General features: G+C 46.6%; 3 protein-coding genes and 1 long non-coding RNA gene across 4 annotated transcripts; 2 read left to right on the forward strand and 2 right to left on the reverse strand.

Annotated features, from left to right (window-relative positions):
• The first annotated feature begins 37,151 nt into the window (after positions 1-37,151).
• CD177 (CD177 molecule) lies at positions 37,152-47,494 on the forward strand. The gene is made up of 9 exons (XM_058280350.2): positions 37,152-37,285; positions 37,389-37,529; positions 37,769-37,978; positions 39,741-39,872; positions 40,075-40,191; positions 44,222-44,362; positions 45,449-45,634; positions 45,782-45,913; positions 46,190-47,494. Exons 1-9 carry the CDS (start codon positions 37,234-37,236, stop codon positions 46,429-46,431), a joined length of 1,353 nt encoding a protein of 450 aa, XP_058136333.1. The 5' UTR covers positions 37,152-37,233; the 3' UTR covers positions 46,432-47,494.
• An 11,809-nt stretch (positions 47,495-59,303) lies between these two features.
• On the forward strand, positions 59,304-62,872 carry TEX101 (testis expressed 101). The gene is made up of 6 exons (XM_023589299.2): positions 59,304-59,363; positions 60,563-60,664; positions 60,782-60,925; positions 61,026-61,208; positions 62,212-62,340; positions 62,486-62,872. The coding sequence occupies exons 2-6, from the start codon at positions 60,601-60,603 to the stop codon at positions 62,725-62,727; spliced, it is 762 nt and encodes a 253-aa protein (XP_023445067.1). The 5' UTR covers positions 59,304-59,363; positions 60,563-60,600; the 3' UTR covers positions 62,728-62,872.
• Positions 62,873-63,528: 656 nt separating this feature from the next.
• LOC111764528 (uncharacterized) lies at positions 63,529-95,595 on the reverse strand. Its single transcript, XR_009181467.2, has 3 exons — positions 94,853-95,595; positions 72,830-72,932; positions 63,529-64,224 (listed from the first exon to the last, which is right to left on the reverse strand). It is a non-coding gene; the product is annotated as an uncharacterized lncRNA (long non-coding RNA).
• Positions 95,596-103,033: 7,438 nt separating this feature from the next.
• LOC139436832 (uncharacterized) lies at positions 103,034-120,992 on the reverse strand. Its single transcript, XM_071209000.1, has 3 exons — positions 120,927-120,992; positions 119,922-120,017; positions 103,034-105,508 (listed from the first exon to the last, which is right to left on the reverse strand). Exons 1-3 carry the CDS (start codon positions 120,990-120,992, stop codon positions 103,034-103,036), a joined length of 2,637 nt encoding a protein of 878 aa, XP_071065101.1.
• Between the last annotated feature and the right edge of the window lie 9,916 nt (positions 120,993-130,908).

Genomic DNA, 130,908 nt, shown 5'->3' on the forward strand with positions numbered 1-130,908 from the left:
TTCAATTCCTTTCTGCCTTTTTTCTTAATACAGATTGGATTATTCTAATTTAAAAATGTGGATACTGAATGAGCACGTATCAAGCATTTATTTATTAGGGGCAAGGTGTTGGACGTGGCTCCCTCTGTGACTGTGTGTCCTGTTTCCCATTCCTCTTCACCTCTCAAGCAGGACCTGCCTCTTTTCTGCTCCCTGCGCATCCCTCTGTCCTTTCCTGCCTCCACGTTTCTGCTCATGATGAGATACTGAACCCCAAAACCTTCCCCCTCCAGAGTCCAGCTCCATCGTCATCCCCTCTATGCAGTCATTCCTAATTCGCCAGAGCTGTCATCGTCTGCTCCTTCCTTTACACATGCAGAACCTGTTATCTGGACATCTCCTGGGGTGTTTTGCCCACTTGCTTTGAATTCTGGTTCCATAAGGATGTGTTTCATCTACTCTAGGCTCTGAACTCTGGTGGCTTGCTTCTGCATGGATGCTGGTAGGCAGCATAGCAGAGTGGAGTCAAAAGCCCTGGGATCGAATCCCAGCTCTGCAACTGTAAGTTATGCGATCTAGGGCAAATGACCTAAATCTCTATGGGCATGAGTTTCCACAGCTGTAAAGTGGGGAGGATGATAATCCTGTTTCGCTAAGGAGACTGAGCAGATCAGTGCCTGATACACAGTGAGAGCCCAGCCACAGCAAGTCTGAGCTGTTCAGTGACAATGGCTATTATTATTGTGTATACCTAGAAGGGGATCTGTCCTTTTAGAGACAGACGGAAAAATTGCAAGAATTTGAGTTTTCAAACTTTCTGCCTAATGATTTGAGAAAGCTTGTTCAGACGAGGGAACTGAGGACCAGAGAGAGAGGATACTTCCTGCATGGGGTGGGGGAGCCATCTGGCTCCTGCCTGATGGGATTCCCTCTCTGTTTTGCTTCTGTTGATCTTCTTCTCTGCGTTCATCAAGGTTAAGGTGCCCAAGTTCCGTAGGCTCAGCCTCCTTCCTGGTGGCCGTGCTGAGCGGGTCTAAAGCTTGGGGCGGACAAGTTGGCTTGGCCGGAAGGCCCTGCTAGGCTGGCAGGCCCCATGCCTGCCCCCATGACCAGGAACCCTTAACCCCAGGTTGTGTGTGCTAGGGGTGAGGCCTGGAAGGGAGAGGGGATGGTGGCAGGGAGGTAGGTGGCCAGGGCTAGGTCTCGGCCAGACAGAGCAGAGGCTGGGAGCTCAGGCTCTGGACTAGATGGTCTGGGTTCAAATTCCTGCTGGGAGTTCTGGGAAGATGGCATCAGAGTAGGTCAGGCAAGGAGCAGCTCTCTTACAAAACAGGGAAGAAAGGGCAGAAGTTGTCTGAGGGACCTGCTTTGGGGACCTGCTGACCAGGAGAGTGCTGTGGGCATTGTCCAAGGGGAATTGGGGACAGAGTGATGAAGAGGCTGAGAGGAAAACTGTGAGTTGCTAGCCCCTGCATCCCCCACCCTTGAGGCAAACGGTCTCAATAAAACCTGTGGCAGAACAGTCATCTGAAAGGGGAAGGACTTATTCCTCCCTGGGAAGAGGGAGGGTGTGGCAGAGGGCCAAGTGTGGTTTCTCTTTAATGAGTTTAAATAGCATAGCCCGGTTTTGAACCGCTGGCTCAGAAAATCCAGTCAGAGGAAATTCTGCCAACAACCTGGAAAGGTTTGCCATCGAGCTGCATCTGCTGGCCAGCCCGGAAAATGAAGGAAGACAAAGCTTGTCTCGCAGCCCTTCCTAAGCCCAGGTGATCTGGTCTGTGCCCCATTTATGGGTTCCTAAACAGGGCAAGAGGAAAGTTTTAGAAAAAATTGGACCCCAAATCAAAGAAGAGCTGTGAAACAAAACCACTAGGCAAGAGAGAAATTGACCAACAGAATAAAATCACCAACGTAATCAGATGCCTAGATATCAGCAAAAAATGACAAGTCATACTAAGAAACAGGGAGATATAGCCCAAACCAAGAATCTAGACACAACACAGGATTTAAGACAACTACTCAGTGATGTTTACACAAACCTCTTATTCAATTCAAGGACAAGTTGAAGGAAAATGTGACTGAAGAGATAAAGGATATTGAGAAGACTTTGAGGGAGCATAAAGAACAATGTGAAAGTCTGCAAAAAAAAAAAAAAGTAACAGAGCTTATGGGAATGAAAGGAAAATGGATGAGATTGAAAACACATTAGAGGGGAGCAGGTGTAGCACAGTGGTTTGAGCACCTGCTTCCCATGTACAAGGTCCCAGGTTCAACCCCCAGTATTTCTTAAAAAATATATTAGAGGCATATAACAACAGATTTGAATTGGCAGGGGATAGGATTTGTGAGTTAGAAGACAGAACATCTGAATTTGAAAGACAGAGGAACTGAAGAGAAAAGAATGGAAAAAATTGAACAGTTCATAGGGAATTGAATGAAAGCATGAAATGCACAAAGGTATGCATTATAAGTGTCCCAGAAGGAGAAGAGGGGCAGAAAGAATATTTGATGAAATGACTGAAAATTTCCCAACCCTTATGGGAGACATGAATATCAATATACAAGAAGGTCAACACACCCCAAACAGAATATATCTAAACAGATCTACTCTGAGACACCTATATTGAGAATTACTAATGCCAGAGATAAAGAGAGGATTCTGAAGGCAGCAAGAAAAAAGTAATGTATCATTTACAAGGGAACCTCAATGAGATTAAATGCCACTCTCTCATCAGAAACCATGGAGGCAAGAAGGCAGTGGTATGAAATATTTAAGGTACTTAAGGAGAAAAACAACTAGCCGAAAATTCTTCATCCAGCAAAACTGTCATTCAAAAATGAGGGTGTATTTGAAGCCTTCACAGTCAAACAAAAACTGAGAGAGTTTGTCACCAAAAGACTGGATTTACAAGAGATACTAAAAGGTGTGCTAGAGCCTGAAAGGAAAAGACAAGGGTGAGAGGCTTGGAGGAGAGTGTATAATGAAGATTATAAGTGAGGGTAACCAGAAGAGTTAAAAGACAGACAATAGTAAGATATATCAATGGAAAGCCAAGGGATAAAAATGATGAAATAAGTAATGCCTTTACAGTAATGACATGGAACATTGATGGATTGAACTCCCCAACCAAAAGACATAGACAGACAGAATGGATAAAAAATATGATCCATCTATGTACTGTCTACAAGAGACCTATCTTAGATGCAAGGACACAATCAGATGGAAAGTGAAAGGCTGGAAAAAAGATATTCCATGCAAATACTAATAAAAAAAAAAAAGATCCAGAGTAGTGATACTAATATCAGAAAAAAATAGTTTTTAAATGCAAAACTGTTAAAATAGATAAAGAAAGTCATTATATATTAATAAAAGGAACAATTCATCAAGAAGAAATAACAATAATAAATATTTATGCACCTAATCTAGGTGCCCCAAAATACATGAGGCACATACTGACAAAACTGAAGGGAGACATAGATGTTTCTACAGTAGTTGGAGACTTCAATACATGACTCTCAGCATTGGGTAGATCATCCAATAAGGATAAATGAGGAAACAGAGAGCTTGAACAATATAATAAATAGACTGGACCTAATAGACATTTGTAGAGCCCTACACCCCCAAAGAGCATGATATACATTCTTCTCAAGTGCTCATGGATCTTTCTCCAGGATAGACCATATGTTGGGTCACAAGACAGGTCTCAATAAATTTAAAAAGACTGAAATTATACAAAGCACTTTCTCTGATCATAACAGAATGAAGCTGGGAATTAATAATAGGTGGAAAAAGGGAAATTTCAAATATATGGAGATTAAACAATACACTCTTAAATAATCAGTGGGTCAGAGAAGACATTGCAAGAGAAATCAGTAAATATCTCAAGACAAATGAAAACTAGAATACAACATATCAGAACTTATGGGATACAGTGAAGGCAACACTGAGAGGAAATTTTATAGCCCTCAATGCTTACATTAAAAAAGAAGAAAGAACTAAAACCAAAGACCTAACTGCACATCTGGAGGAGCTAGAAAAGAAGAGTAAGCCAATCCCAAAGCAAGCAGAAGGAAAGAATAGCAAAGATTAGAGCAGAAATAAATGACTTGGGGAATTAAAAAAAAAAAGAGCGAATCCACAAAACCAAAAGTTGGTTCTTCAGGAAGATCAAAAGGGAAGCAGATTTGGCTCAACTTATAGAGTGTCCACCTACCTACTATACAGGAGGTCCAGGGTTCAAACCCAGGGTCTCCTGACCCATGTGGTGAGCTGGCCCATGCACAGTACTGATGTGTGCAAGGAGTGCCCTGCCACGCAGGGGTGTCCCCTGCATAGGGGAGCCCCACACGCAAGGAATGTGCCCTGTAAGGAGAGCCTTCCCGCTTGAAAAAAAAGCACAGCTTGCCCAGGAGTGGTGCCGCACACAGGGAGAATTTACGCAGCAAGATGATGCAACAAAAAGAGACAAAGATTCCCAGGGCTGCTGACAAGAATACAAGCGGACACAGAGGAACACACAGCGAATGGACAGAGAGCAGACAATGGGGGCTGGGGGCGGGGAAGGGGAGAGAAATTAAAAAAAAAAGATAAACAAAAGTGACAAACTCTTAGCTAGACTCACAAAGTAAAAATGAGAGAGTACGCAAATAAATAAAATCATTTATGACAAGGACATTACCCCTGACTTTGCAGATATAAAGGAGATCATAAGAAGATACTATGAGCAACTGTACACCAACAAACTAGACAACATTGATGAAATGGACAAATTTCTGAAAACACATGAACGAACCACACAGACCCTAGAAGAAATAGAAGACCTTTACAAACAAATCACAAATTAAAGAAATTGAAACAATCATCAAAAACCTCCCCAAATTGAAAAGCGCAGGACCAGATGACTTCACAGGGGAATTCTACCAATCATTTATTTTTTTCTTTTATTTTTAAAGAAGCTTTAGATTACATAAGTGTTACATCAAAAATATAGGGGATTCCCATATACCTCATGCACCCTTCCTCTCCCCCACTTTTCCCCATTAGCAACATTTTTCATTAGTGTGGTAAATTTGTTACAATTGATGAACACATATTGAAGTATTGCTACTAACCAACTAACCATTGTCTGTGGTTTACATGTGGTTTACATTTTGCACTGCACAATTTTATAGGTTTTGACAAAATGAATAGTGGCCTGTATCCATCATTGCAATGTCATGCAGAAGAATTCCAAATGTCCCATTCTTCCCTCTCCCTCCCCTCAGAACTTCTGGTTGGTAACAAGACAAGGAGGCCCACTGTCTCCACTGTTATTTAATATTGTGCTAGACGGTCTAGCTAGAACAATTAGGCAAGAAAAAGAAATAAAAGACACCCAAATAGGAAAGGAAGAAGGAAAACTTTCACTGTTTGCTGATATGCTCCTTTACCTAGCAAATCCTAAAAAATCCACAACAAAGCTACTAGAACTAATAAACAACTTCAGCAAAGTGGCAGGATGCAAAATTAATATGCAAAATCAATAGTGTTTCTGTAAACTACTAATGAGCAAACTGAGGAGGATATCAGGGGAAAAAAATCCATTTACAATAGTGACTAAAATAATAAAATAATCAGGAATAAAGTTCACCAAAGACATAAAGGACATGTATTTAGAAAACTACAAAACATTGCTAAAAGAAACCAAAGAAGACCTCGATATATGGAAGGAATGCTGTGTTCATGGATTGGAAAACTAAATATCATTAAGATATTAATTCTCTCAAGTCTGATTTACAGAGTCAACACAATCCCAATAAAAATTCCAAGTCTTTTTTTTTTTTAATTGGAAAAGTCAATTATAAAATTTAGAGACTCATCACCGCTCTAGCATTGATGATGGTGTGATGCCCACTGTCAGCGCCATGGTGGGTGCCCTGGCAAGCTCCCCATCGAAGAACCTAGCGTTGGCCGGGCCGGCGTCCATGGCCAGGGTCCTCACTGAAGATGATGTGCCGGTTGGAACCAACGCCTCCAACAAGCAGCTCGACCCCACTGCAGCCGTGATCTTCTCTTCCAAGGCCTGCAGGCCGGCTGCATTCCCATCAGGATATTGGTGTTTTCTGGATGGATATCAGCGTACTTGAAGAAGTCTGATATTTTCTTTGTGGTTACCATGGGGCTTAAATTTAACATCCTAAATCTATGATGATCTCATTGGCTTTGATACCAACATAACTTCAATAGCATACATAAATCATGCTCTTATATCCTGCCGACCCCCTACCTTTATGCAGTTCTTATCACAAATTACGTATTTATGTATTGAGTCCAAAACCACTGGTTTGTCATTATATTTTGTGCATTTGCCTTTTAGATCCTTTAGGAAGTAAAAAGTGGAGTTAAACAAAAAATGCAGTAGTACTGGTATTGATATTTGCCCTTGTCATTATCTTTACCAGAAATCTTTATTTCTTTAAGTGGCTTCAGTCAATTGTCTAGTGTTCTTTCCTTCCAACCTGCAAAACTCCCTCTATTTATTTTTTTTTAAGATTTATTTTATTTATTTCTCCCCCGCACCCTACCATCGCTCTCTGTGTCCACTTGCTGTGTATTTTTCTGTGCCCGCTTGTACCCTCGGTGGCACTGGGAAACTGCATCTCTTTTTTGTTGTTGTTGCATTGTCTTGCTGTGTCAGCTCTCCGTGTGTGGGGTGCCACTCCTAGGCGGGCTGCACTTTTTTCATGCTGGGTGGCTTTCCTTGTGGGGCACACTCCTTGTGCGTGGGGGCACCCTCACATGGGGGCGCCCCTGTGTGTCATGGCACTCCTTGCGCACAGCAGCTCTGCACATGGGCCAGCTCACCACATGGGTCAGGAGGCCTGGGTATTGAACCCTGGAGCTCCCATGTGGTAGGCGGATGCTCAGACCTCCCTTTATTATTTCTTGTAGGGCTGGTCTAGTGGTGACAAAGTCTCTCACCTTTTGCTTATCTGGGAATGTCTTAATTCCTCCCTCATTTTTGAAAGGCACTTTTGCCAGATACAGAATTCTTCATTTGCAATTTTTGGCTTTTGGCATTTTAAATGTCTTCCCACTGCCTTCTTGCCTCCCTGGTTTCTGCTGAGAAAGTGACATGTAATCTTACTGAGGCTCCCTTGAATGTGGCACATTGCTTCTTTCTTGTGGTCCTCAGAAGTCTCTTTATCTTTGGCATTTGACAGTTTGACGGTAACATGGCACAGTGTGGGTCTGTTTGGCTTATCTTGCTGGAGTTCATTAAGCGTCTTGAATGTGAATATTCATGTCTTAAATTTGGGAAGTTTTCAGACATTATTTCTTTGAATATTCTCTCTGTTCCTTTCTCTTTTTCTTCTCCTTCTGGGATTCCTACAATGCATATTGTATTTATCTATTGTTTTCCTGATTTCCTTTAGTTATTTGTCCATGATTTCCTTTAGCTCTTTTTTTTTCATTAGAGAAGTTATAGATATACTGAAAGAATCATGCAGAAAGTACAGAGTTCCTATATAGCCCCACTTTAAAAAAAAAAAAGATTTATTTATTTATTTCTCTCCCCTTCCCACCCCCCTGCCCCCCCGCCCTGGTTGTCTGTTCTCTGTGTCTATTTGGCGCGTGTTCTTCTTTGTCTGCTTCTTTGTTTCGGGAATCTTTGTTTCTTTTTGTTGTGTCATCTTGTTGTGTCAGTTCTCCGTGTGTGCGGCGCCATTCCTGGGCAGGCTGCACTTTCTTTCGTGCTGGGCGGCTCTCCTTGTGCGTGTGGCTCCCCTATGCAGGGACACCCCTGTGTGGCACAGCACTCCTTGCACGCATCAGCACTGCGCGTGTATATAGGCCCACTTACACACACAGTTTTCCTTTTTATTTATGCTTTGCATTAATGTAGTATTTTTGTTACATTTGATGAAACAATATTATCATAATTATACTATTAAATATGGTCCATAGTTTAAATTATTGATGGATTTTTAAAAATTATAAAACCAATTTTTAATTTCTGGGATAAGCTCCAATTGGTCATGAAGTAGTATCATTTTATATATTGTTGGATTCAATTTTCTAAACCTTTGTTAAGAATTTTCATATCTATCTTAATAAAGGATACTGGTCTGAAGTTTTTTTGTAGAGTCTTTTTCTTGTTTGTTTGCAGGGTAATGCTAGCCTCTGAGAATGAATTGAGAATCATTCCTTCCTCTTAAATGTTCGGGAAAAGTTTGGGTAGAATTGGTATTCTTTCTTCCTTAAATGTTTGTTAAAATTCACCAATGAAATAGTATATGTCTGGAGTTTTCTTTACAGGAATATTTTTAAACCACAAGTTCAATTTCTTTAATAAGGATAGGGTGTCAGTTATCTATTTCTTCTTGAGGCAAGAAGGCAGTGGGAAGACATTTAAAATGCCAAAAGCCAATACATTTTGGTTGTTTGTGTCTTATAAGGAAGTTGTTGTAAGTTGTCAAGTTTACTGGTATAAAACTGTTCATAAAACTTCTTTTTATTTTTTAAACATACATATAGATGTATAAAAAATAGATTCATTTATTTATTCCTGGGTGAGAAGTCTTTTCTCATTTAACCTGATTAATCTGGCTAGAGTTTTATCAATCATACTGGTCATCCCAAAGAACCAGCATTTGATTTCTTTGGTTTTCTCTATTTTCTGTTTATTATTTCATTGGTTTTCACCTGTTGTACAACTCCATATAATGGAATCGCACAATGTGTGCTCTTGTATGTAAGTCTTCTTTTGCTCAACAAAATGTTTTTTGATTTAAACATTTTGCTGCCTATTCAGTAGTTCTTTCCTTTTCATTGCTGTTTAAAATTCCATTGTTTGAATATACCACAATTGGCTTATTCAATATCCTATTGATGGAAATTTTCCCCCCAGGTTTTGGGTTATTATTATGAATAAAGCTGCTTTGCAAATTCTTTTGCCCATTTAAAAAATTGAGTTGTTTGTATTATTATTATTACTATGTATTCTGGATGTAAGCCCTTTGTCACAAATATGGATTGCAAATGTTTTCTCCCAGGTAGTGCTTTTTACTGAACAAAGTTTTTTTTTCCCTATCTGTTTGTGTCATCTTTTTGGTTCGTTGCTTTGTGCAGGTCTGGGACGTCTTATTTCTTTTCTTTTTTTTTTTTTTACCCGGAGGTCCCAGGGATCGAACCCAGGTCTTCCATATGGTAAGTGGGAGGTCGATTACTTAAGCCACAGCTGCCTCCCACTGAAAAAGTTTTAATGTTTGATGAACCTTACCTTGTTTTTCTTAATTTTAATTTTCTTGAAGTTTATTTTTAAATTTTTTACATCTTTACTTTTAATTTTGTGCTTATTGCTATTTCTTGACAAAGAACACTTTGCTTCTCTCAAGTCACAAAGTGTCTCCTAGGTATTCTTCTAGAAGCATAATGGATTTTGTTTTTTAATGCTTAGGTCTCTCATCCCTCATGAGTTGACTTTTGTGCAAGGTGTGAGTAGGAGTCGAGTTTTATATTTTTTTCATATAGATATCCAACTGTTCCTGCACCCTTTGTTGAAAAGTTTTTCCTTTACCCACAGCATTACTTTGGCATCTTTGTTAAAAATCAAGTCACACGTCCTTCTGCCACAGTGGCCATTGGAAAGCAGCAGCCGTGACTTGGCTTCAGCACGGGCCATAAAGTCACCAAGAACGTGAGGGGCCGAGGCACAGGAGGTGCCGTCGTCACCTCACCAAACACTCCAGATTCGTGCAGGACGTGATCCAAGAGGCGTGGAGCCTCGCTCCGAGGGAGCGGCGCACCAGAGATCTGCTCAAGGTCTCCAAGGTCAAGTGGGCCCTCAAGGTCAAGAAGGCAAGGGTAGTGACACATCCACCCCAGGAGTGTGGGGACCCTGACCCTATTTTCATACCCGCCCCCCGCCACTGCCAAAGCAGTTCCCTCCTTGACCAGGTTGCAAAAGTTTCCATTTCTCTGAATTCGCACCTACACACCCCATAGATGAGTTCTTATTTTTAACAACTCCGGCCAAACCAGCCTTAATTTGCTTTAACTGCAAGGAGATGTGCAATTAAAAGAAAGTTAACCAAGGAGAAAACTGTGCTTGATAGTGAAAATCACACTCACCAGACTATAATCCAGTGTTTCTTTAATGCTGATGCTGTGTTTTAGAACTGCATACTCTTTACCCTGAAATTGAACAGTAAGGAGACAACTTGTGATCGGCCCTGCTTGTGTCCCCTTATCTTGTTTTGCAATCCTGAAAACAAGTGTCCTTACAAGTAGCCCCGCGTTGATTAACTGTGACTCAGCCCAGGACTGACCTCCCCCACTTCTAAGTTATCTTGCTAAACCCAGGCAGCTCTAGCCAGAGTTAGCCCGCCTGACGGATGCAGTAGCCTAAACCTTAAACTTGTAAACCAAGTAATCAACCCGCGCATGCTCAGTGAGTAACCTTGTCATTTCTTGTTATCCTAAGCCTGCCCGAATGCTCTAAAACCCTGAACGTTTCTCCAGTTCAGGGAGACAGATCTGAGGAAAATAACTGTCCTCCTGTCTCCGCGAGAATAGGCTTTGCTAAATAACCTCTTCCTTCTTCTCAAAATCCCGGTGTCTGCTGATTGTGTGCATCAGGTGAGGACTCGCTGTTGCTGCACACCAAAAGGAAGCAAGAGGAGCCGAGGCTGCCCCAGAATGGCACCCCTTCCCTGCGCGCAACAGACATTTACAGAAAAAAAAAGTGAAGTGACAGAATAGATGTTGGTATATTTCTAGCCTCTCCAGTCTTTTCCATTGATCGAAATACCTGTCCTGATATCCATACTACTCTACCTTGATTACTATAGTTTTATAATAAGTTTGAAGATAAAAATGTAAGTTCTCTGACTTCCTTTCTTTTTTTTCAAAAATGCTTTGGACTCTATGTCTTAGTTATGTGAGATGCTTTTAGGGGACCACACATAAATCATGAAAAATTTTTACTTGCTGTGTATATTAGGAAAAAATATGGAAATGACACAAGTCCCCTGATGATACAGATATTACTGCTTAAGATAAGTGAAAATAGCAAGTTGTTTGAAGGAAAATTCTTGAGTAAAAAATAGTGTGGGGGCGGAGGTGGGGGTGGCTCATGGGGCAGGGGGTGCACAGGCCAAGGGCTAAAATTTTGAAGCACAACGAGTAATAGCATCGACTCCTCCAGGAAGCCTTACCTGTCTCCCCAGGTGGGCCAGTCTTACCCCTCGTTGTGGCTCCCAAATGTCTCTCCTCTCAGCCCTGGAAGACCCTGTCGGGGTGCAGCCTTGGCCGGCTGACTCAAAGGCTCTGCTTGGCTGCTGGAGCTGACGGAGTCTGTCACCTCCATGTGGGGGGTGGAGATGGAGGTTTCACTCACTGATGGTTCTTTTTCAGATTAACAAAGTTTACACAAGCATTGGCATCTTCCAGTGTGAAAGGAGCTCTAAGTTGACTCTCAGGCCCTGGGGTTCAACACGTTTGCCAGCACAGGAGGTGTGTAAGGTTGCATGTCTTGCACGAAGGCAATCAGACTCTAGGCATGCGCAGCTTGGAGAATGAAACTTAGGCTCACCAGAGGATAAGAGAAAGAAATCTGAGCTCTGACCAGTCCCCTTTGAACAAGTTCCCTGCTGCCTCGATGTTCCAATACGCTGCTAAGACAGAAATTGCTTGAGAACTGCAATTTTCCTTTGTTTTTCTGGGACTACAAATTCCCAGTGCCCCCCAAAGCTTTAGAACACCTCCTTTTACTTGTGAATTGTTATACTATTAATAAAGCTGTTTTTCTTTCTCCTCGCAGTAGCATTTCTTTTGATATGAGAAAACAGGTATCAGTTTAAACATTAAGTCCGGACAACCCATTTAAGTAAGGCAATTAATCAGAATCTCAGCTTTCTGGAGGCTGAGCTACCTTCACAGAACAGAGTGACAATCGTGGAGACCCTGTGACTTAACAAGACTCCTTTGTAAGAAACAATCTTTGCAAGGACCTCCTCCCTCCTCCTCTAGAGGGCTCCCGTGTCTGTTTGCTTGTTGTTTTTCTCACTGTTTGCTCGTTGTCTGTTTGTTTTTTCTTTAGGATGCACTGGGAACTGAACCCAGGACCTCCCATGCGGGAGGCGGATGCTCAACTGCTTGCGCCACATCTGCTCCCTACTTGTTTTTGGTTTTTGCTTGTTGTCTGCTCGTTGTTTGCTCATTGTCTGCTTGTTGTTTGTGCATTGTCTTGCTTGTTGTTTTTGCTTGATGTCTGCTCATTGTTTTTGCTCGCTGTTTGTCTTCTTTAGGACGCACTGGGAACCGAACCAGAACCTTGTGTGTGGGAGGCAGGCACTCAACTGCTTCAGCCACATCTGCTCCTGAAAGGACATTTTAAGGATGTTAAGTAATATTTTTTGGAAGTTGCCTGGGAAAAGGGGACATTTTCTCCCCGTCTGCAGAGATTTCTGTCACTGGCAGTTGGAAGGGGCTACAGTTTCAAGACAAATGTTTATATAATTTTTTTTGTTTTCACCAAGAGAAAAAGAGGCAGACCTGAGATGCTTAACACTAGATAGAAGTAGGCAGGGTAGTATTATTATTTTTTTAAATGGAATATGGGCAATATAATGTTTTGCATCTTCTGAAGATACTGACTAATCTGTACTCTGGGAGGGACAGAATGGAGATGAGAACCACATCCTGTCTCTGCAATAAATTCCCTTAGAAGATCTAATCTCTGCAAAGATGCTTCCCTTCCCCTGGAGTGATTCTGAATTGTAAACCTTGAAGCAGAAGGCAAAGCTTCCCGAGTTTTTTTTGGTTTTGTTTTGTTTTTAAGATTTATTTTTATTTATTTCCTTCCCCTGCCCCTCATTGTTTGTGCTTGCTGTCTGCTCTCTGTGTCCACTCTTTGTGTACTTGTCTTTTTTTTTAGGAGGCACCTGGAACTGAACCCGGGACTTCCCATGTGGTAGGCAGGTGCCCAAATGCTTGAGCCACATCTGCTTCCCCCCCGGCTGTGGTTTTAATCTCAGCTAACAGTGGCCTGGGATGCTCCAGCAGCCTTTGAGACACAGTGAGGTCTTGATACCAAGGAGGTGCCTCATGCTCCAGGCTACCTGGCCCTGGAGCCAGACCACCTGGGTTTGAATCCCAGCCCTGCCACTCATCAGCTGTGTGACCTTGGGCAAATCACCTAACCTCTGTGGACCTCAAACGGTACTGGACGATTAATGAATCCACATTAAACACTTGGAAGGTGGGGCACAGAGCAAGGCCTCCATCCATGCTGACTATCGTACTCGGGATTTACGCTAAGTCAGAATGTTTGGTGTGATAGTCAGCTGTGGCTGTGGGGCTGAGTAATGGCAACTCTCTTTTATGTGGCAACTGTTATGATAATCGAGGGCACTGAGCAGAAGCCCTGTGCCCTCACCACGACCCTTTGAGGAGAGGGTATCTATTCTCGATTTACAGTGTGGAAATGGAGGCTTGGCGAGAGAAACTGAGTTGTCCTCCCTCCACCAGCCACGGAAGCCAGGAAGCCGCAGGTTGGAAGCCGGCCTGTGCTCAGCCGCAGGGGCCGGGCCGGCTTCAGAGGAGCTGCTGAGCCAGCCCCTTGACCTCTGCAAGCCTCAGTTTCCTCCAGGAGAAATGAGCCTTCCTGGAGGGAAAGAGTCTCATCTAAATGCAGACACTCCACTCGCACGCCCGAGCGGGGGGGGGGGGGGGGGGGGGGGAACAGGGGTCTAGGCCCCCTGCCGCTGCTCTCCCTCCCACCGCTGCCCCCACTAGGTGGCTGCCTTCCCGACGGGCATGGGCTATACCCGAAGGACTTTGTCCACGTCTGTCCCCCTCGTTCTTTCCAGCACACTCGTTCTCTCGGTCTGTCTCTATCTCATTTCATTCTCTTCATCTCTGAGTCTCTGTGGCTCTCACGCGGTAAACGCCTGTCTGTCTGTGCCTCTTGTTCTTTCTAGCCCTCCCTCTGCCTCCTTGTCTCTCTGTGTGTCTCGGTCTCTTTCTCTGTGTCTGTCTCTCCTGTTCTGTTTTTCTCCTTCTCTGTGATTCTCTCCCATTCCTCTGCCTGTTCTTCCTTCTCTCTGTCTTCGTGTGGCCTCAGGGCTTGGGTGAGGCAAGCAAGGGACCTCGGGGGCAAAATTTAAGGTGCAGCTTGCTGTCTGGGTGTCAAGTGCCTCCTTACTTTGCACCCTGGGGTCTTGCTCGCCTCTCCCTGGCCCCGGCCTCAGGTGTCTCTGTTCTGGCAGGGCCTCGTCCTCGGCCGCCGACTCTCTCACGTCTCTCCTCTCTTAGTCTCCTTCCCTCTCTCTCCATCTCTCTTCCTCAGCGTCTGTCTCCTTCTCTTGTCTTCTGTGCCTCTCTCCCTCTCTGTCTCTCTAGATCTCTGTAGGTCTTTATCTTTTCTTGTCTGCGTCTTTTCCCTCCCTCTCTCCCTCTTTTCCTCCTCCTTCTCCTCCTCCTCCTCCCACTCCCCTCCTCCTCTTCCTCTCTCCCCCTTCCCTCCCCCCTCACCTTTCTCTCTCTCCCTGTCTGTCTCCCTCACTCTTTCTTCTCCCTCTTACCTCTCTCTCCCTGCTAGACCAGGGGCTTATGGCTTTGGGACAAGTCTAGGGCTCATTGCCTGGCTGTGTTCCGGTTCTTTGTGGCCATCAGGGTTCTGTGCCCCGTGGGGGCATCTCCTGGGCACTTAAAAAAAAAGAGATTTGTTTATTTATTTTTAAAGTGTATTACCCCCCCCCATTCGCTATGTGCTCGTCTTCTTTTTAGGGGGCACCGGGAACCGAACCTGAGACTTCCCATGTGGAAGGGAGGTGCCCCATGGCTTGAGCCACCTCTGCTCCCAGCACTTTCCACATAGGCTGAGGGGCCTGAGGCTGGAAGGGGAAAGGGACCCCATATTTCCTGCAGGCAGAGTCACATCCTCTCGGGAATCCTCCCAACTCCCTTCTTATCCCTGTTTTGATGCGGAGACTCGGGCTCAGAAAGTAAAATAAACATCCCTGGATCATCCAGGCAGCAAGTGGCAGAGCCAGGATGGAAACGGGAGCAGCCAGTGACACCAGCTCTGTCTCCTCGGGTTCCTGACGTCAGAGGGATGCTCTAGCCCAATCACCCCAAGACTGCCGGGGGCAGGGGTGACAAGGTCTGACAAGGTCAGGTTTCCTGGTCCTTTGGGATGAGTGAGCACACGCGCCACGGGGACCCGGAGCACCTTGCACACAGGGGTATTAGAGACACCCTAAGATTTGGGGGGAGGGGGTACTGAGATGAAATGTGACCGAAGCAGTGTTTCCATGGGCGCAAAGCAAAGCTAAGACACACGTGAAATGTTGTGTCCAGAAGCTTCTCTCAAGCTCCGCCCCTGGGCTGGAAGTCGAGGCTGCTGCTTCTTTGTGTCAAAGTGACTTAGACCCCCTGGGCAAGAGTGGGATGTGTCATTCTCACTGATACAATTTCAGTCCGCAAAGTTTCTCACCATCTATGATTTTAGAGGACGCCTGAGTAAGAAAGCAGCAGTCATGCCAAGAAGGGGTTGTTAGGACACTGTAGCAGATTGATATTATTAATGAATTCCAAAAATAGATATTGGATTATGCTTGTAATCTGATCTGTACCTAGGCATGATTGAGTTATGATTAGGGCATTGAGTCCCCACCCCTTGGTGGGGACTCACAGATAAAAGGACAGAGTTGAGGGCTTTTAAGGTTGAAATGTGATGATGAAGACTTAAGCTGGAGCCCTGGGAAGTCAGCATGCAGAGGAATGAGAAGCCATCCCCAGGGAGGAAGGAGACTTGAAGCCAGAGAAAAGCAAGCCCCAGGAACATAGGAACCCAGGAAGCCTGAACCCTCGCAGACGTCGGCAGTCATCTTGCTCCAACACGTGAAAATGGACTTTGGTGAGGGAAATAACTTATGCTTTATGGCCTGGTATCTGTAGGCTCCTACCCCAAATAAATACCCTTTATAAAAACCGACCAATTTCTGGTATTTTGTATCAGCACCCCTTTGGCTGACTAATACAGACACTTTACATAAAGGAGGGAAAAAAAAGATCATCTGTCTCACTGCTGGACCCAGAAACCCCATCACACCACTGAAGCTAGCCCCCGAGCCCCCCTCCGTCCACACACACACACCCACACACACACACACACGATCAATGCCACGTGCCCTCTGCTTCCTGATGTTGCTTACAGTTCTATGTCTCGTGTGGGAGTATCTGATTGGGAAAACCTAGGTCACATGTCTGTGCCTCTCCTGCAAGAGATGCTGAAAAATGAGTTTTCTGGCTTCTACCTTGGAAAGATAGCAAATTCCTGAAAAATGGAGAAGGAGTTCAAGCTGTGCAGAGCAGCCACAGGAGAGGAACCATGGCTTCTGTGAGAGTTTCGCTCGGTCATCCCAGCAGGGACGGCCAGGAGGAAGTTGACCATAGGAACCCAGAGTGTAAGAGTGCAGTCCTGCCTAGAGAGAGAAATGTGAGAGACACCAGCTTAGAGGATGGGAGTGAAGTCCGCATGTGGGAGGGAGGGAAGAGGGAGAGGAAGGGGCTCCTGGGGAAGGGCCAGGGGTAAGGCAGGGGCAAGAAGTTTAAAAGGGAGGAGAAATGACTAGGAAGGCTGGGAGCCTAGAAACTTTCAGGGTGGAGCTCTGTACTTATGTCAGGAAATCAGTGGTATACTGTGTCGAAAATTGCAAAACTGACCCGATGAGTGCCTGGTGGGTTTAGCAATAAAGGAGAATGCTGGTGATCTGAGTAAAAGCAATTTCAAAGAAAGGGGAAGATGGAAAACAAGCAGGGAGGAGTGAGTGGAAGGTGAAAATAAATGGAGGTCACTGAAGATGCTTGGCTAAGAAGGGAGCAGGGAGCGAGAAGAAAGGAAGACAAGAGGGGATTTTTTTCAGTGAGAGGCTTCGGCAGGTTTGCAGGTTGATGGAGAGAGGGTGGTTGAGGCCAGCAGGACGCAGGCTGCCCCCACCCGCTGTTTCCCTGAGAAGCACTGTCCTTTGGGGCGAATGGCCATTTGGGGAATGACTGTTTTAGATTCTCTGATGTTCAAGTCTTCAGTGCAAATAAGAGTCAGAGTTTCGGGTCGGGGTCAGGGCTCAGCTCTGCTCAGGGTCAGGAATTGGTTGTGAGAAGGTGTTTATAGTCAGAATTAGGGCTTGGTGTCACTGGTAAGCCTCATTCTGCTTCAGGAATCAGATTAGAGGTCTGACCTCTGGAAGACAGAGGTGGCTGCCACTGCTAATCTTCAAATACTAAAGCCATTGCCTGCTCATTCTGTCTCCTTCTACCTCCTTTTTCTCCTCCATTCTGTTGTTAATTTTCTTTTGCTCTTATTTTTCCTTTCCCTCTCTCCCTCTTCCTCTCTTTTTCTTAGCCCTTTTCCTCTACCTGTCTTTTGAAGTTATACTTAGTAGCTTTACAAATTTGTTTTTAAATTGGTTCTTCATTGACCGAAGTTGATTTTAGACCCAAGATGAATAATTTAGAATTCAAATGAACATAAGCTAGGCCATGTCTTGACAAATAAGAATTTAAATCTAAATTCTAATTCTTTCTCCTTCCAAAGTAGCCCACAGTTGACTTTTTTTTGCAATGGCTCAGTCATTTGCAATAGATTTTTAAAATCTTGTAACTTGGTTACATAAATATTCATAATTGGGCAAAATCTTTGCTTCCTGTAAGAGGAAATTAGACTTGCCTAACCCCACATTGGCTCTGAAAGTGTAAAATTATGTGTTGATAAATGCAGATATAATTTAATATCAAAGGGTTGGGACAGTTGGTAAAAGGTTCTATAGGAAATTGACATAAATTATAAAAAGGTCAAACTTTTTAAGCCACAAAAAAATTTATGCTAGAAATAAACACTAGTTGTGGCAGGTTGAGATTATTTTATGAAACCCAAAAAGAGAAAGATTATGTTTGTAAACTAATCTTTTTCTTTGGGTGTGATACCGTTTGATTGCATCAAATTCAGGGGGAGGGGCCTTTGATTAGATTACTTGATGAGATAGATTTAGGGTTTTGTTTTGGACTACAGCAGTGAGGTGTGACTCAGGTTGAGTCTCTGTCCCTTTGCCTGGTCTATAAATGGACTCACGTGGACAGACACAGGAAGAGAGAGCTCTGCCGTTTTAGATCCTGCCATGTGACAGAAGGGAGAGGCTCAAACAGCTGAAGCCCCAGGAAGAGATAAGCCACCTGGCTGACAGCTTTCTGCTGACCTCGGAAAGAAAGCACAACAGCCAAGACTGATAGAGGAGGCCCAGACAGAGACAAGCACTATGCCTGGTTGTCCTCAGCTGAGCTCTGGGAGATGAGAGGTTCTGGAGGGAGGCCAGAGACCTCGGCAGAGATGGGTGGCCACCTGGCTTCACCACGTAGCAGCTGACTTCGGTGAGAAAGCGCCTCTGCTGATGCCTTAATTTGGATATTTCATGGCCTTGGAACTGAAAGCTTTTACCCCAAATAAATCCCTCTTATAAAAGCCAGCACATTTCTGGTACTTTGCATCAGCAGTCCTTTGGCAAACTAAAACAACTCCTGATCCAACAGAAATGAAAAGGATCATAAGTGGATACTATGAACAACTGTTTGCCATAAATTAGACAACCTCGAGGAAACGGACAAATTCCTAGAAGCAAAAGAACAGCCTACAGTGACAGTAGACACAACACTGACACTGTCAACAGACCAATTAAAAGTAAGGAGATCGAATCAGTCTCTAAAACCTCCCAACAAAGAAAATCCCAGGACCACATGACTTCACAGGTGAATTCTACCAAACATTCCAAGAATTGATACCAATCCTGCTCTTCCAAACAACTGAACAGGAGGAAAGACTACCTGACTCACTCTATGAACCAACATCTCTCTAATATCAAGGTCAGCTAAAGATACTAACAAAAAAAAAAAATTACGAATTATTTCTCTTATGAGTAGAGACACAAAATATTTGCAAATCAAAATCAATAGCACGTTAAAAGAATCATACACAATGATCAAGTAGATTTTATCCCAGGTATGCAAGGGTGATGATTCAACATAAGAAAATCAGTTAATGTAAAACATCACATTAACAAAATGAAGGGAAAAAACCACACAATCATATCAATTGATGCGTAACATAGCATGTAATGTATAGTGCTCAACTGGTGTGTCACATAGTGATTTTGGTGGTGGATGAAGAGTGCGGTTATTAATAAGAATATAAAGCTATTCTATTACAAAGTGTTAAGAATAAGGTGATACATGGGAAAATTGCAACTATTGTAACTTATGATAGTTAACAATAATATTGTAATATTTTTGCAGCAATGGCAAAGAAGATACTGTATCAATTCTAAGGGTCAACAATAGGGGAGTATATGGGAATATGGTATTTTTCCTTTTGGAATAATACAAATGTTCTAAAATTGACTGAGGTGATGATGGCACAAGTCTGTGATGAAAATGAGAGTCACTGCGTGTACATTTTGAATGGATTGTACAAGGTATGGGGCTGTATAACAGGGAATCCTGTGATGTGGTAATGGACTGTGGTTAACAGAACAAATATGAGGATGTTCTCTTATGAATTATAACAAATATATAATACTCATACAGGGTTCTAATAATAGGGTGGGTTTGGGGAAAATTATTCCAAATGCAAGATATGGACTATAGGTAGTAATAATATTTTGATGATGCTCTTTCATCATTTGTAACAATTGTTCCACAACACAAGTTTTTGGTAGTGGGGTGATATATGGGAGTCCTGTATACTATGCTTGCTTGTTTTGTATGTTCACAACTTTTACTATATACTTATGTTTATGAATGTTCATGTATGCATGATATACTTGAATAACATCTTTTAAAATGAAAAACAAAACAAAACAAAAAACACAATTGAGGGCTAATCACAATACTTGTAAGATAAAGGTTGAAATTTGGATATTTGTGAAGGCTAAGGGACCTACTGACCATTCTCTCCCCTGCACTCTAGCATCAAGACAAATCATGTGCATTTGACCAGGTTGGCTTAAGATAGAAACATCTTCACATAATTCAGTCAATGTGCCTTGCTTTTTGCTATTATAGATGATGCAAAGGATGGATATTAGAAGATTTACATTTTAAAAAATCCCACAAAATCACATGATCATCATCTCAGTTGATGTGGAAAAGGCATTTGACAAAATCCAGCATTGTTTCTTGATAAACAACACTTAGAAAAATAGGAATAGAAGGAATCTTCCTCAACATGATAAAGGGCATATATGAAAAACCCACAGCTAACAACTTACTCAATGGTGAAAGACTGAAAGCTTTCCCTCTAAGATCTGGAACAAGACAAGGATGCCCACTCTCACCACTGTTATTTAACATTGTACTGGAAGTTCCAGCCAGAGCAGTTAGGCTAGGAAAAGAAATTAAAGGCATCCACATTGGAAAGGAAGAAGCAAAACTTTCCTTATTTGTATATGACATGATCCTATATATAGGAAGTCCTGAAAAATCTACAACAAAACTGCTAGAGCTAATAAACTCTAGTTCAGCAAAGTGGTAGGATACAAGATCAACACGCAAAAATCAATAGTAATGAATAATCTGAAAAGGAAATTAAGAAAAAAATTCCAATTACAATAGCAAATAAAAGAATCAAATATCCAGGAATAAATTTAACCAAAGATGTAAAGGACTTATATACAGGAAACTACAAAACATTGCGAAAAGAAATCAAAGAAGATCTAAATAAATGGAAGGACGTTCTGTGTTCATGGATTGGAAGATTAAATATTAAGATGTAAATTCTGGGGAAAGTGTGGGAAGGGGAGGAGGTGAGATATATGGGAATCCACTATATTTTTGATATACCATTTACGTAATCTAAAGCTCCTTTAAAAATGAAGGAAAAAAAAAGTCAATTCTACCCAAAGTGATTGACAGATTCAAAGCAATTCTAATAAAAATTCTAACAGCCTTCTTTGCATAAATGTAAGAATCAATGATCAAAATTATTTGGAGGGAAGAGGACTTGACCCAGTGGTTAGGGCGTCCATCTACCGCATGGGAGGTCCGCGGTTCAAACCCCGGGCCTCCTTGACCCGTGTGGAGCTGGCCCACGTGCAGTGCTGATGTGCGCAAGGAGTGCCCTGCCATGCAGGGGTACCCCCCATGTAGAGGAGCCCCACATGCAAGGAGTGTGCCCCATAAGGAGAGCCGCACAGCGCGAAAGTGCAGCCTGCCCAGGAGTGGCGCCGCACACATGGGGAGCTGACACCACAAGATGACGCAACAAGAAGAAACACAGATTCCCATGCCGCTGACAACAACAGAAGCGGACAAAGAAGACACAGCAAATAGACACAGAGAACAGACAACTGGGGGGGTGGGGAAGAGGAGAGAAATTTAAAAAAAAAAAGATTTAAAAAACAAACAAATAAATAAAACCCACAAAATTATTTGGAGGGTAAAGGGCCCCAAATAGCCAAAAACATCTTTAAAAAGAATGAAGTTAGAGGATTCACACTTTTTGATTTTAATACTTATTGCCAAGTTACATTGGTTAAAACAGCATGGTGCTGGCACAGGTAAGACATATATAGAATTGGAATCAAATTGAGAGTTCAGAAATAGACCTTCACTTCTCTGACTAACCGACTCGTCCCACTTGAGATGGCCCCTCATCTGTTGGCTCATTGTTTTTGCTCACTGTTTGTGTTTGTTGTTTGCTCATTGTTTTTGCTCATTGTCTGCTTGTTGTTGTTTTTTCTTTTAAAAAAAATTTATTGAAGTATATCACTCATACATAAACATAAATAAACAATAAGTGTACAGTAATAGTTGTGAACTTACAAAATAAACATAAAGAAAATCACACAGGACTCTCACACCTCATCCTATCACTAATACCTTACATTGTTGTTAAACCTTATTAACTAATGATTAAAGAACATTGTTAAAATATTACTATTAACCAAAGTACTTTCCCATAACTCCCCTATTATTACTATTATCTTTACATCATTTATATATGAACATACATAAACAATAAGTATATAGTAAAATTGTGAACTTACAAAGCAAACATGCATAACATCATACAGGGGTCCCATACATCAACCCTCCACCAACACCTTGCATTGTGAGATGTTTGTTAAAAATTATGAAAGAATATTATCAAAATCTTACTACTAATTATAGTCCTTATCTTATATTTGGTGTATTTCCCCCCAACCCACCTTATTATTATTTTTAAAATATATTTTTTAAGACAGAAGTTGTAAACTTATAAAACAATCATGCACATGTGCATAATTCCCAAACAACAACCTTCTATCAACACATCACAATATGGTGGAACATTTGTTACAAATAATATATCATCTGATTATTACCACACCTGTAGTGTACATTTGGCACACATTTTCCCTACTGCCGCATTATTAACACAGTATATCTTTGGCATAGATGCAAGAATATTATATTATTACTGCTAACCACAGTCCACAGATCACTCCAGTTGTATCTTTCCCATGATTCTCCACATTCCCACCACCCTGCAGTAGTGATGTATTTTTGCTCTAGCTAACAAATGACACTCTTGCATGTGTACCATCAACCACAAATCTCATCCACCTCTTGGTTTACTGTGCTATTCTGTTCCTAGAATATTCTCTAGCATACTGTTAATTGGTATGTACATACCTAGACCACCATTTTCAGCCACATTTCCATTTATAAACTAGCTGTTACTATGTGTTACCATCCACTCTATATATTTCCATACTTGTACAGTAAAGCTAATTAAAACTGTTACATACATTAAACATCAGTAGTCCATCTCAGTCCTCCCCATATCTCCTTTAGGAATCTCCACCTACCACCAGGTCTTGAAGCTATTTTCCTACAGTTTTTTTCTAGAGGCTTTATGGTTCTTGCTTTTATTTTTAGAATTTTTATCGATTTTGAGTTAATTTTTGGATAAGATGTGAGATAGGGGCCCTCTTTCCTTCTTCTGGCTGTGGATATCCAGTTCTTCAGCACCATTTGTTGAATGGACTCTTCTGCCCCAGCTCTGTGGGTTTGACAGGTTAGTCAAAAATCACTTGACCGTACATATGAGGGTCTGTTTCTAAACCATCAATTTGGTTCCATTGGTCTATGTGTCTGCCTTTATGCCAGTACCATGCTGTTTTTACCACTATAGTTAGGTAATATAAAGTCTAGAGAGGAGAATTCACCTTTCCTTTTGAAGATGTTTCTGGCTATTCAGGACTGCTTACCCTTCCAAATAAATTTGATAATTTTGTTTTCCATTGAAAAAAAATACTGGTGGATTTTTTATTGGGATTGCATTGAATCAATTTGAGTAGAATTGACATCTTAATGATATTTAGTCTTCCAATCTGTGGACATGGAATGTTCTTCCAGTTACTTAGACCTTTTAAAAATTTCATTTAACGTTGAGTTGCAGTTTTCTGAATACAAGCACTTTACATCATTGGTTAAGTTAATTCCTATTTGAGTTTTGTCTGTCATATTTTATTTTCACCACTCTTTTAGTTACTTTTATTGATATAATATTCATTTCTAGATACTCTTCCAGGCATCTCTCTTCTTTCTTTTCTTCTCAGGCTCTAGCACACCCACCCTTAAGAATTTCCTGAAAATTTGGCCTCTGGTTAGAAATTCTCTCAGTTTCTGTTTATCTCTGAATATTCTAAACTCGCCCTCATTTTTGAAAGACAATCTAGCTGGATATAAGATTCTTGGCTGGAAGTTTTTCTCTTGTAGTATCTTAAATATGTCATACCACTGTCTTCTTTTTATTATTTATTTATTTATTTTAATTTTTAAAATTTATTTCTCTCCCCTTCCCCACCCTACCCCCTCAGTTATCTTCTCTCTGTGTCCATTTGCTGTGTGTTCTTCTGTGTCACTCGTATTCTTGTCAGTGGCACCTGGAATCTGTGTCTCATTTTGTTGAGTCATTTTGCTGCATCAGCTCTCCATGTGTGCGGCTCATTCCTGGGCAGGCTGCACTTTTTTTTTTTCGCTCTGGGCAGCTCTCCTTATGGACAGCACTTCTTGTGTGTGGGGCTCCCCTACTCAGGGGACACCCCTGCCTGGCACAGCACTCCTTTTGTGCATCAACACTGTGTGTGGGCCAGTTCATCACATGGGGCAGGAGGCCCTATGTTTGACCCTTGGACTTCCCATGTGGAAGGTGGATGCCCTATCTGTTGGGCCAAATTTGCTTCCTACCACTGTCTTTGTAATTCATGGTTTCTGGTGAGAAATCAGCACTTAATCTTGTTGAGTATCCCATATATGTTATGCACTGCTTTTCTCTTGCTGTTCTCAGAATTCTCTCTTTGTCTTTGGCATTTGACATTTTGATTAGTATGTGTCTTGGAGTTGATCTATTCAGATTTATTCAGATGGGAGTAGGTTGTGCTTCTTGGACATGAATATTTATGTCCTTCAACAGGGTTGGGAAATTTTCTACCATTATTTCTTCAAATATTCCTTCTGCCCTTTTACCCTTCTCTTCTTTTCTGGGACACTCATGACACATATATTTGTACATCTTTTGCTGTCATTAAGTTCCCTGAGACCTTGCTCAATTTTTTCCATTCTTTTTCATCTGTTCTTTTGTATGTTCGCTTCCAGAGGCCATTTCTTCAAGCTCACCAAGCCTTTCTTTTGTTTCTTCAAATCTGCTATTATATGATTCCAATGTTTTTAAAATTTCATTTATTGCACCTTTCATTCCCATAAGATCTGCTATTTTTCTATGTTTGCTTTCAAATTCTTCTTTGTGATCATCCAATATCTTCTTTTATTTTATTTATTTATTTTAAAGATTTATTTATTTTATTTCTCTCTCCTTTCCCCCTGCCCCATTGTCTGCTCTCTTGTGTCCCTTCGCTGTGTGTTCTGTGTCTGCTTGCATTCCCCGCAGCACTGGAAATCTGTATCTCTTTTTGTTGCATCATCTTGCTGCATCAGCTCTCCGTGTGTGTGACACCACACCTGGGTGGGTTGTGCTTTTTTTGTGTGGGGCAGTTCTCCTTGCAGGGTGCACTCCTTGAAAATGGGACTCCCCTGCATGGGGGACACCCCTGTGTAGCATGACACTCCTTGCATGTGGCAGGACTGCACATAAGCCAGCTCACCACATGAGCCAGGAGGCCCTGTACCTCCTATATGGTAGGCAGACACTCTATCAGTTGAGCCACATCTGCTTCTCCCAATATCTTCCTAATATCCTCAATCTCTTTATCCATCTCATTGAATCTATTAAGAAAATTTGTTTGAACATCTATGATTAGTTGCCTCAGCTCCTTTATGTCATCTGAAGGCTTATCTTGTTCTGTTAACTGGGCCATATCTTCCTGTTTCTTGGTGTGGATTATAATTTTTTGTGTGTCTTGGCACCAGGCTTACTAGAGTATTTATTCTGGGTGCAGTTTTTCTCTTTAGTTTAGGGCTTCCTATTCTTTCTCCCTTGCTGGTTGTGCAGTAGGAACCAAGGATGTAGTTGGTGCTATAAGCTGTGGAGGTTCAAGTTGCCCTCATTGTGCCAGGGACTGAAGATGTTTCTCCCAACTTTCTCCTTTGCCAGGGGTAGGGATAGAGTCACAGCTGTGTGGAATAATCCAAGTCATGCAGGTCTAGACTCTAGTTGCCCAGAGAGACTGATGAAGCTTCACATCCCTTTCTCCCCTGCCTGGAGCAGGGATGGAGCTGCAGGTCTGGGCAACAAACTACACAGTGCAGGTCCAAGATGACCACTGTTGCCCCAAAAGACTTTCAATTATTCAGTCTGTGCCAGCCAAATGTACCTGCAGTTACCTGGATAGGCTGGTAGAGGGCCCACCAGCCTCCTCCCTGCCAGTGGTGGGGCTGATGTGTAGCCTAGGGCTGCAGGCTGATCTGGGTGAAAGAAGCTGGTCCCTACCATCACTGTGATTTTCAATCAGCCCAGCTTCCCCTCAGGCTGGGGGTGGAGTCAAAGTGGTGGCCACCGACCTCTTTCTGACCTGGACAAGTTCAAACTTAAGCTATTCTTAGGGTTATACTCTAGCCAGCCAAATCCTCCAATCAGTAGCTGAAATCAGTGGCCAACTGTCTCCTCCCCTGTTTTTGGGAAATGGAGCTTCAAATTCCAGCCACAGAATAGCTCTTGGGGAAGCTTGTGCTACCAAAGTAGAACAATCACTGACTTCTGCAGCTTGGCCAGTAATTTCCCAGAGAGGCTGGCACAGGTCCCCCCAGCTTACTCCCTGCTGGAGGTGAGGTTGGGGCTTAAGCTAGAGCTGCAATTTGACCTGGATGGAAAGAAGCTGGTCCTCACCAGCACTGTGATTTGGACAGGTTCCAACTTTATCTGTTCTTAGGATTTTATACTTTATCCCACTGAATTTACTCATCGGTAGCTGAAGTTGGTTTCCAACCGTCTCTTCCCCCACCCCCATTTTTGGGAAGTGGAGCTTTCAATTTCAGTTGTGGAACAGCACCCGAGGCAGCTTGTGCCTCCAGTAGAGGATGGGCACTGGCCTCCGTGGTGTGGAGCGCTCTGCTCATGAATCTTCTCTGCAGATGGGCAGTCTCCTCCTTCCATTCCTTCAAGGATGTTGCAGGATGATCTTCTCGTCTCCTGGAGCCCCCAAACAGGTGCTTCAGCTAGCTCCAGAGAGCTCTGGGTGTTTACTAACTGCCCTGTAGCAGGAGCTGACTCTAGAAGCTCCTTACTCCGCTGCCATTTTGCTGGTTCCTGCTCACTGTTTTTTGTTCTTTGTTTTTTCTTTAGGAGGCACCAGGAACTGAACCTGGGAGTTGGGTGCTCAACTGCTTGAGCCACATCCACTCCCACTAACTGGTTTTTGACCAGGTTGCCAAGTCCAGTCAATGTAGAAAGAATAGTCTCTTCAACAAATGGTGCTGGGAAAACAGGATACCCATATGTAAAAGAATGAAGGACGACCTCTAGTCACACCATACACAAAATTTAACTCAAAATGGATCAAATATCTAAATTTAAGAACCAAGACTATATGGCTCATAGAAGAATACATGGGGAAGCATCTTTAGTACCTTGTGATAGGCAATGGTTTCTTAGGTTTTGCACTAAAAGCACAAGCAGCAAAAGAAAAATAGATAAATAGAACCTCATCAAAATTTTAAAAACTTTTGTGCATGGAAGGACTTCATCATGAAAGTAAATAGTCAACCTACATAATGGGAGAAAATATTTGGAAATCACAGATCTGATAAGAGTTTAATATCAAGAATCTATAAAGATATCTTACAACTCAAAAATAAAAAAGACAAACCAATCATAAATGGGCAAAAGATTTGATTAAACATTTCTCCCCAAATATGCAAATGACCAAAAAGTACATGAGAAAATACTCAACATTATTAGCCATTAGAGGGAATACAAATCAAAACCACAATGAGATACCTTTTCAGGCCCATTAGAATGGTTAGTATTAAAAAAATAAAGATAATGGATGTTGGAGAGGGTGTGAAGAAAAAGGAACACTCATCCATTGTTGAGGGGAATGTAAAATTGTGCAGCCACTGTGGAATACTGTGTGAAGTATAGAAATAAGGTATGACCCAGAAATCCTGCCTAAGTATATATCCAAAAGAATTGAAAGACAGGGACTCGAACAGTATTTGCACACTGATGCTCATCGTGAAATTATTCACTGTTTCCACAATATGGAGGCAACCCAGGTGCCCATCAAAAGGTGAAAGAATAAGCAAAATGTTGTATATACAATAATAAAACATTATGCAACTGAGAAAAGGAATGAAGTACTGATGCATGAGACAACATGGATGAACCTTGAAGACATCATGTTGAATGAAATAAGCCAGATCCAAAAGGACAAATATTGTATGACTTCACTGATATTAATTAATTAGAGTAAGCAATTCATAGAGTCAGAAACTAGAATACAGTTTACCAGGGTATGGGGAGGGGTAGGGGATAGGAAGTTAATGCTGAATTGGTACAGAATTTGTATTTGGTGTGATGGAAAAGTTTTGGTATTGGATGATGGTGATGGTAGCACAACATTGCGAACTCAATTAAGACCACTAAATTACGTATCTGAATGCAACTATAAGGAGAAAATTTTAGGTTGTATGTATGTTACTAAAATAAAAACTACAAAAAGAGAAAGAGAAACAGGGACAATGACAAGTAAATGCAACACATGATCATGGACTGGAACTAATAATAGATGAGAAAAGGCTCAAAAGGACTTTATTGGGTCATATGAAAAAAATGAAATATAGAGTATAAGGTTGGTATCAATGTTAAATTGTTTGAATTGATAACTCTACTTAAGGTGGTTAAATAAGTGAATATCTTTGTTTTAAAGAAATGTACATAGAAGTACTAAGAGTTTAAGGAGAATTATGTATACTCTCAAATATTTAGAAAATAGATAGATGGTGTATTCTTCAGCCAAAGGGGTGGTAATGCAAAATACAAGAAACTGGTTGATTTTTATAAAGGGTATTTATTTGGGGTAGGAACTTACAGAGACCAGGCCATAAAGCATAAGTTACTTCCTTCACCAAAGTCAATTTTCACGTGTTGGACCAAGATGGCTGCAGATGGCTGTGAGGGTTCAGGTTTCCTGGGTTCCTCCCTTCCAGGGTCTTGCTTCTCTTTGGGTTCAAGGTTCCTTTCTTCCCATGGCTTGCTGGGGCTGGCTTCTCTTTCCTCTGTGAGCTTACATCCCAGGGCTCCAGCTTAAGACTTCAGCATCAAACTCCAACATCAAAACTCCAACATTAAGAACCCTCAACTCTGTTCTTTGCTATGCCTTTTATCTGTGAGTCCCACCCACCAAGGGGTAGGGACTCAATGGCCTAATGACGTGGCCCAATCACAATCAAAGCCCCAATCATAACTCAATCATGTCCAGGTACAGACCAGATTACAAACATAATCCAATATCTATTTTTGGAATTCATAACCATATCAAACTGCTACAGGTGGATAGAGAGATTGCCAGGTAGATAGACCACTAAGAGATGGAAAGATAGCTAAAATGATGTTGCAAAATGTTAAATTGGAGAATCTGAGTATCTGAGTTGAGCGTACGTTGGAGTTTTCTGTGTGTTTTGTATTATTATTATTATTATTTGAGGTACCAGGGCCAGGGATTGAGCATAGGACTTTGTATATGGGAAGCCAGCACTCAACCACTAATCCAGATCGGCTTTCCTGGGTTGATTTTTTTCATTTGCTTGCTGTCTGTTTCTTCGTGTTTTTAGGGGGCACCGGGGATCAAACCCAGGTGGGAAGCAGGTGCTCAACCGCTTGAACTGCATCTGCTCTCAGTTTTGTATTATTTTTGCAACTGTCCTGTAAGTTTGAAATTACTTCAATGTAAAAAATTTAAAAATATACATATACTGTTATAGAACTGTTAGAATGTCTAGAACTGTGGAGGAGCTGGAACTCTCACCCACTCTCGTGGAAATGTAAGATGGCATGGCCATGTTGGAAAACAGTCTGACAGTTTCTTTAACATTTAAACAGACACCTATCATGCAAACCAGTCGTTTCATTCCTTCATTACTTTTTAAACTTAAAAAAAAATGTATCCCCCTCCCCTGTCTGTTGTTTATGCTTGCTGTCTGCTCTCTGTCCATTTGCGTGTGTGTTCTTTCTGTGTCTGCTTGTCTTTTCTTTTCGTCTTTCTCTCTAGGAGGGAGCAGGAATCGATCCTGGTACCTTCAGGTGTGGGACAGAGGCGCTCAATTGCTTGAGCCACCTCAGCTCCCTGGTCTGCTGCATCTCTCACTGTCTCTCCTCTGTGTCTTTCTGGGTTGCATCATCTTCACTGTGCCAGCTCTCAGGCCACCAGCTCTTGGTGGTACTGGCCAGCCTGCCTTCACCAGGAGGCCCTGGGATGGTAAACGGAGCCCAATCGCTTGAGCCACATCCATTTTCCCCTACATTACTTTAATTCAGGGGGAAATCAAGTGAAATTACCATGTCGTCAATGCAGTCTAAGATTTGGGCAAAAATCTTTCCATCGAGTGGATCAGTTTTAGGGTAGGGTGGGAGAGCAGCACGCCCAGGTTCAACTGTTAAGGGTATTTGTTGTTTCGTGGCTTCCAGGAAGGAAGACTCTCTCCACAGTGCTCCTACCACTAAAATATTAGTCCCAGAACTGCCAGCTTTGGCCTTTGCCTTTTTCTATTTGTTTTTCCTGATTGTTGGGAAAAAACATTGAAAACCCTACCTCATTTTACAGAGGAGAAGACTGAAAGCAAGAAAGAGGAAATAAATTGTTCAGATCAGAGAGAAACAATGGCAGGTCTAGAATCTCACTCTCCTTGCTCAGAGCCCAGGAGCCCCAAACATCACAGCTTCCCCTTGCCTTACACTCTGGAGGGAATATTTTCTCCAAAGGGGAACTCCAGGTCAAAGGATTTTGGTGACCGCCAAGGGGTTAACTATCCACGGTGCCACCAGCACCCAAGGATATTGACACGCAGCAATGCCAGCATCTCATTTTATGTCTTATTTGTTTTTGCTCCTCTGGTGAATACATAAAAGCCTGCAAAGACATTTAAGAGTAATTTTCATTAAGTGCTATAGATCCCTGCCCGTCGTAACTTGAGGTCGTGTGACTGACTGTGAATCAGTTTGCCATCTGAGTCCTTTTCCTTTGTTGGGGAAACCTGGGCGCTTGCAAGACGAGCGGACTGGAAATGCATCACTCAGAAAACTCGAGCCTCTTTGGTGCGCGGTGGTGTGGTGGGAGAGCGTGCAGGCTGCTCCGGGGGCTGGGCCCTCCCGCCTGCTGCCATTCCCTGAACTTAGGAGCCAGGATTCCACTCCTCCCTTCTACGGCTCAGTTTCCAGCTCAGTTTCCAGCTCGTGGAGTGGATTTACAGGTACAAGCGCTGAGGGTCGAGCCACCTGGGGGGAAGGGCTTTGCCCAGTGTGCAGAGCTGAGCAGGCAGAGGTGATGGACTAAAGCGTGAAAGTGGTTTTGCTACAGGAAGGTCTTCTGGCAGGAAAGCAGGTGCAGCACGCTGGGAAACAGAAGGGTCTCAGGTGGTGGGGAACGGGTGTTTCCACGGTCTCAGGGGTGCACCTCACACGTTACTTATGAATCAACCAAGAATGCAACAAACCCGCGTTGTGGGCCTCCTGATGGACGTGCTGGGGAACACACAGTGTCACCCATATGGAATAGTGTCAAAGACAATAAAAATGGCGTTGATCGTGGAGAAACCGTGAGACAAATCCAAGGTGTGGAACATTCCACCAAACGAGTAAAATCAATGGCATCAAAGAAAACGAACGGCTGGGGAGCAGTTCCAGATGGAAGGACACGCTCAGACTCGTGGCGATCCACTGCAGCCAGTGCTTGATCTTGGACCGTCTCCCTGATTGGAAAACAAAGAGGGCATAAAGGCCGCTATCGGGACACTTGGGGAGCATTGAAAATGGACTCTCTATTAGACAACATTGCGTCAGTGCGAAACCACTTGGGTCTGAGAACAGTCTTGTGGTTATGGAGAACAAACTCTCCTTAAGGAGGTGCTTGCTGAAGCATTTGGCATATCACAATGTCTTCAACATTTTAAACATTAAAACATTTTTAAAAATTGCCTGTATAAACAAATATGAGAAGAGGTTAACAATCGGTGAATCCAGATGAAGGGTATATGAGTGTCTGTCATTGTACTATCCTTGTAGCTTTTCTGTGGGTTTAACATTAAAAAAAAAAAAAAAAGGAAACAAAAAGAACTCGGGAGCCTTTTGGTTTGCCTTAAAGACAGAAGGGATCGGCGGTTCCTGACCGTCCACCGCCTGCCTGTCCACTCTGGGCCCCTGTGAGGATTGCATTTGGAACTTAATGATGTGTCAGACTCAGGTCCAGCCCTGGAGCGGCTCCCAGGCGGGAGGGGAGGCAGAAGGGGACACACACGCGGAGCTCTGGGTGATGGGGCAGCGGCAGAGGGAGGGGTCAGAGCGGGGAAACCCAGCTCGTTCCTCAGAGCAGGAAGTCTCGGGGAGAAAGAGTGTTTGCTGGCAATGAAGAGATGGAGGAGGCCCTTGCTAAAGGGTCTGGCTTTGTCCTTTATTGGCAAGTATCTGGAGAGGATCTGGAACAACCCAAGCTTCTCATTCCGGGTGAACTTAGTGAGGAGGAGGAAAGCGAGGAAGTCAGCTGAGCCGGGGCCCAAGGGGGCCACAGCTGACCCCAGTGGGCAGCAGCCTGACTCAGAGGCCTGGGGCAAGCCCCTTTCCCCTCTCTGTTTCTGGATCCTTTTCTGTAAGATGAGCAAGGAATTTTTTTTTTTTCCCCACTTATGCTTAATAGCCAAAAACCGAGGAAAAACAAATAAATAAAACCCAGTACTGGTGGTATTGTGGGTGAAAGTCTTAGCAGTCTGACCCAAAGCATCCTGTGGCAGTGATAAATGGTGGTTTACCACTGCTAGCATTTCCGGTCTTGTTGTAAAATTGGGGAGTCAGAGAAATGAACCGATAGCCAGGGTGGTGCAGTGGTTAGGAGCTGGCCCCCGGAACCAGGTGTGGGGGTGCTCCAGTCACAGACCCTGGGCCAGCAGGGGTTGGCGGATAACATCTCACAGCTGCTCCTTCTCTGGAGCATTGTCCTTGGCCAAACGGGAGCCCCTCTACCCCTTCAGCCCAGGCTCAAACCCTGGCCAATGACTGGCTGTGTGTTTCGTGGTGGGCCCAGCTGTGTGGTGCAATTTGCAGGATCCCACGAAAGCTTGTCTCCAGCTGAGACGTATCCTTCCTGGGCCTTTCTCCCCCAGTCTAACTGCTTCCGTTCCACCCTTCTCCTGAGAACTTCTCCAAAAGGAGAAGAACCCTTGTCTCAGGCTCTGCTTCTAGGAACATCCAACCCAAGGAAAGCACTTCCTAAGCAGTGCATATTAGAACCACTAGACGCTTAAAAGATACATCCTCAAATCCCCATGGTTCAACATGATAGCCATTTATGTCTCATTGCATCTTGTCTGCTTGGCAAGATGTTGCACGAGCTGGCAGGGGGAGGGGTTCTCTGCTTCACCCAGTCATTCAGGGTCCCAGGAGAATGGAAGCTCTGCTGTCCTCCACGTGTGGCTCCAAGGTCATCTTGGTGTCAACATCCATGGGAAAGAGGGGTGGCGTGGGTGGGGTGGGGGTATATGGGAACCTCATATTTTTTGAATGTAATATTTAAAAGAAAACTATAAAAATAAATAAATAAATAAAAAAGATTAAAAAGAAAAAAACATCCATGGGAAGTGGACGTGGCTCAAGCGATTGGGCTCCCATCTACCATATGGGGGGGTCCAGGGCTCGATTCCCAGGGCCTCCTGGTAAAGGCAAGCTGGCCTGTGTGGCCAGCTGTCCTGAGCGGAAAGCTGGCGCAGCAAGATGACGCAACAAAAAAGGAGACACAGAGGAGAGACAGTAAGAGGCACAGCAGACCAGGGAGCTGAGGTGGCACAAGAGGTTGAGCACCTCTCCCGCTCCGGAAAGTCCCAGGATCCATTCCTGGTGCCGCCTAAAGAGAAGACAAGCAGACACAGAAGAACACACAGTGAATGGACACAGACAGCAGAAAATGAAGGGGGTGGGGGGAGGAGAAATAAATAAATAAATCTTTAAAAAGAAAGAAAAGAAAAAAGGCACTCCTGCTTCTTAGCCACTCAGGCCCAGGAGTGGCATGGGTCACTCCTGCTCATGCTCCATTAGTGGGAACTAGTCACTTGGTCTGGGCTGGGAAACGTGGTCCTTGGCTGGATGGTCATCACCTAAGCTCTCTACACCCTGGAAAGGAAGCTGCAACCTTGGGTGGACACATTATGTGACTTGGGACAAGTTATTTAACTTCTATCTATAGGGCTCAGTTTCTTGGCTTATAAAATTGGGCCATGTTGAGGATCTTTCTCATTTTTGTGATGATTAAATGAACTGTAACATATAAAGTGCTTTACTAAGGCTTGGAACAGAGTAAGGGCTCATAATGTTAACTTTTAAAAATCATTTGTCGAGAGCCTAAGGTGGGAGATATATATATATATATATATATATATATATATATGTCTTAATCCTCACCACAACCAAAGATGTGCAGATAATTATCATACCCACTTTTTTTTTAAAGATTTATTTTTTATTTATTTCTCTCCCTGCCCCCCCCCCCCCCCATTGTCTGCTCTCTCTGTCCATTCGCTGTGTGTTCTTCTGTGTCTGTCTGCATTCTTGTCAGCGGCACTGGGAATCTGTGTCTCTTTTTGTTGTGTCAGCTCTCCATCTTTGCAGACCCACTCCTGGGTTGTTTGCACTTTTTCTACGTGGGGTGGCTCTCCTATGGGGCGCACTCCTTGTGCGTGGGGCTCCCCTACGCGGGGGACACCCCTGTATGGCACGGCACTCTTTGCACACATCAGCACACTGGTCAGGAGACCCTGGGTGTGAACCTTGGACCTCCCATGTGGTAGGCGGATGCTCTATCCATTGAGCCAAATCCACTTCCCATCACACCCGCTTTAAGGAAGGGGATAATGAAGCTTCGAAGCAAATGATCCAAAGTTGCACAGTCAGACTTTTTGCTAAGTGGCTCCCATCCCAGTCTTTGCACTTACCACTTGAAATATTCAGGGCACCCAGGAAAAGTCCTGACTTGGTCCTACACTGCTTGACCCCTGCCTGCTCGGCCCTTCCTCTCCCATCACTCTCCTTCTAGCCTACTACAGGAAGCCACCTGTGTTCTTTCTAATCAAGCTGAGCTTGCTCCCACCCCAGGGTCTTTGCACCTGCTCCCCCCTCTGACTTTCCACAGCTGGCTCTTTCTTTTCATTCCACGCTCAGCTCAGATGCCTCCTCCTCAGGGAGGTCCTCCCTGATCCCCTGCTAGCTGACGCAGCCAGGCCAGTCACTTGCTTTCATGTCACTGATTTTCACTCTCTTCCCAGCACCCGGCGCCATCTAATATTTCCCTTGCTCGTGTATTTGTTTAGTGTCTGTCTCTCTTACTAGGCTGTGCGCCCGACAAAAGCAGTGGCCTTTTTCTTCTTGGTCTCCCCTACATTGCCAACAACTAGGACAGTGCCTGGCACAAAGTCCAGCCTCAGTAAATAGCTGTTGACTACAACAGGATGTGTAACTGACCACCTATGGCCCTATTTGCCTCTGTGCGCCCTTCCTGTCCCTCCTCCTCCTCCAGGGACACTGCTTCATGTCATGCACAACTCCAGGGGGCACCATTCACACAGGGACAGTGGGAATCACTGGGGAGGGTCAGGGCTCTGCAGTGCCCAGCCTATTCAAACGCTGTGGTGGTTCCCTTCCCATTCATTCACTTGCTCAATTGATAAATATTTATTGAGTACCTCCTAGATGTAAAGTAGGCTGTACAGACATGGCGGGAGTTCAGAGCATCATGCCAAATATTTTAAACGTGCGATATGTCATAAACAAACATGTCAGTACAAGTTGCACAGCTCTTTTCTCTTTCTCCTCCACCCTTGTTCTCGCCTCCTTTCTCTCCCTCTCCTTTCTCCCTCTTATACACCCACATTTTCCCCTGCATCACCAACAGAAACCTTCTTTTTCCTGCCTTCCTCCCAGTTGCACCTGGCTCCTTCAGGCTTGTGAATGCCAACTGTTACACAGTCCGGAATTTTGCCAACTGGGTAAACCGTTGGTAGCTTAAAATCAGACGTGGTAGGAGTATTTACACCACAGAAATAGGCCATCGTGACAGAGCAGAATTTGCTGTTGTGGTGGTGAGTTGCTTCTCAAAGCCGGGTTTTCCAGCACACAGTTAACTCTCATTTTCTGGAAAGGAAACTTGACTTTGTCAAGAAACACCCTATTCTCTAACAGATACTCAATCTCCACTACTGCTCGCTCTCCTTGACAAATCCTGAGCCCTCCTGAGGGGCAGGTGAGGACCCTGGGCCTCTGCTGTGCCGTGAGGGGAGAGGACACAGAAGAGTAAGTGTGAGGGATGGTTGTGAAGAGACGAATAAAGAGGAAAGCAGTACAGGAAAGAAAGAGAAGGAAAAGAGAAGTGGGCAGCCCGTGGGGACAGAGCCTGGGACAACGAGAACAATGTCCATCATGCTATGTCCTCACAGGTAATTGGGTCATTTCCCTACCTGAGGCCACAAGGTGGCCAGGATGTCAGGGGACATGAGGAAACCTCCCAAACTACCCTGAAATAGGGATCCACATAGCTGGACCCAGAAGGAAGGAGGGCTGAGGGTATGGGTCTGTGGGGCCTTGGGGGCCAGGACGCCTCACTTTGAGGGGCCTAGGGCCTGGACTCCAGGGTCTGAGGGAGGAGGGGCTGGGGCCTGGACTCCTGGTCTGAGGGAGGAGAGGCTGGGGCCTGGACTCCTGGTCTGAGGGAGGAGGGGCCTGTGGCCTGGACCCCTGGGTCTGAGGGAGGAGCGCCTGGGGCCTGGACCCCTGGGTCTGAGGGAGGAGGGGGCTGGGGCCTGGACTCCGGGTCTGAGGGGGGAGTGGGCTGGGGCCTGGACTCCAGGGTCTGAGGGAGGAGGGGGCCTGGGACCTGGACTCCAGGGTCTGAGGGAGGAGGGGGCCTGAGGCCTGGACTCCAGGGTCTGAGGGAGAAGGGGGCTGGGCTTGGACTCCTGGGTCTGAGGGGGGAGGGGCTGGGCCTGGACCCCTGGGTCTGAGGGAGGAGGGGCTGGGCCTGGACTCCTGGTCTGAGGGAGGAGGGGGCTGGGACCTGGACCCCAGGGTCTGAGGGAGGAGGGGGCTGGGGCCTGGACTCCTGGTCTGAGAGGGGAGGGGGCTGGGGCCTGGACTCCTGGTCTAAGGGAGGAGGGGGCCTGGGGCGTGGACTCCAGGGTCTGAGGGAGGAGGGGGCTGGGCTTGGACTCCTGGGTCTGAGGGAGGAGGGGCCTGGGGCCTGGATCCCTGGACTCCAGGGTCTGAGGGAGGAGGGGGCTGGGCTTGGACTCCTGGTCTGAGGGAGGAGGGGGCTGGGGCCTGGACTCCTGGGGCTGAGGAGGGGTCTCCAGATTTCTAGGCCCTTCCAGCCATTGCAGATTCAGAGGGTGGGGCTCCGGTCTTTATTTGGCAAGGCCCTCCCCTTCCCGCCCCTTCCCTGGGCTGCCAGGGGTGAGGAAAGACCTAAAAGGGCCAGCGGTGCCCTGCGAGAAGGAGCAGGAGTGAGTGCCCCAGCCGCAGCCTGGTCATGCTGCCTGCCCTGCTGCTGGCCCTCCTGGGGGTCGCCCTCACCCTGCCCGGTGAGTGAGGCCTCTGGCCCGGGACCCAGGAGGCTGTGGCTTGGGGACCTTCTTTGGGAGGAAGAGGGGAACCCTGCTAAGTGGCTGTGCTGTCCCATCCTAGGAAACCAGTCCCTGACCTGCAAGCACCTGACGCAGAGCTTCGTGCGTGACGTGCACCAGCTGCCCCTCCAGTGGGTAGCTAGCCACTTCGACTGTCCCGGCGGCTGGGGTTGCCAGGACACCGTGCTGCTCATTGAGAATGGTGAGAAGGGCCCCGGCCCCAGCCCTGCCTCCACCCTCCCCTGCTCAAAGACCGCCCCCATTTGCAGGGGCTCAGGAGGCCTCCTTCCCCTGCCCAGTGGGAGCAGACCCCTGGTTGCCCGGCACCTTCTCTCCAGCCCCTCACCCCTACGCCAAGAGGCAGGGCCACCTGCCCCCCCCCCCCCGCCCCATCCCGGGAGCACGGCCCCCCACCCCCACCTGCTCCCTCCCTCCGTCCAGGAGTCCAAGCGATCGTGGTGGTGTCCAAGGGCTGCGCGGAAGCGGAGGACCACCCGGCGCGCACCACCCTGCACAGGGCGCCGCCCGGCCTCTCCGTCATCTCCTACAGCCACGTGTGCCGCCAAGGGGACTTCTGCAACAGTCTCAACAACACCCTCCCTGTCTGGCCGGGGGCACGCTCCCCTGACTGGAAGGTGCCCTCCCCGCCAGGTGCAGGGGTAGGGGGTGGGGGTGAGGGTAGGGGGTGGGTAGAGGGGAGCCCAGGGCGACTGCTGGTTTAGAATTGTCTCCCACTGGCTCCCTCCCTCCCAAGCTCACACTGCCCTGCTCACTCACACACTTCCTTCTTTCATAATCAACTTTACTGAAACAGATTCATAAACCACAGTCCATCTAAAGGATACCATCAGTGGCATTTGCTTTCATCACAGAGCTGGGCATTCATGGCTGCAGTTAATATGACAGCATTTTCATTGCTCCTAAAAGAACTCCCGACCCCTTCGAAGTCACCTCTCAACCTCTCTATCCTTCTCCTGCCGTTCAGAATTGCTAATCTATTTCCATCTCTATAAATATATTTGTATTTACATTCTGTATAGATGGAGTCAAATAACATGTAGTACTTTTTGTCTAGTTCCTTTCACTTAGCATACTTTCTTTTTTTTTTAAAAACCATTGAATGAAGATTATTAATGTATTGCTGTGTACTACTGCCCATAGTCTGCTTTGGTTGTATTTTTGTCCAGATATCACCCTCTTCGTAACATCCTATAACATTAATGTATGCTTGTTCTGTTTCAGAGAAAAACATTCTTATATATGCGCTATTAACCATACTCATTTTTCACGAGAGGGTTCACCATGCTAGACAGTCCCATGTTTCATTTTTTAGCTTTCCTTCTAGTGTTATACATGACCTTAGACCTTCTCCCCTCCCCCCTTTTTTTTGAGGTGCTGGGAGGGAATTTAACCTGGACCTTGTGTGTGAGAAGCCAGCACTCAACCACTGACCCTGAGTTGGTTTTTTCATTTGTTTGCTTGTTGCTTTTTTTCTGTTGTTTTTTCGGGAGGCACCCAGAACTGAACCCCGGACCTCTCATGTGGGAAGCAGGCGCTCAACCACCCGAGACGCCTCTGCTCCCGACTTTCCCTTTTAACCACTATCAGAACCATATATCAGCGCTGCTGATTACAAACACTATAATGTGCTTCAACATTTTTATTCACTCCCAGACTTTTTTTTTTGTTTAACCAATTCTGTATAGATTAAGCCTCAGCTTTCCTTTCTCTAACCTCATTCGATCTTCCCCGGGCTCGCTCGCTCACTCTCTTGCCCACTCGCTCCCTTGCTTCCTCCAGCTCGATGTCTTCCTCACTCGCTAACTCACACCCAGCCAGGCCGCACCCCGGGGCTCTCCCAGCCCCGCGGCTTTGCGGCCCCTGGCAGTCAGGCGCGGGGATCTTCTGCTGTCAAACAGCGCGCCGGCCTCCGGCAACGCGCCTCCTTCCCGGGCTGTCGGACCTGACTCGCAGGGGTCATTCTGGGGTTTTTGCACTGGCTCCTCCTAAGTGGGACTGGCCTGTAACTTTTCCTCCTTCCGCGGACTTGCCGGGTGTTGATACTGAGAGTAGGAGGGCTTTGTAAATCTCACCTGGGGGCGCGCGCCGCCTCTCCACTGTGGACCCTTGCCACCACGGCTCCCCGGTCGCCCTTGACCGCTGTAGCGGTCTCAGGTCGAGGCCGGCCTGAGAAGGCCTCTGTCCTCCCTGCCCGCTTGTCTCAGGCCCCACGTCCTTCTCCCCATCTCCTCCCTCTCTTTTTCTCACTAACCACACGTCCCGATTTCCCGCACTGGCGACCTGAAGGGGAGAGGGGAAGCGAGGAGGTCGATCCCGGGGCCAACACAAGCGGGGTGGGGAGAAGGCCCCTGACCCCCGGGCTGAGCTCCCTCCACCTCGCCCCCCTCCGCAGCTGCCCCCGGCCCGGGGCGCGTGCGGTGCCCGGCCTGCCTGTCCACGGACTACTGTCCCGAGGGTGGTCCTGTGCTCTCCTGCCCCTCGGGGCGCACGCACTGCTACAACGGAGTCGTCCGGCTCAGGAGCGGTAGGCTGGGGACAGCCGGGTCCCTGCGGGGAGGGGCCCGACTGCGGGGGGAGGGCGAGCGGAGGCGCGCGGCGGCCCGGGGCCCGAGCTGCGGCTCCCTCGGCGCCCGCGAGGCTGAGCGCTGAGGTGTCGCGTGGAGAGTGACCTGCGGCTCCCGCTTCCCCGCCCCTCTCGGGGTCTGTCTCTTCGGTCCTTTCCACAGAGGACTTCTCCACCAACTTGAGAATCCAGGGATGCACAGAGCAAGCAGGCTGCAACCTGCTCGGCGGGACCCAGCGGATCGGGTCCCTGAGTGTCAGCGAGCTGTGCGACCTCAAAGGTGAGTCCCACGCGCAGAGGACCAGGCACCCTCGTCTAAACGCCACATCCGAGGCAGCAGCCACCAGGAATTTAGACGTTTACGGCTCACGCACCAACACGCAAAGTGAAGGGATTCGCCGGTCGCGGGTGTCCCGCGCAGGGCGAGGGAGCGCGCGGGCCCGGGGGAAGGAGACGCAGGACCGAGCGCGCTGGCGGAGGGACTTTCAGATGCTGAGCGGAGGGCGAACTGGAGGCGTCGCGGCGGGGTGGGCCTCAGTATCCGGGTGGGAGGGAAGCTCTGGTGGGAGAGGAGGGAGCAGGAAGGAGAGAGGCAGCGCGGGGTGCATTGGGGTGCAGAAGTGAGTGCTGGGGCGCCCGGGGGTTTCCACCCTGGCCGTGTTTACCAGTTCAGCCAGATGTCATTTTTTGCGGAAATCACTGTTGCTTCGTCCTTTTCCTCCACACCCCTGACCTCAGGTAACCCTGGGTCTCCCATTTCCCCTTGGCCACCCCAGCCGGTCCACCACCCTCAGCCACCCCCCACCCATGGTCCTGGAGCATCCCCAACAGCCTTGCTGCATTGAAAACTGAAAATCTGGGGTGCCTCGGGTGTGACGGGGAAGGCAGCAGCCAAACAGGGATCGCGGGAGCGTCCCCCCTTAAATGCAGCCCACCTGGGACCAGGCTGAGGACTCTCCAAAGGGCCTCAGTGAGAAGAGCCGGGCGGCACAGGGACGCCACGTGGGCAGGGGCTTGGAGAGAAGCTGCAGGAGTTGGACAAGTGCCCCAGCTTCCCTGTCTGACCTCAGTTTCCTCCTCTACCCCTATCAGCCGGAAGCGCAAAGGAAGTGGCTGAGCAAACTCAGTCACTATTCCTCTTTGTGTCTGGATCTGTCTGCCTGGCTAGCGGGAGCCCCTGGACGACAGGACCTGGCTGTCACTGGCATCAAGGTTGCCAGCCCCAGGCAGCACAAGATCTGGCTGAGGACGGTGCGCAGGGCAGGGCGTGCTTGCCGAAGGGGGTTCATGCAGGATTCCAGGTTCTCCCAAGGAGACCCCAGATGCATCAGCCTCCCCACCCCCACCCCATCCCTGCCCTAAAAGGGCTTTGCTTTAGTTTTCCAGCAGCTAAAACAAATACCATGCAATGGGGTGATTGAGCAACAGGAATTTATTGGCTCCTGGTTTCAGAGGCTTGCTTCCTCCTCTGGTTGGCTGGCAAGCTTTAGGGTTCCTCAGCTTTTCTGTCACCTGACAGTGCCCCTGAGGGTGACTTCTTTTTCTTCTGGGAGTCCGTTGACTTCCAACTGCTGGCTGCTCCCTGGGGCTTCTTTTTCTGATTGCAGTTCCCTTTGTCATAGGGACTTCAGCTATATTGGATGCCCCCCGCCCCCCGCATGCAGTTTGGGCACGCTTCAACTAATAACATCTCTGAAGGCCCTATTTACCAAGGGGGACCCACCCACAGGACCAGGGATTGGGACTGGAACATGTCTTCTGGGTGGCGGGGGGGCACGATTCAGTCCTCAGCAGGCTCTCAGGCTAGGAGAAGGGGCCTCAGACCCCGACGGTCACAGCCTGGGGTGCTCAGGGCTGTGGCAGGGGGCAAAGTGGGCCCTGGGGGAGCCCAGAGGAGGAGGATTCTGATGGCCTGGTGTGTGGGGGGGCTTTGAAGGTGGGCTTCAAAGAGTAGGTGGCCTGTGAGCCATGTCTTAGAGCCAAGCTGAGCAGTTCATTCATAGCAGAGGGAAAGGACCTTAGCCGGCACAGGAGACAGCATGTGCGAAAGCCTGGAGATGGGGGATAGCCAGCTGTTTACGTTCAGAGGGGTCCTCGGCTCTGCCTGGGAAGGCCTTGTCGTGGGGGTGGGTGTAGCCGGGGTGGGGGGTGGCTACCAGCTTCCAGGCTGAGGCGGGCAGGAGGCAGGGGTGGAGGGAGAGCTCTGCCAAGCACACGGGACAGCAGGTGCAAGGCCAAGGAGGAAGGAAATGGCCCGGCATGCAGGGGAATGGATATTGGTGGGGGGAGTGGAGAGATAGGTGGGAGGCCTGGTGGTGGGTCAGGCTGAGGGGCTGGACTTTCTCCCAAGGGCAGTGGGAAGCCCCGGAAGGTTGTTGAGCAGTGAGGGCCAGAGCCTGAGCCCTGTATCTGTCCTTGTGCGTAATGCCGGTTCTAATCGTCTGGCCCTCGTCACTGGGACTCCGTAGCCCTCCTCATTCCAGAAGGCGTTTCAGACGCAAGTCACATGGAACACACGGCACACCACAAGTCAAATGGAACACACACACCCCATAGCCCAGATCACACACCAGACACACCAGATGCACACACAATATACACAGCGCACGTACCACACGCCATGCACACACCGCATACAACCCATACCCTGCAAACCACACACCACACACACACATATTCCACAGACACCACGTACCACACAGCTATTAAACCAGAGAAGGAGTAGCCCTGATTTAGATCCCTATCCAGGAAGTAAACAAAGCAGGCAAACCAACAACAACAAAAACACCTGCCTCCTGGAGCTTCCATTCCTGTTGGGAAAGGTAGATGTTGAGTAAACAAGTAAATACAGACGAGCTAATCTGTCCGGTGAGGAGGTGTCTGGGCAGGGCATGAGCGACCCGGAGCTGCTTTTCTAGAGAAGCAGCCAGCGGAGGCCTCTCAGAGGAAGCGCCCTTGACCTTGGAGTGGAGGCCTAGTGAAGGGAGGATGGCCATGTGGAATTCGGGGGAGGGAGTGGCTCCACGAGGGGCACAGGAGCATATGCAAAGGCCCTGAGGCGGGCGTGTGCCCTCATGTTCCAGGAACAGCCCGGAGGCCAGCAGGACTGGAGCAGCGTGAGCTGGCGGGCAGGTCAGGCCGATAGAGAGGAAGGGGGAGGCCGACGATGTTGGGCCTCCCAGGCCATTTTAAAGACTGACTCTTGACTCTTACTTGCGGTAAAATGGGAACCCCATGGAAGCTTTTAAGCAAAGGAGTGACATGTACTGACTTAACATTTTATGAGGATCCATGTGTCTGGTGGGTGGAGAATAGAATTTGGCAGCTGCGGGGGCGGGGGGAGGCACACAGGGAGACCCGTGAGGAGGCGGGTGAGAGCTGCCGGCGCCCGGACCCAGCCGGGGCAGCGGCGGGGCTAAGGGTTAGGCAGGATCTCGAGACCTTTCTCAGTGTGAGCGGACAGGATTTCCTGATGGAGGCAATGTGGGGTGTAAGAGAAAGGCCGCGGTCAAGACTGACAGCAATGCCTTTGGCTTGAGTAACGGGAAGAGAGGAGGTGCCCTTGACCAAGATGGGGAGGGCTGGGGGTAGGGGGAGAGCGGGGAGCAAGCTTGACGAGGGGACCGGGAGCCACGGCTGTGTCGTCTGTGAAATGTGCAGATGAGCAGCTCCCTTCGTGGGGCTGTTGGGAAGTTGACACAGGCTTGTGGGTGCTGAGCCCAGGGGGCCAGAGCACCTGCCACCTTGGAAGCTGTGTGTCCCTGGACAAGGGACTCAACAACTTTGTGCCTCCATCCTCCCCCGTCTTGAAAATGGGGGTGCTGATAACAGCTCCCCCTTTGAAGGTTACATGAAGTGAGGTCACCCAGATACGGCGAGCACCTGGCCGAGAGCTAAGTGGGCGCATCCCCGGGAAGACAGCCTGCCCCCGTGTGAATATGTAGTACGAGCAGGTGTCTGAGTATTTTTGTTTGGAGCATAGGATTTTGCAGTTAAAAATAAATAAATAAAAGCTCTGCACATGGCCACGCAGGCTGCCCTCCTCATTTATCAGATGAGGTGAGGAGATGCAGGCAGGAAAGGAGCCACAGGCCCCGTCTCAGGGGGCGCAGCTTTCCTCAGGAGGTGGGGACAGGAGGCTCCCTACAGGGACAGAGGCAGAAGTGGGTGCAGAAGAGGGGTTTCTTCTCAGGCTGAGCCTGAGGCTGACAGTCTCTGCAGCCAGGTCCCCTGGAGCGAGACCTCCAGCTGCGACCACCTGCCTGAACTGGGACCTCCCTGAATCCAACAACCCTGCTTAATTTTTCCAGACTCTCGGATCTGTCACCAGGGGCACCTGGATCTCCTTGCAAGCAACCCGATTCAGGAACCCAGTGAATGGACGTCAAGTGACAGTCAGAAGTGCGGCGCTGGGCAGCTGTGTCAGGAGACGCTGCTGCTCATAGCAGCAGGTGCTTGGGCTGGGCAGGAGTTGAAGACATCTGCTCTGGGTCCCCAGCATCCGGCCTGGATTCTGTCCCCAGAGATGCTGCCCACACCCCCAACCTGCAACTGAGGGCCCTGGGGCTGGGTTTACTCTTCCTCCCTGTGCCTCAGTTTCCCCTGCTGAAAAATGAGGACAAGGGGATAAAGTACCTACCTTTCTGGGCTGTCGTGAGGCCCAGAATGGTGCGGGCACAGAGAAACCCCAAGGACGTTGTTCATTGGATAAATGAGTGCCCATGTCTGCCGGGCACTGTTTGGGACCCTGTAGAGCCAGTCCTGCCCTCTTGGAGCTTTATGTGCCACTGGAGAAATGGGAGGGGGTTGTGGGTTTTTTTTGAAGAGCAAGATACAGGTATGAAGATAACAGCTATGGAGAGAACTCTAGCATGGAAACAGGGGTAAGGACAGTGAAGTGAAGGTTGAAATTTTAAAATGAGCACTACTGAGAAGGTGACATTTGAGCAAGAACTTGAAAATTGTTAAAGGGAAGCAGCACAACCAATAGTATCCCGATGTCCCCATCTTATCCCTTCACTGCACAGTAACTACTTAACCTCCACTTTATCATAGTTTTCACCCATGTGGGCATTGGCTCACAACCTCTCCCCCCACCCCCATTTCCCCTAAGCCTATCTTCCAGTCTTGGCTCTCTGAGACAGCTTGATTTGCTTAATTCTTATCAGAGAGGTCATGTTGCATTTGTCCTTCAATGCCTGGCTTGCTTCACTCAACATAAAAAACAAACAAACAAAAAGATTGAAAAAAAAAAATCAAAACGGGAAGTTGCTATGCAGGTCCGGGTGTGAGAAAGTAGTCAGCCCCAGGGCACTTTCCTGAACAGGTGAGAAGCAAGTGATTCCCTCGTGGGTGCATGGGTGGGAAGTGGCAGAGCCGGGGACCCTAAACATGACCTGTCCTGTCACACTCAGGGACCCTGCGTTCACCTGCTGTCCGCTGAGCTTTGTGGGACTCCCACGTCCAGCGCCCTAGCCCCTGCCTCTCCCTGGGTCTCCCCCAACCCCAGCCCAGCTTTCACTCTCTCCCACCTTCAGGAAACCGAACAGTTGTGCTGGGGAGCAAAGGCTGCATCCAGTCCCCGGCCAAGGACACCCAGGCTGTCTCCATACACTCGCGGCCTCCTGGGGTGCTTGTGGCCTCCTACACTCGCTCCTGCGCCTCCAGCTGGTGCAACAATGCTGAAAGTATCGGCGTGCTGCTGAGAGCTCTCCCCCCCTCAGGTATGGGAGCCCAGAGGCTGGGAGGGACCAGTGTCATGGAGAGATGGGGCAGCCGGGGCTGGAGCCACAGAGAGGCCCGGGGCTTAAGGCGGGAGGTTGGAGCTGTGGGCAGAGCTGTGGATCCCCGACCTTCTCTCTGCTTCCCAGGATCCCCTGCTCCAGGAACCCTGCGGTGTCCCACGTGTTTGTTTTTCACCGAAAAATGCGCTGGAGGCCAGGTCATGACATGCCCCGCAGGCAACACTCGTTGTTACAGTGGCAGACTCGAGGTCAGAGAAGGTGAGCCCTGAGGACCTCCTCCTGAAGAGCGAGCTGGAGGCTCCAACTCCTGGGTGGAGGGCGGAAGGGGCTGGAGGCCTGGCTGGGTCTGATGAGAGCTGGGGCAAGGAGTCCTGGGTCCTGAGGGAAGACGCAGGGGCCTCCTTGGTCTTGGGAGGTGGGAGGGGGCTGGAGGCCCAGGTTCCTAGGTCTGAGGGAGGACGGGGCTGGGCCCGGGATTCCTGGGTCTTAGGACTTCACGATGTGCTGAACATTGCATCTTCTCTATGCCTCTAGACCTTCAACCTCTAGTTGGAGTCAACTTGACCGTATCTGTTCAGGGCTGCCTAAGCAACTCTTCCTTGTTGAACCACCTCCAGAGCATTGGGCCCTTCTCAGTGCGTGAGATCCTGGACTCTGAGGACCCTGAGAAGCCTCATCTCCAAAATGGAGCTGCCCCTGCCCCCTACCTAACAGGGGTGGTGGGGCTGGGGTTGTCCTTAGCACTTTGGTGTGGGGGTCTTTGTCCTCCCTCTTGACACCTTCCCTAAGGTTCTTATCTCCTGCTGGTCCCCCAAACCCAACTTTCTTTCCAACCTCATGACCTAACAGACTTGGACACCTCATTATGAATCAGCATCACCACACACACACACACACACACACTTTATCACCTGGTGACACATTTGGGAAGGCCTGGGAACTGCTGAACTTGCCCTGTGGGAGAGTGGCCATTCAAGGGGGATCCACATGTTTCTGATAATAAAGAACTTGTCTATACCCCCAATCCCAGGGGTTCTCTATGTGAAAGGGAGGGCAGGACACCCAGCAATCAGGCATGGGGAGAAGAAGACTCCAGGGGGAACTTGCCACCCCAGGCCACCTTCTTCACTGGTCTGGACCATGTGCCCATTGCAATGTGGGTGGTAGCAGAGCCTTCAGGGGATGCAGCCAAAGGTGTTTGGGCATCACCTTGACCTGAGTGGTGAAGATGCCCTGTAGCCAATGAGGCTTCTACCCTAGCAGGTGCGCCCCAGCACAAGCCGGGAGCTCCCCCCGCCTTTGTGGCTTGAGAGGTTAAGAATGAGAAAACTGACAAAAGTGTGTACATCATGTAGGGAAATGCAAGGCTTAATGCCATTTCCCAGGGCTGACACCACTGCATCTCTGTTACCATCCTACTGGATGCTCCAGCTAGAGCTAAAGACAGAGATAGAGAAATGTATGTATATATATATGCAGGTGTGTGTGTGTGTGTGTACATGATAACCCCCCCACACACACACGCACACACAGAGAGGAGAAAGAGAGCTCGGTAGGGAGGTCTGCCTGGCAGGAGACCTGATCTCAAGGTGAAAATCCACCCAGCCCACAATGACACTACATGGTAAGAGCTGGAGAATAAAGGCCCTGATCACATTCCATCCCCTTCCTCTGGTTTCCTCTTGGGGCTCCTGATGGCTGAAACCAGAGGGAAGCTAGAAGGCAGGTGATCCCACTGGTACAGTCCCCATAGAGCTGCCACTCTCAGGGCAGAACAGGGGAGAAGGGGATGACAGTGCTTCTGGAGAAGGGAGCAGCAAGTGTCCCACACGGCCCACCCCTTCCCTTCCAATGTCCAGTCGCTTCCTTTGTCCAGGTGACAAATGGGTGTCCCCAACACAGAAGACACACAGTTCCTAAACAAGGTAGCATTGTGTGGTTTTGTCAGTGAAGTTGTACTGCCTCTGGGTTGGCCCACCAGCTCTTCATATGGCACAGGGAGGGAGGGGAGAATCGGAACCAACGCTGCTAAGTCCTGGGTGTATAGCTGGTGGTCATCAGAGCTGCCTTCTTCCATCACCATTCCATCTTCCCTTTCCACCTGCCAATATCTGAGCTGGACAGTGTTTGTTACCTCTTGTGTGACCCAAATTTTCATTCTTATAGGAAGTGAGTCTTTGATGGCCTTCTCTTTATTGGGTTTCTGCAGTTTCCCCCTGAACAGAACCACTGGCCAAGGAAATATTTCCCCCAGCAAATCCCTGTATTCTAAACATAGTCCTACTTGACCCAGCAACCCAACTTGTCCCTGGTAATCAGGTCCAGGCACCCTGGCCTGCAGAACAATGCCTTCTTTGCCTGTTGTTGCAGCAGCATGAGGAACCCCAAATGGCTCAGACACAGTCTTGGCTTCCAGGTGATTAGAACTAGAGGTGATTCTTCACCCACCCCGATCCAAGGTCGCAGGGACAAGAAGCAAAAATTCCATAAGCGGATTGTTAGGTAACATCTTCTTCCCTTGTTTCCTTGGCCCATGCATTTTGGCTATAGGGGAAGTGGACGTGGGCTTAGGATGTACAGCATTTCCTGTTGGATGTCAGGGTATGGTCTCACACGAGGTGCCATAACAAGCCAACTCTGGGCCATCCCACCATTCTGATAAGCCAACTGTCTCTGTGTAATGGGGCACCTGGAGAAGCTAGCGAATTCCATGGGTGTGAGTTGAATGCTTCGCCTACCTTGCCTTAAATGGCATCCCCTGGTTGGGAGCAATTCTGCATAGGTGACGCATGGCAGAGGCCGGCGCTAGTGTGGGTCTGGAAGCAGATATCCTAGTTCTACTGCCCCTACTTGCTCATCACGGTGCTCTACATGCTTGAGCCCTGGGAGCACACGGTGTTCAGTTCCATGCTGGTGTCCATTGTGGGGGTGGCACTGCACGCAGGGTACGCCTTCAGCCTCAGCACATCGTGGCAATGTTGCACTACTGTGAACTTGTTCAATGGCCAAGATGTGCCCGGCATCCAGGGGTTCCCAGGGGAAGAACCACCCTCCAAAGATGGAATGAGACCTCATCAGATGTCATAAGGGGAAGCAGACTTGGCCCAATGGATAGGGCATCCGCTTACCACCTGGTAAGTCCAAGGTTCAAACCTTCAAACCCCAGGACTCCTTGACCCATGTGGAGCTGGCCCATGCGCGGTGCTGATGCATGCAAGGAGTGCCCTGCCATTCCCCGCATAGGGGAGGCCCACGCGCAGGGAGTGCGCCCTCTAAGGAGAGCCGCCCAGCGCAAAAGAAAGTGCAGCCTGCCCAGGAATGGCGCTGCACACACGGAGAGCTGACACAACAAGACGACACAACAAAAAGAAACACAGATTCCCGTGCCGCTGATAAGGATAGAAGCAGTCACAGAAGAACACACAGCGAATGGACAAAGAGCAGACAACTGAGGGAGGTGGGGGGAGGAAGGGGAGAGAAATAAATAAAAAATAAATCTTTAAAAAAAAAAAGAAAGGTGTCATAAGGAGCCCTAAAATAGATGTCAGCATAACCAACCTGATGAATATAAAGACTAAAAGTCATGAGTAGGCCAGGAAAATGATCCTGACCCCTTATACTTTTAATTTTTAAAAGAGCTCTTGTATTTTGTCTATTTTTTAACATTGCAGCCATTTGTACTTTAAAAAAAAATTTTTTTTTAAATTTATTTCTCTCCCCCCACCTTGTTGTCTGCTGTCTGTGTCCATTCGCTGTGTGTTCTTCTGTGTCTGCTTGGATTCTTGTCAGCGGTACTGGGAAAAGGGCTAGAAAGAATATTTGAGGAAACACTGAAAATTTTTCCAACCCTTATGAAAGACATGAGTGTCAATATTCAAGAAGGACAACATACCCCAAACATCCTAACAGACCTACTCTGATATATGTATTCAGATTGTCAAAGACCAAAGACAGAGGATTTTGAGAGCAGCAAGAGAAAAGAAATTTATCACTTACAAGGGCACTTCAATAAGTCTAAGTGCCAATCTCTCATCAGAAACCATGGCAGCAAGAAGGAAGTGGTACAATATATTTAAGATACTGAAAGAGAAAAACTTTCATCCAAGAATGTTCTATCTGGCAAAACTATCCTTCAGAAATGAAGGTGAGTATAAAGTCTTTACAGACAAACAAAAACAGAATATGTTATCAAAAGATCAAATCTACAAGAGAGGGAAGCAGTCTTGGCTCAACTGATAGAGCATCTGCCTACCATACGGAGGGTCCAGGGTTCTATACCCAGGGCCTCCTGACCCATGTGGTGAGCTGGTCCATGTGCAATGCTGCTGCGCACAAGGAGTGCTGTGCCACGCGGGGGTGTCCCCTGTGTAGGAATGCCCCATAAACAAGGAGTGCATCCCTCAAGGAGAGCTGCCCCATGCAAAAAAAGCACAGCCTACCCAGGAGTGGCACCACACACATGGAGAGCTTATGCAGCAAGATGATGCAACAAAAAAAAGTGACACAGTTTTCCAGTGCCACATGACAAGAATGCAAGCGGACACAGAAGAACACACAGTGAATGGACACAGAGAGCAGACAATGGGGGGAAAGGGAAGAGAAATAAAATAAATCTTTAAAAAACAAACAATAACCAAAAAATCTGCAAAAGATATTAAAGGGTGTGTTACAGCCTGACAGGAAAAGAAAAGGGCAAGGCCTGGAGGAAAGTGTAGAAATGAAGAACATCAGTAAGCAAAATTGAAATAGTTAAAAGACAATAGTAGTATATGACAAACAGAAAACCAAGGGTTAAAATGGATGAACTAAGTAATGCCTTTATAGTAGTAACACTGAATGTTACTGGATTGAACTCCCAATTAAAAGACAGAGGGAAACAGATGTGGCTTAACCAATTGGGCTCCCATCTACCATATAGGAGGTCCAGGGTCTGATGCCCAGGGCCTTCTGGTGAGGGCAAGCTGGCCAATGCAACAAGCTGGTCCATGCGGGATGCCAGCCCATGAGGGAATGCTGCCCCATGCAGGAGTGCCACCCTGTGTGGGAATGCCACCCAGAGCAGGAAAGCTGCCCTGCTCAGGAATGCCAACTGACATGGAGAGCTGATGCAGCAAGATGGCGCAACAAGAGGCACAGAGGAGAGGAAATAAGAAGATGTCCCAGAACAGGGAGTTGAGGTGGCTCAAGAGAGTAATCACCTCTCTCCCACTCGGGAAGGTGCTGGAGCTGCCTAATGAGAATACAAGCAGACACAGAAGAGCACACAGTGAACGGACACAGAGAGCAGACAATGGGGGGAATGGAGCAGGGTAGAGAAATAAGTAAAATAAATCTTAAAAAAAAATACATAGACTGATAGAATAGGTAAAAAACATGAGCCATCTATTTGTTGTCTACAAGAGACTCACTTAGATGAAAGGACACAGTCAGACTGAAAGTAAAAGGTTGGAAAAAGATATTCCATGCTAATAGCAATCAGAAATGAATGTATACAGCAATACTAATATCAGATAAAATAGATTTTACATGAAAAATGTTTATAAGAGATGAGGTATGTTACTATATATTAATAAAAGGGACAATTCAATTCACCAAGAAGAAATAACAGTAATAAATATTTATGCACCTAACATAGGGGCCCCAAAATACATGAGACACACACTGGCAAAACTACAATACTATTTGGAGATTTCAACACTCCACTTTCAGCATTAGATAGAACACCTGAACAGAGAATAAATAAGGAAACAGAGAGCTTGAAAAATATGACAAATAATATGAGCTAGACCTAATAGACAACAGGTCTTCTCAAATATTTCTTCTCAAATGCTTATGGATCTTTTTCTAGGATAGACCATATGTTGGGACATAAGTCAGATCTCAATAAATTTAAAGATATTGAAATTATACAAAACACTTTGATCATAATGGAATAAAGTTGGAAATTAATAACAGGTGGAAAAGGGGAAAGGTCATAAATATACAGAGATTAAATAATACACTCTTAAATCATCAGCAGGTCAAAGAAGAAATTGCAAGAGAAATCAGTAAATACCTCAAGAGAAATGAAAATGAGAACACAATATACCAGAACTTATGGGATATAGCAAAGGCAGTGCTTAGAGGGAAATTTATGGCCCTCAATGCTTACATTAAAAAAGAAGAAAAGGCTAAATCAAAGACCTAACTGCAGGGAGCAGATGTAGCTCAAATGGTTGAGGGCCTGCTTCCCATGTTGAGGTCCTGGGTTCAATCCCTTGTACCCCCTAAAAACAAAACAAACACAAAAACCAACTTTCATTGGGGAGCAGATGTAGCTCAGTGGTTGAGTGCCTGCTTCCCATTTATGAGGTCCTGGGTTCAATACCCAGTACCTCTTTTTAAAAAAAAGACCTAACTGCACACCTGGAGGAATTAGAAAAAGAACAGTAAACCAACCCCAAAGGAAGTAGAAAGAAGAAATAATAAAGATTAGAGTAAAAATAAATAAATAGAGGATTAAAAAAAAAACAATGGAGAAAATCAGCAGAACTAAAAGTTGGTTCCTTGAGAAGATCAGCAAAATAAACACCTAGCTAGATTAACAAAGAAAAATGAGAGAAGATGCAAGTAAATAAAATCAGAAATGAGAAGGTGACATTACCACTGACCCCGCAGAAATAAAAGATATCATAACAGAATATTATGAAAAGCTGCAAATGCTGGAGAGGATGTGAACAAATAGGAACACTTCTTCACTGCTGATGCAAGTGTCAAATGATGCAGCCTCTATAGAAGATGATCTGGCAGTTCCTCAAGAACCTAAATATAGAACTGCCATATGATCCAGTAATCCTGCTACTAGGAATATATTCAGTAGAACTAATGCAGCAGCAGACTTGGCCCAGTGGTTAGGGCGTCCGTCTACCACATGGGAGGTTCGCAGTTCAAACTCCTTGACCCGTGTGGAGCTGGCCAATGCGCAGTGTTGATGCACACAAGGAGTGCCCTGCCACTCAGGGGTGTCCCCCGCGAGAGGAGCCCCATGTGCAAGGAATGCTCCCCGTAAGGAGAGCCACCCAGCGTGAAAGAAAGTGCAGCCTGCCCAGGAATGACGCTGCACACACGGAGAGCTGTCACAACAAGATGATGCAATGAAAAGAAACAGATTCCCATGCCGCTGACGACAACAGAAGTGGACAAAGAAGGCGCAGCAAACAGACACAGAGAACAGACAACCGGGGTGTGGGGGGGGAGGGGAGAGAAATAAATAAATAAATCTTTGAAAAAAAAAAGGAAGCACTAATGCAAGGATGCAAACAGATATTTGCACACCGGTGTTCATAGCAGCATAACTGCTAAAAGATGGAAACAACCCAAGTGTCTGTCAACCGATGAATGGATAAACAAGATGTGATATAGTCATATGATGGAATGCTATTCAGCTTATGAAGAAATCAACTGGAGCATTGCCACTAAGTGTGGATTGTGGTTTACATTGTAGTTTACTCTCTCTCCTGCACAATTGTTTAAGTTATGACCAGATATATATTGGCTTGTATCTGTCATTGCAATGTCATTCAGGACAATTCCCAAGTCCCAAAATGTCCCCATGTTACACCTGTTTTTCCTCTCCCTCCCCTCAGAACCTCCAGTGGCCACTGCCTCCACGTCAATGATAAAAGTTCTTCCATTGCTAGACTCACAATAAATCTATAGTAGAATACCAGTAAGTACTCTAGTCCATAGTTCATTCCCAAATCCTGAGGACTCTGGGATGGTAATGCCCACTCTGCCTCTAACTGAGAGGGGGCACAGAGCCTATGGGTCAGATGGATGGCCTATCTTGCCTGTAGTTGCGGACTCTCTTCCTTGGTGTATTAGTCAGGGTTCTCTAGAGAAACAGAATCAGCAAGAGATATATGTCAATAGGATGCAATTTTGTAAGAGTCTCTCACATGACTGTGGGGATGCACAAGTCCAGGTTTTGCAGGCAGGCTGCAAGCAGGGGCTCTGATGAAAGTCCAAACGAAGGTTCTTGACAAGTTCTGGGAGATGTTGGCTGTCCAAAGACGAGCTGGGAAATTCTCTCTCAAAGCTGGAATCTCTTCCCCTTTGAAGGCATTCAACTGGTTGGATAAAATGTCACTCATTGCTGATGGCAATCTCCCTGATTGATGTAATCAGCTATCTATAATTTACCACTGTTGAGAAATAAAAAGAATAACCTTGCAAAAATATCTAGTGGGCCACTCCTGCCCCACTTCTGTAAATCAGCCTGTGAGAATATGGCTTTGCAGAAGAATATCAAATGAAAGACTCCTGCACCCTGCTTCTGTAATCTAACAAACCACTCCTGCCCCCTGCTTCTATAAATCAGCCCACAAAAGCACAACCTTGCATCTGCCTTCTGCTTCTGCAACTCCGCTTGCAAAAGTTCGCTTAACAACGCATTAGCTAATGAGCAAAAGTCATGCTGCTCCCACATAAAATCCTATATAAACCTATGAAAACTGAAAAACAGGGCTCAAAATTTGGAAATTGACTCTCCTCTGGGTCCGTGCATAATAAATCTGTTCTTCCGCCTCTCCGAGTGCCATTTGGGTTTTCTGCCATTCAGAACTCCTGGCTTTGCTGCAACACCACTGCAGTAAAGTCAGTGGTGCCTAAAGTCCATAAATGCCCTTGTTTTACAGTTAGCCCAGTGCTTGCTTGACAAAACAACTGGGCACAATTACCTGGCTGAGTTGACACATTAGCATAACCATCACATTTGGGATGGTCATTATCTATAACATCTCCTTGTTAGTTCTCCTGGGTGTCCAACGAACTGTAGAGTAGGTGTTGCAACTTTGTTGAGATTCATCAAATTGTTCTTTATGCTTTATCTATATTAGGATAGTGTTATCCTAATATCCTTTATCTCTTTAGTCATATTCTCCTTCATCTCCTTAAATTGATTAAGGAGGTTTGTGCAAACATTTATTAGTTGTTTTAAATCCTGAGTCTCATCTAGTTTCTTGGTTTGTTCTTTTGAGCCATATTTTCCTGTTTCTTAGTATGGGTTGTTATCATTTGTTAATACCTAGGCATCTTATTATGTTGGTGATTTTTCTCTGTTGCTCAGTATCTCTCTCTTGCCTAGTGGTTTTAATTCACAGCTTTTCTTTGATTTTTAGTTTAATTTTTTCCTGAAACTTTAATATTGCCCTGTTTAAGTAATCAAAACAGAGACAGAGAGCCACTAACGGGGCCCAGCCAGGTCTACTGTGCCCAGGAAAGAATCGGGAGAGTCCAGCCTGTCTTCCTGCACTTTCCTGGCTGGCCAGCAAATGGTGCTCCCTGGCAAACCCTTCCACAGAGATGAATCCTTCAGTTTCCACTAACTCTTCTGTACCAATGAATTATAGTAGTTACATTAGCCGAAGACAAACCATGCTCAGCCCTCTGCTGCGCCCTCCCTCGTCCCAGGGAGGAGTCTGTCCTTTCCTCTCTCAGCAGCTTAGTTGTAGGTTTTACTTAGGCTGTTCCCCTTGGGGGGTGGGGGGTGGGGGGTGGGCAGGGTTCCCCGCCGCAGGGGTATCAACTCACGGTTTTCCTTTGACCTCTCCATCTCTCCATCTCCAGTCCCTCTAGACAAAGTGTGTGGCACTCTCCTGGCCTGCGGGGAACCCCAAAGCAGCTCTCTTGGATGACCTCTGTGCCTTTCCCGCTATTTTGCAAGAGAGCTGTGCCCTGAGCTACTCTGACACCATCTCTCGACTATCTCTTAATGCCTTCTCTAGGGAGATGGCCAGGTGGGACGGGGGGAGGCTGCACACAACAGAGCCTGCCCACTTTTCCAATCTTCCCAGACTTTGGTCCCTTAGAAAGAAAGAAGTGGCTGGGGTCTGGACTCCTGGTCTGAGGGAGGAGGAGCTGGGGCCTAGACTCCTGGTCTGAGGGAGGAGGAATCAGGTGGCCCAGACTCCTGCATCATCGGGAAGAGGTGACTGGGGGCCCTCGTTTTAGGACCCTAAGGGAGGAGGGTGTTGAGGATCCGTCCTCCTGGGACCTCAGGCTAAATGGGCATCAGGGTTTGTACTCTTGCACCTGGGTTGGAGTGTGGGGAGAAAGTTGAGCTAAGCCTCCAAACATGCATTTCTAGAAGCCCTTTACTGAAACCACTTTCAGTTTTATCTTTACCACCTTCCTCTTCTCCAATGTCTGAATCAGGGAAGTGGGGCCTGCAGAGAGAGGACAAGAAAAGGATTCATCCTCACCCCAAGCTAGCGAGACAGATGTCATGAAATGCACTTTGCACTTCAGGAGACCCACACATAGAAGTTACAGGACCAACAACTGTAGCTCATATTAATGAAAAGGTTTTCTGGGCCACACTTTTATTAAATCTTTACAAGAAGGACTGTGTAAATCCCCACACCAGCCCAATGAAGAAGGTGTTATTATACCACTTAATAAATGAGGAAATTGATGCATAAAGAAGAAATTGGCTCCATGTCCCACACAGCTGAGATTTAAACGGAGGTGGCCCCACTGTAGCATCAGCACTTTCAACCCTTACCCTATGAGCAAATGTCTTTTCTAATGCTGTATGGTCAGGCCAAACTACAGACCCCAATCAGCAATCTCCTTCGACTGCATGGAACCAAGAGCCCAGGGCATCCCTCCCCTCCGCTCCTCTTCCTTCAGAGCTGTAGGTATCGGGGCCATGGGTGGGGTGGGGAGGGGGCGGTTAGGCCTTGGTGAGTAAGTGGGAGACATTGTTCTACAGGAAAGAATGAAAAGGAGCAGGGGCACATAGAGCCCAAGGAGAAGGGCAGCTGCTGGTCTGATTTTCCAGAATTGCCCAGGTTCTGGCCCGTTGCGAAAGGGCACTAGTGAGAGGTTTGAGCAAGAAAAGCCTTCACAGATGGCCTAACAGGGGAATCGAATTTGTTTTTAAGAAGAGTCAACACTTTTTAGTAATGTCAGGGCCACCGCCTCAGGCACTGGGCAGCTGGCGTCTGCACGGCCAGCGAGAGCGCAGTCAAGAGCTTTATGTCTCAATCAGAGAGACGTGGGGTCCAGTCCCAGCTTTTGAGCATCGCCATCTCCCCGAGTCCGTTCACTGATGCGGTCTACAAATATTGATTTAATGATGCCCCTTCTACTGCCAGACACTCCAGGAAACAAAGCAAACTAAACAAAACAAAAATCCCTGCCTTCGTGGACCAAACAGCTGGGGCTTCTCCCCAATATTAGGAAAGGGGGGGAGTAAAGGTCTTAAAAAGGCCTAACCTGGGGCCCAGGGCACGAGCCTCACCCTGCAACACGCCCGCAATCTGTTAGAAAGAAAGCTGCACCTGTAAGAGAAAAAAAGCTCACCCGATTGTGGAGGAAAAAGGAATTTTATTAACAATCTTGCAAGAATGGGCAGGCAACCTCGTAAAATGGCTGGCACGCCAAACAACAAGAAACAGTGATCTTTATAACCTAAACCTAACACGCAGGTCCCTCCCCTGTTCCCCGTTGATTGGGTACTTCAGGCGTTACAGCCTATCCGAGAGGTCTAACTAATTTACGTGGTTCCCGCTCTCAGTCGCTGATCCCAGGCTCCCTCGCTCTGGCGGGCGGCGCGGGCTCAGGGCCGCTTTCACTCCGGGCACGCTTTTCAAATTTGGCACCGCTTTCACTATTGGCCCCATCCTTGCTCCTCACCTTTGGCTCCCTCGCTTTGGCCGCCCCCCTCACTTCAGAGCCACTTTTCAAATTCTTGGTGCCAAAGTCGGTAGAACCCCTTTCCCTCCCTCCTCCAACTGGCAGAGCCAGCTCGGGCTTCCCCTTTATGTGAAAACTAAACTTAACCTTTTCCTTACAAATCCATGTCTCAGATTGTGTATTCTTTTCTTGTTTCTTAATACACTCTTTACTCCCACAGGGTACTATGGCATGTCCTTAAATTCTTTTATGTGACATACCAAGAACCTAGAAGCCCAGAACCCAGAGTCTTCCGCTAACAGAACCGGGCGGGGGATGGACTGAAGTGGGGCAAGGGCCCTTTAGACGGGAGGCAGAGCAATGAGGGGGCTGGGGTGCAGGCATCAACGGTCCAGTATTTGAGGTAAATTTCTCTAACTTTGCTCCTGGAGGTGGGACCAAAACAGTGAGCACTAAAGCCTCCCTCCACTAAATGGACAGTCCTGTCAGTTACTCTGAGAACTGTCAAAGTTCTGGAATCTTGCCAGCCAGCCAGCAATGGCATGGTCACCCACACTATCTTCATCATAAACAGACCTCCTTCACCCACAGAAACAGGAGTAACTCACAGAAACAAGACGAGCTCTGAAAATATACAAAGGGGAGTCTTCGTGTTTCATCTGGAAAGCTTATATACGTTAGAAATAGAATTTTCCGCCATAAGCAACAAATCTGAATGGCATGTCTTATTTGTGGTGCTGAAGTGGACATGCAGTTTAGATCCGACGGCCACCTCTGCCATCACACTGTCCTGCTCAGGGCTTGTGAGGCCGAAGCAGGCATTCCTCTCTTCAGCCTTCCAGAAGAGTGCACGGGAGGCTGGTGCCACGAGACCACCAGAGGTGGGGCTGGCCTGAGATAGTAGACCACAGCAAGTGACAGACAAGGCAGCCAGATTGGCTTCCAGTGGCTTGGGACATGCTGGGATAGATGCCAGAATGGGGTCATGAGTAAATGGGAAGACAAATTGACAAAAAAAAAAAAAAAATTCCCCTGGTGAAACAGGGAAAGAAACACCCCCATCTCCACTCCTTTCCCCATTCCTTAGGGCATTCTTCAGAAAACTTGCAAATTCTTTCTCTGCCCCTTTAAGATGTATGTACATACTTTAAAAAGTTTTCGGTCAAGCTTTACAACTGAGGGATATCTTTCTCCTGGTCTTGGGCGGTATTTCTCTGAAATGTAACTACCAAGGAAGATAATAGCACCAGCACCATGGGAGTTTAACTTAGGTATCTGGTTCCAAATTGTAACCATCCACTGGTCATGGAAGTACTAGACGTTTTATTATTCCTTTGCATAGAAGCAATTAACAAACCCAAAGGCCGCCCCAATGAGCAGGTGAATTTAAGATATACTAGGGGTGACATATGCTGCTCTCAAGGTCTCTTGAAAACTAGCTTTCTTTCATCCCTAGAATATGTATTTAATGGGCAGTATTTGCTTGGTTATCTAAAGTGTCTTCTTTTCTTTGCAATCACTATAGCGGATTGTCTGTGATGCACCACATTCTGGTTTAAGGCTTATTTAATAATAAAACTGTTTCTCTTCTTCTGCTGCCTTTGCTGGGAGGTTTTCTGTGTTGGGAGAAGATTTTGTTTTTAATTTTATTTCCCCAACACATGAGTTCAGTTGGGGAGGGTTAGGAGTTTGGCGAGCTGGTTAACTGAAGCCCAAACTCCAAACCGGAGAGTAAAGGGTGATGGGATGTCATTTGCACGGACGCGGCCCTCCCTGGACTTACCCAGACTGCAGAGAACCATTGCACGCATGCGCGCCTCCCAAGGCGGTCCGGAGGCGGCTTCTCTAGGGCCAATGGGGGTTAGACATTCCTCTGGGTTCATCCAATGAGCTCATCCGATGCTTTTGCGTTGGCCAATGGGGCTTCGAGTGGCCTTTCGGGCCAAGCCTGACCCCGCCTTCCGTGCCTGTGGGAGAACGTAAGGGAAGACTGTGTGTGAGGGAGAGTGCTCAGGGCTACCCCTTCAAGGTAGTGAAATCCTGGCAGATGGAGGAAAGCCAGGAAGAGTTCTGGTCCCTTAAAGTGAAAGAGGCGGGGCGGGGACCCAGACTGTTAGGTCCTGAGGAAAGAGAAGACTCCTGGTTCTGAGGGAGGAGGGGGCTGGAGGTGGGGCTCCGGGGTCTGAGGGAGGAGGGGGCTGGGGGTGGGGCTCCGGGGTCTGAGGGAGGAGGGGGCTGGGGGTGGGGACTCCGGGGTCTGAGGGAGGAGGGGGCTGGGGGTGGGGACTCCGGGGTCTGAGGGAGGAGGGGGCTGGGGGTGGGGACTCCGGGGTCTGAGGGAGGAGGCGGCTGGAGGTGGGGACTCCTGGGTCTGAGGGAGGAGGCGGCTGGGAGCCTGTCTTCTGGGTCTGAGGGGGCTGGGGGCCGGGACTCCGGGGTCTGAGGGAGGAGGGGGCTGGAGGTGGGGACTCTGGGGTCTGAGGGAGGAGGTGGCTGGAGGTGGGGACTCCGGGGTCTGAGGGAGGAGGGGGCTGGGGGTGGGGACTCCGGGGTCTGAGGGAGGAGGGGGCTGGGGGTGGGGACTCCGGGGTCTGAGGGAGGAGGCGGCTGGAGGTGGGGACTCCTGGGTCTGAGGGAGGAGGCGGCTGGGAGCCTGTCTTCTGGGTCTGAGGGGGCTGGGGGCCGGGACTTCGGGGTCTGAGGGAGGAGGAACCTGAGGGTCTGGGTTCCTGGGTCTGAGGGAAGTGGGAGCTGGTGTCGCAGAATCACGGGTCCTGCAGGAGAAGGTGGCTACCCACACAGACTCATGGTCCCTAAGCAGGAAAGGGCTGGGGCTCAGAATTCTGGTGGAGGAGGGGGCTGTGGGCTGAGGTGCCTGGGTACTGAGGGAGAATAAGTCTGAAGCTGTACTTTTGAGTCTGAAGGAGAAGGGATTTGGGGGCTCAGATTCCTGGGCCCTGAGGTTGGAGGGTTCTGGATTGTGGAACTCCCTGTTTTAACGGAATAGGCGGCTGGATGCCCAGGCTCTTGGGTCTGAGAGGCACAATTATGGAAACTGAGGCAGAGTAAATTTGTTGACCTGCTCCAACTCACAAGCTAGTTAGGGACCAGACTTGACTTTGGAGGTCTTAGTCTTATACATCATAAAAGTCAGTATTTGCCAGAGTCTAGATTTAATCTCGTTCTAATCTTGTTTTAAAGTCTCCTTTTCTCTCCATCAAATCACAGAAGCTGCTCAGCTCCTCCTAACCTCTCTAACAGAGGCCATGGGAACCTGTCATATCCCTGGTTTGCTGTTCCTCTCCCTCCTCGGAGCCTTCTCCCTGAGTTGTACGTATGGGGCAGCTGAGGGGAGAGCCGCTGGGTGACGGGTGGATTTATGTTGAACAGGGACTTTGGCCCTTAGGAGAAGTAAAGGGCTTATCTTTATCTTGTGTCTCTCCTCAGTAGCCCAACCTTTGTATTGTAACAAGGGTAAAACCATGTACGTAGACAGGAATTCTATCACTGCATTTAACTGGACCACAGAGAAGGTTGATACTTGTGACAATGGAACATTTTGCCAGGAAACTTTGCTGGTGTTTCAAGCAGGTAAAACGAATGGGACAGCCGGCTGGGTGGGGGAGAGGGTGATCAGGAGCCGGAATGTTGGGCTCATCACCCACTTTCCCTTCCTTCTGTCTCACAACAGGAACCGAGACTGCTATTCTGGCCTCGAAGGGCTGCACGACTGGAGACATGGAGATGATAACCTTTGTCCAGCACACCCCACCCCCTGGCCTGGTGGCAGTCTCTTACAGTAGCTACTGCCAGGACTCCCTCTGCAATGACAAAAACATGATATCTCTGTTTTGGAAGTCAGAAATGACCTCAGGTACACCGGAAGGAGGGAGAATCTTTATAAACACCTGAGGAGATTGTATCTTCCCTCAATTCTTATTTGGCTTAATCCTGAGTCGACACTACACAAAAGGACCTCACAGTCCAGTTGCTCGTCTTTCTTTTTCTGAATTGTTACCTCGAGGTCTAAACACTACTCAGAGCAGAGTGACATCAGTGAAGACTGGGGTGTAAACTGGATTTTGTGTTTATTAGGCAATAAGATGCCAGTGGAGATTTCTGAGCAGGGTGGTGGCATGATCTATCTAACAGTTACTGGCTCCCTATTATTATGTGACCAGAGTCAAACACCTCCTACTTGGCCTCTGAGCCTATGGTAATCTGGCCCGTGCCTATCTTTTCAGTTTCATTTCCCTTCCAAAGCATTATCTGTGTTCTAGCTAGGGCTTTTATTCAAAATACTTAATAAAGGAAATGGTTCTGGGGAATCAGAATGGATGTTAACCATAAAAAAAAAAACTGTTCAACCACACCTGTGCCTACAGCTGAATATTATCCCTGCAACTTCTCAACGTTTCCCAAATCCACCACAACGGTTCACACCTCCTGGCCTTTGTCCTTGCTGTTTCCGTGGTTACCCACACCCTCATTTTCACCCTCTGTCTGAATTCAGGTGTCAGTTCTGTGAAAATATTTACCAGATTCTTCTAGGTACAGTTAACTCCTCCTCTATTCCTTTGCCATGGTATTCCATGGTACCTCTTACACAGTATCTACTTAGTTCCTTGGTAAATATTTACATTTTTCTCCTCCTAGACAAGGATCTCCTAGGTGGCAGGAACTATGTCTTTTTCATCTCTGTATCTCCACACCTAAGAACAATTTGGAAATTATGTTGCATGGGGTTCTAACAGCAAAGAAATGGGCCTTGATTAAAGTGGCATCAGTAGGAAAGACTTGGGGAAGAGAAGGCGGCAAGGGAAGACATCCGCAAAGGCAGGACATGCCCTTAACTGTCCCTCTCTTTTCCCCTGCAGGTTCCATCGTGTCACCAACCCTCTACTGCCCAACCTGTGTGGCTTTGGGTACTTGTCTCCGTGCCCCTTCTCTTCCCTGTCCCAATGGCACAACTCGCTGCTATGAAGGAAAACTTCAGATCACTGGAGGTAAACTAAACACCTGATTGTTTCAGAGGCTGGGAAAGCAGACATCTCAGTGGATCCTGAGAAGTTCTGACACTTGGGATTTCAGGGAGGAGGGAGGACTGGATTTCCCAAAACATCCATTTCCCTCTCTTTCTGTGTTCCTCAGAAGACATAGACTCGGTTGTGGAGATCAAAGGCTGTACTGCCACGATTGGTTGCAGGCTGATGACTGGGATCCTAACTATAGGACCCTTGACGGTGACGGAAACATGCCAATACCAACCTGTTGTTCAACCCCGGAGGGTTGAAAATGAGGCCGTCTGGCTTCCCATCTCACTTTGGAGGTTAGAGCTGCTGCTGCTGCTGCTGCTACTGCTGCTGCTACAACCCCTTGTCCATTGTTCCTGAGAAGGGGTTCTCAGCCCACCCCTTTTGCCTGGGAGCCTTCTGACTGCTGGCCATCAATGAGTTGAGGAGCAGCTGGAGAGTTGATGGACAACAAAAGGAGATCCCATGGATGTATTTGACATTTCTAATAAAATGTCTGCTGCGATTTTTGTTTGCAGTGTTCATGGGAACCCCAAGACGAGAGGTAGAATTTTAGTTCTAATGGAGCCTTTAAGTTTCATCTTTCCCAACATCCAACACCTTTTCCAGAAAGGGAAACTAAGATCTGGAGAACTTGAGCCAGTTACTCACATTCCCATTACCATGGGTAATGCCAAGACCAGATGCTAGGTATTGTGACCTTAAGTCTGGATTTCCTTTCACTACAATATGCTATATTCTCTTGCTGGCTGGACTAGATTCTAGCATTAAGTCTCCTTCAGAGTCCAATCATAAGGCTGAAGTTAGCACTTTTGGGAGTTCTAATAATTCCCTAGGCAGTAGGGCAGAATGAGAAAATTCAGACTCCAAATTCTTCAACTGTAGTGGGCCCATCTTCCATGTTCTGTCTGACCCTTGCCCACTTTCTATCATTTCTTCCCTTCCCCGCTGCTGAATTAATGCCTCTTCAGTGGACAGGACAGTATGATGGACAGAGGCTTGGGAACACTGGGGGACAGATTTGTTTTTAAACTTCATGTGCATATGTATTTGTTTACTTATTACTCAAGAATACATAAAGCCGGGGTGGTGGTGGTGGTGAGGGGATGAGAGAACGGGTGGGGGAGAGTAGGTTGGGGAGGAAGGAAAGATTCATTTTTTAAAAAAACAGTTTTAGTGAGGGTTAATTGACATACAACAAACTGTTCTGTGAGGGTAGCAGGGAAACCTTTAACACAAACTATTGTGTTCCCCCCCCTCAAAAGAAAAATACTGGGCAGTTTGGCCATAGTATATTTCTGCTGGGTTCATTCTTTTTTTTTTTTTTTTTAAGATTTTTATTTATTTCTCTCCCCTTCCCGCCACCCCGCCTTGTCTGCTCTCTTGTGTCCATTCACTGTGTGTTCTTCTGTGTCCACTTGCATTCTTGGTGGCACCGGGAATCTGTGTCTCTTTTTTGTTGTGTTATCTTGCTGCGTCAGCATCCTGTGTGTGTCGCACCACTCCTGGGCAGGCTGTGCTTTTCGCGTGGGGTGGCTCTCCTTCCGGGATGCACTCCTTGTGCATGGGGCTCCCCTATAAGAGGGACATCCCTGTATGGCACAGCACTGCTTGTGCACGGCAGCACTGTGTGTGGGCCAGCTCCACATGGGCCAGGAGGCCCTGGGTTTGAACCCTGGACCTCCTATATGGTAGGCGGACACTCTATCAGTCGAGCCACATCCACTTCCCTGGGTTCATTCTTGAAAGTTCTCTGGTTCTAACCAACTCTCCTGCAGTGAGTGCCCCACTCCAGTTGATTCCTTATCTTTGTCCTTAAGCCTCCAGCTCCCCATCGTGTCAGTTTGCTGAATTTCCCTGAAGAGGGAAAGAAGGTACAAAATAAAAAAATTTAATTTAATGGTGGGGGGCTTGTGAACTTTGGAAATAACAAGCATTCAGAGTCATGGCTGGTAAACACTGGGGCAAACAATAACAGCAAAAACACTGGGTATTTCTCATAGGATTCTGGCTTTCTAACGGGACTGAAGACAGTGGTCACACAATTTCCCGAGTGAATGAAAGAAGCACGTGATAAAGTTTTGTCTGTGAATTATTTTGTTATTTTAAAAATTATATCCATCATATACCAAAGAACTTCATGGAGCACTTACGAACTCAAATATGAAAAAAAAAAAAACACTTTAAAAAAATAATTTTGTCTGTAGTAATCCTCCATTCTACACAGTGATAGGCAGAAATGTAGTCAGTTCAAATAAACTTGGTCACATCAGCATCTTATTAGTCATTTCAAGTTTAAATCCAATCAATTCAGGAAAGTGTTCCGCTCTTCTCACCCAGGGCTTTGGTTTCCCCTCGCTGTGGGCAAGGGGGTGACTGTCCAGTTTGCCTCCCATGCTGCTCTCTTCTGCTTTTGTCCGAGTTTTATTGACCTCTGGTGCTTAGCTTCTATTCCTGTTGGATCCCCTGGGAAAGCTCCAAAGCACTCTTACCTCTGCCCTCCTTCCCAGCTACTCCTGGGCTGCTTCCAAGTGCCTTTTGGGTGCTTCAGGAATCTGCAGCTGCCTAGGCAACCTGGAGAGCTGGTGAAACTCTCTCAAGCTCTGGATAAAGGTAACTAAGAGAGCCTTGCTTCCTCCCAAGATATTAGGTGAGAGGTAAGGCTCAGGCCCTGGAATTCAGCATCTGCCTCACCCCTGAGTTAGTCCTGCTGAGGAACACTGGTTACTATTACACATTCCGAAACTCCAGGTCTTGCAAGTTCGGCCTTTAGACTATTATCTCTGCCTTGATTTACATAACATGATTCTGGCTGTTTGCACTTCTCTGGTAAGTATATCATAGCCATATTAGTCAAGAGTCTCTAGGAGATATCTGTAAATTCTATGAGATTTTATAAATTGTCTCCTGCAATGGTGGGGATGCACAGGTCCATGTTCTGTAGGGCAGGCTGCCAGCCAGGCACTCCAGTGAAGGTCCTCGATGAGTTCCTAGGAGACACTAGCAGTCTGAAATAGAGATGGGAATTCTCTCCCTAAATGCTGAAATCATTTCTCCTTTTAAGGCCTTAACTGATTGAATGAGATGTCACTCATTGCTGAAGGCAACCTCTTCAGTTGATTGTAGATGTAAGCCATGGATGCAATCAACTCACTGACGATTAAAATCCACGAAATGTCCTTGCATCACAATAAGCCCAGTGCTTCCTTGACCAAAAAACTGGACATCATTACCTGACTGAGTCAACACATTAGCTTAACCACCACATAGCTCTACTGCCTGAACAGAGGAGAGAAAACAAGGGAAGTAGTGCAAGGAGCTAGGAGCAGGGATACAACAGTAATAGCAAATTATTATCTTGCAATACATTTACTCCTTCCTCCATCTGGATTTAGCTGCTGTCCTCACACATGATCAGCATCACTACCTTCACATCTTTGTTCATGTTCTTCCCTCCCTGAAATTCCACCCTTCCACCTCTCCTTCTGACCTGTCTCTCCATGACAGCCTTTACTAGACACAGCCCTGCCAACTCCAGGAGACCTTTCCAACCTCTCTGGTCCCCACTGATTTCCCTTGGAATAACCCCAGCACATCTGCTTGCCTTACTTCAATATTTTACTATTTTTGCACAATAGTATTGAATCCTCCAACAAAGTAACCATGCCTCAGGGACAGGCCTTGTTGCTAAGAGCTTTGCAATTTAACAGCACCCACAATATGTGACTGGAATCTGATGGTGTGAGTGCTGTGGAACTGTTTACGGAAGTGAACCAAACTTCCATCACACACATCCATCTCCAACTTGACCAAGCCTGACTACCACCACTGCAGTCAATTACCTTAAATCTGATACTAATGTGGAGGAAAAGGCAGATGATTCTAGAGGATAGAGAAGAAGAGAGGCAGAAATTTAGGAAGGATAGGGAATTGTGAAAAGGTAAGAATTTGAAGATTCCTCTGTGTTTCCTTAATGATACTATATTGGCTACATGGTATCTTCTAGTCTGGGGCAGGTTAACTCTAGGGTAGGAGGTTACCTCTGACCAGGGCCTGGGGAACTAGTTGTTTGGGTCCTTTTATTATTATTTAACATTAATAAAAATAGATATCATTTATTTAGAAAATATTCTACATCTTATGTAATTTGTATACTTCCACTGATTTTGGTGGTGGGAGTTGGAGGCTATTTAAGTATCCATCACTATGGGAATGGATAAGTAAAATGTGGAGGATACATTCTTTGGATGAGCAACACCTGTCATTAAACCAGCATTAGGTAATAAATAAATAAATATATATATATAAATAAAGCAAGAAATCACCGTTGTTGCATGATACCACTTATGTGAATTAAAAACACCAATGTAAAGAATGTAAATACCCAACTCCAGCCCCCTCTAGTTTTCCTGTCTCACCTAAGGTGGGTGGGAAGTGGGGCTGAGAATTGCAACCCAGAGCACAGACCCAATAAAAGACTGAGACTTACTCATAGAATCATAGAATGTCTTCCTTCCCCTCAAATTTACCACCACATCAACAGGGCTTCTCAATAATAACAGGGGATTTTATTGAAAAAGCTGCAAGGCTCAGACTCTATTTAAGAAGGAGTCTCTAGGGAAACCCAAAGCCAACAGAGGAGATGAAAACAAGGATACTAGAGGAAGTTTTAGCCTCTGACAATTATAGCACAGCACACAGTAACCACAGCTTAACTCCTATCTAGGTAAACTCAAAATCTCACACTAAAGGCTTTGTTAGCTCCGTTTCTTTTACCCTATATAGCATACCTGGCTTTCAACAAAAAAATTACAAAGCATGCTAAAAGGCAAAAAATCAGTCTTATTTCTTTAGACTGTTATCTCTGCCTTGATTTATATAACATGATTCTGGCTCTTTGTACTTCTGTGGTAAGTATAACATAGCTGTATTAGTCAGGATTAGTCAAGCATCAGAACAAGTCTCAGATATGGCAGAGATTTTAGAATTATCAGACCTGGAATTTAACATAACTATGATTAATATGCTAAGGGCGCTAAAGGAAAAAGCAAATAACATCAAAGAACAAATGGATAATGTAAGCAAAGAGATGAAAACTCTAAGAAAAAAAAACAAAAAATGTTAGACTGTAACATTGTAAAACACTGTAAAAGAAATGAAAATACCTTTCGTGGGTTCAGTCGACTGGACATGACTGAAGAAAGAATTATTATGCTTGAAGATAATAGAAATTTCCCAACATAAAAAGCAAAGCAAAAAAAAAGAGTAGAATATTCAAGAACTGTGGGACAATGATAAAAAGTATATGTTTAATGGGAATACCAGAAGGAGAAGAAAGATAGAAAGGAAAAACAGAAATATATGAAGTAGAAATGGATGAAAATTTTCAAATTTAATCGAGACACCAAACCATAGACCTAGGGAGCTCAGAGAACACCAAGCAGGACAACTGACTATATATATATATACATATCATAATCAAACTGCACAAAATCAACAGGGAAAATTTTGGAAGATCAATCCTTGAACTGTGAGATTGGAATTGTAAATTATTTTACCAGTTAATTGAAATAAGCTGACCTGCCTCAGCCTGAGAGGAACAAAGGGCCCCAGCTGACACCAGCAAGCCCTGCCGGTGGTGTTCACCAGACGGCTATAATCCTCTCTCCCCATCCTGCTTGCTGATTAATGAGCTGAGCAGCAAGGAGTCCTTGCTTACCTCAAGACTCCCTGCCCCAACAGCCCGGTAACCCACACAGCTCACAGAACCACCTTACTAACCATAAATCATGCCCCCTCATCTCTTCCATTCCCCTGCAACCTCTTCTTTGTCTCAAGCAGCCGTGTAAGCTGCCCCACCCCCACCCCTTGAGCAGAAACCTCTTTTTGGTGCTGCTCCTGCTTTAATGCAACTTTAGCTCAATAAACTTCTTTTGCACTCCTTTTTAAAGTCTGTTTTATTTTAACACAACATTCCTATAGAGGAACAAAGACAAAAATTACTTCCTACTTCTCTTCAGAAACCATTTAAGCAAGAAGGGAATGGAGTGAAATATTTAAAGTGTTGAAAGAAAAAACCCACCAACTTAGAATTCTATATCCAGGGAAATTATTTTTCAAAAGTCAGGGAGAAATGAAGACTCTCTCAGACAAACAAAAGTTGAGGGAGTTTGTTGCCCGTAGACCTGCCTTACAATAAATGTTAAAAGAAGTTGTTCAGAGAAAAGAAAAATGGTTTAAGTCGGAATAGACCTTCATAAAGAAAGGAAAAGCCCTAGGATATAAATAAATGAAGGTAAAACAAAATCTTTTATTCTTCTTATTCTCATTTGCTCTAACAGATAAAGGTTTGTTCAAAATAACTATGGCAACAATGTACTGGATAATTACAGCTTGTGTATAAGGGCAATGAAGGACTGCAGCGTTGCAAGGGGGGAGGGAGGAAATGCGAATGCTCTGCTGAAGGTACCTGGCTACCGGGAACCGTCTAGGGGTCTGACAGGGACTCGGGCAGCTGTGAACGTGTGTGGGGATCCCCAAGGGAAGAGACTGCAAGGCAGCTCCGGGGGAAGCGCGGGGAGAGCGGCGCCTCGCGCTCACGGCCTGGGCCGGCGTGAGCGGGGGTCCCGGCGCCTGTGGTCCCTGCCCCGGGGGACCCGGCGCCCTCGCGGGGCGCTGCCTGCCCGGGCCGCTGCCGGCCTGGACCCCGCGGGCCGCCCGTTTCCTTCCCAAGCCTGCCGCGGGGCGCGGAGCCCGCCGGGCACCGAGGCCGGGCCCCTGGGGCGCCGGGGGCGGAGGACGCGGAGGGCCCCGAGGCGCCTGCCCGACCCAGCGCGGCACCTCCACGGCCGTGGGGCCGGGCCCGGGGCGACCGCTGCTCCCCAACCGGGCGAGACGCCACTTCCCCGACCACGACGCACAAAGGGCGGGAAGGGGAGCGGGGCCTGCCCCCGGGGGTGGAGCCGGTGGCGGCCCCTGGGCGGCTGGTCACGGTCCCCCAGGCCTTGCTCGACGTGGGAAGAGAGAACCCCAGAACAACGCGCAGCATTTGGCCGCTCAGAAGTGCCGCCACCCTTTGGGAAGATTTACTGGCCTGTGTATACAGTATGAAAAAGCTGCCCTCAACATTCCCCCCAACTTTCTAAAAGAAAACTTCTGTTACATCTAGACTTTCTAGTTGTAAAGAGGTTGCCAACCTATGATAAAGCAGAGTTAGAAAATCACATGTCTTGTAATAACCATTTGTTTAAAAAAAATTATGGAAAAATGTCTTCTGGAAATGACTTTGAGATGGAATTTAGGTAGCCTTTTATTTTTCTCTCCCCTTCCCGTTGCCCGCCCCCCCCCCCCCCCCCAGTTGTCTGCTCTTTGTGTGTTCTTCTGTGTCTGCTTGCATTCTTGTCAGTGGCACCCAGAAACTTTGTCTCTTTTTTGTTGCATCATCTTGCTGTGTTAGCTCTGTGTGTGTGGCACCATTCCTGGGCAGTTTGCACTTTGTTCACGCCGGGTGACTTTCCTTATGAGGTGCACTCCTTACACATAGGGCTTCCCAATGCGGGGGACACCCCTGCGTGGCATGGCGCTCCTTGCGGGCACATCAGCACTGTGCCTGGGCCAGCTCGCCACATGGGTCAGGAGGCCCTGGGTTTGAACCCTGGACCTCCCGTGTGGTAGGCGGATACTCTATCAGTTGAGCCAAATCCACTTCCCTAGACTGCCTTTGGAAGCAACACCAGAGCAACACATCCAGGCTTGTTCTATGGATTAGAGGACATGGAACAGAAGGCTGATATGAGGAAGAGATGAGAAGGTTCTGTGCCTGACTGATCATATTTGGAAGATATTTCCATATTGTAACCATTGTTCTGTATGTTATTTTATTCCTCACTACTCAATGGATAGTTGACAATACTAAGTACTCTTCAGAAATATCTCTTTGGAGAAGTTCTGAAGTGCCTGACTTAATGTTAAAAGTAGAGGTAGTAAAAGAACACATTTTGTAAATATCTTTTTTAAAAAATTCATGTGAAATATTGTACGGGTTTTTGGAATGGCCAGACTACCTCTCCGAATAGTTCACATTTTGTGCAGTGGTTTGGGGGAGGAAGGATAAGGAAGTACAAAGGGGTCTATGCTAGTGTGTTTATAATGAGGCAAGATTAACCATTGTCCCTATGTTCGTGCATTTGGTTTTTTACTTTGCTATGGATATAGTGCATATAATGGACAAACACATCCTAATTTACAACTTCTAGTCTTTCAGATGTTAAAGAGTGTATGCAAGTTTATGACAAAAAAAGTAAATTAATACATTTTGTGTTAAAATTCCTAGGAAAGACTGTCTTCTGAAAACTTGAGCATTACATCCCACAGGGATGGTGGAGGAGGGATAAAAGGAAGGGTTTTAGACTAGAATGTTCATATTTAGAAGATACTTTCAGATTATAACTTGTTAAATGTGTGCAGTTTAGTCAAGACTGCCCTGTATGTAGTGGACAAAATAAGTCCTTATTTGAACATCTAGTCTGTCTAGATGTTTAGAAGTGTCAGACATATGTTAAAAGTAGCAGGCTCCACAGGATGGAGGAATAGAGTATGGATTAGAGTGGACTTACTGATATTCTACTATGGAACTATTGTGATTAGTAATGGAAGAAATTGGAGCATGGATGTGGAGAAAGCGGCCATGGTAGCTGCTGAGGGTAGGGAGAGGGAAGAAGAAATATGATGTGGGGGCATTTTCAGGACTTGGAGTTGTCCTGGGTGGTACTGCAGGGACAGATGCTGGACATTGTATGTCCTGTCATGGCCCATTGGGTGGACTGGGGTAGAGTGTAAACATCAATGTAAACCACTATCCATGTGGTGCAGCAGTGCTCCAAAATGTATTTATCAAATGCAATGAATGTGCCATGATGATGAAAGAGGTTGTTGATGTGGGAAGAGTGGGGCGAGGGGGATGGGGGGTATATGGGGACCTCATATTTTTTAAATGTAACATTTAAAAAAAATAAAGAAGGGAAAAAAAGTAGAAGTAGTAAAATATTACTTTGTAAATGTAATTTTGCTCATTTTCATAGGAAATACTGTCTTTTGGAAATAGGATTGTCAAATCATCTCTATGCGCAGCATACTACTGTCTATATACTAGTTTGGAGGATGCAGGAGGGAAGCAATTGCAAAAAGTAATATGCTAGTATGTCCATACTTTGACAATTTCAGACAAAATTTTGTATGTTCTGTGCATTTTGTTTGATTTACATACAGTGTATATAGTGGATAAATGAGTTCTAATTTTGCAACATCTAGATGTTAAAGAGGTTGACAGTATATGACAAAGTAGAGTTAGTAAAATTAGCATGCTTTGTAAAACAAAACAAAAATTGTAGTGTAGGGAAGTGGCCGTGGCTCAATCAGTTGGGCTCCCGTCTACCATATCGGAGGCCCTGGGTTTGTGTCCTGGGGCCTCCTAGTGAAGGCAGGCTCGCCCACACACTGTGGAGAGCTGCCTGGCCTGCAAGCACCACGGAGAGCGGACTCAGCAAGGTGATGTAACAAAAAAGGGAGAAAAGCAAAAACATGGAAGAGCATGCAGCAAATGGACACAGAGCAGAGAGCAAGCAAGCTGCAATGGGGGAGGAGAAATAAACAAAACAAAACAAAACAAAAAATCTGTAGGGTAGCCACTAAAGTTTTAAAAAATATTATTCATATGCTAAGAGAGGGGAGAAAATGGAATCATATAAAATGCTCAGGTGAACTTATAAGGCAGAAAAAGATTGGAAGAAAAGAAAAGAAAGCAAAGGTAACAAATAGAAAACAGTTACAAATATGGTAGATACTACTCTAATTGTGTCAACTGTCACTTTAAATGTGAGTGGTCTAACTGCCTAAATTAAAAGAGACTATCAGAATAGATTTAAAAATAAGACCTAGCTATATGTTGTCTATAAGAAATGCAATTTAAATATAATGACACAGACAGATTAAAAAAAAGTAAAGGGCTGGAGAAAGATATACCATGCTAACACTAATCAAAAGAAAGCTGAAGTCATTAATTTCAGACAAAGCAGATTTCAGAGCAAGGGAAATTATCAGGGGTAAAGAGGGGCATTATGTGATAAAGGTTAATATTCCAAGAAGACCTAACAGTCTTCAGTGTGTACTGGCCTAATAAGAAAGTATTGGGGGGGGGGGGGCGAGATTGATAGAATTGCAAGGAGAAATAGAAAAAATCCACTATTATCACTGGAGATGTCAACACCCCTCTATCAGTAATTGACAGATCCAGCAGGCAGAAAAATCAGTAAGTTCAACTATAGTTGAACTGAACAGCAGCACCAGTCATGCGGAACTAATTAACATTTATAGACTCCTTCATCCAACAATAAAATACACATTCTTCTCAAGCTCATATGGAACATTCACCAAGACAAACCACATTCTGGGCCATAAAACATACCTTAACAAATGTAAAGAATAGAAATCAGAGGAGTGGATGTAGCACAAGTGGTTGAGCACCTTTTTTCCATGGAAGAGGTCCTGGGTTCAATCCTCAATACTTCCTAAAAAAGAAAAAGAAAAATAGAAATCATACAAATAATGCTCTCAGACACAATGGAATTAAACTAGAAATCAATAACAGAAAGATGGCTGGAGAGCCCAACATATTTGGAGATTAAACAACATACTTCTAAGTAACCCATCAGTTAAAGAAAAATTCTCAAGAGAATTATAAAAATATTTCACACAAAATGAAAAGGAAAATACAACTTACCAAAATTTGTGAGATGCAGCAGAAGCAGTGCTTAGAGGGAAAGTAATAGCACCGAATGTGTATTTAGAAAAGAAGTTCTAAAATCAATTACCAGGAAGCAGATGTGGCTCAACTGATTGAGCATCCGTCTACCATATGGAGGGTCCAGGGTTCGATGCCCAGGGCCTCCTGACCCATGTGGAGCTGACCCATGTGCAATGCTGCACACGCAAGGAGTGCCGTGCCACGCAGGGGTGCCCCTGAGTAGGGGTGCCCCATGCTCAAGGAGTGCGCCCTGTAAGGAGAGCCACCAGTGTGAAAAAAGCACAGCCCACCCAGGAGTGACGCTGCACACATGGAGAGCTGATGCAGCAAGATGATGCAACAAAAAGGAGACGCAGTTCTAAGTGCTGCCAGATAATGCAAGTGGATGCAGAAGAACACACAGCAAATGGACAAAGAGAGCAGACAACATGGGAGGGGGAGGGGAAAGAAATAAAAATTAAATCTTTAAAAATAAATAAATGAAATACAACCAATAACTTAAACTTGCCCTGTAGGAAACAAGATAAAGGAGAGCAAATTAAATCCAAAATAAGAAGAAAAGTCATAAAAATTAGAACAGGGATAAACGAAATTGAAAACAAGAAATTAATAAAGAAAAGTCTATGAAACAAAAAGTTGGTTCTTTGAAAAAAAAATCAAGAAAAGTTATAAACCTCTAGCCAGGCTAAACAAGGAAAAAAGAAAACACAAACTACTAATATTGGAAATGAAAGAGGGGCTATCACTACTCATCCCACTAACATTAAAAGTCTAATAAAGGAGTATTGTGAATAATTCTAGACCCACAAATCTGATAATTTAGGTGACATGGACGGATTCCTTGAAAGACCCAATCTACAAAAGTCACATAAGGAGAAACAGGTAATCTGAATAAGCCTGAATCTATTAAATAAATTGAATCAACAATTGGAAACCTTCCAAAATAGAAATCATCAAGTCCAGATGGTTTCACTGGTGAATTTTACCAAATATTTGAGGAAAAAATGATACCAATTCTCCACACTCCCACAATCTATTCTAGTATCTATTCCAGATACTAGAAGCAGAGAGAACCTTCCTAACTCATTCTATGAATTCAGCATTACCCTAATACCAAAATCAGATAAAGATATTACAAGAAAGGAAAACTATAGACCAGTATTTTTAAAAAAATATCTACTTATTTATTTATTTCCACCCTGTTGCAGCTTGCTTGCTCTCTGCTCTCTGTGTCTGCTCACTGTGCATTCTTCTGTGTCTGCTTGTCTCCCTTTGTTGCGTCATCTTGCCACGCCAGCTCTCTGTGGGCGTGGCTGTCAGCTCTCTGCAGGTGTGGACCAGCTTGCCTTCACAAGGAGGCCCTGGGATGCAAACCTAGGGCCTTCCATATGATAGATGGGAGCCCAATCGATTGAGCCACAGCCACTTCCGCAGACCAGTATTTTTTATGAAAAAAGATACAAAAATTCTCAACCAAAGATTAGCAAATCAAACCCATCTATGATAAAAACTCTCAGAAAACTAGGAATAGAAGGAAACTTCCTCAATTTGACAAAGAACAGTTACAAAAAACTTGCAGCTAACATCACAGTTAATAGTGAGAAACTGTATTTCCTCCTAAGTTCAGGAAGAAGGCAAAGATGTCCCCCTTTCACCACTCCTATTTATCTTTGTACTGGAAGGTGTGGCTAATGCAATAAGACAATAAAAGGAAATAAAAGGCATACAGGGGAAGCAGATGTGGCTCAAGTGATGAGGCCTCCACCTACCATACGGGAGGACCTTGGTTCAATCCCTGGGGCCTCCTGGTGAAAGAGAAGAAGAGAAGGCATGCCTGCACAGCAAGCCAGTTCCTGCGTGGTGGGCCTAGTGCCTGCACGGTGAGCCAAGTGCCTGTGCAGCCATCCGAGTACTCATGTGGGTGCCTGCATGGCGAGCCGAGTGTCCACGTGGTGAGTGTGCACGCAGTGAGCCGAGTGCCCACATGGTGAGTGTGCACTCAGTGAGCCGAGTGCCCATGCAAGTGCCCGTGTGGTGAGCTGAGTGCCCACATGAGTGCCTGTGTGGTGAGCCAGTGCCTGCGTTGAGAGTTGAGTGCCCGCGCAGCAAGCCGAGTGCCCGCACAGGAGTCGTGCAGCAAGATGAAGATGCAACAAAAGAGAGATGAAGGTGAGAGTCAAGGTAAAGCCCAAGAGAGACCAGGAACTGAGGTGATGCAATTGACAGGGAACCTCTCTCCACATCACAGGTCCCCAGGATGAAATCCTGGTGAATCCTAGAGGAGAAAGACGAGAAGGGAAGACAAAAGGAGAGGTAAATACAGATGATCATGTGGCAAATGGACATGGACAGCAGGAACAGCAGGGCAGGGGAGGCAAAGGGGAAGAAAAATAAATAAACATTTAAAAAAATGATAATCTTTCAAAAAAAAAAGGCATACAGATTGGGAAGAAAGAAATATAACTGTCTTTGTTTGCAGATGACATGGTTTTCTATGCAGAAAATCCCAAGAATCAACAACAAAAAACTCCTGGAAGAAATAGGCAATTGTATCAGGGTTGCAAGATACAAGATTAATATACAAAAGTAAATTGCTTTCCTATATATCAGCAATGAACAATTGGAATTTGAAATTAAAACACAATACTGTTTACATTGCAACAAAAATGAAATAGGTATAAATCTAAAGTACAAGATCTAACAAAATTATATATAAGGCTTATATAAGAAAAACTACAAAACTCTGAAGAAAGAAATAAAATCTAAATGTAGAACTGTTCATATTCATGGCTAGGAATACTCAATATTGTTATGGTGTCAATCCTTCCCTACTTGATCTATAGATTCAATGTAATCCTAATAAAAATTCTAGCAAGTTATTTTGTGGATATCAACAAAGTGATTCTAAAGTTTACATAGATAGCAAAAAAATCCAGAATAGCCAATGGATCTCAGAAGAACAAAGTTGGAAGACTTATGCTATTCAACGTCAAGACTCACTCTGAAGCTACAGTAGTCAAGATGTGGCATTAGTGAAAGAATAGACAAACAGAATAGAGAGGTTTGAATAGACCCATACAAATACAGTCAACTGATCTTTGACAAAGGAGAAAAGGCAATTCAATGGAGAATTGATTGCCTTTTCAACAAGGGTGCTGGAACACTGGACAGTCACATGCAAAGAATGAACAGACACAGACCCTACACCCATCACAAAAATGAGCTCAAAATGGGTTACAGACCTAAACGTAAAATGTGAAACCACAAAATTTTTAAAAGATAATCTTGGATAAAATCTCAGTGACCTTGGATTTGACAATCAATTTTTAGATACAGTACCAAAAGCACAATCCATGAAAGGAAAAAACTGATAAGTTGGATGTTGTTAAAATTTAAAACTTATGTTGTATGAAAGAGAATGTAAAGACAAGCCACAGGGAAGCGCCTTGGCCCAGTGGTTAGGGCGTCCGTCTACCACAAGGGAGGTCCGCGATTCAAACCCCGGGCCTCCTTGACCCGTGTGGAGCTGGCCCATGTGCAGGGCTGATGCGCGCAAGGAGTGCCCTGCCATGCAGGGGTGTCCCCCACGTAAAGGAGCCCCACGCGCAAGGAGTGCGCCCCCTAAGGAAAGCCGCCCAGCTCGAAAGAAAGTGCAGCCTGCCCAGGAATGGCGCTGCACACACAGAGAGCTGACACAACAAAAAGAAACACAGATTCCCCTGCCGCTGACAACAACAGAAGCAGACAAAGAAGAACACACGGCAACAAATGGACACAGAGAACAGACAACTGGGGGGGTTGGGGTGGGAATAAATAAATAAAAAATAAATCTTTATATAGAAAAAAGACAAGCCACAGACAGGGAGAAAATATTTTCAAAACATATATCTGATAAAGAACTTGTATCCAAAGTATACAAAGAACTATTACAATTCAACAATAGGGAAGCAGATATGGCTCAAGTGATTGAGCGCCCACTTACCACATGGAAGGTCCCTGGTTCAGTTCCTGGTGCCTCCTAAAGAAGACAGCTAGCTGATGTGACAGGTAGGCATGGCAAGATGATGCAACAAGAGACACAAGAAGGAAAACATAATGAGAGCACAACAAAGCAGGGAATGGAGGTAGCTCAAGCAATTAGATACCTCCCTCCCATATTGGAACTCTTGAATCTGGTTCCCAGTGCCTCCTAAAGAAACAAGGAAGAGGAAGAGACACAACAAGTGCAAACACCGAGGGGGTGGGGAGAAATAAATAAATTAAATTAAACTTTAAAAAAAATTCAGCAGTAAGAAAACCAAAAATTTTAAGTGGGCATGAATAGACATTTTTTCAAAAGAAGATATATATGCCAATAAACATATGAAAAGATGCTCACCATAATTAGGGATCAGAAAAATGCAAGTCAAAACCAAAATGAGGTAATACTTCACATCCACAAGGATGGCTATTATTTTAAATGGTAAATACTAAGTGTGGGGGAGGATGCTGAGAAATAGGAGCTCTAGAGCATTGTTGGTGGGAATGTAAAATGGTGCAGCCATTGTGGGAAGCAAAACGGCTAGTTAAATATAGAATTACCATATGACCTAGAAATTCCACTTCTGGATATATATCCAAAGAAATGAAAACAGGGTCTCATACAGGTACTTATACACTAATATTTATAGTAGTAGTTTTCACAATAGCCAAAACATGGAAAAAACCCAAGTGTCCAACAATGAATGGATAAACAAGCTGTAGTACAGCTTGAATAGTATTTGGCAAAAATAAAGGATGAAGTTCTGAGACGTACTGCAAGACGGAAAAAACTTGAAAACATGCTTAGTGAAAGAAGCAAGACACATAAGGACAAATATTGCATGATGTCATAAGAGATGTCCAGAAATAGCAAATTTGTCAAGACAGAAAGTAGATACAAGATTACCAGGGGTAAGGAGAAAAGAGGAATAATAATTTTAAAAATGCCATTTTATTAGTTACATTCTATGTAAAGTTCTATGTGGTAGAAAGACTTGTGCTTTAGATGAAGTGTGTTCCTTGTTGCTGAAATGAGAACTATGTCAATTATCAGATTTTTTAAAAAAAAGATTTATTTATTTATTTAATTTCCCCCCCTCCCCTGGTTGTCTGTTCTTGGTGTCTATTTGCTGGGTCTTGTTTCTTTGTCCGCTTCTGTTGTCGTCAGCAGCACAGGAAGTGTGGGCGGCGCCATTCCTGGGCAGGCTGCCTTTCTTTCGCACTGGGCGGCTCTCCTTACGGATGCACTCATTGCGCGTGGGGCTCCCCTACGTGGGGGACACCCTTGCGTGGCACGGCACTCCTTGCGCGCATCAGCACTGCGCATGGGCCAGCTCCACGCGGGTCAAGGAGGCCCGGGGTTTGAACCGCGGACCTCCCATGTGGTAGACGGACGCCCTAACCACTGGGCCAAGTCCATTTCCCTCAGATTTTTTTTAAGATTTATTTTTCCCCTCCCCTGCCCCCACCCTGCTGTGTTTTGCTGTCTGTGTCCATTCGCTGTGTGATCTTCTGTATCTATTTCTCTTTTTTGTCTTTTCTTCTCATCTTTCTCCTCTGAGATTCAGAGGGATTTGATCTTGGGGACCTCTGATGTGGAGAGATGTACCCTGTCAGTTGTGTCACCTCAGTTCCTGATCTCTGCTGTGCTTCACTGTGACTATTCCCTTTTCTCTCTTTTGTTGCGTCATCAGCTTGCTGGGTGACTCACTTGTGCCGGTACTGGCTTACTGCGCGGGCACTCGGCTCGCCACGCGGGCACTCACACAGGCACACAGCTCACCACGTGGGCACTGGCTCACTGCGCAGGCATGCTTTCTCTTCTTTTTTACACCAGGAGGTCCCAGGGATCAAACCTGGATCCTCCCATATGGTAGGCAGAGCCCTTTTCACGTGAGCCACATCTGCTTCCCATCAGATTTTTCTTTTTACTTTGTTTTGAAGGAAGGTGAAAGTCAAATTTAGAGCAAATCAGGACAACCTTGATAACTCTTAGATATGATTCTGCATATACATTTAAGAACTTGTTATACAACTTTAAAAAATTTTTTTTAAATGTATAATTATTTATGAAAAAGTCAAATATTTTACTACTGAAAGTGATATGAATTCTTCATCTAAGACAGTTAATTCCCCAACCACTTTACCCAATCACTTCTTAATAATAATAGAGGTATTCCATGTAAGATGTGTCAACCAGAAATATAATATGCCTAAGAAGTCCTCTCTTGTGAGGCTTGAAACAGACCCTGACAATTTCAGGTGGAGGCGTGAGAGTGCAACCTTGGGATCTGAGGAAAGGAAAGGAAGAACAGCTTATTAGGCAAAATAGTTCATTAGGTACAGGCTTTATTTTTCAAAATGGGCAAAAGATTTGAACAGACACCTCACTAAAGATGATAAATAGATAACAATTAAGCATATAAAAATGTTCAACATAGGGAAACGGACTTTGGCCCAGTGGGTAGGGCGTCCGTCTACCACATGGGAGGTCCGCGGTTCAAACCCCGGGCCTCCTTGACCCGTGTGGAGCTGGCCATGCGCAGTGCTGATGCGCGCAAGGAGTGCCGTGCCACGCAAGGGCGTCCCCCGCGTGGGGGAGCCCCACGCGCAAGGAGTGCACCCATAAGGAGAGCCGCCCAGCGTGAAAAGAAAGTGCAGCCTGCCCAGGAATGGCGCCGCCCACACTTCCCGTGCCGCTGACGACAACAGAAGCGGACAAAGAAACAAGACGCAGCAAAACAGACACCAGGAACAGACAACCAGGGGAGGGGGGGAAATTAAATAAATAAATCTTTAAAAAAAAAAAATGTTCAACATCATATTTCATTAAGGAATTGCAAATTAAAACAACAGTGAGATACCACCACACACCTATTAGAATGGCCAGAATTGAAAAACCAACAATACTGCCTGCTGACGAGGACGTGGAGCACAGGGAACTCCGCATTCCTTGCCTGGGAGAATGCAAGATGGTGCAGCCACTTTGGGAGACAATTTGTAACTTTTTACAAAAAAAGGTTGGTACAGCAACTCTGCTCCTGGGTATTTACCCAAATGAGTTGAAAATTATGTCCATACTAAAATCTGCATATGCATGTTTACAGCAGCTTTTCATAATCACCCAAAGCTAGAAGCAACCAGGATGTCCTTCAAGAGGTGAGTGGATCAACAAACTGGTACCTCTGTAAATGGAATATTATTCAGCAATAGAAAGAAATGAGCGATCAAGCCATGAAAGGACATGGAGGAACTTTAAGCACATGTTCCTAAGGAAAAGAAGTCAGTCTTTAAAGTCTACATACTGTCTGCTTTCAACTATATGACATTGTGGAAAAAACGAAACTACAGAGACAATAAAAAGATGAGCAGTTGTCAATGGCTTAGAGGTGGAACAAATGGAATTTTTAGGGCCGTGAAACCATGCTGCATGATACTGTAATGAGGACTAAATGACAGTATGTGTTTGTCAAAACCCATAAAATTGTACAACACAAAGAGTAAATCCTAATGTACACTATGGACTTCAGTCAATAATAATGTTATCAATATTGGTTCAATTGTAAAAAAAAAATAATGTACCACATAACACAAGTTGTTGATAACCTGGGGATGGACACAGAAGTGAGTTCTTTAGGTTTTCTTTTTGTCTCATATGTTTCAGACTGGGTGCTGGAGAAGCCAACAACCTGGAAATGCCAATAGACACACACAACAAAGACCCAAAGCCTCCTCTCTCTAGCCAAAGGACCAGGAGAGGGCAGCCTAACAAGACAAAAAAATTTTAGACCAAAACTTCTACTCCAGACAAATACCACAGAAAAAAAGAGTGAACCCATCCCCACCCCTGCCAGCAAAGGCTTAGTGGAAAACCTGAATTTCTCACCTGGCTATAACAAGGTCCCTATGTCCTTCTACCCCTGCTCACCTCCACAAGGTGCTATCATAGAAAGCTGAATGGGGAGCTGAAACTTTCATCCCTGCTGGGTGATAAAAAGGCCCCTGACCCCACAGTACCAGTGGAAACCACAGAGAGCCTGGACGTCCAGCTGTACCTGGTGCTGGTGAGGTAACCCGCCCCCTTCCCACTGGGATGGTGCCAGGGCAGCTCTTGTGGAGAATCAGGACTTTCACCACAGCCCCGAGGGAATGAGGCCACCCCTCTGCAGTGTCCATGGAGAACATGTGGGGGCAGCAATGAGGTACCAGACCCCTCCCAGACATGGTGGTATACACAGAGGTGGAGTGGGGAGTCGGGAACCTCACCCCTTCCCCATCCCCTGGGTATCGCTGGAGGGCAAGTGGGCAATCTGGAGTAATGAATCAGGCTCAGAAAAGATGCAGAGGACCTTGCACTTCACATTTGCCTCAAGCCGATCTTCTTAATAGGAGGGCTAAGGTCTGAAGGAGACCACCAACGAACACAGAGTCAATTTGCAAAGACTGTGAATGACAGTTTTTGCAATGGTTTGTTTTTATAGGCTCTTGGCATTCGATGAAATCTTTGTCATGTACCACTAGCTGGGCACGAACCCAAGGAACAGGTATTTAAGGGTCTCAATTTCAGAGTTAACATTGTAAAATACTAAAATGTGCAGCATGTTAAAAAAAATTACAAGATTAAGAAACAGGAATTGATGGCCCATCTAAAGGAAAAATCTGGAAACCATCCATGAAGAAGACAAGTCAGAGAAAGACTTAAAGAAATGATCTTCAATAGGCTCAAGGAAACAGGAAGACACAGAGAAAGAACTAAAGGATATCAGGAAAACATTGAATAAAAAATAGGCTCTCAGTAAAGTGACAGAAATTTTAAAAAGAAACCAAACAGAAATTCTGGAGTTCAAGAATAAAATCATTGAAATGAAAAATTCCCTGGAGGGTTTCAACGACAAGATTGGGGCTGGCAGAAAAGATTTGTGAAGTCAAGGACAAGTAATTGGAATGATTCCAGCTGAGGACCAGAAAGAAAAGAGAATTTTAAAAATTTGAACAGAGCCTAAGAGGCCTGTAAGACTCCATCAAACATACCAATAGATACATTGTGGAGTCTCAGAAGAAGAAAGAAAGAAAGGAGCAGAAGGAATATTCAAAGAAATAATGGCAGAAAACTTACAAAAGGTAACAAAAGACATGAATATTTAAGAAGCCAAATGAATTCCAAAAAGGATAAACTAAAAAAGAACCATGCCCAAGCACATAGTAGTCAAACTGTCAAATACCAAGGACAAGGAGAGAGTTCTAAAAGCTGCAAGACAAAAGCAATGTGTTAGGAATAAGGGAATCCCAATAAGATTAAATGCTGGTTTCTCATCAGAAACCAGTGAGACAAGAAGAGGGTAGAACAAAATATTTAAAGTGCTGAAAGAAAACAATTGCCAACCAAAAATTATATATCCAGTGAGACTGTCTTTTTAAAAAGGAGAGATGAACACATTCTCAGATAAACAAAAGCTGAGGGAGTTTGTCACCACTAGACCTTCCCTATAAGCAATGCTAAAGGGAGTTCTTCAGATTGAAAGGAAAGAACACTATACAGTGGATCATGGCAGCATAAAGAAATAAAAACTTCCAGTAAAGGTAATAACCTGGTTAATTATAAATGCCAATACTATGTATTGTATTTTTGATATGTAAATCCACTTTTTACTACTCACAGGTTTTAAAATTCAAATACATGAAAGTAATGATAAATCTATAGTTTTAGACATACAATGTATAAAGATTTAATTTGTAACAAATGCAAAAAACTGGGAGGCACAGTTGAGTATAGGAACAGTGTATGTGAAATCTATTGAAGTTAAGTTGGCATCAAATTAAAAATGAGGTAGTGGACTTGGCCCAGTGGTTAGGGCGTCCATCTACCACATGGGAGGTCTGCAGTTCAAACCCCGGGCCTCCTTGACCCGTGTGGAGCTGGCCCATGCGCAGTGCTGATGTGCGCAAGGAGTGCCATGCCATGCAGGGGTGTCCCCCGCGTAGCGGAGCCCCACACGCAAGGAGTGCGCCCCGTAAGGAGAGCCACCCAGCAAGAAAGAAAGTGCAGCCTGCCCAGGAATGGTGCCGCACACACGGAGAGCTGACACAACAAGATGATGCAACAAAAAGAAACACAGATTCCCGTGCCACTGACAACAACAGAAGTGGACAAAGAAGATGATGCAGCAAATAGACACAGAGAACAGACAACTGGGGTGGGGGGGTGAAGGGAAGAGAAATAAATAAATAAGAAATAAAAAATGATTGTTGTGTATCTAGGATAATAAATGTTAAGCCCTATGATAGCCACAAAGAAAATATATGAAAAATACATTTAAAAAGAAAGAAGAAGGGACTCAAAATGGTATAATACAAAATATCAAACAAATATGAAAGTAGGCATTAGCAGAAGAATTGAGGGTCAAAAAAGGTATAAGACTTACAAAGACAAAACGGAAAAAATATCAGTAGTCACTTTAAATGTAAATGAATTAAACTCTCCAGTCAAAAGGCAGAGATTGGCAGAATGGATAAAAAAGCATGGCTCAACCACATGCTGTTTACAAGAGACTCACCTTTAATTCAAAGATACAGACTGACTGAAGAGGAAGCATGGAAAAAATATATACCATGCCAATGGTAACTAAAAGAGAGCTGTGATAGCTATACTGATATATCAAATAAAGCAGACTTTAAGTAAAAAGTTATTAGGAGGGACAAAGAAGTTTACTAGAAACTGATAAAGGGATCAATTAAACAAAAAGACATAATAATTATATGTGTACCTAATGTCAGAGCCCCAACATATATGAAACAAATATTGACAGATTTGAAGGAAGAAATAGATGGTTCTACATTAATAGTAAGAGACTTCATATACCACTTTCAATAATGGATAGAAGGAAATAGAAGACTTGAACAATACTATAAAGCAACTAGCAGTGATAGACATACATGAAACACTTCTACCAACTGCAGCAGGATACATATTCTTTTCTAGTTCAAATGGTCCATTCACCAGGATAAACCATATTTTAGCTTACAGAACAAGTCTCAATTGATTAAAAATATTGAAATCATATATATGTATCTTCTCTGACCACAATGGAATGAAGCTAGAAATCAATAAAAAAAGGAGAACTGGAAAATTCCCAAATAGGTGGAAATTAAACAGACACTGCATCAAAGAAGAAATTACAAGGAATATTAGGAAATATCTTGAGGCAAATGAAATGAAAACATCCACATGCCAAAACTTATGGGATGCAGCAAAGTTGAGAGGGAAGTTTATAGCTCTCAATATTTACATTAAAAAAGAAGAAAGAACTCAAATCAGAGACATAACCTCACAACTGGAGAATCTAAGAAAGGAAGGACAAACTAAATCTAAAGTGAGCAGGAGGAAGGAAATAACGAAGATTAGAGTGGAGATAAATGAAACAGAGGGAAAGAAAACACAACAAAAGAAAGAATCAACAAAACCAAAAGTTGCTTCTTTGAAAAGATCGAGAAAACTGACAAAATTTTAGCTAGAAATGAAAAGGGGGTGTATTAGTCAGTCAAAAGGGTGCTGATGCAAAATACCAGAAATTGGTTGGTTTATTTATAAAGGGTATTTACTTGGGGTAGGACCTTACAGATACCAGCTATAAAGAATAAGTTACTTCCCTCACCAAAGTTGATTTTTATGTGTTGGAGCAAGATGGCTGCCAATGTCTGTGAGGGTTCAGGCTTCCTGGGTTTCTCTGGGCTCAACTCCTGTTTTCTCCACAAGGACAGCTGTAGACTATGAGGCTCTCTAGGCTTTGCCTCTCTCCACAAGGCCAGCTATAGATTACCAGGCAAATAGCTCTGTCTCTTTCCCCGGGGCTCCGGCTTAAGACTTCAGCATCAAACCCAACATCAGAACTCTAACATTAAGAACCCTCAACTCTGTCCTTTGTCATGCCTTTTATCTGTGAGTCTCCACTCACCAAGGGGTGGGGACTTTATGCCCTAATGACGAGGCCCAATGAAAGCCCTAATCATAACTTAATCATGCTCAGGTACAGACCAGTTTACAAACATAATTCAATATCTATTTTTGGAATTCATAACTATATCAAACTGCTGCAGGGGGCATTACTACCAAGCCCCCATAAATAAAATGGATTATAAGAGTATACTATGAACAACTCTATACTAGTAAATTAGATAACTTAGATGAAATGGACAAATCCCTAGAAACACACAAACTACCTACACTGATTTAAGGAGAAACAGAAGACTGCAACAGATCAATAACAAGTGTAGAGGTTGACTCAGTCATCAGAAACCTCCCAACAAAGAAAATCCCAGGACCAGATGGCTTCATTGGTCAAATTAACTCCAATCCTGCTTGAATGCTTACAAAAACTTGAAGTGGAGGGAAGCAACTGTGGCTCAAGCAATTGAGTTCTCATTTACCATAGGAAGGACCCTGGTTTGATCCCTGGGACCTCCTGATAAAAAGAAAAAAGGTGTCCCAGACCTGCATGACATGGTGCAGGCCCCAGCATGGTGATGCCCCAAAAAGATGATGATGCAACAAGATAGGAAAAAAAAAAAATGAAGTGGAGGGAACACTCCCTAATTCATTCTATGAGGCCAACATCATCCCCAAACCAAAGCCAGATAAAGATACCACAAGAAAAGAAAATTAAAGACCAATATCCCTTATGAATATGATACAAAAATCTTCAACAAAACACTAGCCACCTGAATCCAATGGCACATTAAAAGAATTACACACCACGATGAAGTAGGATTTATTCCAGGTATGCAAGGGTGGATCAACAAAGAGAAAGTCAATGAATGTAATACAGCACATTAGCTGGATGAAGGGAAAAAAAAAAAAACAACAAACCATGATCATCTCAACTGATGCAGAAGAGGCATCTGACAAAACCTTCATGCCCCCTTGATAAACAAAAACACATAGAAAACTAGGAATAGAAGGAAATTTCCTCAACATGATAAAGGGCATATATGAAAAACCCACAACTTAACATCAGAGTCCATGGTGGAAAACTGAAAGCTTTCCCTCTAAGATCTGGAACAAGACAAGGATACTCACTGTCACTACTGTAATTCCACATTTTATCGGAAATTCCAGTTAGAGCAATTAGGCAAATAAAGGAAATAAGAGGCAGCCAAATAGGAAAGGAAGAAGCAAAGCTTTCCCTATTTGCAGATAACATGATCCTTTATTACAGAAAATCCCCAAAATTCCACAGCAAGACTACTAGAGTTAAAAAACAAATTCCACAAAGTGACACAGTACAAGATCAATATGCAAAAATCAGTGAGTTTCTATACACTAGTAACGAACAATCTGAAGTGCGAATTAAGATAAAAAATTCCATTAAAATAGCAACTAAAAGAATCAATGGACTCATAGAAAACTAAAAACATTGCTAAGAGAAATCATAGAAGACCTAAATAAATGGAAGGACAGTCCATGTTCATGGACTGGAAGACTAAATATTGTTAAGATGTCAATTCTACCCAAAATGATTTACAGATTCAACACAATCCCAATCAAATTTCCAACAGAAATGGAAAAGCCAACCATCAAATTTATATGGAAGGGCAAAGGATCCCAAATAGCCAAAAACATCTTGAAAAAGAACAAAGTTGGAGGACTCACATTTCTCTATTATAAAACTTTTTACAAAAGCCACAGTAATCAAAAAGCATGGTACTGTTACAAGAATAGATATATAGACTAGTGGAATGGAGGTGAGAGTTCAGAAAGAAACCCTCAGATCTATCGCCAGTTGACTTTGACAAGGTACCAAAACCACTCAATAAGGAAAGAATAATCTCTTCAACAAGTGGTGCTGGGAAACTGGATCTCCATATGCAAAAGAATGAAGGTGGACCCCTACCTCACCATATACAAAAATTAACTGAAAATGGATCAAAGATCTAAATAGAAGAACCAAAGCTATAAAACTCCTAGAGGAAAACAGGGAAGCATCTACAGGAACTTGTGTTAGGCAATGATTTCCTAGATTTTACCCGAAAAGCATAAGCCCTAAACCAAACAAAAAAAGATTAATGGGACTACCTGGAAGGGTCAAGTCCTGAGAACTGGCAGCCTTGCTAGAAGTAGTCTGATTTGATCTGGAGCTGAGCATAGAAAAACCGACACCTGCGGACATTCTCAAAAACAGTATCAAGGGAAGCAGACTTGGCCCAATGGATACGGCGTCCGTCTACCACATGGGAGGTCCGCAGTTCAAACCCCGGGCCTCCTTGACCTGTGTGGAACTGGCTCATGTGCAGTGCTGATGCGCACAAGGAGTGCCCTGCCACACAGTGGTGTCCCCGCATAGCGGAGCCCCACGCGCAAGGAGTGCACCCCGTAAGGAGAGCTGCCCAGTGCAAAAGAAAGTGCAGCCTGCCCAAGGATGGCACCACACACATGGAGAGCTGACACAACAAGATGATGCAACAAAAAGAAACACAGATCCCCATGCCGCTGACAACAACAGAAGCAGACAAAGAAGAACATGCAGCAAATAGACACAGAGAACAGACAACTGGGGCAGGGGGGAAGAGGAGAGAAAATAAATAAATAAATAAATAAATAAATAAATAAATAAATAAATAAATAAACAGTATCAGTTTCCAATGGCAATCTTTCAAGGAGGTCCACATGAAAGCTAGTTCAAGGTTGTTATACTGGTTGAACAAACAACAGAGCAGCAGACCAGCCTGAAATTTAACAGGAAGATCTGGGGTACAAGGCAGCCAGAACAGGGCTTGAAGCTGCCGATATCCCTGGGGTCCTGGAAGGCTGTGCACATGTGCAGGGCTGCGTGAGGCCAAAGAGGGCCCCAGGTTTCTACCCATCCCTGGGTGAGTGTAAGGCCAAGCATACACAAAAAGTAAAAGTTGGCAAACTTGTATACAATCTGAACATTGGATGCTGTTTTAGTTTCCTGGCTGCTAACCCAAATACCAGGCAATGGATTGGCTTAAATAATGGAAATGCATTGTTTCATAGTTTTGCGGTTAGGAGAAGTCCAAAATCAAGGTGTCAGCAAGCAGTGTTTTCTCCCAGAAGACTGCGATGTTCGGGGGCTGGCTGCTGGTGATCCTTGGTCCTCGGCTTTCCTGTCACATGGCTGTGCACATGGCAGCCTCTTCTGGCTTCTCCCTTTTTGTTCTTTGTATCTTCTAGTTACTTCCTCTGGCTTTTTCTCTCTCTGTGGCTTTCCCTACTAGGGAATAGGAATAGGACTTGATAAGCTACCACAAATCACTGGAGATCAAAGAGGGCCTATCTATCCACTCATCCCTGGCTTAGTGTAAGGTCTCAATGTATGCAAAAAACAAAACCAGGATAGGATTTTACACAGTCTGAACTTCTGATGTATTTCCCAAGTCACACAAAAACCCATCAGCAAATGTGGAAGCTTTACGGACTCAAGATATTTAAGCATAACCTCTGACCAATCACTGGATCACCACTAAGCTGTACTGAACCAGAGGTGACTCTTGAGGAACCAGTCTTAAAAAGAAAAATAAGAATTTTAAGAAGAACAACTGAGAGAGAGAGATTAGTGACCAAGTACTTCAAGGTAGGAGCACTCCATAGCATTAGTCCAGGCAAATGACCAAATAAACAAATAAATAACAACATAAATGACCCTGTTGGGAGGGATCAAAACCCAGAGTAGTTAAAATATATTATCTAAAATGCATAATTTTAAAATGCTAGATATGCAAAGAAACAGAAAAAGTGGCCTTACATAAGAGAAAAAGCAATCAATAGGAAACTCTCTAAGGTAGTACAGATGTAGGATTTAGCAAAGACTACAAAGCAGGATTTTATAAATATATTCAAATAATTAAAGGGAAGTATAATGACACTGACTCATCAAATAGACAATGTCAATAGAGAGTTAGAATATATTAAAAAAGAACCAAATGAAGTTTAAAAATACAATAATCAAAATTAAAAATTCTCTACAGGGACTCAACAGTAGAGCTAGCAGAAGAATCACTGGACTCGATGATAGAGCAATGGAGATTTTCCAATCTGGAGAAAGGGAAAGAATGGAGAAAAAGGAACAGAGCCTTAGCTACCTGTGAGATACCATCAAGTCTACCAACATACACATAATGGGAGTCAAAAAAGAGAGGAGAAAAAAGGGCAGAAAAATATTTGAAGAAATGATGGCTCAAAACTTCTCATATTTGATGACCTATCCAACAAACTGAATGAATTTTAAGTAGGAGAAACACAAAGAAATACACACTTAAAAACTTCACAGCCAAGTTTCAAAATGCAAAGAATCTTAAAAGCAGCAAAGGAAAAATTATTCATTATTACAAGGGAACCTCAATGAGATTAACAGCTTTTGTCTCATCAGAAACAATGGAGACTAGAAGGCAGTATGATGGCACATTCAAAACAGTGCTGAAAGAAAAAAAATAACTTTCAACTAAAAATTTTACATCCAGCAATGCTTTTCTTCAAAATATGAAGGTAAAAAAAGACAAATTCAGATAAACAAGGACTCAGGAAATTTATAGTTGGAGGACCAACCTTACAAAAAATACTAACAGAAGCCCTTTAGGCTAAAAGAAAATGATACCAGACGTTAACTAGAATCCACACAAAGAAACTAAAAGCATAAGTAAAGGTAATTATATCAATTAATATTAAAAAATAATAATAATAATATAGGAAGCAGCTGTGGCTCAATTGATTGGGCTCCCATCTATCATATGGGAGGCCCTGGATTCACATCCCAGGGCCTCCTTGTGAAGGCAAGCTGGCCTGTGCCCATGGAGAGCTGATAGCCCACACCTGTGGAGAGCTGTTGGCCTGTGCCTGCAGAGAGCTGACGGCCTGCATCTGCGGAGAGCTGATAGCCTGTGCCCGTGGAGAGCTGGTGCAGCAAGATGATGCAAAAAAGGAGATAAGCAGACACAGAAGAATGCACAGTGAATGCACACCACAGAGAGCAGACAGCAAGCAAGCCGCAATGGGAGGGGGTTAAATAAAAATTTAAAAATCTTAAAAAAAACAATATAAATATATGTATTTTTTCCCTTACTTGTTTACAAGAAAATCCATAAAATTATAAAACAATAAAATTGTAAAAACAAAGAAAATAAAAAAGAATAAAATTGTAAAAAATTATAAAAATGTATTGATTAAAATATATAAAGGTGTAATATATATGCGAATAGCACAGAAAGGTGAGGAAAGAATTGGAATTATATTGGAACAAGGAAATGAAACAAGATAGTAACTCAAGTCTACAGGGAATGGTAAATATGTGGGTTAATATAATAAAATTTATAAAAATTTTTTTTCTCCTCTTAACTTCTTTAAAAAATATATAGATTAATAGAGTAGTAATTATAACACTGTACTATTACATTTATAACATACATAGGTGTAATATATGTAACAGTAGCACTAAGGAGAGGGAAGAAATTAAACTTCATCAGAGCAGAGTTGGAATTACAGCAGAATTAACTTGAAGTAGATTGTGATCAAGTAAAATGCATATTGTAATCCCCGCATTCACCTCTAAGGAAATAGTTTTAAAAAATATAGTAGTGAAGCAGATTTGGCCCAATGGATAGGGCATCCGTTTACCACATGGGAGGTCCAGGGTTCAAACCCAGGGCCTCCAGACCCATGTGGAGCTGGCCCACGCGCAGTGCTGATGTGCGCAAGGAGTGCTATGCCATGCAGGGGTGTCCCTACATAGGGGAGTCCCATGTGTAAGGAGTGCATCGTGTAAGGAGAGCTGCCCAGTGAGAAAAAAGCACAGCCTGCCCAGGAGTGGTGCCACATACACAGAGAGCTGACACAGCAAGATGACGCAACAAAACGAGACACAGATTCCAGGTGCCACTGACAATACAAGCAGACACAGAAGAACACATAGCAAATGGACAGAGAGAGCAGACAACTGAGGGGGGGAAGGGCGGGGAAGGGGAGAGAAATAAAAAAATTTTTTTTTTAATATAGTAAAGTCCTTAATGAAGGAATTCAAATGGTACACTGGAAAATATCTACTCATCACAAAAGAAAGCAGTAGAGGAGAAATGGGAACAAAAATACATGAGATACATAGGAAACAAATAGCAAAATGGCATGTGTAAATCTAACCATGTCAGTAATTACATTAAATGTAAATGGACTAAATAAAATAATCAAAGGCAAATATTGTGAGATGATTTTTAAAAAGGAAAAAATAAACAAGATCCCACTATATGCTTTCTGCAGGAGACACACTTCAGATTTAAGTTCACAAATAGACTGAAGAGGGCATGGAGGTGGCTCAAGTGACTGGGTACCTCCCTCCCATATGGGAGGTCCCAGGTTCAGTTCCTAGTGCCTCCTAAAAAGAAGATGGAAAGAGAGCAGACAGTGAGTGCAAACAGCAAGGGAGGAGAAAAAAATTTTTTTAGAAATATTAAAAAAAATAGATCGAAGATGAAAGGATGTAAAATGTTATATCATGCAAACAACCACCACAAGAGAACTTGAGGGGAACAGATGTAGCTCAAGTGGTTGAGCACCTGCTTCCCATGTACAAGGTCCTGGGTTCAATCCCCCATACCACCTAAAAAAATAAAGTAAAAGAACTTGAATGGCTATACTAATACCAGACATAACAGACATTCAGATACAGACAAAAAAAATGTTAATAGAGACATTTTATAGTTATATAAAAGTCAATTCATAAGAAAGACATAACAATTATATTCATACCTAACAGCAGACACCAAAATACAAGAAGCAAAAATCTACAGAATGGAAGGGAGAAATAAACAATTCAACAACAAGAGTTCAATACCCCACTCTTGAAAATGAATAGAACAATTTTCTAGAAAATAAGCAATACAAAAGACTTGAACAATAGTCTCAAGCAATGTGATCTAACTGACATTTATAGAACAGTGCACTTAAAAGCAGTGAAATATACATTCTTTTCAAGAGCACTTGGAACATTCTCTAGGATAGATATATGCTAGGTCATGAAACAAAGCTCAATAAATTTAAAAGGATTAAAATGATAAAGTATGCTCTCCAGTGGAATTAAATTAGAAAATAAGAACCAAAGGAAAGTTTGACCAACTATAATCAGTTGGAAATTAAATATCACATCTAAAAACTCCATGGGTCAAAAAAGAAATAACAATGGGGAAAAGATAGCATTTTCCATAAATGATGCTGGGACAATTGGATATCAACATGCAAAATGATGCAGTCCTTAACCTCACACCATACACAAAAAATTAACTCAAAAGGGATCACTGAAAATTAAGAGCTAAAACTTTTAAAAGGAAGCATACAAGAAAATTTCATGAACTCTTTTGGGAGTGATGGAAATGTTCTAAGAGTGTGGTGATGGTTACAGTGTAAGTCAGCCAAAGGGATGCTGATGCTTACCTATGACAACAAAATCAGAAACCATGAGAGATAAACTGAACTTTATCAAAAATAAAATCTCTTGTGCTTCAAAACACACCATTAAGAACACAACAAACTAAGCTGCAAACTGGGATACAACATTGGCAATCATGTTGCTGATAAAAAGATTTGTATCCAGAATATGTAAAGAATTGCTACAACTCAATTTAGAAGATGACAAACTATTTTTTTAAAAGAGCAAATGATTTGAATATGCATTTTGACAAAGAAGATAGAGAAATGGTTAAAAAGCACATGAAAACATGCTCAATTAGCATTAGGTTTAAGGAAAATTTAAATTAAACATTCAATGAGATAGGATTTCACATCCACTAGAATGGCTATAATCCTCAAAGCTCTAGGGAGGATGTTGAGAAATGGGAGCCCTCATATTTGCTGGTGGAGATATAAAATCTAAACATGAAATTTAGAAAACATCTTGGCAATTCCTTTAAAAAGCTTAACCAACATTTACATATGATCCAGCAATGTCCCTCCTAGGTTCTATCCAAAAGAAATGAAAACATAAGTTTACACAAAGGCTTGTATGCAAATGTTCATAGTGGCATTGTTTATAATAGCCAAAAGCAGAAAAAATTCAAATATCCATCAACTGGTGGATGGATAAATAAAACGTGGTCTATCTACTCAATGAAATACAATTCAGCAATACAAAGGAACAAAGTACTGACATATGTCCCAAGGTGGATGAATCTCAAAAACATTTTGCTAAGTGAATGCAGCCATATACAAAAGCCAGATGGAATCCTATTTTATGATTTATACATATAATATGATATACAAATTTATATGAAATATCCAGGAAAAAAAACAATCTATAGAAACAGAAAATATTAGTGGTTGTCTGGGGCTAGAATTGACTGCACATAGGCATAAAGGATCTTTTGGGAGTGATGGAAATCTTCTAAGAGTGTGGTGATGGTTACTGTATAAGTCAGCCAAAGGGGTGCTGATGCAAAATACCAGAAATCAGTTGTTTTTTATAAAGGGCATTTATTTGGGGAAGAAGCTTACAGATATCAGGCCATAAAGTATAAGTTACTTCCCTCACCAAACTCTATTTCCAAGTGTTGGATCAAGATGGCTGCCCACATCTGCCAGGGTTCAGGCTTCCTGGGTTCCTCTCTTCCAGAGCTTTCTTTCTCTCCAGGCTCTGGGATCCTCTCTTCCCACAGCCAAGCTCCTCTGTGTGCTTACTTCCTGGGGCTCCATCTCAAGACTCCAACCTCCCTCCTCTGCTGTCCGGTTTCTCTGCCGCCCACCAAGGGGAAAGGACTCAGTGTCCTACCAATGTGGCCCAATCAAAGCCTTAATCATTATTTAATCAAGTAAAAGTAAAACTTCTGAATCCAATACACTCTAATAAGCCCAGAGGAAAAGACCAGTTTACAAACATAATCCAATATTTCTTTTTGGAATTCATCAATAATATCAAACTGATGCACTCTACCTTCTGAATTCCAAAAAGACATTACAATATTCAAAAAAAAACCTTAAATCAGTAACAATCCTGAGTACAAAATCATAACATAATCAGTTTAAAGAAATATAGTTTGTCTTGAGGCAAACTCCCATCTGCTGTAGACCTCTGAAACTTACAAAACTATATCTGTTTCCAATACACAAATGGACAAAGGATAAACATTTTTATTGCCATAAGGAGAAACTGGGAGGGAAACATTAGTCATGGTTCAACTACATTTAGGTAAACCTGTAGGACATACTTCATTAGATGTCAAAGTCTGAGAGTCATTCTTAAGACAATGGTTTCTTCTCCTTGGGGCCTTATGGGAACCCACCCTTTCCACAGGCTTGCCCAACAGCCATTTTCTTGGTTCCACCCTCATCGAGCATCTGGGTGGTGACCAAGCCTCGAAGAGCATTGGGGTGATTGCCACACTTTACCCAAGCTTTGGGTTAGAGACTTAACCCCCCTAGTACAGCGAGGTGAAGACAACATCCTCCCTAGCCTTTGGCATACAGGCTCAATGCCCTCAGACCAACGAGTTGACCGCCAGGCCTTCCCTAATCCATGGGGGAAGGTGCACCTCTCTCAGACCCATGGGGTGTTGGCCTGAACCTCCCTAATCCTGAAAGAATGTGCTCCACCCTCTCTGTGCCCTGGGGCAGCAAAACTCTCCCCAAACATTGGGTGAGAACATCCACCCCCTTCAACTTCTGGGGAAACTCACCCTCTCTGTACACATGGGTGGGGCTCCTCTCTTAGCTCAAGGTGATATCTTAATTCCAGATCTCAGCTTCCATGGTTTTCCTCTTAAAGTGGTTTTGTTCATACAGCTCTCTCAAAAAGTTTGTTGGTTTAGCATTCAAGAAGCTGAGATCCAAGCCATCAGACAGTAAGACTTTCCATAAGTCTTTCCTAGAAAACTGTATCTTCAATCCTAATTTACAAGTTCCAAGTTTAGTTAAGTCTTCAAATGGGGCACTATCTTCTGGGAGCTTGATTTTCAGAGGTTTGGAATTTCCAGAATCAGTTTCTGTTTCCCTTGTACCCAAAGTTCAGTCCTTAGGGTACGTCTCTCATTTTGCTCTAAGCTGCAAGGAGAAGCCAAGCCGCATTCTCCAGGGTGACTTTAGAAAGTTCTTCAGCTAAATGCCCAGGCTCGCCATTTTCAAATTCTGCCTTCCATAAAACACCAGGAGTTAATCTTGCTCAGTTCTCTGCAACTTTAAAACACAGATTGCTTTTTCTCCAGTTTCCAATAATAGTTTCATCATTTACTGCACTGACTTCATGCATTTTCATGATTGGGTTTTCCATCTGAGAGGGAATATTCTTAATATTTGAAGGCTATTCGATGATGTTTCCAACTCTGAGTTTTCCATGAGTGCTTCTATGTGCTGTAGATGTTTCAGGCTAAAGTGGTTTGTATCCAGCAGAGAGTAACTGCTCCACTGTGTGCAGACGAGAGTAGCTGACTACACTCTGACTCTGTCTGACTCTCCCTTGCTCCCGACTTGCAGGTCACAATTCAAAATCAAGTCTAGACACAAAAGCAAATAACAAGCAAAATGTCAGTTTCATGGAAGCAGGGACTTTTGTTTTGTTCACTTCTGCATCCCTGCCAGCCATAGCAGCATGGTGCATAGTAGGTGCTCAATAAATACTGGTTGAAGAAAAAAAATGAATAGATGTTTTCATAAAATTGAGAAATAATTCACATATCATACAATTCATCTACCTCAACTATATCAATTCAATGATTTTTAGGATATTCACAGTTGTGCAGCCATCAGCACAATCAACTTTAGAACATTTTCATCACCCTAAAAAGAAACCCTGTACCCATTAGCAATCCTTCCCATCTCGTCCCATTCCCTGTGCTACCCCTCAGTCCCTGGCAACCGCTAATCTGCTTGTTGTCTCTATGGGTTTGCCTGTTCTAGACAGTGCATATAACTGGTATCATATAATATGTGTCTTTTGTGCCTGGCTTCTTTCACTAAGCTTATTGTCTTCAAGGTTCATTCATGTTGTAGCATGAACTTCATTCCTTTAAATAGCTAAATAATATTCCATTGTATGGCTCTATTTCATTTTTTTACCCATTCATCAACTGATGGACATTTGGGTTTGTATTAGTTACCTGTTGCCACAGTGACATATTATAACAAACTACAAACAGTGGCCTAAAGAAAAAAAACTACAAATGCATTTTCTTACAGTTCTGGGAGCCAGAAGTCCAAATCAGTTTTACTAGGCTGTTGGTGTCAGCTGAGCTAGGCTCTAGGGGAATATCTGTTTCCTCACCTTTTCCAGCTTCTAGAGTTGCAATCTCTGCTCTCCTTAGCTCATGACCTCTTCCTCCATCTTCAAAGCTACCAGCATATAGTACTTTCAGATCTTTCTCAGCTTTCATGGTCACATGTGCTTCTCTCCTCTGAACATATTAATTTAATCTAGTTGATACTAACAACTTAATTTCAATAGTATGTAAGAACTTTGCTCCTAGATAGCTTTATTTCCCCATCTTTCCTTTGTGCTACTATTATCATACAAACTACATCTTTAAACATTGTATTCTCATCAACACAGTTTCATTATTATTGATTTATGCAGCTGTTTTTTAAATCCAGATGGAGAAAAAAAGAGTACAAGCAAAAAATACGTATATCTTTTATATTTATCTATGCCCATGTAGTTCCCTTTAACAGTGTGCTTTATTTCTTCATGAGAATTCACATTATTGTCTAGTACATTTTCTTTTCAGTTTTTTAAAGATTTATTTATTTCTCTCCCCTCCCCCTTCTCTCCCCCCACCCCAGTTGTCTGTTCTCTGTGTCTATTTGCTGCGTGTTCTTTGTCCGCTTCTGTTATTGTCAGTGGCATGGGAATCTGGTTTTTTTGTTGCGTCATCTTGTGTCAGCTCTCCGTGTGGGCAGTGCCATTCTTGGGCAGGCTGCACTTTCTTTCACACTGGGCGGCTCTCCTTACAGGGAGCACTCCTTGCGCGTGGGGCTCCCCTATGCGGGGGACACCCCTGCATGGCAGGGCACTCCTTGCGCACATCAGCACTGCGCATGGGCCAGCTCCACACGGGTCATGGAGACCCCGGGTTTGAACCGCAGACCTGCCATGTGGTAGACAGACACCCTTACCACTGGGCCAAGTCTGCTTCCCTCCTTTCAGTTTTAAGGATTCCCATTAGTATTTCTTGAAACACAGTCCTGTCAATAAAATTATCCTTTATGAGTCCTGTTTTCTCTTCTGTAAAATGGCAATGGTCAATTTCCCTTGAGAGATTTTGGTAGGGATTCAGTAAGCTCATTCCCTGAAGTTAGCACATAATAGTGAGGCAGGAGAGACTAGGGACCTACGGAGGAAGGGGACAGAAAACCTAATAAGCCTGGTAAGGGAAACTGAGGCAAAGGCCTGCTGGCTAGCATTAAACTGCTAAGTCCCCCTCGTAAATTAGGAAGGGGTAGCTTACAGGACACACCTTGCAGTTTACACACACACCCTGCATTTTACAGCACACACCGTGCAGCTTACAGCACACACCCTGCATTTTACAGCACACACCCTGCAGCTTACAGCACACACCATGCAGCACAGCACACACTGTGCAGCTTACAGCACACACCATGCAGCACAGCACACACCATGCAGCACAGCACACACCATGCAGCTTACACACACATCCTGCATTTTACAGCACACACCATGCAGCTTACAGCACACACCCTGCATTTTACAGCACACACCCTGCAGCTTACAGCACACACCATGCAGCACAGCACACACCCTGCAGCTTACAGCACACACCATGCAGCACAGCACACACGCTGCAGCACAGCACACACCATGCAGCTTACAGCACACACGCTGCAGCACAGCACACACTCTGCAGCTTACAGCACACACGCTGCAGCTTACAGCACACACCCTACAGCTTACAGCACACACCATGCAGCACAGCACACACCCTGCAGCTTACAGCACACATGCTACAGCACAGCACACACCCTGCAGCTTACAGCACACACGCTGCAGCACAGCACACACCCTGCAGCTTACAGCACACACGCTGCAGCATAGCACACACCCTGCAGCTTACAGCACCCAAAGGCTGTGCTATCAGAAGGCAGCCAGCAAAGGGGCAGGACGGTTGCCACCACCATCCACCCGCTTAGCTTTCAGGTTACCTCAGCCCTCGTAGACAGTGACCAGAGGCTGATCACCGCTGGTCAACATGCCCTACAGAGGTCATGGACAGCAGCCAGAAGCCAGTCACCACCGGAAAGCAGCCCCCACATCCCTGGGGCCCCACACCCCTCAGCCCTTGCTTATCAGTGCAGACCCTGGAGCCCTGTACCCCATAGAACACAGGACCCCAGGGCAAAACTTTGCATTTCTCTCCCCTGAGAATGCCTGCCTTCAACTATGAAGGTGTGCTTTCTTTCTTTTGCTTTACCCCCCAATAAATTAATTAGTTTGTGGCTCGTCCTTGAATTCTTTCTCACGATGAAGCTAAGAGCCTAGACACCGACTCCGATAAGCATAGTAGATGCTCAATAAGTAAATCGCTTCTTCTCCAGTCGCATCTATTTGGGTACACCTGAGGTCAAGCAGGCTTGGGAAGGGAGGTGGAAAGGGACCTGTGGGTCTTTAAGTTATAGGGCAGCAACCGGAAAGAGGGGAAAGAAAAGAGGCACTTCTAAGACTCTTCTGGTTCACTGAATCCTATCAGATAAAAGGTAAAAGCGTGCTCTCAAAATCATGAGACATCAGTTAGTAAAAGAACAGAAAGGCACAACAGAGAATTTCCAGAGCAGGAAGCAATAAGCATTTCGTGTCTCTAATTCTGTTTCTTTAGTAGGAAGCCTTTGATGTAGGGAAACACAATTACATCAAGAAACAAAATGCTGATGTGAGAGTTGGGCAAAGAATACTTCCTTTGTTTCCAGAACAGAGAAAAGCCACTTTCACAGATCCTCTCATTTTAGTTTCCTTTTTTTTTTTCCCAAAAAAACCAAGTCTATTGGGTTTTCTGCTTAAATAATTATCATCAGGAAAAAGAGAATATCACAATATATTAAAAGATTAATATACCATATCCATGTTGGATTTCTCTTGGGAAAGCAATACAACTTTGGGATTAGAAAATTCATTATAATAATTGTTGTATTCACAGGTTAAATACAAATGTCACATGTTATCTCAATGGTGCAAAAATAGATTTGATAAATTTTAAGTATTGTCCCTATTGTTAATAAAGGCCCTTAAAAAGAGAAAAAAATATAATTCTTTAACTTGCTAAGGAAGATCTTTTCCAAATCAACAGAAAGCATCACAATTTACTGTGAAACCCAAGATATATTAATGTTAAAACAAAGATCAACAAAAGATTAAGCTCATAAAACAAGGGCACTACCTTTAGGAAATTTGGTGTAATTCACTAGGACAGAATAAAAAAGTATCCTATATACACATCCCCTAAAGAAGAGAAAATATTAAGGATGCTTTTTGGTTCACTGAGTCTTTAACTTTTGCAATAACTGACATAATATTCTGTTCTTAGGGGAGCAATTCCGTCACCACCTGTCATTTTCCTCCCAAGGTCTATCTCTAATCTAGCTGAAGTCTGTCTGTGACACACCTCCTGTCTTGTTTGGCTGCTGCCCGTGAGCTCTGAGGGCACAGGCTCCTGCACTTCCAACTGGGCGATCGGGCTCTGGAGGGACATTTACACCTAAACACACTCGTGGGACACTCGATGCCTGCTGTATCCACGGGCTCCGTTCCCAGGGCTGAGACCCTCTGACAAGCCAAGCACGAGCCGTTCAGTCTTCAGGGTTCTTCTTTTCTATTGCTAAGTGATGGGGCAGGGGAGGGGCACTCTCACCCGCCCCACCCCCACCCCGTGCCCAGGCCCGGGGTGGGGGGGGTGGGGGGTCCGTCATCGTTCTGTGCCTCGGGGGGTGTATGGCCCCTATCTCAGAAATGATGACAAGGCCACTCTCCAAGAAGCCACCATGTCCTCCAGCTAGGACTCTACACCATTTGCTGCTTTCCCCCTAACATTGGAATGGCTTTTCTTCTTCACATACACTTTTCTCCAAAATGTATACTGAATTTTTTCCTACATACAGAAAAGTTTAATGACTAGAGAACAATGCACATCCACACACCCTCCACCACCCAACCATCCATCCACCCATCCATCCAGTGTTCACTTTTTGCCATATTTCCTACCCACCCCCTCTTTCTCACACACACTTGTGTTGTAGTTGAACCCTTTGAAAGTAAGTTTTAGGCATCATGACCTTTCACCTTCAAACACTTCAGCAGCCATACTCTACAAGAAAAGAATATTCCTGCATATAACACAATAGCATTACCGCACCTAAAAAAATTAAAATCTCTGGAAATCCAAGTCTCTGTATACATTGCATTAAAATGTGTCTCCATTTCATTGCTTTAGGAACAATGCAACTGTTATTTGCAATTTGTTTTTTAATCCTTGGTGCCAGAAACCATTATTTTTAATAAGTATTATAAAAAGAAAATAGCAAGGGAGGGCCAAACTATCACCATCATCAAATTAAAATAATAAAAAGTTAATAATTTCATAAATCATTAAATACCCATTCTTAGTCAAACATCCCCAATTGTTCAAAGAGTGTCTTTGAAAGCATTTTTGTTTTTAAGCAAAGAGGCAATCTAGACTGTGCATTGTATTTGGTTGTTATGTCTCTTTAGCTTCTTTAATTGAAATACCACTCAGCCCACAATTTTTTTGTATTCTTCATGAAATTGATTTTTAAAAAATGCCCAGGCCACTGTCCTCCAGAATGTACCCTAGTTGTTTCCTAATGGTGCTGTTTAATTCATGACTCCACTACCCCACACTTAGACATGGGCAAGAGGGCACATTCTAGAGTGTCCCACATTTCACACACACACACACCAAGTGTGCAAGATCCCACGGCAGCCCCCGTGACTAGTGACTCTGCACTCTGATGGGGCAGTGCCCAAACACCCACTTCTGTGACTAACGCCACTCAGGCCCCAGAGGAAGGCTTCCCTGTGGCAGCTGCGCCCAAATGCCAGGAAGCCCTGTGAGTGGTGCCATTCACAAGGGCAGAGACGAAACTGCTTTGGAGTGTGGGAAGGATTGATTGGCAAAGGCGCTTCGTTCAAATAATAGAGAAAAATATATTTTCAGATGAAAGAAAAGCTTAGTGCACACGGAAGTATTTCCCAGGAGAAAACAATGCCTCCCCGCCTCCCCCGGCCACATCTGCGGTTCTGGAGTTACTCAGAAATTAATGCAATATTTTCAACAGCAGTTCAAGGTAGCTGAGGAACATTTTGCAATTCTAAATAATGAACATTACTCTGAAATTTGAACAGTATGTAAGTGTAGACGTAACGCTTGAAGAGTGGTATCGATTCTTTGTAATATTGGGCAGGTCTAGGGCAGTAGTTCTCAACCAAGGACTATTTTGCCCCCTAAGGGCCGTATGGCCACGTCTGGAGACTTTGGGTGCCAGGGGTGCTACCGGCACCCAGTTTGTAGAGGACAAGGATGCTGCTGAAGATCTTAAGGCACACAGGACGGCCTTCCAGAACAAAGAATTATTCAGTCCAAAATGTTAATTATACTGAAATTTGGGAAACTCTGGTCTAGACAGTGCTTTAAAAGATAAAGATACTAATAGCTGCAATATAAATAACAGCAATTACAGGATGAAATTAAAATATCTCGTTATATTGTCTACCACCTAGACAAAAAAATAAAATACCCTGTAGTATTGTCTACCATATTTACTAACGTGACCCCATTAGAACGTGTAAAATTCATGGTTCATTGCTGAATCTAAGTATTGCTTTGGGAATTGTCTTGTTCTGCCTCAGACGTCTCAGCAAAGCGTCTCCACTTCAAGCACATTTGCCCTGTGCAGTGCAAGCTGGGGTTTTGACACTACGTGCAAGGCTGGCGCCCCAGCAACACTTTTTACCTAACAGGTGTTCCTTTGTTTTCAGGGGAGAAGTCCATTTCGCTGCTTCCTAGTACGGGTGATTCTGGCTTCTGCTTTTAGATTGAGAATGCATCTCTCTGCCCCCTGGTTCCGCTGGGTGTGCCTGGAGGAGGCGGCCCTGGGCGGGATGGAATATTTAGTCCCAACGATGCCACGCGAGGGTCTTCTAAGCAGCCGGAATGTGCCAGGCCCTTGCTAGGTTCCAGGGAGGCAGCACGCCCCAGACAAGGTCCCTCCTGCAAGAACGCGTCTTCGCAGGGAAAACATTAATTAAGTAAATAAACACACAGTGTGTCAGGAGCAGCTGTAGAGCCAGGTTTTGTGAGGATTGGAGCTGATTAAATTTGGAGCTGCCCTTTGTGAGCAAAAGAAGACAAAATTTCAAATTCAAAATTGGGCACGGAAGTAAATCATTATTTAGGAGAAGAGAAATCACAACAAATGAACAATTTTGAAACTGGCAACCTCCGTAAGTAGTGTAAAATCTCCCTCCCAATTAAGAACATGTTTTAATAATATTTTTATAATACTCTTATACCGTTTTCTGCATATTGGCTACGTACTATTTCCTGCATTACCCTCCCATGAGAGTGGTTTTGTAATATTTTATACAGAGAGGCTAGAAAAGTCATTGGTCCTTCTTCTAGCGTGGTTGACAGAAAATTGTTCTATAGGATTGATAGTTTCAAAAAGTTCCTTTCATCTTCACAACTCACGATTGGCAAAGCACATAAATGTTTACGATCCTTGTCAAATTGGAGAAAACCTTTATCAACAAGCACCAAACCCTCCAGTACAACTTCATACCTCTGACTTTGGAAGATCCCTTAGCCCAGCTTCCGGCTTCATACGTTTCAAACCTCGCTTCACCCACCACCACCCACGTATTTCTGGTAAAGGCGCGGTGTAGAGGCGGGTGCGGGGTAGAGGCGGGTGTGGGTAGAGGTGGGTGTGGGTAGAGGCGGGTGTGGGTAGAGGCGGGTGTGGGTAGAGGCGGGTGCGGTGTAGAGGCGGGTGCGGGGTAGAGGCGGTTGTGGGTAGAGGCGGGTGTGGGTAGAGGCGGGTGCGGTGTAGAGGTGGGTGTGGGTAGAGGCGGGTGTGGGTAGAGGTGGGTGTGGGTAGAGGCGGGTGTGGGTAGAGGTGGGTGTAGGTAGAGGCGGGTGCGGGTGTAGAGGCGGGTGTGGGTAGAGGCGGGTGCGGTGTAGAGGCGGGTGTGGGTAGAGGCGGGTGCGGTGTAGAGGCGGGTGTGGGTAGAGGCGGGTGCGGTGTAGAGGTGGGTGTGGGTAGAGGCGGGTGTGGGTAGAGGTGGGTGTGGGTATAGAGGCGGGTGCGGTGTAGAGGTGGGTGTAGATAGAGGCGGGTGCGGTGTAGAGGCGGGTGTGGGTAGAGGCGGGTGTGGGTAGAGGTGGGTGTGGGTAGAGGCGGGTGCGGTGTAGAGGTGGGTGTAGGTAGAGGCGGGTGCGGTGTAGAGGCGGGTGTGGGTAGAGGCGGGTGTGGGTAGAGGTGGGTGTGGGTATAGAGGCGGGTGCGGTGTAGAGGTGGGTGTAGGTAGAGGCGGGTGCGGTGTAGAGGCGGGTGTGGGTAGAGGCGGGTGTGGGTAGAGGTGGGTGTGGGTATAGAGGCGGGTGCGGTGTAGAGGTGGGTGTAGGTAGAGGCGGGTGCGGTGTAGAGGCGGGTGTGGGTAGAGGTGGGTGTGGGTAGAGGCGGGTGTGGGTAGAGGCGGGTGCGGTGTAGAGGCGGGTGTGGGTAGAGGCGGGTGCAGGTAGAGGCGGGTGCTGTGTAGAGGTGGGTGTGGGTAGAGGCGGGTGCAGGGTAGAGGTGGGTGTGGGTAGAGGCGGGTGTGGGTAGAGGTGGGTGTGGGTAGAGGTGGGTGTGGGTAGAGGCGGGTGTGGGTAGAGGCGGGTGCGGGGTAGAGGCGGGTGCGGTGTAGAGGCGGGTGTGGGTAGAGGCGGGTGCGGGTAGAGGCGGGTGCGGGTAGAGGCGGGTGCTGTGTAGAGGCGGGTGCGGGTAGAGGCGGGTGCAGGGTAGAGGTGGGTGTGGGTAGAGGCGGATGTGGGTAGAGGTGGGTGCAGGGTAGAGGTGGGTGTGGGTAGAGGCGGATGTGGGTAGAGGTGGGTGCAGGGTAGAGGTGGGTGTGGGTAGAGGTGGGTGTGGGTAGAGGCGAATGTGGGTAGAGGTGGGTGCAGGGTAGAGGTGGGTGTGGGTAGAGGCGGGTGCAGGGTAGAGGTGGGTGCAGGGTAGAGGTGGGTGTGGGTAGAGGTGGGTGTGGGTAGAGGTGGGTGCAGGGTAGAGGTGGGTGCAGGGTAGAGGTGGGTGTGGGTAGAGGCGGGTGTGGGTAGAGGCGGATGTGGGTAGAGGTGGGTGCAGGGTAGAGGTGGGTGTGGGTAGAGGTGGGTGCGGGTAGAGGCGGGTGCGGGTAGAGGCGGGTGCGGGTAGAGGCGGGTGTGGGTAGAGGCGGGTGTGGGTAGAGGCGGGTGTGGGTAGAGGCGGGTGTGGGTAGAGGCGGGTGTGGGTAGAGGCGGGTGTGGGTAGAGGCGGGTGTGGGTAGAGGTGGGTGTGGGTAGAGGCGGGTGTGGGTAGAGGCGGATGTGGGTAGAGGTGGGTGCAGGTAGAGGCGGGTGCAGGGTAGAGGCGGGTGCAGGGTAGAGGCGGGTGCGGGTAGAGGTGGGTGCAGGGTAGAGGCGGGTGCGGGTAGAGGCGGGTGCGGGTAGAGGCGGGTGCGGGTAGAGGTGGGTGCAGGGTAGAGGCGGGTGCGGGTAGAGGCGGGTGCGGGTAGAGGCGGGTGCAGGGTAGAGGTGGGTGTGGGTAGAGGTGGGTGTGGGTAGAGGCGGGTGCAGGGTAGAGGTGGGTGCAGGGTAGAGGTGGGTGCAGGGTAGAGGTGGGTGTGGGTAGAGGCGGGTGCAGGGTAGAGGTGGGTGTGGGTAGAGGTGGGTGTGTGTAGAGGCGGATGTGGGTAGAGGTGGGTGCAGGGTAGAGGTGGGTGTGGGTAGAGGCGGGTGTGGGTAGAGGCGGATGTGGGTAGAGGTGGGTGCAGGGTAGAGGTGGGTGTGGGTAGAGGTGGGTGCAGGGTAGAGGTGGGTGCAGGGTAGAGGTGGGTGTGGGTGTGGGTAGAGGTGGGTGTGGGTAGAGGTGGGTGCGGGTGTGGGTAGAGGTGGGTGTGGGTAGAGGTGGGTGTGGGTAGAGGTGGGTGTGGGTAGAGGCGGGTGTGGGTAGAGGCGGGTGCGGGTGTGGGTAGAGGCGGGTGTGGGTAGAGGTGGGTGTGGGTAGAGGCGGGTGTGGGTAGAGGCGGGTGTGGGTAGAGGTGGGTGCGGGGTAGAGGTGGGTGTGGGTAGAGGTGGGTGCTGTGTAGAGGTGGGTGTGGGTAGAGGTGGGTGTGGGTAGAGGTGGGTGTGTGTAGAGGTGGGTGTGGGTAGAGGCGGGTGCTGTGTAGAGGTGGGTGTGGGTAGAGGTGGGTGTGGGTAGAGGCGGGTGCTGTGTAGAGGTGGGTGTGGGTAGAGGTGGGTGTGGGTAGAGGTGGGTGTGGGTAGAGGCGGGTGCTGTGTAGAGGTGGGTGTGGGTAGAGGTGGGTGTGGGTAGAGGCGGGTGCTGTGTAGAGGTGGGTGTGGGTAGAGGTGGGTGTGGGTAGAGGCGGGTGCTGTGTAGAGGTGGGTGTGGGTAGAGGTGGGTGCGGGTAGAGGCGGGTGCTGTGTAGAGGTGGGTGTGGGTAGAGGTGGGTGCAGGGTAGAGGTGGGTGTGGGTAGAGGTGGGTGTGGGTAGAGGCGGGTGCTGTGTAGAGGTGGGTGTGGGTAGAGGTGGGTGCGGGTAGAGGCGGGTGCTGTGTAGAGGCGGGTGCTGGGTAGAGGTGGGTGTGGGTAGAGGCGGGTGTGGGTAGAGGCGGGTGCTGTGTAGAGGTGGGTGTGGGTAGAGGTGGGTGCAGGGTAGAGGTGGGTGCAGGGTAGAGGTGGGTGTGGGTAGAGGTGGGTGCAGTGTAGAGGCGGGTGCGGTGTAGAGGTGGGTGGGCGCCACAGGACACCTTCATATCCTGCTGTCCCCTCTCGGGCCCTGAACTTTGTGTCATGACACTGGCGAGCTGGCGCAGCAAGCGGGTGGAATAGTCTCACAGCACAGGACAGCTAACCGTGGTTATTTATCCATCCTCAGAAGTGGCCATAACCCGTAAACAGAGTCTAATCACGCACACTAGGTGCATTCCCAAAGCGACTTCCTCTTCGCAGGACCCCCCAGGTGCCCTCAGCCTCTCCAAAGCCGCCTGCCGTGGAGGGAAGTGCCGGGGACGGTGGCAGGAACAGAGGCGCAGCGGCCTCGCCGGGCTCTAGATGCGATGTGACTTCTGCGGACTGCTGGGCACACAGACCCGTGCGCGCCACGCCAGGGCGCTCGGCCAAGTCCTGGGAGAAGCCGGCGCAGGTGAGGGACGGCGGCTGCAGCTTCTTCAGCTCATGGAAAACTCACCCCTGGTCATGCGGTGATTCGTGCTACAAGGAAAATATAGAAGGATCCGGGAAACAAAGGAGGGGAGAGCTGTGGTGGGGGGCAGACTGCGCACCCACAAATGATCCCTGCGCTCAGGTTGCGATGCGTGAGCCTGCTGGAGATACGGGATGCAAATGCGGCTGACACCCCTCTCAGGAGCGCTTGGAAATAAACCCGAGTCCTCGCAGGCTGGCCTGGGGGCACTCCTTCCCCTTTTGTCCCGAGCTGGGGTGACCCTCCACCGCCCACTGCTTGGCTGGGAAGGTGCCTTCTTTGGCCTGGCCCACCCTCTGCTGCACCTGTTCCCGGAGGAGGGGGCGAGGGGGCTGTGGACCACCTCCTTGCCTTGGCCGTGGGCGAGACCCTCTGAGTCGTGTCCCGGGCGACTCTGACACCTGCAGGGAGGGCTGCCCTCTCTCTGCTCTCTCCGCGAAGCAGGGCTCCTGCCCTGGGGGCAGTAACAGTGTCTCTTCTCCAACAAAGAGGCGATTTAATATAGACGTTCAAGAAAGGCCTCTCTGACAAGCTTGGCGCAGAGATGGAAAGGAGGCGGGGGAGCCCTGCAGGCAAGCAGGGCGCGGGGACACAGGCAGGGCCAGCCGGGGGCTCCGCTCGGCCAGAGCCTGAGGCAGAACGGCAGGGAGGCCCTGGGGCCCTGGGGCGGACCACGGAGGCCCTGCGGCAGCGGTACTGACAGGCTGTTACACCAAGTGGAAGGGGAGGGTATTAGGAAGGTAAGGGGGGCAGTGGTTTTAGTTTCCTAGGCTGCTCAGAGCCGGCACCAGGAAATGCGGTGGCTTGAACAACGGGCATTTGTATTAGCTTAGAGTTGTGAGGCTGCAAACATGTCCAAATCAGGGAAGTGGCTGTGCCTCAATCGGTTGGGCGCCTGTCTACCATACGGGAGGCCCTGGGTTCGCGTCCCGGGGCCTCCTGGTGAAGGCGGGCTCACCCACACGCTGCGGAGAGCCACCCAGCCCACAAGCGCCGCGGAGCACCCACTCAGCAAGGTGACGCAACGAAAGGAAGGGAGACAAGCAAAAAGACAGAAGAGCGCACAGCGAATGGACACAGAGCAGACAGCAAGCAAGCTGCAAGGGGGGAGGGGAAATAAAATAAATAAATACAGACACAGAAGAATGTACCGTGAAATGGACACAGAGAGGAGACAGCTAGCAAAATGCCACGGGGGGAGTCCAAATCAAGGCGATGCTTTTTTTCCAAAGACCGGCTGCTGGTGATCCTCGGCTCCTCTGTCACATGGAGAGGCACATGGCAGCACTGCTGGGCTCTCCCTTCTCTCCCGGGTTTCTTGTTTTCAGCTTCTGCTTTTGCACCTCCCTCCCCCTCTCCCACCCTCCCTCTTTCTCCGTCCCTCCTTCTCTCTCTCTCTCTGTATTCATTCCATTTATAAAGGACTCCAGTAAAAGGATGACGACCCCTCTTGAATGAGGGCATCACACTGTAACTGAAGTAGCCTCGAGAAAGGTCCCACTCACAATGGGGTCCACAGGACCGGATTACATTTAAGAACCTGTCTTTCTGGGGTACAAACAGCTTCAAACTACCACAGGAGTGATAGGACCTGATTTAACTCTTTAAAGGATCCCTCTGGCTATCATGTGGGGAGCTCAGGGTGGAAATGGTTGTAAGGGAGGTGAGGAGAACAGCTCAGACCCTGCACAGACATGAAGGCAGGGCCAAGGGTAGGCTGCCAGAGCATAAGTGGATATGAAAGCAGAAGATGAGCCAAGAAGGACTCCGAGGATTGTGCCTGGTCATTCTCTATCCGCTCTGCCCACACTAGCTTTCTTCAGAGCATTTTCTTTTTTTGACTTGTGAACTCTTTGTGTCTCCCACTGGGAAGCAAACTCCACGAGGGAAAGGTACTCGTCTCTCGAGAGTCCCTGCAATCCCAGCACCTAGAAGAGGGCCCCTCAGGAAATACCCAAGGAAGGAAGGAATAAAGCCTCTAAACCCCAGCCACCGGGGGACCCTAAATGTCTGGGAGCTCGCAGCCTCCTCCCGATTGCATTCCTAGAGCAAAATGACTGGACCAGTATTTTAGCACTGATTCTTCTTGATATTAAAATACTCTTTGCCATAGTTTAAAAAAATATGACTAGCTAAGATCAGAAGCAAAATCAAATGCAATGCATGGACCTAGGTTGGCTCCTAACTTGCAAAATCAGATATAAAAATATTTTTATGAGACAATTAAGAAAATCTGGGAAGCAGATGTGGCTCAAGCAATTGGGCTCCTGCCTATCACATGGGAGGTCCCTGTTTCAGTACCCCTAACCCTAAAGAAGACAGAGAGCTGGTGCAACAAGCAGGCATGGCAAGTTGGTGCGACACGATAATGCAACAAGAGACACAAGAAGAAAAACATAATGAGAAACACAGCAAAGCAGGGAATGCAGGTGGCTCAAGCAATTAGGTGCTTCCCTCCCACACTGGAAGTCTTGGGTTCAGTTCCTAAAAAGAAAAAAAGGTGGATGAACAGGCACAGCAAGTGCAAACAACAAGGGGGTGGGGAGAAATAAATAAATAAATATTTTTAAAAATCTATTCGTTGACTGACTATTCAATGATACTAGGCATTTTAAGTCCCATTCAGCACAACAACTGAGACCATGTGTTTCAACATGACTTAATCATCTGATCCAAGAAATTCTTGACAATAAAGATAAGACTGTAAAATAAGTAACTCATTGTTTGCTTCAGGAAATTCCTGCAAACCAATTTATCTAGGCTAATGGTTTGATCACCTGGACAAGTAGCTCTCCTGTCAGGGAAAACAGATTGCTCACCTGGGCAAAATGTTCACTTGGTTTGCTTAGCAAGACTTGCTTCAAGGGAAGCGGACTTGGCCCAGTGGTTAGGGCGCCCGTCTACCACACGGGAGGTCAGCGGTTCAAGCCCCGGGCCTCCTTGACCCGTGTGGAGCTCGCCCATGCGCACAAGGAGTGCCGTGCCACGCAGGAGTCACCCCGCGCAGGGGAGCCCCAGGCTCAAGGAGTGCGCCCCGTAAGGAGAGTCGCCCAGTGCGAAAGAAAGTGCAGCCTGCCCAGGAATGGCGCCGCCCACACGGAGAGCTGACACAACAAGATGACGCATCAAAAAGAAACACAGATTCCCGTGCCGCTGACAACAACAGAAGCAGACAAAGAAGATGCAGCAAAATGACACAGAGAACAGACAACCCGGGGGGAGGTGGGGAAGGGGAGAGAAATAAATAAATAAATAAATCTTTTAAAAAAAGACTTGCTTCAAAATCTTCATCTTGCTGTGTTCACCAATCTATTGTGTCATAATTTTTGCCCAACTGCAGCCAGTTCCCACCTTGAAGGACCCGCCTCAATACTGTGGCCTGATTTTGCCTCTGTGGCTGCTGCGGCTCTGTAAGGTGATGTTCTCCCTGATGCTGTAGCTCTAATATTCCCTTTGCTGTGCTTCTCTGGTGGTCTTTGTGAGGGAGTCAACAGGGGTGGCATTAGTATAGTGGAATGTTTATTTATTTATCTATATTTTTATCCCCCCTCCCTGCGGCTCACTTGTTGTCCGCTCTCTCTGTCCATTCGCTGGGTGCTCTTCTATGTTTTTTTCACTTGTCTCCCTTTTTGTTGCACCACCTTGCTGAGTCGGCTCTCCACAGCATGCGGATGAGCCTGCCTTCACAAGGAGGCCTGGAATATGAACCCAGGGCCTCCCATTTGGTAGACGGGAGCCCACCTGATTGAGCCACAGCCGCTTTCCGGAATGTTTATTTTTTAAAAAGTTGAGGCCTTAACTTTTGGAGGAAAAACATACAGAAGGATTTATGGATAAAATAAAATGAAGGGGAGCAGATGTGGCTCGAGTGGCCGAGGGCCTGCGTCACGTACGGGAGGTCCCAGGTTCCACTCCTGGTGCAAAACAAACGAGAAAAGCAGCTCAGGGGAGCCGGCGTGGCTCAGTGGCTGAGCGCTGGCTTCCCACTTAAAAAAATAATAATAAAATAAAACGAAGAATTATTTCAATATACTATAGTATGGGGCGAAGAGTGGGTGGAGGTATAGATGACATGAAATTGGCCATGAGGTGACAATTGTTGAAGCTGTTGATAGCGACATGGGGCTCTCTATTCTATTTCTCTCTGTTTATGTATCCACTTGACATTGTCATAATGAAAGTCCCTCTCTCAAGTGTGGTATTCCAGCCACACCATTGGTCTCTGCTCCCTTCCTCTCCTCTCCCACAGCCAGTCCATTGGCATATCCTGTCGATTCTCCCTCCAGATGAACTCCGGGATCTGACCACCTCTCACTGCCCCCACGTTACCTCCCAGGCCCGTTCACCACCTCCCCTGCCTGGACTAGTGACATGGCCAACGGCCTCCGGCTTCAGCCTTTGCACTCCCCCACTCTCATTCTATTCTCAACACAGCAGCCGAGCGATCCTTTTAAAAAGAGGGCTCAGCCCTCTTCTAAGACCCTGCAACGGCTCTCCCTCTCCCTCAGAATCAAAGTCAGGCACAAGGGCCTGCGGAAGTCCGACACTCCCTCGACCCTCCCTTTACCTCTGACCTCCCCTCCCTTGGGCCACTCTACTCCAGCCACGCTGGCTGACCTCCGTCCTGTTCTACCAACATACCCGACACCCTCCCACCGCAGGCCCTTTGCACTTGCTGCATCATCCGCTCCACGGTGCCCTCCTCCGCCTCCTTCAGGCCTTTACAAAAATGCCCCTTCTCAACGCAGCTTTCTCTGCTCACCTTTAAAACTGTAGCCACTTTCCCCCATTTCCACCCAGAACTCCTCCTTCCCCACCCCTTCTCTCTAATTTGTACTTATCGCCATCTAGCCTACCATATACCATACTGATTTATTGTATTTATTGTTTCCCTCCTTAGAAAACAAGTTCTGCAAGAGCTGGGATTTCTGTTTGTTCTGCACTCCCTCCCCTCCAAACCACCGGTGACTGGAACAGGGCATGGAATAGAATAGGTTCACAAATACTTATTGAATGACTGTTCAGTGTTGTCTTCCAGGCTGTGTCCTTGGCCACAGCTCAGATGCTAGGTCCAGATGGGACGACCAGAAAGAAGGTAAGAGGGAGAGCCCGGGGCCAGCAGTGCCCTGCCCCGGGGCACCATGGCCAGCATGTCCACAGGAAAATGCACCCAGCAGAGTTCCACGAAGGAAGCCTCGAGGGTGGCACCCCTGGTGGGCCCAGGCCACACGACAGGGACGTGAGCCAGCAATGATCTGGTGAGCCGGAAGCCTGGACCAGATGTCCTGTGTCCTTCCCTGCGTACCCAGGAAATGGGAACCAAAAAAGAAGTTACATGGGCAGCTCTATCACCAAGGGAGGACAATGGTGAGGAATGAGCAAACTTTGTTCAAGGAAAACTTGTAACGCACTGTTTAATTTTCTGGACATGTCTTAAATGACCAGATTTTGGACTTTTTTTTTAAAAAAAAAAAACAAAATAATTCAATCACTCAATAAAAAATACTGGTATGCACTTTGGTAGAAAAAAATGTCTGTCGGTACCTCCTAAAGCTAAACACACCTACGCCCTGTGGCCCGCAGCTCCACGTCTGGTGCACACCAAGAGAAAGTCCACGTGTGTCCACCGAAGGCACAGGAATGCTCAGAGCAGCTCTCCTCACAAACGCCCCAAACTGGAAACCGCCCACACGTCCGGCCACGGTACACTTGGGTAAATAGATGGTGGTATATTCATAAAATGGCACGCCACCCAGCAATCTGAAAAATAACAAAACTGCTACAGGCAGCCACATGGTTGGATCTCACGACATAATGTTGAGGGAAAGAAGCCAGACACAAAAATTGAGTGATTATTTTTATATAAATTACAGGTAAATACACTATATGGGTATCGAAATAAGAAAGTGGTTATCTCTGGAGTGTTACTGCCTGGAAGGGGGCACAAGGGAACCTTCTAGAATCACAGGAATGTTCTCTATCTTGATTGAGGTGGTACTTACATGAGGGTGTACGTATATAAAAAGTCATCAAAAAAACTGCACTTGAGTTTTGTGCTATAGGTTAAACAGCAATACAAATTTTAAATTGACAATAAAATAGAACCGAATAAAAGAACAGTATGTCAGTACCCCCAGTATTATACAGAAGACGGGTGGGCCTCGCAGTGTGCTCGTTGAGTTGGCCCAGGTCCTCAGATTCCCTCTCTTGCCACCAGGGGTCTCTCTCCCCTCCCTCAGGTCCTCAGGCCAAGTCCTTGGGGGATACTGCCAGAGGACGACTCTGCCCTTTAGAGCAGAGTCCTGCCCTGGAGGAGGATGGTTTTGTGTCCGGGAAATGGAGAGCCTGGGGCTGAGGTGAGGTGCTGCTTGAGGACGTGAGCCTCACTTCAGAACCACTGCGGCCTTGTGAGGGCAAACGCAGATCCCGGCTTCACCACTTCCTGCTGTATGACACGGAGAAAGTTCCCCAGCCTCTCTGAGCCTCAGTTTCCTCGTTGGTACAGTGGAGATCAATAATAGTACATACCTTTATAGGGTCTTTGCTGGTGATAGTGTTTAATGAGTTAATTCTCATGAAACTCCTAGAATGTCACCTGGCAGAGAGTAACAGCCCCAAAACGTTTATTATCTGAATTCATAGAGATAAAAATCTCAGTAACCAAGAGGGAGAGACCAGACGTCACACTTCCCCGGGGGCCGCATGGGTACCGGGGGCCTGGCTGGGCTGGGGTTGGGAATTCCCATCTGGCTCCACCGTTCCCGTCCAGAACCTGGCTGCCCACTCACACCGCCACGGCCAGCGCTGGTCCCGGCCCGTGCCCTGGGAGCTCCGCCAGCGCCCTCGCCAACAACGGCTGTGGAGGGTGCGCAGAGCAGCCGGGTTTGGACGTGTCCTCAGTCTCGGGCGCATTCGGGCGGGTGTGGACCCGTTGTAAATAGGCATCTCCTCGACACGTTCCTCCAGTTAACATACTGAAGGTCCCACTGAAGCAAGCTGGGCTTTCACCCCGGTTTCTGGAGTCCTTTAAAGCAGAGTGAGATTCAGAGAAGAGAAGGCAGGAGAGGCCGCCGTGCGCAACGCCCGTGACAGGAAAGCCAAGGACCCAGGGGCGTCGGCGACCCGTCCCAGAGCACACGATCGTCTGGCAGAAAGCATCACTTGTCGACGCCAGTTTGGACTTCTCCTGGCCACACAACCCTGAGCCAGTAAACTCCCACTGTTTAGGCCAACCCACTGCGTGGAATTTCTTTTAGCAGCCAGGAAACGTAAAACAGCACCCATGCCCCAGGCCCTGGAACCTGTGACAGTGGCCGCATGGCAGAAGACGGTGGTGAATCGTCCCAGATGCTCAGGGCGGCCCTAGATCATCACAGGGGGCCTCAACGAGCAGGCGGGGCGGTCAGAGCCAGAAGAGGAGAAGTGCTGGTGGAAGCAGCTGTCAGCCATGTGCGGGGCCAAGGAACCGCAGCCTCTAGAAGCTGCAAAGGCAAGGAAGAGATTCTTCCCTGGAGCCTCCAGGAGGGAGGCCTGTGGGTTTAGCCCTGTAAGAGCCATTTCAGACTCCTGGCCTCCAGAACTGAAGATAAATGTCCTTTGTTTTAAGCCACTAAGATCAAGGCAATAGGCCGGAGCAGCCTATAGGAAACTGATGCAGTCCACCTGAAGCAAACGCCCGGGCACCCCGGCGGCGGCGCTTGTAAGTGTAGATCTTGACTTTCTTTTTTTAGCCAAATAGGAGATACATGCTCACGGTTCCGAATTCATTGTGTGTAAATAAAACCACTTTGGAAACCTGTTGTTAGTACACATAGTAACTGAGCACAAGCCCTCTTGTGACTGCACTCCCATTCCTGCTACGTACCCAACAGAAAGGCACACACGTCCACCAAAGGACCTGTCCAGAATGTTCCTGGAAGTATTATTTGTAATTGCCCCAAATCAAAAAGACCAAATGCCTATCCACAGCAGAATGGATAAAGAATCACGACAGCATACATGGTGGAGAACCCCACGGAACACCCTGCAGCAAGGACAGCGAAAAAACGATGGGTATATGTGCCTCATGGACAACTCTCCCACATGCAGCTCTGCCCAAAAAAGCCAGACACGCAGAGTGTTGTTCTAAAACAGGCAAGTTTGGATGTTTCAGGCAAAACTAATCTACGCGGCTAGAACGTGGGATAGCGCCCTTTGAGGCAGAGAGAAGGCAGGGGACGAGGAGGGGTTCTGAGGTGGGGCAGGGCACGTTCCTCTTATGAACGTGGGTGCTGGTTACATGCAAGGACTGGGCCTGTGAAATTCCAGCTCTACGCTTACCGTATGCTATTCCTCAATAAAACATTTATCAAAATTCAGTAGGTACCAAAGGACAGCATGAAAAGTCTCCCTCCCTGTTCTGTAGGAATTCCTTTTCCAAGAGGCAACCAAAGCTACCAATGGCTTGTGGGAGTCATCAGAAATAGTTTGTGCCTATACAAGTATACACAAACACAACACACACATGCATAAAACATGCGCATATACACAGCAACACAAACACACAAAATTCATATCTACACATATGTACATGTGTGCATATACACGCATAAACACGGACACATGCACAAGTGTATTTGCACACATTTGAGCAACACGTGCATACATATACATATACACATTTATGCAACACATACATACACACATGCAACACAACACACATAAAATACATACACAGGCATCTTTCATTCCTGTTTTTTAACACTGATGGTTTGCACCTTGCTGTACTCATTTAACGCTCTATCTTGGAGATCATATTATGTCAGTCCATGAAGAGCGTCTTTGTTCTTTTTTACAGCTGCATGGTTCCATTGTACCTAGAGCCCAGTTACAGTTGGACAGAGCAGGGGTAAGAGAACACAGGCTCTGTAGACAGACCGCCTGGGAGCAAGCGTGGCTAGACTGGCTGTGTGATCTTGGGCAAGCTACGTACCCTTTCTGTGGCTCTATGTTAAAATGAGCCTAATTATAGTATGTACCCCACAAGGGTTATTGTGAAGATTAGTGAGTTGTTCTTTGGAAAGCAATGAGAACCGTGCCTGGCACGTGGTAAATGATAAGTGTTAATTTTTTTAAAAACCGTATGCCTAGTACTGGCCATTTAGGTTTTTCTAATCATTTGCTATTTCAGACAACGTTGCAACACACAGCCCATCGACCCAGCGTTCTCCCCAGAGTGAGAAGTGGAGCAGGGCGGCCCTGCTGAGTCAAGGACCACGTGTTCTGGTCATTTTGAGAGATGCTGTCACGTTCCCTCCATAAAGGCTGCACCAATTTACACTCCCACCCACAGTGCATGGAGAGAGTGCGTCTTGCCACATCCTTTTAAAAATGAGAAGGGAAAAAGAAAAAATCATGGCCACCTTTTTGAGAAACTGCCCTAGAGGAACATACTAAATTGACCCCACTGCCATGCAACTGGCAAAATCCAGGACGGTGGAAACACTACAGGACAAAGGGCTGTTCTTCACCACATGTATGGGGTGGGGGGACCCAAAAACTAAAAGAGCCTTAAGGGTTGCGCTGGTGAGCCCTGGTTGTGCTCGGTGTCCTGTGCCAGGCAAGCAGCAACGCCACGAGTCTGACCCCCAGTTCCAGCATGAGAGGTGAGTGGCCCGCAGCAGTCACCACGCCGCTTCTCCAGCTTATGAAACTGTGTTAAGATCGTCGCAGTAAAGCTGAGTTGGACCTGCACCCCCAGAAGGGCGGCCCAGGGTAGCGCATGCCTTTGACTGGAACATCGGGGAGATAAAGCTGTGTGCTGCCAGTGGTGGGAGATGCAAACAGTTCCCGCCCTGTGGTGGGTCTCACACCAAACACAACAAAGAGACAGGAGATAATGCAGGACCTCGAATCATCACGAAAAAAGAAACTTAAATGGACAAACTTAAATGGACAGTTTGCTGATTGGTAAATTAGAGTAAAGGCCATTTCTGTCTAATTCACATCCCCTAGGTTCTAGATGTGGTACAACGCAAACTGCAGCTTTTACATTCATAGCATTTGCCTTACTTGTTGAACCATTGTGGTGCACGTTTGTTTAAACAAAAAAAAAAAAAAGAGGGAAGCAGATTTGGCTCAACTGATAGAGCGTCCGCCTACCACATGGGAGGTCCAGGGTTCAAACCCCGGGCCTCCTAACCTGTGTGATGAGCTGGCCCACGTGCAGTGCTGATGCGCACAAGGAGTGCCCTGCCACCCAGGGGTGTCCCCCTCGTAGGGGAGCCCCACATGCAAGGAGTACACCCTGCAAGGAGAGCCCTCTGTGAATGAAAAAGCACAGCCTGCCCAGGAGTGGTGTAGCACACACGGAGAGCTGATGTAAGAATAAGATGACATAACAAAAAGAGACACAGATTCCTGGTGCTGCTGACAAGAATGCAAGCAGACACAGAAGAACACACAGCGAATGGACACAGAGCAAACAATGGGGTAGGGGAGGGGGGATATAAATAAAAAATCTTAAAAAAAAAAAAAGAAAAGAAAAGAAAAAGGAAAAAACCAACCTCATGACCTGTGGGTTATTTTGGTCTTGTAAGGAACCATTTCTTTAAATTTAAAATAAGGATATTAAAATATAGGGTTTTTCCCCTGTTCTTTAGAATACAGTTATATGTCAAGGTAAAATATTAAATTATTCTCAAACTCTTGTATTAATATATGCAGATTGCACTTGTAAGTTTCAAAGAAAAATTAGCACCTCTTCATTTCACTTAGTTAACCTAGAAAAAATTGGTCATGATTAAACTACATTAATTTCTTAACACAATCTAGGGGAAAAAAAAGACACTTAAGAAACATATCAATAACATGTATATGTGGAAACGTATTAACAGTCGCCTTGTTTTTTATGACTTGAAAAATCCAAGTGTGCTTTTAAAAAGTTTATGAGGTCATGGGTCAAACAAAATAATAAATAGTTAATTATATTAACAAATAAGTCTTAAATTTTAGGTCTGGTCTTGATATTATGATTATGTCCTTTTATTATTTAGAGACACAAACTGAGTAAGTACAATGAAATACATTTGAGAAAATCATCAAATTAATTGGAAAGGTAAGGGGGCTTGTACGCTCCTCTCTATATGAAATTCTATATGAAATTCTCCATAATAAAAATTTTAATTAAGAAACAAGGGGGAAGAGACCTGCCCTGGTCTCCCCCTCCCCTCCCCCCCCACCCCGAGATGGGAGGCGTTCTCTGTGCTCCCCTCCGTGTGAGCAGTGGGCAGTGCAGGCTGTGGGACCTGAGAGGCCCCTAATTGCTACCCCAGCCTGGGTGGGGGCTACCCAAGAGGGCCTTGACCTGCAAATGACGCGAGCATGGTGCAGTGCAGGGGTTCAGCCTGGACGGGACCCACGGCTCCCAGAAGCTGGCAAGGGCAGTGTTTCCCTCTTCACAAAGCCCTGGGGACGCACTCTAGATTTCCGGAACCTTCTTTAGATTCTCTAGAAAGGCTCTCTAGGGACTGCAGGAGAGCGTGTCATCACTGAGGCCACTAACTGCTGTTGCTGTCAGTCATCTTGGTGGATCTGTATTGTGTCACGTGAGCTAAATCGAAACTATTTCCCCCAGAATTCCCTTCCCTGCATAGTTCCAGGTTAGCGTGGGGCACAAGAGGCATTTTGAGTGAGATCTGGGAGGCAGAAATGAAAGCGCAGCCACTTTCTCTATACATTCAGGTGACGCGAGCAGATCGGGAGGCACAGCTGCAGCTCACACTCATTGTCAGCGTATCTGCTGGCCGTTTTGTTGGTGCTGGGGCAGCACGCGCGCCCACGGCTGCTCCAGTTTCTGTTGGATCTTCTGCTTCAGTTTCTGCAGCTCCGGGGCCATGTGCATATTTAACTCTATGACTAAGGGTACCTCCTCCTGCAGGAGCCCCACCCCACCCCCTCCCAACCCCAGTCTCTGGGTTCCATGCATCCAGGTCACCCCCAGCTTGTCCCTGCATCTCCCACTTCACAGTCATCTTTCCTTCATGAATGCCTGCACTTCAGACCTCAGTTTCCAGCACTGAACACAAAAACAACAGCCTTGCTTAGGCCGTGTAGCCAGCTCGCACCTGCATAGAGGGTCAAATTCCTATAGGAAACCCTCATTCTAGATTGTGGAAGCCAGCCTCCAAGACGGCCCCAGTGGGCCTCACCTCCTGGTATTCACTCTATGTCCTCCCCTCCCCTGCTGAATCAGGGCTGATGTATGCAACCAACGGAATATTGCAAAGTGACTGTGTGTGGCTTCCCAGGCTATGAGGACATGGTCATGAGGACATGGCCGCTTCTGCCCCAGTCTCTTTCATTGTTTGCTAGGGGAAAGCCAGCTGCCATGTCAGGAGGACACTCAAGCAGCGTGTGGAGAGACCCACACGGCTAGAAGCTGAGGCCTCCTGCCCACAGCCGCTGCCAGCCATGTGCGTGCGCCATCTTGGAAGTGGATCCTCCAGCCCAGGCAAGCCTGGAGATGACCTCAGCCCAGGCCACCATCTTGACTGCCGCCTCAGAGACACCCTAAGCCAGAAACACCCAGCCAGACTGCTCCTAAATTCCTAACCTGCAGACACTGAGGAGACAATAAATGATACTGTTTTAAGCCACTATGTTTTGGAGTGATTTGTTGTGTTGCATCAGGTAACTAATACATACTGATATCTCATCTTGGTTCTGCTTCTCTAGTGGAACTCTGATCATTTCACAGACAGGTACCTCAGGTCCTGAATCCTTCCCTTTCTCAGTGTCCACCGTGGGGAGGAGTGAGAGTCAAAATGCTTGGAGAGTATAATCCCTCATAAATAATAATACTAATTGCCAATACTTACTGAGTGCTTCCCTGCATGGCAGGGTTTGAAGCACTTTACGTGTGTCAATTCATTTCATCCTCACAACATTACCATGAGGTCAGCGCTTCTGTCATCTCCATTATACAGTCAGGGAAACTGAGGCACAGAAAGTCTAAGTAATATGTCACGGCATGCTTATTAATCCCAAGGCCGAGCTGGGGTTTGAACCCAAGTATTCTGGCTCTTCTGGAGACTGGGGGACAAGCAACACAGAGCCAGGAGGGGCGCAGCCACGAGGAGCTGGCCAGGCACCCCCGGCTGGCAAATGTGGAATCCTCAGGGTCTGAACTGGTGAAGCGGCAGAGGCCAGTTGTCTCGGTGTCTGAAGGCACTTTCTAATTCTTGGAGCTGTCTCCACACTTGCCAGCCTTCCCAGGAGGCTGGGGGGCAGAGGCTGCCAGCCCCGAACCCGGGTGTGGGGCCTGGGGCTGCCGACGTCATTTCCAGCTCCAAGCTGGATGACGGGACACTTGTTCCTGGTCTGGTGGTCGATTCTGGGGAGGCCCTTAGGACAGACACAGTGGGGGGTGTGGGGGTAACAGGAGAAGCTCTGTACTGCAAAAGCCCAGCACCTCATTCTGCTTCTTTGCACTGGGCAGGAAGAGCAGCTCTGCATGGCCGGGGTATACCAGTTGTCTCCTGCTCCCAGCCCTCGAGGGCCAGAAACATTGACTCTGCTTGGTAAAACACAGGGAAACAAGCACTTTGCTTTAGTCTGCCAAGGCTGCTGTAACATATATCACAGACTGGGTGACATAAACAACGGGAACTTTTTTTTTTTTAATAGAGGCAAGGCTTTTTTTTTTTTAATTTCTCTCCCCTTCCCCGCCCCACCCCACCCTGCCCCAGTTATCTGTTCTCTGTGTCAATTTGCTGCGTCTTCTTTGTCCACTTCTGTTGTTGTCATCGGCACGGGAATCTGTGTTTCTTTTTGTTGTGTCATCTTGCGGTGTCAGCTCTCTGTGTGTGCCGGCGCCCCTCCTGGGCAGGCTGCACTTTCTTTCGCACTAGGCGGCTCTCCTTATGGGGCGCGCTCCTTGCTTGTGGGGCTCCCCTACGCAGGGGACACCCTGTGTGGAATGGCACTCCTTGCGCACATCAGCACTGCGCATGGGCCAGCTCCGCACGGGTCAAGGAGGCCCGGGGTTTGAACCGCAGACCTCCCATATGGTAGATGGGGCCAAGTCCGCTTCCCAACAACAGGAACTTTAGTCTCACAGTCCTGGAGGGTAGAGGCCCAAAGTCAAGGTGCTGTCAGGGCCACGTTCTCATCCGTGGTGCGTTGGGGCGGCTGCTGGCAACCCGTAGCTCAGTCTCTGCCTCCATCACATGGCCGTTTGTCTCTCTGTCTCCAACGGCTGTGTCCAAATGTCCTCTGCTCTAAGGACTCCAGGAGTATTGGTTTCAGGCCCACCCTGATTCCATGTGGCTCTTCTCGGCTGATAATATCTTCGAAGAGCCTGTTTACAAACGGCTTCATGCCTAAGGGCCTGGGATTAGAACTTGAACATGTCTTTGCGGGAGACGCTGTTTAATCTACAACACACTCCAAGTACACTTTGTGGGACAATAAACCTTCCAAACGTGGCCTCCATATGGCGACTCAGAGGGTGGGCGGACACGCGCACGGTCACACCACCTCCGTTTGCCGGAGTAGCTGTAGAGCCGTCGGTGGCATTCCCGGCAGGGCTAAGGCTGCCCGGGTGCCTCCCGCTGCTCTGAGCCGTGAGCCCTGAGGTTAGGGAGGTCACTCCCGGAGAACAGGGACCAGGAAAAACCCACACCCAAATTTACTGTAAGAAGCACAGCCACCTACCGGACCAGACCCTGCCTTCTACACCCTGTGCTGCTGGAGGGGTGCGGTGCGCCAGGGCGCCAGTCGGGCTCCACCCAGGCAAGGGCTGGAATCACCTGGGTCCGATTAATTTTTACAAGCAGCCCAAGTCCTGGGAAACCGGCTTGTGCAATCCCTTAAGCGCCTTCCCTCGTAAAAATGTGGCTCCAGCTTCACAGAGCCTCGTGGCTTCTGCATGTTAGCAGAGGGGAACCTCGGTGGGATCCAGGTCGTGAAGCCTGAGGCTTACAGAGGACGGGGGAAAGACTTTGAAATGAGCTCAGGAGCTCTTAGGATATGTGAAACTCCCCCAACTGCGCATTTATTTACAAACCAATGGCTAGTGAGCTAAAGGCAAAAAATAAGGAAAACACAGAGATAGATTTGACAGATAGACAAATACAGATAGGTGATAGATATAGAATAAGATAGATGCTTGATAGCTTGAAAGCTAGATTAGATAGAAAGAGAGAGAGAGATGTTAGATAGATGATAGATAGATGATAGATGATATAGATGATGGATATGTAGGTAGAAAGACGACTGATAGATAATAGGTAGGTAGGTAGGTAGGTAGATAGATGGATAGATGGATAGATAGATGATAGATGATAGATAGACAGACAGATAGATAGATAGACAGATAGACAGACAGATAGATAGACAGATAGATAGGTAGATAGATGGATAGATGGATAGATAGATGATAGATGATAGATAGACAGACAGATAGATAGACAGACAGACAGACAGACAGACAGACAGATAGACAGATAGACAGATAGACAGATAGACAGATAGACAGATAGATAGATAGATAGATAGATAGATAGATAGATAGATAGATAGATAGATAGATAGATAGATAGATAGATAGATAGATGGAACTAGAACCCCCCAGCCAGGGAATGCAGTAACTAAGGTCACATCACGCCAGAGCATTCACTCCTCATCAGCCAGCAAACACAGATGCCTTCCAACATCCTGCCGCTTCCCTTAGACAGCCACACCCAGGCAGAGAAATGCGCACACAGCTTCTTTGCACAGCCACCCCCTCTTATTTCTTCCCCTCCCCCCACACCAATCTTGTCCATCCTGAACCTGGAAGTTTCCTTCAAAAAAAAGCCCTACTCAAGAGCTCCCTGTGCTCCTCTCACAGCCTCTGACCTCGCAGCCTGAGATGGCGGGAACGACGGCAGATGGTGCCACTGACCCCAAAGCTTCACCCTCCCTGAACCCACGCCCTTCTCCGTGTAACCGTGTGGTTATGTGGCTCTGGACTTGGCTACAGGTAACTCGCTTTCTTCAACAGAATGAGGTGGAAGCGCCAGGGTGCTAGTTTCAACACCAGGCCTCAATTGAAAAGTCTTGCACACCTCTCCTTATATTTTCACACTTCCATGAGGACAAGCCCAGGCCCGGCTATGGGAAGATGAGAGCCCCTTGGAGCAGAACCAAGTCATCCTCGTCATCCCAGCTGAGACCAGGCTAGGTCAGCTCACAGCTGACCTCCAGACACGAGTCGGTACAGCCGAGTCCAGGCTAGCTCAGCCAGCCCTGACCCCCAGCACTGCGGAGGCCAGATGAACCGCCCAGCTGAGCAGCCTAACCTGCCCACCCACAAACTCAGGGGCTAAATAAATGCTACTTAGTGGTGGGGCGGTTTGTTACACAGCATCACTGCCGCAAAAGCTAACTGATATAGGAAATCTCCAGACCCCTAGTCAACGTCTGAAGCCAGATTGCTGAATTTGAATCCCATTTCTACCATTTGTCAGCTGAGCGACTCGGCCTCCCTGTGCCTCAGATTCCTCCTCTGTAAAAAGGGACGAAAGTTGCTCTAACCCAACAGGACTCTTCTATCGCTCATGACCGCAATGTGTACTGAGCTCCAGCTGCCCTGTGTGAGGAGGAAGCAGCAGCCAACAAGACAGAGTCCCTGCTCTCCGGACCTGACATTCACGCGGAGCAGATGGAGAGAAAACAATAGATTCTAGACACAATGGCAGGGAGAGAAAAGCGCTAGGAGGAGAAGCTAAAGAGAATAAAGGGGGGAAGGGGACGTGGTGCAACTGATAGAGTGTCCGTCTACCATATGGAGGGTCCAGGGTTCGATCCCCAGGGCCTCCTGACCATGTGGTAAGGGGACCCACAAGCAGCGCTGCTGCATGCAAGGAGTAGGGGTGCCCCACACGCAAGGAGTGCGCCCCGCAAGGAGAGCCGCCCCACGTGAAAAAGCGCAGCCTACCCAGGAGTGGCACCACATACACAGAGAGCTGATGTAGCAAGATGACGCAACAAAAAGGAGATGCAGTTTCCCAGTGCCGCCGGATAATGCAAGCCGATGCAGAAGAGCACACAGCGAATGGACACAGAGCAGACAATGGGGGGAAGGGGAGAGAAATAAAATAAGTCTTTAAAAAAGAGAGAGAGAGTAAAGGGGTGGAGAGCTGGGGATGCAGGAGAAGAGGCGGTGCTTCTTTATGAGGTGGTCAGGGAAGGCCACTCGGAGGAGATGATCCTGCAGACACGTGAATGAAGAGACAGAAGGAGCCACACAGGTCTAGAGGGAGAGCCTTCCCGGCAGGGGGAACGGCCGGTGCAAAGGCCCGGAGGTGAGCCGAGCCTGGAGTGCGTGAGGAACGAATGGAAGGCTGCAGAGGTGTAGGCAAGGATGAGAGCGGCCAGGTGAGGCCTGAGGCGCAGGCGGGGATCCAGTGACGTGGCTGGAGGTTTTTACCGTGAGGGTTAAATGAGTAAATCTGTGGAGAGCACTCCGGGTGGTGCCTGGATGGGGCAGATCCTCATTTAAGTGCAGGCCCGTGTCTCAGTGTGGGTGTTTTTACCTGCAGAATGCACGTCTCCCTGTCCCAGCATCCTAAGAGAAAAGAACCCCATGGAATGGGCGCCCCTTTCTGGAACCGAGAAAGGAGAGATCGGGGGAATCTGGTCAAGGGAAACTTTCACTTTTGACTCTGCTGCAGGAGTCAGTACCGTTTTTATTCTTTTATTTATTGATTTGAGTCCGTATCATTACAATTCCAAAGCCACTTCCGACTTTTCCAATTAATTCCAAAACCGCTTCCACATTCTTAGGTATTTGCCACAGCAGGTCCCTCCTTCCCAATTCCAAGATCAAGCCCACGTGTTGTTTACGTTGTAAACACACACGTCAAGTCTTCTGGGGAACATCGCAGGTCCCCCTTGTGAACTGGCAGGAAACCTAAAGCCCCACTTGGTCCCTGAAACACTCACTCCCAGCATCACGGCAGTTTCTCCCGAGACACGTTCCAGGGAGAGAAGGAGCCGGGGCGGGCCTCCTCCCACCCCCGCGGTGGCGCTTCCAGGGCGCGCGTACTGCCCAGGGCGCGGCAGGTGCGGGTCTGTGGATGGCACGCCCTCCCTGCTGCAGTGTCCCCTCCGCAAGCACGGCGGCACATGGGTGGTTAGACACAGGCTCGGGACCAGAAGCCTGGAGCGTGACCAGCTCTGCCGTCACCCGCGCAGCCACAGAAGAGCGGCTTCGCCTCTCGGGCCCTCCATCTTCCCATCTGTAAAACGGGGCGAGTAATCAGTGTCTCCTCCTCCGGTGAATGTGATGATTAAATGAGATGGTACGTGCCAAGCAATCTGAACTCTCTAGAAACACCACGAATTTATTCAACAAATATTTATAAAGCACCTCCTGTATGCCAGGCACTGTTCGAGGCACTGGGGATGCAGTGGAGGCCAAGACAAAAACCTCTGCCCTCCGTGGATTTTCACGTTAGTGGGGGGAAGGGAAGTACAGATACTACATGAGGTGACGCTAAATACATAACATGTTGGTTGTAGGTAAGCATTACAAAGCTAAGCAGGGGAGCAGGAATAGCTCAGGGGTTGAGGGCCTGCTTCACACGTAGGAGGCCGGGGTTCAAGTCCCAGTACCTCCTAAAAAGTGGGGAGGGTGAAGCGGCTGTGGCTCCATCAGTTGGGCTCCCGTCTACCATATGGGAGGCCCCAGGTTCATGTCCTGGGGCCTCCTTGTGAAGGCAGGCTCGCCCGCACGCTGTGAGAGCCGCCAGCCTGCAAGCACCATGGAGAGCTGACCCAGCAAGGTGACAACAAAAAAGGAGGCAAGTAAAAAAAACACAGAGGAGCGCGCAGCGAGAGGACACAGAGAGCAGACAGCAAGCAAGCCACAAAGGGGGAGGGAAAATAAAAAATAAATAAATACAGACACAGAAGAACACACAGCGAATGGACAGAGAGCAGAGACACAGAGAGCAAAAAGTTGCAAGGGGGGAATTTTTTAAAAAATGGGAGGGAGCGGATGTGGCTCGAGCAGTTGAGCACCTGCCTCCCACATGGGAGGTTCCAGGTTCGGTTCCCAGTGCTTCTTTTTTTTTTTTTTTTTTTTTTTTTAAAGATTTATTTATTTATTTATTTAATTCCCCTCCCCCGGTTGTCTGTTTTCTGTGTCTTTTTGCTGCGTTTTGTCCGCTTCTGTTGTCGTCAGCGGCACAGGACGTGTGGGCGGCGCCATTCCTCGGCAGGCTGCTCCCTCCTTCATGCTGGGCGGCTCTCCTTATGGGTGCACTCCTTGCGCGTGGGGCTCCCCTACGCGGGGGACACTCCTGTGTTGCACAGCACTCCTTGCGCGCATCAGCACTGCACGTGGGCCAGCTCCACACGGGTCAAGGAGGCCCGGGGTTTGAACCGCGGACCTCCCATGTGGTAGACGGACGCCCTAACCACTGGGCCAAAGTCCGTTTCCCCCCAGTGCTTCTTGAAGAAAACAAACAAACAAACAAAAAACAGACAAGGAGCAAACAGACGAGGGAGACAGAAAAAAAATTACAATAAAAGTTAAGCAGGAAGGGCAGTAGTGTCGGGTGTGTGGTGTGGGCAAGGTGGGCTTAAATAGGACGGCTGGGGGCGTCCCTCTGGTGGCGCCTCCAGACAGCTGATGCCACAGTCCCGGGAACCTCCTCGTGCCCTCAGCCATGGCCTGGGGGGTCGTCAGCCACCTGAACCTCAGACCCGGGGAGGCCTCGGAACGCGGGGGAGGCGCCCCCGACGCCAAGGGCTGCGCGCTCCAGCGGGCCAAGACGGCCGCGACCTGGGCCCGCACGTTGGCGCTCGCTCCGACACCCCGGGGCGCCCACAGCGGCGAGGACGGCGGGCCGGGGGTGCCGAGCCGCGGGGGTCCACGGGCCGCGGCCTGGAGGGCGGTGAGGTGGCAGCACCCACCACCGGGCAGACCTGACCGTCAAGCTGTCCCCAACCGCCCCAGCCCGGAGGCCACCAACTGCCGGGGCCAACGGAGGCTTCACGATCGAGTGACCCCGGCCGGCCCGTGGCCCCAGGAAAGGCAGCGGCCTCTGCACCCCGGGGAAAATAGACAAACAAAGGGGACAGGCGGGAAGGCGATGGCTTCAGCCACGGCTGAGGCAAGTGAGGAAGTGATTAACCCAGTGAAGCTTTATAAATTGCTCAGAACTCTCCGTGGCAAACAGTCGGTGTGACATAAGTGTTTATTAAAAAGATGTGGCTAAGTGGCGGGCAGAGGGAACAGCCAGTGCAAAGGCTCTGAGGAGGGAACGGGATGGCTGGGGGGGGGGGCGCCTGGTGGAGTGGAAGAAGCAAGAGGCAGCGTGCCAGGAGGGGGCGCCCGAGAGGAGGGCGCCAGACCCCGCGGGGCCTTGGGGCCACAGGCCTTGGGGGCACCGGCTTGTCCCGAACGCGGGAAGGGAGGCGGCTGGAGGGCTTCAAATGCTAGCCAGTTATTAGCCACAGGCTCGTTTCTCTCATTCCCAGCGGCCGGGTTCTCAGGCCCCCACCTTGTGGGAAGACGCATCCCTCCCCCTCCTCTCTGATCCGCGGGGCTGTGACTTGCGCTCCCTGCCTCCCACCCCCCACATCTTGGAATATTACTTGAAAAAGCTTTGATCCCATAGTTCACTATGAGGTACGCGGCATTTCTAGGAAGAGGGTGCTTTCAGATAGGAGGCACCGAGTTACTGGATTTTTGTTCTGGATTTTGATAACTGTTAGATTGAAGAAGAAGAGACTGTGATACAAATATTCACTCAAACAAACGATCCCATTGCTAAAGAATTCCCGAAGAGTCAATATTACATTGGAGAAAGGAAAGAATTTGCTTAGAAGAAACAGGAAATTCTAGAAAAAGGAAAATAGTAGGTACTTGGCCCATTCTGCAAAAGATTCAAATCCTGACTTTGAAGGGTCCCGGGCAAGTCTCTTCACCTCTCTCTCGTTTGTTTTGTTGGGAAGGAGGTAGCCAAGGCGCCCTCAGAAGGCATGAGAGGAGAGGAAGTGGATGTGGCTCACCTGATAGTGTCTGCCTGCCATATAGGAGGTCCAGGGTTTGATACCCCGGGCCTCCTGGACAGTGTGGTGAGTTGGCCCATGCACAGTGCTGATGTGCACAAGGAGTGCCGTGCCACGCAGGGGTGTCCCCCGCGTAGGGGAGCCCCACGCACACAGAGTACGCCCACCAAGGAGAGCCGCCCAGAGTGAATAAAACCCAGCCTGCCCAGGAGTGGTGCCGCACACACGGAGAGCTGACACAGCAAGATGATGCAACAAAAAGAAATACAGATTCCCGGTGTCGCTGACAAGAATACAAGCAGACACAGAAGAACACACAGCGAATGGACACAGAGAGCAGACAACGGGGGGCGGGGTAGAGGAGGAGAGAGAGAAATAAAAAATAAATCTTAAAAAAAGAAAAGCACGAGAGGGTTTGTGTCTCAATACACATGTAAACCTTTGAGTACCATTTTTTCCAGGATTGAGTATTTTTGTTGTATGATCCTCACTCCACCTCCAGATATAGAAAACACCATATTTAAAGATGTCTTTTTTCAACTAATAACAATACAAACACTGAAGACTTTCAACTTCACCCACTTCCATCTATGACCTCTCACACCTCCACCTCATTCCCAGCGGTTTATTCCTGACCTGAGAATTCCTGCCCTAGAAATGATCTTTAATTTCATTCATTCCTTCAATTAGGGGGCTTTCCATGACTCTGAACTCTGAGGGCACAACGGGCAGCAAAATAGACTCAGAGCCTGCCCCAGGCACATTCCCTATACACAGTAAAAGCTGTTAGAATGAATTAAAAGGGTCTTTTTTTAAAAAAAAATCCATACTTAGCAGAATAAAAAGCTGACAACCCTATAACTGACCCTCCAGCTTTGACTTTGAAACTTGACAGGTTCACAGTCTCCAAAGGGGGTTACAGGACAAAGGCCCAGGGCCAAGGTTCTTTCCCAAATGGAAAGAACCCACTTCTCCAGCCTCATCTCCCGAATCTCTCCCACACAAAGCTGCACCCCATTCCCTCTGCCCCTCTCACATGGCGCTTGACCTTTAAGGCCCTGCTCCAATGCCACTTGCTCCCAGGAGACTTCCTGGAAACCCAGGCAGAGTCCTCTTGCCGCAGCTCTGCTGAGGAGAGCAGTGGAAGGCTGGTGACTCGGTTTGCCAAGCAGTGGCTCCCAGTCCAGAGTCCCACGCTCTCGCCGGACAGTGCTCCTCCCAGCCGCCAGAGGGCGCTAGCCAACTCCAAACTGATGTTTCGTCTTAGCCCCCCCACTGGGGCTCCGCGTAAAGCGCCTGGGTTCAAGTCCTGGGTCTGTCACCCTGAGCAAGTGACATAACCTCTCCAGGCCTCTGTTTCCCCTTCGGGCCTCAGGGGACTAAGTGCATTATTTCCGGTAAAGCACTTGGAACAGCGTCGGGCCTGCGCTCCCACGGCACGGCCCTCAGTACACCTTAGCACTGCACCTCCCAGCGTCTCCGGAGCAACCAGACCCCACACGCAAATGGAGAGATCTGGGGAGAGGCTGGCGGTCAAGAAAACCCACGTAGCCCATGATGATCCGCCTTCCAAGGCACAGAGCAGGCGGAGTGGAGCTCAGCACCAGTAATCCTAGTACCAGGAGGACTGGTTGTGGTGGTATCCACGAATTACTAAATTCCTTTCCATAGCCTGTGAGGTCCTTCAAGTGTGCCCCATCCCCTGCCCTCTTTCCCCACTCCATCGCCCCTGCCTCAGCTACCCCAGGGACTGGCTGGTGAAGGGTGTGAGGGAGCCCTCTGGAGGGAGGCTAATATTCTTGCTGGTGATAAGGACTTGGGTGGCACAGTTCCATGCACTTGTTAGAATTCCTTGACTTTTGAGGTTCACTGTATGTAAATGTACCTCTAAATAAATAAATAAGAATGAACTGTCAATGCAAGGTGTTATTAATAGGGTGGTAAATGGGAATCCTGTATTTTATGCATGAATGTTCAGAAAACTCATAGCTTCTCTAAGAAAAATATATAATAATAAAAAAGAACAAACTAAGCAATCATTGAACCCTTGCTAATTTTATGCAGGCTTCAGTGTTTAGGGGGAGGTGTACTGATGACTGCAACTTACTTTGAAATGTATCAAAAAAAAAAGGACTGATGGATACAGGGATGCTGAGATGGACAGGTAAGTGACAAAGCAAGAGTAATGTCTTAGTTTGCTAAAGGCTGCCAATGCAAAAATACCAGAAATGGGTTGGCTTTTATAATGGGAATTTATTAGGGTAAAGTCTACGGTACCAAGGCTGTGAAAATGCCCACATCAAGGCATCATCAGAGATGCTGTCTCACCAAAAGTCAGCTGCTGGCAGATCCTGGACTCATGCCAATTGGTGTGGCAAAATGGCGGCCAGACTCTGCCTTCTCCTCCAGGCCCACTTTCTCCCCAAGCTCAGCTGTAGGTGACTAGGCACATGGCTCATCTCTCCCCGGGCCTCATCTCTTCAGCTTCAGGCTGCTCCACTGATTCCAGCCTCTGGCCAGCCTCTCTCTCAGCCTCAGAGTTTCTCTGTAGGTGTACTTTTTCCCCAAGCCTGGCCATGGGCAGTCCTGAAGTCCTCTCTCACACGGCGTAAAAATGGATTAGGGGGAACAGATGTGGCTCAAATAGTTAAGCACCTGCCTCCCACATGGGAGGTCCCAGGTTTGGTTCCTGGTGCCTCCTGAAAACACAAAAACAAGCAACAAGCAAAACAAATGATAAAACCAACTCAGGGAAGCCATTGTGGCTCAGTGGTTGAATGCTGGCTTCCCAACATGAGGTCCCGGGTTCAATCCCCAGCTCCTGGTACCACACACAAAAAGGAAAAAGGATTAGGACCTCCCCTGGGTTCTGTACTCTAATCAAAGGCTCTTAACTGAAGCGCTCTAATCTAAAGTGATCTAAACACTAAAGGTCCTTTAACTGCATCTAACCAAAAGGTCCTACATACAATAGACTTACATGCCCTGAAATGGGTTAACTTAAGAACATAATTTTCTGGGGTCCACCAAAGACTCACACCAGGACAAGTAGTAAAATGTTAATTGTGGAATCCAGTTGGCGGGTACATCAGTACTCATTGTAAAATTATTTCAACTTTTCTACATGTTTGAGATTTTTCATTAAAACTCTTTGGAAAAATGTGAAAATTAAAATTAAAGTTGGTAAAGGTGTTGAATCAGCAAAGAAACTTTGTATTGGAGTGGTTAG

Source organism: Dasypus novemcinctus, chromosome 18 (genome assembly GCF_030445035.2).
Source record: "Dasypus novemcinctus isolate mDasNov1 chromosome 18, mDasNov1.1.hap2, whole genome shotgun sequence".
Taxonomy (NCBI): domain Eukaryota; kingdom Metazoa; phylum Chordata; class Mammalia; order Cingulata; family Dasypodidae; genus Dasypus; species Dasypus novemcinctus.

Coding starts and splice junctions, on each gene's coding strand:
- CD177 (XM_058280350.2), top strand. CDS start 37,234: ATGCTGCCTGCCCTGCTGCTGGCCCTCCTGGGGGTCGCCCTCACCCTG. Junction 45,635..45,781: donor GAGAGCTCTCCCCCCCTCAG/GTATGGGAGCCC, acceptor TCTGCTTCCCAG/GATCCCCTGCTCCAGGAACC. Junction 45,914..46,189: donor CAGACTCGAGGTCAGAGAAG/GTGAGCCCTGAG, acceptor CTATGCCTCTAG/ACCTTCAACCTCTAGTTGGA.
- LOC139436832 (XM_071209000.1), bottom strand. CDS start 120,992: ATGAAGCCGTTTGTAAACAGGCTCTTCGAAGATATTATCAGCCGAGAA. Junction 120,018..120,926: donor AAGAGCCACATGGAATCAGG/GTGGGCCTGAAA, acceptor GTCTGTCCTAAG/GGCCTCCCCAGAATCGACCA. Junction 105,509..119,921: donor GCCCCAGGCCCCACACCCGG/GTTCGGGGCTGG, acceptor ACCTCTACACAG/CACCCACCTCTACCCACACC.
- TEX101 (XM_023589299.2), top strand. CDS start 60,601: ATGGGAACCTGTCATATCCCTGGTTTGCTGTTCCTCTCCCTCCTCGGA. Junction 60,665..60,781: donor CGGAGCCTTCTCCCTGAGTT/GTACGTATGGGG, acceptor GTCTCTCCTCAG/TAGCCCAACCTTTGTATTGT. Junction 62,341..62,485: donor AAAACTTCAGATCACTGGAG/GTAAACTAAACA, acceptor TGTGTTCCTCAG/AAGACATAGACTCGGTTGTG.